Source organism: Tamandua tetradactyla, chromosome 5, assembly GCF_023851605.1.
Source record: "Tamandua tetradactyla isolate mTamTet1 chromosome 5, mTamTet1.pri, whole genome shotgun sequence".
Lineage (NCBI taxonomy): Eukaryota > Metazoa > Chordata > Mammalia > Pilosa > Myrmecophagidae > Tamandua > Tamandua tetradactyla.
In genome coordinates, this window is record NC_135331.1 from 21,252,188 (window position 1) to 21,396,366 (window position 144,179).

The 144,179-nt window shown below is 44.0% G+C and overlaps 3 protein-coding genes, 1 long non-coding RNA gene and 1 other non-coding gene across 7 annotated transcripts; 2 read left to right on the top strand and 3 right to left on the bottom strand.

Moving 5' to 3' along the window:
• Positions 1-3,716: 3,716 nt before the first annotated feature.
• LOC143683748 (uncharacterized) lies at positions 3,717-10,283 on the bottom strand. The gene is made up of 2 exons (XR_013175630.1): positions 9,929-10,283; positions 3,717-3,977 (listed from the first exon to the last, which is right to left on the bottom strand). It is a non-coding gene; the product is annotated as an uncharacterized LOC143683748 (long non-coding RNA).
• On the top strand, positions 8,052-33,181 carry HNF1A (HNF1 homeobox A). Of its 2 annotated transcripts, XM_077160048.1 has the most exons (10): positions 8,052-8,380; positions 16,895-17,094; positions 26,384-26,570; positions 27,047-27,288; positions 28,181-28,332; positions 28,461-28,662; positions 29,440-29,631; positions 30,795-30,913; positions 30,992-31,136; positions 31,755-33,181. In XM_077160048.1, the coding sequence occupies exons 1-10, from the start codon at positions 8,052-8,054 to the stop codon at positions 31,880-31,882; spliced, it is 1,896 nt and encodes a 631-aa protein (XP_077016163.1). In that variant the 3' UTR covers positions 31,883-33,181. The 2 variants fall into 2 exon arrangements, with proteins under 2 accessions (XP_077016163.1, XP_077016162.1); XM_077160047.1 differs by having other exon boundaries at positions 30,795-31,136.
• C5H12orf43 (chromosome 5 C12orf43 homolog) lies at positions 32,510-43,107 on the bottom strand. 2 transcript variants are annotated; one of them, XM_077160050.1, is made up of 6 exons: positions 42,933-43,107; positions 38,665-38,707; positions 38,421-38,519; positions 35,734-35,807; positions 35,059-35,149; positions 32,510-34,523 (listed from the first exon to the last, which is right to left on the bottom strand). In XM_077160050.1, the coding sequence occupies exons 1-6, from the start codon at positions 43,075-43,077 to the stop codon at positions 34,178-34,180; spliced, it is 798 nt and encodes a 265-aa protein (XP_077016165.1). In that variant the 5' UTR covers positions 43,078-43,107; the 3' UTR covers positions 32,510-34,177. The 2 variants fall into 2 exon arrangements, with proteins under 2 accessions (XP_077016165.1, XP_077016164.1); XM_077160049.1 differs by having other exon boundaries at positions 32,514-34,526.
• On the top strand, positions 37,742-37,812 carry TRNAR-UCU (transfer RNA arginine (anticodon UCU)). The gene has a single exon. It is a non-coding gene; the product is annotated as a tRNA-Arg (tRNA).
• Positions 43,108-45,581: 2,474 nt separating the features above from the next.
• On the bottom strand, positions 45,582-85,329 carry OASL (2'-5'-oligoadenylate synthetase like). The gene is made up of 13 exons (XM_077159321.1): positions 84,867-85,329; positions 82,530-82,818; positions 81,267-81,442; positions 77,242-77,483; positions 76,631-76,772; positions 73,355-73,827; positions 68,213-68,346; positions 67,927-68,126; positions 64,566-64,848; positions 62,987-63,162; positions 58,186-58,427; positions 55,815-55,962; positions 45,582-50,224 (listed from the first exon to the last, which is right to left on the bottom strand). The coding sequence occupies exons 1-13, from the start codon at positions 85,062-85,064 to the stop codon at positions 49,724-49,726; spliced, it is 3,204 nt and encodes a 1,067-aa protein (XP_077015436.1). The 5' UTR covers positions 85,065-85,329; the 3' UTR covers positions 45,582-49,723.
• Positions 85,330-144,179: the final 58,850 nt, after the last annotated feature.

The following is a 144,179-nucleotide window of genomic DNA, read 5'->3' on the forward strand; positions in this document are numbered from 1 at the left end:
AGAATCTGGAGGTCATTCACAGCATTAAAATTTTTCTTTTCAAACAATCCGTTTTCCAAACCAGTAACCCATGTCTATTGAGCTTTTACCTGGCCTGCTCTCCACCCATCTCCACCCTGCCCTGCACCCCAGGAATCTCCCTTGCCCTCTGGCATATGGCTGGGCCTGGCTAATGGAGAGACTGGAAGGTAGGACAGGAGCAAGGAGGTGGCAGTATTTATAGCTCCCCCCTCCCCGTTTTGGGCCACCAGGCTCTGACCGCGGGGCTAGTCCTTTCGAGGCAGCCCTTTCCAAGGCACTGGGGTCTTTCCCACCCCTCACCCATTCAGAACTACTCCTGCTAGCACCTCCCCACTGTTACTGGCCCCTACCCCTGACCTGGACTATTCGATCCCTTGGGTGTCCCTACATGTGCTCCCACTTTGCTAAATAGCCCCTTTATGAAAACCTCCTCGAATCTCTTTTGAGTTTGCCAGCATGTCCTGCTAGGACCCTGGATGATTCGGTGGGGAGGGGGGTGAGTAAAAATGAACTAGCCCATGAGGGGAACTTCGTCCTCCTCATTCCTCCAGCCTCTCACTTCTCCTCCTTCAAAACAACCAGTATTGCCAGGTTCTTTTGTATCCATCTAGAAACACCACTTAATTTTTAAAAAATTTAACGATCGATTACTAGTGAGTCAAGAGGCTCCAGGCCGGGTGTATGAATGAATTGGACTCAGACGTCCAGTCCCTGGAGACCTGGTTTAGCTTAGTTTCCCTTTTGACCCTTTGCATCTCTTACAAAGGCCCCGTTTTTTAGTGGGGCGAGTCCAGAAGCTGGGGCTTTCTGGAAGAGAGGTTGTGTCACATCGAGGCGGGAACTAATTGCCACTTGCCCACCAGTGGAATGTCTGCCTGTGACAGGGGGCCTCTCAAGGCCCAGGCAGGGGCCCTTCCTGCTCCCAGGAATTCAGGTACATGTGAGGCGGTGCATGAAAACTCCCAGGGCTTGGAATCCCTGCCGGGGTCCTGTGCCTGGGGCAGGCAGGCTGCGTTTGGCCCCTCAGCTCCTTGCTGGACTCACCCAACTGGGTGGCCTGCCTTTTCCAAAAAAAAGCCAAGGGGCAGCTTGCACAATTCCTGACAAGACGCTGTAGGTTTGTTTCCATGTAGGTTTGTCTCCTCCCGGAGTTTGGACCCAGTCCTCCTGGTCCAAATCCCAATTCTGTGGTTTCCTGGCTGTGAGACCTTGGGGTTGCTTAACCTTTGGCCTCAGTTTCCTCATCCATGAAATGGGGGTAATAATAGAACCTACCTCATAGGGCTGTTGAAGGTGTTAAGCGAATAAGGGGTGCACAGGTGGTTCCGTGGTAGAATATACTCACCCCCCATGCAGGAGACACGGTTTTGATTCTCAGTTCATGCAGCCCTCCTAACCCCCAAAAAAAGCGAATAAAATAAATATAAAGCACTTACACAGGGCTTGACACATAGTAGGTGTTAAAAAAATGCAAGCTATTTTTATTAGGGTGAAAACTCACAGTTAAATGCCTGCTTGCTATATATACACATACCTGGTTGCTATATATACACCCTCATATTGAAAAAAATTTATTCTGGTAACATATGTACGATACAAAATTTCCCATTGAAATCACCTTCATGTGTGCAATTCTGTGGTATTAATGACATTCCTAATATGGCACCATGATCCCCACTACCCATTACCAAAGCATTTGCATCACCCCAAACAGAAACTCTGCACCCATTAAGCAACGATTCCCCATTCCCATCCCCCCGCCCCCCCCAACTTGTTATCAGCTTCGTGTTTTCTATGGATTTTGTTATTCTAGGTATTTCACAAAAGCAAAATCATACAATAGCTGTCCTTTTGTGCCTGGTTCATTTCACCCAAAACAATGTCTTCAGGCTTCATCCATGTATTACAGCTTCCGAGTAGGGCTTGTCACTGCGCGCCCCGCAATCCCCAGAGGACCAGACGCCGCCTCTGAACCAGAACGAGCTCGCCGCCACGCAGGGGCAGCCAGGGCTCAGACCCCAAGAGACCCCGAGACCCCCTGATCTTCAGGTTCTAGGTGTAACAGATGGAAACCAAATGGCAAGGTACGGGGGAGGTCCCCCCCTCACCATCCTGCAGGAGCCCTGGCACCACAGCAGGGCAAGCAGCCTTCTCCCCCGCAGTAGGGAAATGTCAGGGAACTGGACAACTTCTGAACTCTGGAGGACGAGCGTGGGAGCAGGGGAGCCGCGACAAGGAAAACCAGCACTTCCCCTTGGTAGAGAACGAGGCCCTGCTTGGCCCCAGCCCTGGTTTCCCGGGATCTTGTGATGTTTTCTGTCCTCTCAACCTTTCCTTTCCTGGGGGGATTGAGGAAAGGCTGTTTTCTTGGACTCCCCCTAAAGTATCAACTCTCCCTGAACTATCTGAGAGCTTGATTGGGCTTCCTTCGTGTCTAGTATGTTTCTTGCATATCAGAGGAAGTGGTTTGAAAACAAAATGAAATTAAATAGAAACAACACCCAGGTGTGAGTTGGGTCCCACATTATCCCTACTTTAAGATGGGGAGACAGAGGCTCCACGCAGTTACGGCACTTGTACAAGGTGCCACAACTAGCACCTGGTGAAACGTGCAACAATTTGTTCTGCTAACAGTGGTCTCAACTAGCCCTAGGATGGAAGTATGGAGCCCCAGCTAAGGGATCAATTTGCTCAGTTCCATCAGTGCCCTTGTATCTTAGGCTGTCTGTTTTGGGCTTTGGCTAGTTGGAACCAGGTTATTTGCCTTCACTTGTAAACACCTTGAGACAGCCAAGAGGCTGTTTCAAACAGAGCTTTGGAAACTTACTTGACCACAAGAATTGCCTGAGGATCTTGTTCAAAAGAAAGGTTCTTTGGCATTCCCTCTGGAAAGTCTGGTGCAGGAACAGTAGGGGTGGGGCTTTGGAATCTGAATTTTTTTAGCCCACGACTCTGGGAATTCTTAGGGAAGGGCAGGGTTGGAAACTTTTGCAGTGAGGAAGCAGAGAGCCCTCTGCTGTTAAAGAAGGGGATGACAATGAAACAAACGCAGCTCAGCTCTCATTCTTTCCTTCCCATGGGGCTTTTTTTCCTTTCTGAGCCTCAGTTTCCTCCTGTAAATGGGAATGAAAGTACCTACCTCGTGAGACTGTTGCGATGAGTTAAATTAGATCATGCAGAAATTTTATATGATACTGTAAGGGTGGGCACACGACATCACACATTTGTCAAAACCCATAGAGCTGTGCAACACAAAGAATGAACCCTAATGTCAACTAGGGACTTTAGTTGCTAATAATGTGTCCATATTGGTTCATCAACTGTAACACATGTACCACACTAATGCAAGACAGGAGAAAACTGAGCGGGGGCTGTACTTTCTGCACAATTTTTCTATAAACCTAAAAAAAGTTGCTCTAAAAAATAAATCCTGTTTAAAAATATTGCCCAATAAAGATTAAGTGGTGGAAATTGGGGCAGAGGGGAGAATCATCGAGTTGAAATACAGGTGGGTCCTGTCGCATGGTCTGGATTAAAATCAACAGCCGGGGTGGGTGCTGGGGGGGGGTGGGCAGTGCAGTCGAAAGGGCACCGCTCTTACTCTGGCTTTTAAGGCAAAGGAGAAGCCTTGTGTCCTGCCTGGACCTCAAAAAATTTTCAGACTTGCAGACAGCTACTCACCAAGTAGGAGAGGATCGTGAAAAAGTGCCCAGCTACCGTTTATTGAATATCTGCTATGTCCAGGGGACAACCATTAGACCTACGGTTCTCAAATTGTGCAGTGAAGTGGCTCAGGGCCACAGACCATTTTAGAGGATTTTTCATGGAAACACAGCGGCATCTGTTGGACGCTTTGCAAACTGCTAGCTCAAGGTGGAACACGATTTCGTGGTTCGCTGAAGATGCACTCCTTCCAACGATGTCATAGCGGTGTGAAGCTGGGCTTCTGGCAATTGCTGTGATTAAAAAGCAAGCATTGAGTGGTGCAATGGTGGCTCAGTGGCAGAGTTCTCGCCTGCCAAGCCAAAGATCCAGGTTCGATCCCCAGAGCATGCCCATGTCAAAAGAAAAAAAAAAAGCAAGTATCCTTTATGGACAAATGAGTAAAAAATAATATTAAGGAGAAAAAAAATGAATAAATAATGGGGGAGATAAAGGGTGAAAATTGGATAGATTAAAATACTGTGGGTTAATGAGAGGGAGGGGTAAGGGGTATGGGTTGTATGAGTTCTTTTTCTTCTTTCTATTTCTTTTTCTGGAGTGATGCAAGCATTCTAAAAATGATCATGGTGAAGAATACACAGCCATGTGATGATGTGGTGAGGCAATGATTGTATAATATGATTGGACTGCATGTGTATGGATATTTCTCAATAAAAAATATATTTTTAAAAAGAGCAAGTATCTTGCAAAAATCATTGTGGAACAGGAAATGAGGGTGTAGTGTCCAATCTGATTCCAAGGTTCGAAAATCTTCGCAGAGCCCCGAAGACAGATGTATCTTGTTGGTATGTTCTATTTTTGTTTGTTTGTTTTCCTGTTGGTAGGTTCTTAAGGTTATTTAAGAATGAATTAAAAATATTTTCTTTCAATGTATATGCCTTCTTTATTGTTTTCTCAAGTGACCACTAAATTGTTAGGGCATATATATTTATTGTTTTGACCTAACCGCTTACTAAACATGACTGTTGGTTTTTTAGTGGGGGGAAGAGGGCTAGAGATGTCGCGGAAATGTTGAGACACTAAGGGTGTCTTGAACCAAGAAAGTCTGGGATCCTTTCATTATACTCTTTATAGAAACTGTCTTAACAGCAACTCTACGAGATCCATATCTTTATTTTGTGGGAGAGGGAAGCCACCCAGCTGGGCAAGGTTGCTGGTGGGTATGCACAGTGAAATTTAAGCCAGGCCCTGCAAATTCTCAGGAAGGCAAACCGCCTCCCCCCACACTGAGTTAATTCCACTTTGCCCAGTGAGGGTGGGGAGGGCGGGCTTAGGTGACTGACAGGCCTTTTTATCCATCAGAGTGACTCTTCCCCCACCCCCCCACCCCCACCAGGGGAGGCCCCAGGAGGCTCTCCCCTCCCCCCACCCCGCCATCCCTTCTCCAACCAAGTTTACTTTCAGTCGCAGTCACCAGTCCAGCTGCCTGGCCTCCAGTACAACATGAGTTCAAAAGTTGTGCCAAACATCCAGCACCCCCCCTCCTCCCTTGCTCCTTCTCGGGTCCCTGTTCTAGGTGAAAAGTCACCGACTGCCAGCAGCAAGTTCCCTCCCTGCCGAGGGGAATAAGCCAGGACCGGGAAGCCAGGAAGGGACACTGATGGAGTGTGGCTTAGGATCCAGGACAGAATTCCTGGACTTGAGAATTCAAGCAGGAGGCTGCCCAGTCCCTGAGCAGCTTGCCACCAGTCGCACAGCTGGTGTCAACCTCTGTGGCCAGCCTGGGTTTAAAACCTGGCGGGGGGGGGGGGGCGGTTTCGGAGCAAGCCGTTTCCCTTCTCTGAGCGGGTTTCCTCCCCTGCAGCATGGGGATAATTACAGCTTCATAGAGTTGTTCTGAGAATCACATGCGTGGCTAAAGCTTAGCACAGAGCTAAGTAGACATCGTCAGTGCATAATGAACCTTACCCACTCAGTCATTCATTCAGTACATTTATTGAGCACCTACTATGCACTATTCCAGACGCTGGGGATACAGCAGTGAATTAGACAGACAAAAGCCCTGCTCTCACGGGGCTCACAGGCTGGCAGAGAGGGGTCCATAAATAATCAACATCATATGTGAGTCAATCAGACAGCGGGCCCGTCCAACAGAAATATAATGCAAGTCACATTTATGCCATTTTAAATGCTCCAGTAGCACCGTTAAAAAAGTTAAGAGAAACAGGTGAAAATACGTATTTTTTTTAATTTAAAAAGTTTTTAGGTTAAACCTTTTAAATGTTTTCTTATTTTTAAATTTAATTTTAAAAAACCTAACATAATATATCTCAAATGGCATCATCTTAAGGGCCGTAAGCCACAGTGCACGTCCTCATTAGCTACACCCAGTGTGAAGTATCTTGGACAATGATGAGAACTGTGCAAAAATGAAGAAGTAAAGCGAGTAAGGGGCTGGAGCGCAGGCTCTGTGGGGGTGGGGTGGGGTGGCGAACAGACAGAGAAGGTGGATTTGCTCTGACTTGGGGGCAGAGCTTCGGATTTTACCCATCGTTGGCCAGGCCCCTTTCCTCTGCTGGCCTGGCCCACATGGCAGGTGCCCAGGCTGATGGCTCCTTCTCTTCCTTCTTGGCCAAACCTGACCCTGACTCTGCAAACTCCCGCAAGATACTCAAGGGCTCTCTGGAAATGCCCCAGCTTGGGGAGGGGGGGTGGGGATGGCCCCTCAGCACCACCCAGCCTCCTCGGGGAAAGAGTGTGCCTCCCTCCCGGGAGACGTCGAATGCTGTGAAAGCTGTGGCTAAACAAGGGAAGGGGTGCGTGGCGGGGAGGCTCTCACCCAGGGCTGGGCTCAGGGAGAGCCGAGGGAGGCAGGCCGTGGAAGTGCAGGGCTGGACCCTGGCCTAATTTAATTTCTTGACATTTGTTCATCATGGACTTTTCTGCATTCAGGTAAAAAATATGTTTTATTGATGTATCTATCATTCATGCCCCGTAAAATTCATCCTTCGGAAGTGTATAGTTCAGTGGTTTTAGAGGATTGAAGGTTGCACAACCATCACCACAATCAATCTGAGAACATTCCCATCATCCTAAAAGAAAGCCCGTTAACAGCTGCTCCATCTAAGCCCCTTCTCCCCATCCTCCCCCCAAAGCTCCCTGGCAGTCACTATTCTACTTTCCATCTTTTTAGATTTGCCTCTTCTGGACATTTCATATAAAATGAAATCATAAACAGTGTGGCCTTCAGGGACTGGCTTCCTCCACTTAGCGTAATGTTTCTAGGTTCGTCCATACTGTAGCACGGACCGGTACTTTATTCGTTTTATAATTTCCCCATTCATCAGGTAATGGACATCTGAGTTGCTTCCTCCTATTAGGAATAATTCTGCTCTGAATTTTATATACAAGTTCTTGTGTGGACAAGTTCTTCATTCTCTTGGACTTTGCATTCCTTTTAAGTTTTTAAGACATTGCATCACAGTATTAATGTGGGGTACTGAATTTTTTGGTGCCCCCTTAAATTTTGTGCCTCTGTCTCCTTACAGAGTCCCGGCCCTGCAAGCCTCTTCCCTCGGAGGCTGTGTGACTTTGGGCAAATCGCTTCACGTCTCGGAGCCTCAGTTTCCTTCTCTCTAAAACGGGGGTAATCCCTACAGCTTCCCACAGTGTCAGGTAGAAACAATGAAGCAATCGGGCACCCCTCAGACCCAGCAGCCTTCCTCAAACACAGTAGACTGAAGTCAACACGTTTTCCCTATGGGGAGGTCTGGTTGTTGAGCCTGGGGGTGGTGGTGGGGGGAAGGGTGATCCCCCAAAATGAATGCGACTTACCCTGCCCTTGAGGGGAGCTGGCTCAGCTGCCCAGAACGCCTTTGCTGCTTTTTTCCCCCAAAAGGGGACGCGTGTTTATTATTATTATTTTTGCTCTCCTGCCTCAGTCTGACCCCCTGCAAGGTCCTAGGAGTGGGACCCAGCGCTGCTCACCCCAAGGCCTCCCTGGCTGCCAGTGCCCACGCATCCGGGGCGCCCTGGGGCCCTCCACCCTCTCCTCCCCCACCCCGCACTCCCGGGCTAGGCCGGGGCTCCCCGTCCGCCATGAGGCCTGCACTCCGCGCGCCGCAGGGCTGAAGTCCAAAGTTCAGGCCCTTCGCTAAGCACACGGATAAATATGAACCTTGGAGAATTTCCCCAGCTCCAATGTAAACAGAGCGGGCAGGGGCCCTGATTCACCGGCCGCCGGGGCCAGGGTTGGGGGTTGGGGGTGCCCACGGGGCTTGGCTCGCGGGCTTCTGGGGGTGCAGGGCGCCCGGTCTGCGCCCACCGGCCGGCGGGCGGGCGGCCGGCCCACACGTGACAGCGGAGCCATGGTGTCCACGCTGAGCCCGCTGCAGACCGAGCTCCTGGCCGCTCTGCTCGAGTCGGGCCTGAGCAAAGAGGCGCTGATCCAGGCGCTGGGGGAGCCGGGGCCCTACCTGCTGGCCGGAGGAGACGGCCCCCTGGACAAGGCGGAGGCCGGCAGCGGTGGCCGCGGGGAGCTGGCCGAGCTCCCCAATGGGCTGGGGGAGACGAGGGGCTCCGAGGACGAGACGGACGACGACGGGGAAGACTTCACGCCGCCCATCCTCAAGGAGCTGGAGAACCTCAGCCCCGAGGAGGCGGCCCACCAGAAGGCCGTGGTGGAGACCCTTCTGCAGTAAGGACCCCTCCCCTGCCCCCAGGTCCCAAGACGGAGCCCAGAGGGGCCCAGCCCCAGCTCTTGAGCAGCTGCTCTTCAGAGTTCCAGGTCCCTATGAGCTGCGGCCCTGAGCCTAGGTGTCAGGAAGGGGGACGGGGCCCACAGGGGCTCAGAGGGGTCCTTGCCTGGGGGAAGGAGACCCAGTCCCCGGGCAGCCCCTCTGCAGAGTCCTGTGCCTCCTTGAACCTGAGCCTTCAGCCCAGCACCTGGGAGGTGGAGACATGCTCCAGGGGAGCTCGGAAAAGGCGGAAATATCAGCAGAGCCCACAACCCCAATGCCTAGAGAGCCACAGGGTGGTAGAAATTTCTAGCCAGCATGGCCATTTCAATCCCCCAAACTCTAACTTCCCCGCCAAGGCCTCCAGGTATAGACTCAGGGCCCAAGAAGCGTGGCAGGGGAGAAGGGCTGAGGCTGGGGTTTGAGGGGCTTCCCTGGCCACCCTGGGACTCAAGACTTTCAGGCAGGGGAAGCCCAGGTCTGTCTTACCTGGGGAAGATGGAAACTTGGGTCAGGAGCTGCTCCCTTTCCTGCTCAGCCACAGGCCCCCCCACCCTGCCAGCAGGCGCCATTAGCAGCCTCCCGGTCCCGTACCCCTGTCCGCTGGCTGACTCCCCATCTCCTGGAGAACTGGGTGGGTCCTGTGCTCAATGCCTCCCCTCTCCTCAGCAGAGCTGACCTGGTTACTAATTACCCACGGGCTTTGTTATTTCTCTTTTGTTTTATAAATTTATAAATGGCAAAAGGCTCTGATAAGGCCTGTGATCATTAACTTGTAGGGACGGTGGCCTGCAGAAGCCTGAGCAAACCAAACCCCCACCTCCCAGAGGGGGTGGGGACGGGGGAGCGTGGGGTGGGGAGGCTCCATGACCTCCACCCTAACCCCCACCAGCATGCTGAGGGGTACGACCCCCCAGGTACTGTGCTGAGGCCTCCCATTCATAATCAACGTTGAGATCCCCCCCCCACCCAAGGAACTGTTATCCATTAGTATTAACCATCTAATAGTTGGTTATCTATTGATAATGCTGCGTCACAGATGGGTAAACTGAGGCTCAGCGAGTTGCTTGATTAAGGACGCCCAGGTGGGACTCCAAACCCCATACTCTCCGGTGCCCCGGATCTCTCTGACTAGGGGCCTGCGGTGCCTTGGGGGGGTCTGAGGGCCGGTCCCAAAGACTCTCTGCAAGGAAGCGTTTCTTTTCTGTCCAAGGTCCTGATCCTGGCTTGGGGTGGGGGAGGGCTGGTGGATCCTGGCCTTCCCGGTGACCTCACGTAAACCTCTGGGTCTGCCAGGACTCCCGAGGGCCCGGGAAGGGGACAGGAGAGCGGTCGGGGGGCCCCCGACTTGGCAGGAAGACGAGGGCAAAGGGCGCTCGCGCGGCAGGGAGGAGCACAGGCACAGGCCAGGCCAGGGCGAGGACAACCTGGGCAGGGTGGGGCTGGCCCAGACCCGCCGAGGGCCCCGGATGGGCGCGGGGGCAGGGGGTGCCAGGGGCCTTTCTTACCTGGCTAGGTGGGGCCTCTTGATCAGCAGCCCCTTTGGTGAGATGCCGGGGTGGGGGGGGAGGCTTGATCCACAGCTCTTGAGGAAGGAACAGAGGTCAAAGTGCTCCCTGGGGGCCAGTGGGGACCCGGGGCATTCCAGGAAGCCGAGGGAGACAGGGGAGGCGGGGAGGCCGAGAGAGGGCCCCGGGGAGACAGACAGAGAGGCCTGCAGAGGTAGCGCAGAGCCCAGGCCAAGGAGGGTGGAGGGACCCCAGGCCCGCTGGGGAGAGACTGCGGCACCCCAAGCTGAGAGGAGGCTAGAGTGCTTCCCCCGCCCACCCCGACTGGGTTTTCTTTAATGCTAACAGCAGGCTATTTACTTTCCATTTAAATTTGAGATGTTGCTATAAATTATCAACCAGCTCCTTGTTCCTGTGGAGTTTATAACTAACTACCTGGGTTACTTATTGTTCAGGTAACAAAAGGCAGCTGAAAACGCCCTGAGGGAAAAAAAGTGGGCCCTCTGGCCTCAGGGCAGGGGAAGAAGCCAGAGAGAAAGGTGGGGAACCTCGATGGACGCCGGGGTGTTGGGTGAGGTTGAAGCTGGACAAAGATGGTGCGGCGCAGGACTTTGAGTGGAAGCTGATTCTCTGGAGGGGACAAATGTCTGGGAGAAGGCAGGGGTGGGTGCCGGGTCCCAGAACTCCTTTGGGGTGCCCTGTGCCTAAGGTCACAGCAAGACCCTGAGTGCTTCCCTTAGTCTCCACTCTTAGTTCACTGCATGACCTTGAGCATGTCTCTTTCCCGCCTTCTGCCTCAGTTTCCCCACCTGGACAACAAATGAAATCCAAACTCCGTGCCTTGGTCCCCGCGCCAGCCTCCCTGGCCTCTTCCCTGACCTCTCTCTCCCTTAGTCATTTTGCTCCAGTCACATTGACATTGCTGTCCCTTGACATACCAAGCCGATGCCTGCCTCAGGGCCTTGGCACGTGCTGTCCCTCCTGCGTGGAGCCTACTTTCTGGATCTTACCATGGCAGATTCATTCTCCTTTCAGCTCAAATGTCCCCTCCTCAGAGAGGTGCCCCTTGACCATCCCATCCAAAGGTGGGCCCTACCCCTGTGACTCTCTCTCCTATTACCCTCATTTACTTTCCCCTGTCACAGATCACAGCCATGATTACCTTATGTGTCTGTTCTCTGTCTCCTGCTGTGATCGCAGAAGCTCTTCAAGCAGAAGGCCTGTGTTGCCTTGTTCACCACTCAGATGCCCTCTGCCCAGCCCAGTGGCTGACAAACAGCATGCTTGAGTGGGGGACAATGACTCTGAGACTCTATGGACATCTGCTGCCCCGTCGGCCAGGGTCCAGCCTGCATCCACCTCATACCCCAACCTTGAAGCTCTTGGATCCTCCCCATTGGGCATTGCCAAGTCTCATAGTAGGGCCTGAGCCCCAGGAACCCAGCGGCCAAGGTGGGACAAAGGATCTGATACCCCTGATTAAACTGGCTGGGCCTGGGTTCGGATCCCAGCTCTGTCCCTTTTGGCTTGGGCTGGTGATTTCATCCTTCTGAACCTCAGTTTACTCTGCAAGGCAGAAATGACAATAACACTTACTCACAGGATTCAAAAGCCTGATGTTCGTAGGGTACCTGCATCCTAAGTGCACTCAAAGGCAGCTCTTGTTAACGGAATGCATTTTTACAGATGAGCAAATTAAGGCTCAGAGAGGCAAAGTGACTTGCCCAAGGTAATCCTTACAAAGTGGTAATGCCGGGGGCTCGGACCCAGGTACTTCCACCCCATGCTCTTCCCGGGGCCCTTGAGGTTCCATGCCTCTCCTTGGTAACTTCACCTCCTTTTCCTCCCTCCCCGGTCGCTCCTCCTGTTTCACTTCGTCTCGTTCATTGCATCACAGACTCGCTTCCACGCAGAGCTTTAGAGCTCATGAAGGACTTGCAAATGCATTAACTCGTTGAATCCTCCCGCGAACCCTCTGAAATAGGAAATAATATTAGCCGCACAACACCGAGGAGGAAACTGAGGCACAGGACGTTAGGCAACTTTCTCAAGGCCACATGGAGAGTGAAGGGCAGAGCTGGATTCAAACCCAGGTCTACAGGAGCCCCTTGGGGTGAGGGGTCCTAACAGGCTGGTCTCCCAGTTCCATGAGCTTAGATGCACCGGAACCCCAGAGACCCGAGGGGAAAAGGCCCAAAGCCGTGGATGTGTGATTGACCCCAAAAGGGGAAGGAGGCGAGATATAGGGGGTGGGCAGACCTTCTCCTCTCCTTGGCCCTCTTCCCTCAGCTTGGAGCTGGAGTCCCTGGATTATGTGGTTGATGATGATGGTGACAGCAATATCGTCCTGCCTATTGAGCACTTCCGGTGGGCCAGGCCCTACCTTACATGCTTCATTCCTATTTGGAACTTATTTAATTCTCCCAACAGCACTGTGAGGTAGGCATGGATTTATCTCACACTCCAGAAGGGCTGTGGGTCATGCGAGATCTCACACAGGTGATAACTGGCAGTGGTGGGATTTGAACCCAGGTTGCTTTGACTCCCCAAACCCTTGGAGTTAAAGCAGGAGATGCCTGGAGCATCTCCACTTAGCTGTGGGTGGGGAAGAGTTGGGGAAGCTGTCCGGATAAACGTCAGGTCCTTAGAGAGTGAGTGGGAGAGCACGGATGAGGGGAAAGAAAAGGGGAGGGAGAAAGACACAGAAGGGACACAGAGATGGTCAGAAACAGAAAGGCAGAGAAGAGAGCAAGAAACCCAGAAAAATAGCAAGAGAGAGAGTGCACAAGAAGAACAGAGAGACAAAGAAAGACACACATATCGTTTGATTCAGTGGGTTCTAGAAAAAAACTGACTTCTCCCAGGAAGGGGGAAGACAGCAGGTCCTCGTGGCCCTGTTTTCTGACTGGCATTTTAAATCACATATTTTTTGTTGTGAGTTTGCAATCTAATTCTACAGGAATTACTTTAAAAATTGAAAGTTCACATTAGCTTTCTTGAACGTTTTTGGTTCTCGTTTTCAAATGCCTGTTGTCTGTCTATAAGTGCTGCACGCTCACTTGTGAAAGGTGGCTGGCTTTTGCTTGATGCTCAAGTTCAGCTTAAGTGTGACCTGGGGGGAGTGGGGTGGAATCTGAGGGGGGGTGGCGAGTGTAACGGAAGCCAGACAGACAAAGAGAAAGGAAGGAGAAAAGAGAATCAGACACACAGACATGCAGAGAGGCACCGGGAATCAGAGGGCCAGCAGCGGATGGTAATTCTTTAACTGAGCCCAGGAGGTGACCCTGGCGAAGGGGAGCTTGCCCCAGTTCTCTCCAAGATGAGGGAATGCAGGGAGGGGGGGAGGGGGGCAGTGCAGGAGGGTGACGGCTGGAGTTGGGGGAGGGGGGAGGCCGGCAGGCAGCTCGGCCCCAGAGATCAGATAATCGTGTTTGCCATGAAGCACAGGGCTGGACTTTGTGCTGCCTTCACCTCCCAGCTCTGCCTGGCACCTGTGGGTGGGGAGAGAGGGAGAAGAGGGTCCTAGGGATGCCTGAGAGCTGGGAGAGAGAGGGGCCGGGGAAGGGGTTTGGGGGCTCGACAGAGTGTGAAATATGTGTGAGACCCTTGGGTGAGTGACTTGACCTTTCTCAACCTGTTTTACTCATCTCTGAAATGGGCATAATAGGAGTACCCACTTCCTTGGCTTAGCATAAGATTTCAATTACCTGCCCTTAGCACAGCACCTAGCTTATACAGCACCTGGCTTATACACTCAAGAAACATTAACTCTCACGGCAGTCCTTTTTACACTTTTGGGCTTTGCTGTAACTACTGCTAGACCAATTTAAATTGATCTGTCCCCGCCTTCCCTTTCCTCTCTGCCTGCCTGGGATCTGCTGATTAAAAAAAAAGGAGGAAGTCAGAAGGCCAAAGCTTTTGGAGGGCAGCTCTGTGCCTTGACATCTGAGAAGGACCTTGCCAAGGGGTCAAGGCAAGGATTGATTCTTTGAGGAAGAGATGAGCTGTGAGAGAGGGCAGTTTGAGGGTGAGCTTCAGAGCCCCGGGGGGGGGGGGGTGTATTTGCTTTTTGTTGTTACGATTCAATTTTAAATATGAAACTACCGCTATTTTATATAATACAGTATATATGATATATAATATTAGACCATTACATAATTTTAAATGTACAGAAGAGAAACAGAAAATTCTGTCTCTCCTCCCCAGCCCACAGCACCGTTTTCTCCTCTGGAGGCAACCAGTGTTGCTTGTGTATTTCATGCACATTCAAGGTAATACGTATGGATAGATAATGTATACCCACTTTTTATTTTACCCAGACAGCAGCCCAGCAGACATACCAGACGTACTGGACTGTCTTACGGCTGTTCCATCTGGTTGCACTCAGAGCTTCCTCAGTGATTCTCTTTTTTTTTTGTTTTTTGCTTTTAATTTTTATTAGAGGAGTTGTAGGTTTACAAAGTATCATGGATATGTACAGAGTTCCCATATACCACCCCATTATTAACACCTTTCATGTGTGGAGCATTTGTTACAATTCACGGGGGAACATTTCTATAATTTGTGGTTGCAGTAAATGGATGCTCCATAATTTAGTCCATCAGTGGCCTTTGGCTGGCCATTTGGATTGTTTCCAGTCTTTTGCTAGGGCGTGTAACATGGCAATGAATTGCCTTCTACATGTGCCGTTTGTCACATGCGCAAATATCAGAAAGCACAAATCCCGGAAACAGAACTGCTGAGTCAAGGGGGTGAGAGCACAAGCTTTGGAGTCACACAGACCTGGGTTCAAATCCCAGGTCTGCCTCATTTGGCTTTGTTGTATGGTGCTGCATTGGCCCACACACATTTGTAATACATGCTCAGGAGGGAGACAGAGATAGAAAGGGGTATTGAGACAGGAGAGGAAGAGAAAAATGAGAATTTTTATAGTGTGGGTCATTCTGACCCCTGCCAGTCCCACACAGAGCCCGACCCACTGCAGGAGAGGACACAGAGAGGGACACGGATTGTAGGGGGGCTTGGGTCCCTTGAGTCTCTCTAACGAGAGAATCTCAGCCCACAGGGTGGGATTTTGGTATTCAAATATATACTTTTTTTTTGTACAAGGCCTCTGAATGCCAGCTCATAACACTTCACCTGGGTCGTAGTTAAGAACCACCTGCTCCGATGCTGGGGGAAAACTGGCGGTGCCACCATCTAGGGTTTAGTGTAGAAATTTTGAGTGTACTATAGTGTAGGAAATGAGGCATTTGACCCTGTGTAAGTTTTGCCTGACAAGCTGACATACACAGTTCTTTCAGGTATGTCAGAATTTCGCTGGACCAGCTAAGAGACCTTGGACAAGTGACACAAACACTCTGGGCCTCAGGAGCCTGACTACAGAATGAGAGAATCTATGCTTCTCTCATTATTTCAAATCCAGTGTTTTCCTTTTTCCAGTAGGTCTCCCTCATCCAACCTCACATCCACCCACTCATCCACCCATCCACCCATCCGTCCACCCATCCATCCATCCACCCAACCACCCATCCACCCATCCACCCACCATCCATCCATCCATCCACCCACCCATCCATCCACCCACCCACCCTCCTATCCATCCATCCATCCATCCATCCATCCATCCATCCATCCATCCACCCATCCATCCATCCATCCACCCATCCACCCATCCACCCATCCACCCATCCACCCACCATCCATCCATCCATCCACCCACCCATCCATCCACCCACCCACCCTCCTATCCATCCATCCATCCATCCATCCATCCATCCATCCATCCATCCACCCATCCATCCATCCATCCACCCATCCACCCATCCACCCATCCATCCATCCATCCACCCATCCACCCATCCACCCATCCACCCACCATCCATCCATCCATCCACCCACCCATCCATCCACCCACCCACCCTCCTATCCATCCATCCATCCATCCATCCATCCATCCATCCATCCATCCACCCATCCATCCATCCATCCACCCATCCACCCATCCACCCATCCATCCATCCATCCACCCATCCACCCATCCACCCATCCACCCACCATCCATCCATCCATCCACCCACCCATCCATCCACCCACCCACCCTCCTATCCATCCATCCATCCATCCATCCATCCATCCATCCATCCATCCACCCATCCATCCATCCATCCACCCATCCACCCATCCACCCATCCACCCACCATCCATCCATCCATCCACCCACCCATCCATCCACCCACCCACCCTCCTATCCATCCATCCACTCATCCATCCACCCATCCATCCATCCACCCATCCATCCACCCACCCACCCTCCTATCCATCCATCCATCCATCTATTCATCCACCCACCTACCCACCCATCCATCCATCAATCCACCCACCCATTCATCCATCTATCCGTCCACCCATCCATCCATCCACATATCCATCCATCTACCTACTCATCCATCCATCCATTCATCCACGCTATGTCAGGCCTATTTTTGGTACCAAGAACCAGGCAGTTCTGTTCCTGCTCTCAAAGGGTTTACAGTCTCTCACAGTGCCTGATTCACAGCCACAAATAACAATTTCACGTGGAATGAGGGTAAGCACTTTAAAGGAGGCCCACCTGGCTTGCATAAACTTCCTGTGGGAGTTTCTTCATATCTACATGTGTCCATTTGTCTGTGTGTCCATGTTTCTAAGCCTTTGTCTCTTCCCACATCTGTGTGTCCATGGCCTGTGTTGCCGTGTCTGCCATGTGCCTATGTGTGTCCCCACATGCACCTGTCCCCTGTCCCTGTATCCTGGCATTAAGTGCCCATAATCCCCTGTCCCTAATCAGGGTGCAGGTCCCTGGGTTCCATGCCTGCTTTCACTCACAATCCCCATCCCCTCCTAGCACCCAGGGCTCCCATCCCGCTCTGCAGGGTCCCCTCCCCACACCCCACTGAGCAGGTCCTATCCTTGCCCTCCTCCCAGGGAGGACCCGTGGCGAGTGGCGAAGATGGTCAAGTCCTACCTGCAGCAGCACAACATCCCGCAGCGGGAGGTGGTCGACACCACCGGCCTCAACCAGTCCCACCTGTCCCAGCACCTCAACAAGGGCACCCCCATGAAGACGCAGAAGCGAGCTGCCCTGTACACCTGGTACGTCCGCAAGCAGCGAGAGGTGGCCCAGCGTAAGTAATGACCGCGGCCCGTGTCTGCCCTGGCAGGGCTCTGGAACTCTCTGCAGCTTGCGGGTGGGGGTGGGGGCTGGAAGCTTCCCCATCCCCATTACACAGACAGACACACTGAGAGGAGATCCGTGGGCTCCAACCAGCCTTTATCATCTATTCTGCTCAAGGCACTCTGGGGGAGAGAGTAGGGTTGCTGGGCATCCAAAAATGGATGAACTGGGTCCCTGCCTTCTGAGAGCTCACTATTGAGTGGGGAAGCAGGAGTAAAAGTCGTTGTGATACAGTGAAACATGTATTATATCACGTGATTACAAAATAACAATAATAGTTGGTGATTGTCCAGGATTCACTGTGCCAGACCCAGTGAAGAGGTTTACATACAATATTTCAAAACGCGGAGCGGCCTGCAGTACGAGAGCAATCTGTTATTCCCCAGGGAGGCAGGAAGGTTCACACTGAAAGCATGACCTTTATACTAGATCTTAAAGGGTGAGTCAAATTTTGACCCACAGAGATGCAGGGAAGAGTGTTCCAGGTAGAAGGAACAGCACGAGTAAAAACTCAGAGGCAAGGGACATGCTCAGGAAATTCTCTGCTGCAAACCCTGGAAGTCTAGGCATAGTAATATTCAGGGAATGACTGATTTTCCTTATCTGGTCCCTCCACCAAAATCTGAGTGCATGTTCACACTTTGGGGCTTCCATCTGTCTATATGTAATTATTTAACGTTTCTTTTATTCATTATCCAGGTTTTTTTTTTAAAAAGACAATATACACTCGTCAAAAACATTAGAATAAAAATTAAGGTTTACAATAAAATTAGGTGTCCTCCCCTTAAGGCAGCCACTGGTATAGCCAGTCCCGTTTTATTTGAGACAAATTTTATGCATCTATACTTTTTTTTTTTCTGTTCTTTTTCTAGTTAATGGGAGCATACTACACCACTGTCTGGTACCTTGCTTTTCTCTAAGCAATAAACCTTGTACACCTTTTCATATCAGCACCAAGAGATCTATTTTTTCTTTTAATGGCTGCTGGCAATTCACTATTATTTTGTTTTTTGGAGATGCCATTATTTAACTGATCCTCTCTACTGAGCTACATTTACGGTTTTTCTGATTTTTTGTTATTACAACCTACTGCTGCCAAACACCTTCTTATTTTTACATGCTTGTGCTCCCATGTGCATGTGCCTGTAGGATAAATTCCTACAAGTGGGATGCTAGGTTATAGACTTAGAAATCTTTGATATAAATTGCCTTAGATCCTTACAAAGAGGAGGTACCAACTCAGACTTGCACCAATAGTGAAAAATCATTTTGAAAAAAAATGTATACAATAGACATCCCTTACCCTTATTCCAGGCCTCGTCTTCACCCCAATTTGGGGGGTGTTCATTGTGCTGAAATGCACACTTGGAAAAACAGTACAAGATAGTACATTTTTTGTACTGTTCTAATTAATATGAGAAGAAATCATAAGGATTTCTTTCAATATCTGTTAGAAGACAGTCTGGCTTTGAGGGGATCTGAGTGTCTTCTCCCCAAACCATTACTGGAATGAATTTTACAATATTAAATGAAATGCATATGCACTACTGAGAGAACTGTTAGAAGTATAATCAAGGATTTCAGCTTAGAGAATTTAAGATGAAGAGCATTCAAGATATGACTGAAATAAATATCTGACTTCTGTTAGCAAGAGACAGAACTCTGACTCAAACTGACTTAAATAAAAAAGGGAATTTATCGGCTCGCAGACATAACTGAGGCCATGGCAGCTTCAGGCATGGCTAGATCCAGGGGCTCAAATAATGTCATCAGAACAACATCTCTGGGCTCTCCTTTTTTCTATATTGGATTAATATTCTCAAGTAGGCTCTCTTCATGCAGGCAAAGATGGACCCTAGAAGCTCTGCCATCCCACCAGCTTAGCAGCTTCAGAGGGGACAGTACCTCTTTTCAGCTAGTTGCAGCCGAATGACTCTTTTATTGCTTAAAATAATGCAAACTTTCAAATGAAGTCTAGTATAAAAAATGTCCAAATCCTAAGTGTTCAGCTCTGAGAATTTTCACAAAGTGAATGTAACATTGTTAACTACCAACCAGATAAAGAATAAAACACTCCTAGCTTCCCACAAGCCATTCTTCCCCTAGCAAGAGTCATCATTATCCTGAATTCTATCGCCACAGGCTAATGATGGCTGTTTCTGAAGTTTACATCAATTGAATTATACAATACAGTGGCTTCTTTCACTTAACATTATGTTCTGTGATTCATCCATGGAGTTTCATGTTGTCATAGATTGGCCATTCTCATTGCTGTGTATGAATATTCCATTGTGTGAATACAGAGGATTTATTCTTTCTTCTTTCATGAAGATTTGGATGGCTTCTGATTTTTTGCTCTTGTGAACAGTACTTCTATGAACATTACAGTACTTGTCTTTTGCTAAATGTGTATATGCGCATAAGCTGGGTGTGGAGTTGCTGAGCCTTTAGTAGATATTAACCAAATACTTATCAATTTACACTCCCATTAGCAATGTTTGAGCATTCCAGGGGCTCTACATCTTTGCCAACACTTGCTAATGTCAGTCTTTATCATTTCAGCAGTGGTGGCTACATGGTGGTTTTCACTGCAGTTTTAACTGTCATTGCCCTGATGATTTTACTTATGTTGAGTAACTTTTCATAGCTTATTGGACTTTCAGAAGCTCCTATTCAAGGAGCTTAGACATTTTCCTGTTGGATTGCCTGTATTGCTTTCTTATTGATCTATAGGAGTTTTAAGAGATATATCCTGGCTACAGGTCCTTTTTCAAATATAGGTATGGCAAAACCATTCTGTGGTTTGTCTTGTAATTTCTAAATGATGTCTTTCGCTGAAAGAAGTTCTTACTTTTTTTTCTTTAAGTTTAGTGATTTTGTATCCTGTCTAAGAAATCTTTGTCTTACCCAAGGTCATGAGCATGTTCTCCTATATTTGTTTCTAATAGTTTTATTTCAATGTTCACGTCTAGAGCTGCAATCCATCTGGAACTGACGTTTGTGTCTGGTGTGAGGTAGAGTCAGGGTTCATTTCCTTCTTTACAAGTTGGTTTGGCCTTTATTATTCTTTTCAGCTTACAGATGGAGATACTGGTGCCCAGGGTTTGTTTTGTTCTACTGTGTAATTAATTGACTGCCCAGCACCACTTCTTGAGAGAAAATTCTATTTTGGTGGGATTCAGCCGGGTTCCCAGTCAACCAAGCATGGCGCAAGGGGTTGTGGTGTTCTTACTGGCCGGGATGAAGTCACTGCACATCACCCAGATGGGATGGAAAAGGATTGAGGGGGTCCCCCAAGGAGGATCAGGATATTTCCCGAATTGTATTGAAATGATACTCTGCAGGCAAAAGCAGGTACCTGCCCTAGGTGAACTTTCAAAGAATCAATAGACATTTGACTGAATGACTGGAGATCTACCAGAGAAGGAGCAAGTGTAATAAGTGGGCCTGAGTTATCCGTGCCAGCCTATGGTGGCCAGGTGTAAGGCTCGGAGTTGGACTGCACTAGTTCAAATCCTGGCACTGCCACTTGGCAGGTGTGGGACTTTGGACAAGTTGTTCAGCTTTCCCATGACTCTGTTTCCCCAACTATAAAAAGGTGATAAAAATAGTTTCTACCATATAGGGCTATCCTGAAACGTGTAGAAGTGCTTGGCATTATAGAAAACATAAGCATAAGCTGTTACAATGCATTTCCCCACCAGATGCTCTCTGAACCTCTCCCTTCTCTCCCTGCCCCCTATCAAATCCACAGTGGGGTAAGAATATCGCTTTACAAATTTCTCAGTCTTTTCAAATAAACTTTTTTTTTTTTTTGGCAGCAGCCTCTTTTTTTTTCAATTTTTTATTAATTAAAAAAAATCCAAGAAACACAAACATTCCCAACACATACATTCAGCAATTCACAATATCATCACATAGTTGCATATTCATCATCATGATCATTTCCCAGAACATTAGCATCAATTCAGAAAAAGAGATAAAAAGACAACAGAAAAATATAACAAACAGAAAAAAAAAATTTACAGGCCATACCCCTTACTGATCCCTTTCATTGATCACTAGCCTTTCAAACTGAATCTATTTTAACATTTGTTCCCCCTATTATTTATTTTTATTCCATATGTTCCTCTCATCTGTTGACAAGGTAGATAAAAGGAGCATCAGACACAAGGTTTTCACAATCACACAGTCACATTGTGAAAGCTATATCATTATACAATCATCATCAAGAAACATGGCTACTGGAACACAGCTCTGCATTTTCAGGCAGTTCCCTCCAGCCTCGCCATTACATCTTGGATAACAAGGTGGTATCTACTTAATGCATGAGAATAACCTCCAGGATAACCTCTCGACTCTGTTTGGAATCTCTCAGCCATTGACACTTTGTCTCATTTCACTCTTCCCCCTTTTGGTGGAGAAGGTTTTCTCAATCCCTTGATGCTGGGTCTCAGCTCATTCTAGAGTTTTCCTCAATCCCTTGATGCTGAATCTCAGCTCATTCTGGGATTTCTGTCCCATGCTGCCAGGAAGATCCACACCCCTGGTAGTCATGTCCCATGTAGACAGGGGGAGGGTGGTGTGTCTGCTTGCTGTGTTGGCTGGAGAGAGAGGCCACATCTGAGCAACAAAAGAGGTTCTCTTGGGGGTGACTCTTAGGCTTAATTTTAAGTAGGCTTGACCTATCCCCTGTGGGGTTAAGTTTCATACGAACAAATCCCAAGACTGGGGACTCAGCCTATAGCTTTGGTTGTCCACATTGCTTGTGAGAATATCAAGAATTCAACTTGGGGAAGTTGAGTTTTCCCCCGTTCTCACCATTCCCCGAAGGGGACTTTGCAAATACTTTTCCATTCACTGATCAAATCACTCTGGGATTCATCAGGGCATCACCTGGACAAACTACAAAACCTCATGTCCTATACAAAGTTCCATGTACTTAAGGTGTTCAGTCAACTATCTACATAAGTTATATTAGGAGATGCACTAGTCAAAGTATAGATTTGTACCAAACAACATTTTTTGCCTTAGTCTCACACATTAGTTGAAATTTTAAAATATTAAGTGCCATCTATTTTCAGCACACTGCAGTAATGATATTCTTTTGTTTTTCCTCATGCAAAAACATTTTTAAATTTGTACATTTAGTCACTATCATTATACACTCTAGGCATTCCTAGATTACACCATCTCAATCTTTATCATCTATCTTTCTTTGTGATTTCATTTATGCCCCAGCCCTCCTCCCTCTATCATTCTCATATGCAGCTTCATTCAGTGTTTTAACATAATTGTATTACAGTTAGGTAGTATTGTGCTGTCCATTTCTGAGTTTTTATATTCAGTCCTGTTGCACAATCTGTATCCCTTCAGCTCCAATTACCCAATATCCTACCCTATTTCTATCTCCTGATGGTCTCTGTTACCAAGGAGATATTCCAAGTTTATTCACTAATGTCAGTTCATATCAGTGAGACCATACAGCATTTGCCCTTTTGCTTCTGGCTAATCACACTCAGCATAATGTCCTTAAGGCCCATTCATGTTGTTACATGCTTCATAACTTTATTCTGTCTTACAGCTGCATAATATTCCATCTTATGTAAATGTCACAGTTTGTTTAGTTGACTGTTGATGGACATTTTGGCTGTTTCCATCTCTTGGTAATTGTTAATAATGCTGCTATAAACATTGGTGTGTAAATGTCCATTTGTGTCCTTGGCCTCGTGTCCTTTGAGTAGAGACAGCATATAGATGGGTCCTGTTTTTTAATCCATTCTGCTGGACTATGTCTTTTGATTGGAGAGTTTAATCCATTAACATTCGGTGTTATTACTGCATGGGTAGTACTTTCTTCTACTATTTTGCCTTCTGGATTTTATATGTTATATCTAATTTTCCTTCTTTTTACCTTTACTCATAGTCTTCCTTTCTACACTCTTCTCCACACCTCTCTCTTCTGTCTTCATATCTGTCTCTAGTATTCCCTTTAATATTTCTTGTAGAGCTGGTCTCTTGGTCACAAATTCTCTCAGTGATTTTTTGTCTGAAAATGTTTTAATTTCTCCCTCATTTTTGAAGGACAATTTTGCTGGATATCGAACTCTTGGTTGGCAGTTTTTCTCTTTTAATAATTTAAATATATTATCCCACTGTCTCCTTGCCTCCATGGTTTCTGCTGAGAGATCTGCGCATAGTCTTATTGGGCTTCCCTAGTATGTGATGGATTGTTTTTCTCTTGCTGCTTTCAAGATCCTCTCTTTCTCTTTGACCTCTGACATTCTGATTATTAAATGTCTTGGAGTATGTCTATTTGGATTTATTCTCTTTGGGGTACGCTGCACTTCTTGGATCTGTAATTTTAAGTCTTTCATAAGAGTTGGGAAATTTTCAGTGATAATTTCCTCCATTAGTTTTTCTCCTCCTTTTCCCTTCTCTTCTCCTTCTGGGACACCCACAACACGCATATTCATGAGCTTCATATTGTCTTTCAATTCCCTGAGTCCCTGCTCATATTTTTCCATTTTTTTCCCTATAGTTTCTGTTTCTTGTCGGATTTCAGATGTTCCGTTCTCCAGTTCAGAAATCCTATGTTCTGTCTCTAGAAATCTACCATTGTAGGTTTCCAGTGTTTTTTTCATCTCTTCTAGTGTGTCTTTCATTCCCATAAGTTCTGTGATTTGTTCTTTCCCTGCCTTCTTTATATCCTCCCTCAATTCATTGATTTGGTTTTTGATGAGGTTTTCCATATCTGTTCGTACATTCTGAATTAGTTGTTTCAGCTCCTGTATCTCATTTGAACTATTGATTTGTTCCTTTGACTGGGCCATATCTTCAATTTTCCTGGTGTGATTTGTTATTTTTTGCTGGCGTCTAGACATTTAATTACCTTAATTAGTTTATTCTGGAGATTGCTTTCACTTCTTTTATCTAGGGTTTTCTTGCTGGATGAATTTGTTGTCTATCTGTTCTTTGACATTCCATTCAGCTTTATCTGGACCTTTAGGTTAAGTTTTGTTTAACAGAGGAGAATTTTTCAGTTCTTGTTTTCTTGTTTCTTGCCCTGCTTGTGTGATGCCTTTCCCACATACACACACTTAGGAGGGTCTACTTAGATATTATACACCCCAGCCAGATTTTCCCAGACCAAACTGGCCTCCTATCAGGAGGAAAGAGTCACCTGCATCGGTTTTCCCTGACGGTGAGACCCAGCAGGTTGAAAGACTTTCCTGCGAAGTCTCTGGACTCTGTTTTTCTTATCCTGCCCAGTATGTGGTGCTTGTCTGATTGCAGGTCCCACCAGCATAAGATGATGCAGTACCTTTAACTTTGGCAGACTCTCCCTGCTGCGGGCATGGTGGAGACAGAGGAGAGGTTGTAGGCTAGTTTTAATGACTTCAAATTACCAAGCCTTGGGGTCTGAATTCCTTGAGGGAGGGATTCCACCTGAGTTGGGCTTCACCCCTCCCTTGGGGAAGGCACAGGCTCCAGACAAGCCCCCAAAAGAGCTCACTTCTGCCTATGTCTGGGGCAGTTGCAGCCTGAAAAGTCCTGCCACTGTATCCAGAGGTAGTCAAGCCTTTGTAGATACACAGCCACAAAAACCTCTGTTTCCTTCTCTTTTTTTTCCCCCTTTTTTTGTCAGCCCTGCCCCCTTGGCAGCGGGGCAAAAATGAGCAACCTCCACTTTGCTCAGGTTCACCTAAGCTGGGGGCCTATTTTTAGTAGTCAGAATTTGTTAATTAGTTCCACAATTGGCGTTTGATTGTGCCCAGTCCCTGCTGTTGGTAAAGTCCTTTCCTTTCCCCTCTGGGAAGCGGCCTGTGGGGGAGGGGCGCTGGCCACCGCACCTTTGGGAACTCACGGTTCTGGGGGGTGCTCACAGCTGGCCCAGCTGGTCCAAACTGGGGTACGCTGTGTGTCTGATCACTGACGTGGCCCCAGAGCTGTTCTGTACTGTTTCTGGTTATTTAGTAGTTGTTCTGGAGGACAAACTAAAACGCACACGTTGTTAAGCCGTCATCTTGACCTGGAAGTCCTCAAATAAACTTTTAATTTTAGAATAGATTTAGACTTATGGGACTATTGGGAAGGTAATATAAAAATAATACAACTTCTCATCTACTCTACACCCCGCTTCCTCTATTAGAAACATTAGTATACCATATCTGTCCCAAGTAATAATCCTATATTGATGAAGTCCATACGTTGTTCAGATTTCCTCAGTCTCTCTCTAAGATCTTTTTACCATTCCAGGATCCTGTCCACCTGTAGATGCATTACATTCCATCATCAAGCCTTCCCAGGCTCCTCTCGGGTGTGACAATTTCTCAGACTTTCCTTGTTTTTCATGGCCTTGACAGGGTAATTTTTTTTAAGCTGTACTAATTTATTTTTTTAGGCCATCATCATCTCTTGTACCCCAGATCTTGGTCCCCTCCCCTCCCAGTCTGTGGCCATGCAGGGGGTGTGGCTAGAAAGGCAAGATGGCAGCCTGTGGGTGAGGGTGGCTGCTCAAGAAACTTGGAATCTGGGCCAAGTGGGCTTTAGTGGCTGGCAAGGGTCTAATCTTGTCTCCCCCAGGAGCACTGCTTGGCAGTCAGATGGTGAGGACACTACCACTGCTGTACCTCTCACTTATTCTTCCTTCTTCCACTGTCATAAAAATATCCCGACACTTGCCCATCCTATTCCCTGGGTGTCCTGCTCAGGGATAGTCTGATACACTAGTTACCAGTGCAGTGGGTCCAGCTGATGAGCCCTGCCTGGGGCTCTTTGCTCCTGGCCTTTTAAAGCCTGACTTACTTCAAAGTTTGGAAAGTTGAAAATAGCTGTGAATCTACTCAGGAGACACGATTCAAGTTTCTGCTCTCCTGTGTGGCCCTGGAAAAATATTTAACCTTCTTGAGCCTCAGCTTCCTCATTGGTAAGATGAGGACAGCAAATGTGCCAAAGCTGGGATCTTGTACTGAGAAGACTTGTGAGATTAAATTTTGGTTGAGTAGAGAAGCAGGCAAGGAGTGATTAGTGATGTCTGCCCTGAACACAGGTTAGGGAGTAACGGCACATGTGCTGTTTGTCGTCACTGAATGAGATGCTTTTCTCAGTCCTAGCTGTAAGCAACTCTGGTTCAACTTTCTGGGGATGAGAACGACTCCAGGGTGTGGTGGTCTGGAGAGGTGACAGGGGAAGGTGGGAGCGGCCAGGACTCTGCTCATGGCTTTCTGTGCCTACAGAGTTCACCCACGCAGGGCAGGGTGGTCTGATTGAAGAGCCCACAGGTGATGAGCTGCCAACCAAGAAGGGGCGGAGGAACAGATTCAAGTGGGGTCCGGCATCCCAGCAGATCCTGTTCCAGGCCTATGAGAGGCAGAAGAACCCCAGCAAGGAGGAGCGAGAGGCGTTGGTAGAGGAGTGCAACAGGTAGAATGGCTGGTGGGTTAGTGGCACACATTTGATCCGGGCTGGGGCAAGGCTGGGGAAGTGAAGGGCGGCTCTGGGTCCCAAGGGAGGCCCCCTAGTCCCTGAGGGTTCCTTCTATTGGCTTGGCCTGGCCCAGAGAGTTGCAGGTACGCAATTACTGCTCAGAGTTTTGGAGCCAGCTCTATTCCTAGCACCCATTCCCCAACCCACCCAAGCCACTCCTTGGGTGGCTGCTCATATCATTTCATCCCCACTACAACCCTGTGGCTATCTTGTTCACTTTTTGAATGAAGAGACTGAGCTCAGAGAGGCAAAGTCACTTTCTCAAGGTCACACAGCAGAACTGGGATTGGAATCCAGATCTGCCAGCCTCAAACACTCAGGTAGAGCCTGACTTTTCAGAATCCTCCCTGACCCCGCCAGAGGAGGGTTCTTCTGAGCCTGGCCTAGGAGGCTCACGGGTGCCATTTCTGCAGGGCGGAATGCATCCAGAGGGGGGTGTCACCATCACAGGCACAGGGGCTGGGCTCCAACCTGGTCACGGAGGTGCGTGTCTACAACTGGTTTGCTAACCGGCGCAAAGAAGAAGCCTTCCGGCACAAGCTGGCCATGGACACGTACAGTGGGCCCCCACCAGGGCCAGGCCCAGGGTCTGCACTACCGGCCCACAGTTCCCCTGGCCTGCCCCCACCCGCCCTCTCCCCCAGTAAGGTCCATGGTGAGTGCTATAAGGGCCGACAGATTGGGGTGGGGTAAAGGGGATGTGGGGGTAGGTTGGGGAGGTGGGAAGGTCTGCCCCCGCGGCAGTAGCCATCCAAATCTCTTAGCATTTCTTCTACTTCTCTCCATCCACTCCACACTACACCACTCAGCCCCATCCATCAACTTCACCGAACTCCACTCCATCCACATCATTCCAGTCCATCCATTCCCTCCACTGCACTCCATTCACTTCTACCTTACTTGATTTGGGTTACTTCAATTCATTCATTTCAGATAAAATCAATTTCAATGCATTTCAGTTGAACTCAGTTCACTTCAAATCAATATAACCCAATTTGGTTCATTTAAATTTGGTAGTTTAAATCAATCCAATTACCGTTCAATTGGTTCAGTTTAACTAAATGTAATTCAATTAAATTCTGTTAATTAAAATTGCATAGCCCTCGCTCTGCTCAAGTCATCCAATTTGGCTCGATTCAACTCAACTGAATTCAATCTGCCTCTATTCATTTCAGGTTCAAATCAACTAGATCCAGCTCAATTAGACTAATTTCAGTTCATTCTCATTCAGTGCAGTTCATCGCAGTTTGATTTCATTGGCTTCAGTTTAGTTCAGTTCTTTTGTTGAACACCTACTGCCCGTTGGGTATACCACTGGGGAGGGGCGGGGCATGGAGCTAATAAAGTGCAGTGCTTGCCTTCAAAGAGATGGAAGCAGCCAGCACAGGCCCTGGCACAAAGTGGCTGGTCAGAGTTTGCTGGCTGCATGAAGAAGGATGGGGCAAGTAGCCTAAGCAAATTGTGGTGGTTTGGAGAGATGAGGGCCACGGAGGTGGGAGACAGAAGAGAAGTGGGGTTCTGAGGCTGGACAATGAACCTCATTCCAGGTGTGCGCTACGGACAGCCTGCAACGAGTGAGGGGGCAGAGGTGCCCTCAAGCAGTGGTGGCCCCTTGGTGACAGTGTCTGCACCCCTGCACCAAGTGTCCCCCACGGGCCTGGAGCCCAGCCACAGCCTGCTGAGTACTGAAGCCAAGCTGGTGAGTTTCCCCTGTCTGGGGCAAACCCCACCCCAGCCCCAACCTCCCTTGGCAGGCAGGTCCTGGAGGGATTCCCGGGGAGGCAAGTGTGGGAGCCCACTCTGATTTGGCCTGGCATCCCCTCGAAGGTTTCAGCAACTGGGGGCCCCCTGCCCCCTGTCAGCACCCTGACAGCACTGCACAGCCTGGAGCAGACATCCCCAGGCCTCAACCAGCAGCCCCAGAACCTCATCATGGCCTCACTTCCCGGGGTCATGGCCATCGGGCCTGGTGAGCCCGCCTCCCTGGGCCCCACCTTCACCAACACGGGGGCCTCCACCCTGGTCATTGGTAAGCTGGTGGGGACGGACTGGGCACTGGGTGGGGGTGGGGCTCATGGGGTTCAGAGAAGTGGTAGAGCCACTGGGCCTTATTCATTCATTCATTCTTACATGTGTGGACTGAGTGCGTCCTCTGTGCCAGGCACTGAACTACCTCAGTGGTAGGGTAGGGAACAAAAATTAAATGAAACAGACCTAAACCTCAGCCCTGGGAAAGAGATGGCCCATGTCGGGAGGTAGATAATAAACATAATGCTAATCAATATAGTACCTTCAAAAGCAAGTCTATGGGAAAAACAGAGCAGCATAAGGAGGATTAAAGTATTTTATCTTTGCTTTTTTTTTTAAAGCCCAGAAAGCCTTTATTTGTGGGAACTATTATTCAGAACCTCAATATTTAAGACAGGTTGCGGCTGACAGAGGGAAGCAGGGAGCTCCGCCTATGGAACCCCAAGGCTCCAGGGAACCCAGTTTGACAACGTCTGAACTAGTCAATGCCAGTCTCTCCCCTCACCCCACCTCCCAATCCCTGCCACTCTCCCGCCACCCACTTCAGGAGCTAGAGGTTCAGAGACAGAGAGGGACTTACCAGAGCCAGTAAATAAGGTAGTGGTGAGTTGGTTCAAGCTGGTTCAAGCTGAATGTGCTTCTTAGTACAGGGTTGTTTCTCGACTGCTCCCTCCCTCAACCCATGGGCTCCAGGAGGGAGGGATGGCGCTCCCTGGGGCTGCAGGGAGGCAGTGGAGGTGGGGGGAGCCCAGGGTGACCACTGTCCCTCCCGCTCCAGGTCTGGCCTCCACCCAGGCCCAGAGTGTGCCCGTCATCAACAGCATGGGCAGCAGCCTCACCACCCTGCAGCCAGTGCAGTTCTCCCAGCCCCTGCACCCGTCCTACCAGCAGCCACTCATGCCCCCCGTGCAGAGCCACGTGGCCCAGAGCCCCTTCATGGCCACCATGGCCCAGCTGCAGAGCCCCCACGGTGAGCGTCCCCCAGCCCTACCCCTCACTGGGCACTGGGGCAGCTCTGCAGGTGCTGTGGTCTGTGTGTGCCTGGTACCAGGGAGTGCTCGGGGGACCCGTGGGGGCTCAGAGAGTTTCTGGGGACCTGACCCCTTTCCGTGTGTGAATACGATTAGCTGCGTGTGTGTGCACATGAGTTTGTGACTGGATATCCTGTTCGGTTTGATGTGGGCATGCCCATGTGTGGCAGTACAGGTCACACTCCTTTTTCGGAAACCCTTTGGATCAAACGCATTTCGAATTCATTATTTTTCAGATTTTAGAACGGTAACATGGTGAGTAAACCATAGATCACAGGCTATCTGTGCCAGCAGGGTTTGGGGCAACACTCTGTTCTGTAAAACAAAACACTGCTTCTTCTGCAGCTGAAGGTATGAATTCCATGAAGTAGGTTTAATAAAGACTCACATACACTCACAGCAGTTTAGGTCAGGCTTTGCCAACAAATGAGCTCTGCTGCCAAAGTTAGGAAAGTCTTTTGGTTTTCAGGATTGGGTTTTGGGAGTAGAGAGAAGGAAGAGTGGGGCTGTACCTATCTTTCTGTGCTCATGCTTGAAAGTGTATGTACTTCTGCTTGTGGACCATTATGTTTTTTTTCTGAGTCAATGTGGGAAGATGTGGTTTATGTGTGCTCTTCTGTAGTCTCTGTGTGTTTGGGGTTGGGGAGGAGGGGATGTAGGTGCCACACTGGGTTATATTTCAGAGTTGTCCTGGAGCTGGGGAGAGTGCTCGTCTGCTCTGCCCACACCCCAGTTAAGGGCCACCTGTCGTTCCTTCTGAGGCCTGTACCTAGTACTGCAGCCCCCACACCTGTGTCTCCCAGGTCCTTTCACACCTGGTATCTCAGGCGACAGGTGCAAGGTTTGGGCGCCTGGTCTCCTCCCAGGCTGAGCAGGCCCCTTTAGCATGGGAGAGGGTCCAACTCTCCTATCTGCAGCTCCCACCTGTGGAAATCAGCCCTGGATCCCAGGCCGGCCTGCCCTCCCAGTGCAGCCAGGCCATTCCCCAGCAGTGCCCCAAGCGGTTCCACTTCACCCGGGGCAGACACACCTAGAGGCGCTCCTGGGAGGGTCCCAAGGTGCCATGTTTGCCTCATGCTCCCTCTGCCTTGCCTCTGGCCAGCCCTCTACAGCCACAAGCCTGAGGTGGCCCAGTACACACACACGGGTCTGCTTCCCCAGACCATGCTCATCACCGACACCAACCTGAGCACACTCGCTAGCCTCACGCCCACCAAACAGGTAAGCCCTGCCCTGGACCCCTCCCTCGGGCCCTACCCCACACTCCTGGGGACTCAGGAGGCTGCTCTGTCCCCCCAGGTCTTCACTTCAGACACTGAGGCCTCCAGCGAGTCTGGGCTTCATACTCCGGCATCTCAGGCCACCACCATCCCCATCCCCAGCCAGGACCCTGGCAGCATCCAGCACCTGCAGCCTGCCCACAGGCTCAGTGCCAGCCCCACAGGTGAGTGGCCTTTCCCTGCCTTTGCTGTCCCCACAGACAGGGGCTGATGGGAAGAGAGGGTGAGCCAGGCACTGGAGGGCATCCTCTGCCTCTCCAACTCGGGCCTGCGCTCCTAGGGAGTGTGCCAGGTGGGGACGGACGGTGAGAAGCACGGGAAAACGGGGCCTATCTGACAGGAACATCTCATTGGACTCACTGAGCAGAGTTAAGGCATCGCAAGAGGCAGTGGAGGCTAACACTGACTGAGCTGACTTGTGCAGGCCAGAAGTGACATGGATGCTTGGTTTAGCTCAAAGTTTAACACTGATTGAGTTGCCAGCATTTACAAACCAGGAGCTTTCACACAAAAATCCAGATTTCTGGCTGCTTTTAGAAAATTGGAAGGATTCCTGCTCCCACACGGAAACAGTGGGATATGGGTCCTCATACCCTCCACAGCCCATTCGACCTACCTATTTCACTCATCCCCTTTACAGGGTCCCCTTGGGCATGTGAGTTTGCTGTGATTCAGGATGTGGGGCCCATCTTCTCCCCTCCCAAGGCCTCCTGGGGAAGGGCGGGTGGGTAGGGTGAGGGTGGCCTTGGCCAGGCAACCAGCGGCCTCATTTGCCTCTGCAGTGTCCTCTAGCAGCCTGGTGTTGTACCAGAGCTCCGATTCCACCAATGGCCACAGCCACCTGCTGCCGTCCAACCACAGCGTCATCGAGACCTTCATCTCCTCGCAGATGGCTTCTTCCTCTCAGTAACCATGGCAACCGCCTCCCAGGGATTGGGCCCGGGAGCCTGCCTGGGGGGTGACGAGGGCGGCTTTGTAAGAGACATCTGAGCCTGCCAAACTTCGCTGCCGGAGAGCTGCTGCTTTCCCTGGAAAACTGCCTTGCTCCCCACCCTGCTCTGCCAGCATCAGAAAGGAGGGTGCTGAGGAGCCCCAACCTAAGAAGGGCTGCTTCCATCTCCAGACACACAAGAGGGGACTATGGGGAGCTGGGAAAAAAAGCTTATTCCTGGCAGGACTTGGGAAGGACTGTCCCAACTACTCAGGCTAAAATCTTGCCTCTTGGAGCAGAAGGGGGCAGCCTCTGGACCTGATTACCCCGGCCTGGGCCTGTGGAAAGCCCTAGAATTTCCTCTGAAAGGAATTCTGGTAGCCACACTCCTCTGTAGTTGTGACTCATGGAGCTCTGAGAGGCCCTAGATCACCTGCTCTTGGGATGAATGCAACAAGGTCGTATTCTGTCACCCATGCCCACCAGGCCACTCCACCCTGCCCGGCCCCCCTACCTTCCAGCTACTGATCCACATGCCATTGGTACCTACCCCTCACTCACTCATGCAAGTATTTCCTGAGTAGAATCTGTGTACCCAGGCCAAAGAGGAGCTGGGTCCTTGGGAGGGGAGAGGCTGGGCCCCACATCCAGAGGAAGGCACACAGGACTCTCCCAGCTTCCCTTGTCCTGAGCGACCACCTCCGCCTGACCCGTCACCTCCAGTGTTCTCGAACATCTGCTCCTCTGAGCAGCACACTTTCTGATGCCAGCCTGGCATCCTGTCATGACTGAAGGTCCACCCCTTGGCTAGGAAGTCCACCTTACTCCCGTGGGAGCCTTCTTGGCAGGTAACGAGTCTAAATCTCTGGGGCCCTTGCAGACAGTTCCCTTGTTTAGGAGAGAAACTGCTGAGGAAGGTGGTAAGGCCTGAGCAGCTGGCCCGGCTGAGGTGCTCAGAGGGAAGAGAGAGGAAACCAGCGAGAAGACCTGTCTGTGTGGACAGGAACCTGGGAGCCCAGCGGGCTGTGGGATGGAGAGAGGTCGAGACAGGACACAGTGGCCCCGAGGAGCCTGAGGTGCTGAGCACCACAGGGAGGGACAGAGCAGCTGCTAACCCAGGGCGCATGCAGATCACCTGGCCCTGAGCGGACCGACTCCAGCCTGGGATTGAGATAGGGGCCTGGGGAGAACGGCACTCTCTGCAGCTTGGGACTAGCTCAGGGCTAGCCTGTACATTTATTTAACTATTAGTAAAGCCAATGAGAAATGTACTGGAAACCTTGTTTGTCCATTCCATCAATCACCCTGATGGGGCTGAGCAGGGAGAGAGGAGCCTGCAGTAGGCCAGGGGCCTGGGGGGAGATGGGCTCCAGCGCACACACTCTCACAGCCTCAATCTGTTTTTCTTGCTCTGCTAACCACTGAGGCAAGGTGATGAGGCCAGAAATCCACTTCAACCTTGAGCTTCCACTCCTTGTAGAAGACCCTGTCATTGCGAAACCCAGTCCACAAGCACCGTGCTTCCTGAAGTGAAACAGCACATTGCCAGGGTGCAGGCAGGATCCCACATATCGATACTTATGTAAAAGGCCTCATCAAGACTCAGCCTTGATGGAGAGACAGTCCCCAAATCGCTTTAAGTTCTGGGTCCCACAGTTTTATTTTTGACAAACTGGTTGGCTTGGAGACATGACCGTGTGTGGAATATTCACAAATATGGAGAAAGAAAATTCTGGAAAGCTAAGGAAGAAAAAATCTTTTGTCCTCCTTTTTCAGACAGTGTTATATCAAGTCTATGTGGCCTGGGGGAGCAGTAAAAAAAACTCTTTCTGGACTACAGCCCCTCAGCGACTTCTTACTTTCTTTTCTAAAAACAGTTTCTCACACAGGGGATGAGGCAGCAAAGGGGGAGGAGAAAGGTCTTTCTTTACTTGCCCACCTCAGACAGCACTGTGGAGGTGCTTCACCACTTGACGTCAGTCTTGAGTAACTGCAAGGCCCCTTCTTTCCAAGGTCACAGAATGTTCTAGAACCACAGGTGTGTCCAGCCCTCGGTGGGAACACAGAGGGGCAGGGCTTGCTTAGGCTTCTTGCCCAACAATCATTTCATTTCCCTGGTTCCTGGGCGAGCCCCAGTCATCATCAGGGTCTGCTGGGGAGAGTCTGGACCTGACAGTCAAGTCTCTAAACTCAGAGAGGGAGGCTGGGGCTTGGAAATGTCTCGTCGCCAACGAGCACCTCATCCTTGGAGCTGACTGGGCCCACAGGCTGGGGTCAGTTTACAGGCACGGCAGCTGCACTCTTTGTTGGCAGGAATGGAGATGCTTCACTGGTTTTCTTTGCCTTTTTCTTCCGTTTCTTTTTGGTCCCAAGTGACATCTGGTCCCCATTGAGCTTAGCTGCCTCCCCTTCCTGCCCTCGGATGATGGCCTGGTCTGTGGTGGTGGCTATGGCTGAGGCGGCGCTGGCCTCCTTCCGAGCTTTCTTTTTCTGCTTCTTTTTCTCCTTTTTTTCCTCTTTAATCATCTCGACAGGGCTGTGGATGGCTGACTCTTGGAGAATGTCAGAAGCTGACACTGCTGCCTCCTGGCACCGCTTCCACTCCTCGTTGCTATCTTCACTGCTGCAAGAGGATGGCATCTGGGTAAGGCAGATTCAGGACAGGGTTCCAAAGCTGGGGCCCACTGCCTTTCATTGGCTTCCTTTGGTCCAAGCCACCAGAAAGAGGACACAGAGGAAGACAATGAAAGAGCTTAGGCCTATGAGTGAGGCAAAGAAGGGTTCACACACTGGCTTCCCTCCTTACCGGCTGTGTGACCTCATTAAGTGAGTTAACCTCTCTGAGCCTCTGTGCCTATAAAATGGGGAACTTAACAAAGACCAGGTCTCACAGGGATGCCCCAGGAGGCAAATATGATAGAGTGCTACGTAGGATATCTGACACAAACTAGGTGCTCAAAAAGCAGTAAACATCCAAACCCTGGCCCAACAGAACCTCTTTGTCTTCCCCACTGAATGCAGTACTTCTTCAGCTACCAAATATGGCCCATTCCTTGGCCTGGACCTGACTGGAGTTTTTTTTGGCTATTCTGGGGGACCAGCTGGGATAGAGGAGCCAAAAGAAGGAAACATGAGGACAGAGTGTGGAATCTCACCTGGAGCTGGAAGGCAGTCGCTTTCGGCAGGGCTGGGGAGATGCTTCCTTCTTAGAGCCTTCAGGGATGGATGTGAAGAAGAGGCGGAAGCCTAAAATTCAAGTGGACACACAGTCAACACCCTTACATACCAACCCTCCTCCAGGTGGTAAGGCTGCCCCGTCTCTGCACTCAAGGGGTTCCTAGTCTAGCAGCAATGACCCCAGAATCATTGTTGTCTGAGTACAAAGTGATTCACTGCATGACGAGAGGTCATGCCTGTTGGAACCAGAGGATAAGGTGTTTGAGGGACTTAACTGCCAAATAAAGTCAGTGAAATGACCAGAGGCTTCCAGAAGTCAGGGTTCCATAAGTTAGCCGTTGAGCCCCCTACCCAAGGCAGCCTCCAGTGTAATAAGTGACTTGGGTGTGCAGGGAATCAGATGGGTGAGGCTGTGGAGTATGGTGGTAAACAGTTTCTGCTCAGCATTAGAAAAATGAAGTCAGCTTAGGCAAATGACTTCATTTCTCAGAGCCTCAGTTCCCCTGTTTGTAAAATAGGGTATCATCATAAAAATGGCCTTACAGCAGGAGGTAAATGGATGAAAAAGATAATATAAAAAACCGTATTGTCCAGTTCTAGGCAATGACAAATGTTTAGCCAAAAACAGCTATTATGAATAGTGAACTACTCACCATCATCCTCTGAGAGGGTTTTCTGTGCTTTAGCCTTTATTGGTTTCTTCTCTACTTCTGAGATGGTAATGGAGCTAAGGAGAGAGGAGATATTGATTTAAGATGATATTTTGGGTAACCAACAACAACAAAATTTTTAATTAAAAAAAAAAATGAGGTAGAGGGGATGAGGCATGTGATAAGTGCAAAAGTAGAGACCCAATGGCCTGATAAGAATGCTAATATCCACACCTATAACATATGAATAGCTCCTGCCAGCTCAAACGTCAATGTCTCATTTGTTCAAAATCCACTATATTCTAGAAAAAAATCGAAAGTTGTAAAGTATTCATAGTACAACAAAATGAATATAACCTAAAACAGGCCAAACAAGAAAACAAGGGCAAGAGAGACAGAGAAAGCCAGAAGTTCGTCAGGAAAATCTACACACTTGTTAGAGAGCAGGCATATATTTTGCTCTGAGTTTCCTAGCAGCCAGCATGAAAAGAGAAACATGTCTAGTGAGTGATTCAGAGCTCAGCTTCCAGGGTGGGAAAGACCTGTTTTTTTGGTTAGTTGTTTTTTAAATTTTCAATTTTTTTTAAAAAGCTTTTGAGATAACTATAGATTGACATGCAGAGATCCCTTACATCCTTTACCCAGTTTCTCCCAATGGTAACTTGTGCATAACTGTAGTACAGTATCACAACCAGGAAACTGACATTGATATAATCTATTGACCTTAACTGGATTTCAGAGACCTGGGTTTAGAATCCTGGCTTTGTCATTTACTAGCTGTGTCCCCTTTGGCAAGCGACTCCACCCCTCTGAACCTCTGTTTCTTAACTGTACAATGGGCATGTCAACAGTCCCTACCTCTTATGGTCATCATGAGGATTAAATGAGATCATGAAGATCAAGCACTTAGAACAGAGCCTGACCCAACGTAGCTACTCAACAAATGGATGGTAATGAAGATGCTTAATGTTGTCAAGATCAGGAACAAGCTTCACAGGACCTCTAACATAAAATTAAACTGTATCTCATTAGAAGCAGAGAAGGACTGGGAGAATTGCTGAGACCAGGAACATGTCTCTGGTGAATGCTGATGGAGAAGTTACTTGCAGTACAGAGGCCAATGTTCTTGACACTGTCCTTCCTGCGAATACAACAATGCCATGGGCTCTGTCTCCAAATTCCTTCTGTATATGCCAAGGACACCCCCAAAGCTATTAAGGATAAGCAATCTGGGAGAGAGAAGTGACACCTCAGTTGGTCCATTGGTTTTCAACATATGGTGGTGTTGGCCCTCAGGTGACATGCAGCAATGTCAAGACATTTTTGGTTTTCACACCTTGTTGGGAGAGGGTGCTGTGGCATCTAGTGGGTGGAGGCCAGGGATGCTGTTAAGCATCCTCCAGTACACAGGACAGCTACACCGTACAGATTTATCCAGTCCCAAATGTCAACAGTACTGAGATGCAAAACCCCTGCCCTAATGCAATGGACCAACTGAGGTGTCACTTGGGCCTCTGGAGAGAAATAGGAAAAGACTGCAGGTAATATCCTGACTGTGGCTGACCAGCATTCTGCTGCCCACTTGGGGAAATGTCCCACTGGGGCTCATTGCAATGCCAAGCAGGCTTTGCTTACTTTGAAGCCAGACTCATGAAGGAAAGACAGTGCTCCTGTCGGTCAAGCTGAGGGACTGCCACTAACGCCTGCTGGGGCTGCCCAGCGTTCTGTCTCAGGAGAGTGCCTGTTTTACACTGTGGGAGGGCTTTTTTGTCCTTTGAGAAGTCAACTTCAAACAGTGGGACCGTAATCCTGTGATCCTCGCCTCCCTTTTATAACCTGCTAGGGCTGTGCCAACCAGGAAGGGATCTAGACCAGGGTAGCCTGAAACATGTTCTGTGGTATACCAACCCATCTTCTACAAAACAAAGGCACTTTGGCCAAATGAGTTTGGAAAATGCTGCAGGAATGTTCAGTACCTAAATATACTATTATAAATATAAATCTCCAAGGTGCATGGGTGGTTCAGTGGGAGAATGCTTGCCTTCTGTGCGAGAGACCTGGGTTCGATTCCCAGACCATGGACCTGCCCACCCCCATCCCCCAAAATTAAATCTCCAACAGCATATGGGGCATATAGGCTAGTGTTTCACAAAATGTTTTGCTATTGGATCCTCTTTGGGTTCGTGTTCTTTGATCCCACTTTAGGAACACTGACTTAAATCTTTATAGACTGTTTTTTTCAATGTGTGCTGGAAATGTAAGAAAGTAACCAGCACAAGTTGTGAGCACTCAGAAAATACTCAAGAAAGTAATTCCATCCATTTCTTGCATTCTCCTCTGGGTTGAGTGAGCCCTCTGGGTTCCTCTCTCATTCTCATGGTAGCAGAATGATGCAGTGGCTAGGAACATGGGCTCTGCAGTCAGACACACCTGGCTTTGAGTACCAGCGCTGCCCCTTTCTTCCTGTGACTTCAGGCAAATAGTTCTCCTTGCTGAGAGTGTCTGTTTCCCCAAATGGAGCAGAAGGATAATAATAGGACCTACCTGGCGGGGTGATTATGAACACAGTGAGGTAAGGTAGGCCAAGTGCCCGTCAGTACCTGCTGGCACACCACAAGCTCACAGCCAACGTTGTGCCTTCACTGTTCACATTACCAAGGGCAGGGAAAGAGAAGGGACATTTTGGTTACCTGTCCAGCAGGGCTCCCAGTTTCTTGGCTATATGGGCTCGGAATTCCGGGGTGGTCTGAAGCTCATTCCCATCTTGTTCGTGCTCATTCACCTTATATCTACAATGCACATAAAAGGACCTTACTTCCTGCCAGTTCAGAGAATGCTCCCATGAAGCCAGGAACTAACCCAGTACCTGAGACATAGAAGGGAGCAATATTTGTTGAATAAATGAATGAACCTTGAACCCAAGCTGCACAATACCTGAGGCTTGGCTGGGTGGCTGGCAACTGGTTAGTTCCAGTATCTGAGGAAATAATGAAAATTGGGGCATTTATAGAAGAAACAATGACAATAACAACATTTGATATGTGCCAGGCACAACTTCAAGTGATTAACACGTACAACTCACTGTAACTCCCCAACAACCCCATGAGAGGGGAAGCCCGGCAAGGAGATGCAAAATAACTTTGGTCAGAGTTCAACAGCTAATAAGTGGAAGACCTGGGATGAGAAGCCCCTCCTCTTTAATACCACATCGAACAGGCAAGTCTGACCATAACTAAAAAAAAAAAATTAATTTTGAAATAATTTCAAACATATAGCACAGTTGCAAATATAATACAAAATCAGTACAGAAAATTCCATTTACTCCCTACTCAGATACCCAGATTTACCAACTTTTAACATTTTGTCACATTTGTTATATCATTCTTTAAATATTTCAGAGTAAGAGCATACATTATGCTCTTTGAACACAATATTTTCATGCATATTTCCTAAGAACAAGGATAATCACATTTGTAACCACATTAAGTACAGTTATCAAGATTCTAACTGTAATTTCATTCCAGAATTCGTTGAGTGCCTATTATGTACCTGGCTGTGTGCTAAGTGCTGTGGAAGAGAGAGAGAGGGCAGTTCAGTTATGCTATTCACATATTTCAACCAAAATGTTGGGGACATTTAGCCTGGTGGTTATTCACTCAACCAAATACTGAATGCCTAATATTACCCAGGTGTTCTTTGCTGAACAAACTAGACAAATATCCCTGCCCTCATGGAGCTTACGCTCAATCTAGATGGTGAAGACAGTTAACAGACACACAGAAGTAAAATATCAATCTAAATGGTGAAGACAGATAACAGACACACAGAAGTAAAATATAAAATTAGATAATGATAAGTGTACGAAAAAAAACAAAGCAGGGGAGAGAACTGGGGAGTGCTAGGTGGGTTACTTTTACAAGGGTAGACAGCGAGGGCTTTGCTTTGAACGAAGATTTGAGGGAGGTGAAGGAGTGAGTCAAGTGGATATCTGGGGAAAATCATTCTATGCAGAGGAAAGAGCACCTACAAAGGTCCTGAGGCAAGAGCCTATCTGGTATATTTTAGGAGCATGAAGGAGAATGGTGTAGCTGGAGCCCAGTGAGCTGGGGGAATAGGTGGGAAGGAGAACTCGTGGTAGCCAAAGGCCTGGTCTCCCACGAAGGGCCTGGGAGAACAATGCGAGGACCTGGGCTTTGAAGACGAGGACTCTAAGTACAGGTGGAGCATACAACTTAGGTTTTTACAGAATTTCTCTGGCTGCTGTATGGAGATACACTCCAGTGAGGCAAGGGCAGAAGCAGGGAGACTGCTGCAATCATGGAGGTAGTGAAAAGTGTGGTTGGACTCTGGTTAAGTGTATTTTGAAGATGGAGTCAATAGGATTTGCTGATGGGTTGTATAGAGGGTAGAGAGATGAATGAAAGATACCTCTGAGGTTTTGGACTTGAATAACTGGACAGAATACTCCTGTGTATTTAAGGGACCAGTTGAACAAAATGGACACTTGTTAACTCTGGACCCAATTCCAGGGGGCAACGTTCGCACTGTGTTCTATGTCAGTGTGCTCTGGAGCACAGTAACACAGGATACAAAGTGCCCAATACCCGGGAGTTGGATAACGCCAAATCCTTCTGAAGTACATAGTCACATGGGAGAAGAGCACCTACTCTGTCATGACCCCAGAATGATGGATGTGAGCTACTGTCATGCTACAGAAACAATATTAGACCCCAGAGGGAGACAGAGCTCAGTTGAGTCCTGGCTCTGCCACCAAGAAGCAGTATGACCTTGGGCAAGTCACTTTACCTCCCTGAGTCTTTCTTTTCTCATCTGTAAAATGGAGATAAGATTACTAACTTTCCAGAGTTATTGTGAAAACTTAATGAAGTTGTATATTGTTTTGAAAACTCTGTATGCGAGTCTATCACCTAACTGGATTTGTAAGCTACTTGAGTACATAGCCTGCCTCTCTCATCTTTGTATCCTCAGCTCCTGGCATAATGCCTTGGTGTGAAATAAATGTTACACAAGTAAATCAAAGTACATGTTGCCCTCAGATGAAATGACAAGCGGTTTCAAGGTATCGGTAACTAGCTCCTCATTGCTGAGTTTAAGAATTGTATCTAGAAGTTACAGTAATAAAACAGTGACCAACTCCCACCCAAGGTGGGTGTTTTGCCCACAAAAGGCACCTGTTTGTGGCGGGACTGCAGCAGCAGTTAACGGGATGGGCCTGCAGTCAGGCTGGATGTACACCTGGTTCTGCCAGTAACAAGTGAGGCGACCTTGGCCAATTCACTTCACTTTTTGAGCATTAGTTTTCCTACCTGTAAAATGGGGCTACGAATTTCTTCTTTGTGATACTGCTGGAAAAATTAAACCAGACAATGAATGCAAAGTGTTTAGAATAGGTACACAGTGAGTGCTCAACTGATTGTGCTGGTAATATTAGAATTATCCAAGAATGTACATCAAGTGTCCAAGCATCTTGCCTGGCACATAGTTGGAGCTTAATAAGGAACAGGACTTATTATCAGTAGCTGCATCTACTTTGATCAGAAGGGGATATCTGATTTCAGAAAAAAATTAGTTGTAAGGCTGGGACCTTGGGTGCCACTTGTCATGCGTACATTTCTTCTTATGTTGATAAAGTATGTCCACGTTTGAGTCTCACAAAAACCCTAAGAGTCAGGAATTTTACAGATGAGAAAACCGTAGCTCCCAAAAGTTATATTTCCAGCATCAGAGCTGGCACTTCAGGGGGAGTCCTCCTTCTGCTGCCATATAGGGCTCCGTTCTGTCAAAGCACTAGACTAGGAGTGTGGCTGGAGTCCAACCCCCTTACTCATTAGAAAGGTGCCTTTCAAGCAAGTTATTTCATTCAAAACATTATTTCCTGATCATCGTGCTTAGGCCCTGGGAGACCATGGTGAAGGGACAGGCCAGATTCCAGCCTTCATGAAGGCTTGTGCAATAAATATCTGTGGAGTCAGCATGGACCAACATTGACTCAAGGTTTTGGGAATGCAGGGATGAAAGGGAAAAAAAGAAACAAGATAAGAGGCAATGGTAGGGAGAAAGGAAAGTTATCTATGAAGGAAATCACACAAAGTATGATGATGGCACAGAAAAGGTATCTAATCCTGACTTGGAGGTTTGAGAAAGCTTCACTAGAGGTGTTGTCTGAGTTGTATTAAAGGATGAGTGGGAGTAAGGTGGGAGGGGGAAAGCATTTACTTAGAGTGACCAACCACATAACTGGTATCATTTATTTGTCCTTTTAATATGTGTCAAGCACAGTAGATGCATCATCTCAGTTACCTTAAGGGATGGATACTACTATTATTTTCACTTTACAAATGAGGAAACTTAGGTACAGTGAAATTTAAGAACCTTGTCCAAGTTCTCAGTGCTAGTGTGTGGTGGAGACGCAGGAGATGGAAAGGCAGGTTTGTAACTATAGATAGAGTCTGCAGAGAACACTGCAGAGTTATGGTGCCTGGAAGTGAGAGGACATAGTGTGGCTGGAGGGCAAGAAGGGAGAAGCAAGTAGGGAAACGGATCACCCAGGGGCTTGGGCCTTTAAGTCCTTTAAACAAATGCAAGGGTTCTTAACCTTGCTTTGCCATGGCCTCCTTGGGCATTTTGAAGCCTAGATCTCTTCTCAGAATAATTTATTGAAATGCATAAAAAAACAACACAGCATTTCAAAGAAAACCAATGATACTGAAATTCAGTAAGTAAAATCTGATACCACTTGCAATCTTTTCAAACTCACGAACCTTTAAGCACTCCTATATTGAGAGGCTTCGATTTATTTTCAGAACAATAGGGAGTCACGGAAAAGCTTCAAGCCGAGGAACAACACAGTCAAGCTACGTGTTAGACACAGCTCTCAGTCAGCCTAGAAGTGGAGAATGTGTTGGAGGCGAGGAAAACCTAAAAGGGAGAGTCTGGGGAGGGGGATGTGGCAGTCATCCCGGAAAGGTGATAACGGCCTTCCCAGTGTGCGGCAATGAGGATGTAGCGAAGAAAGTAATTCAAGAAACATTCAGACACTTCAATTTCCCTGTCTAGGATAATGCAACAACACTCGCAGCTGTGCTTGCCCGCGCTTTAAATCTGAACACCGTCCAGTCCCTGGAGCTCTTCTGAGGAGACCCCCATACGCCTTGGCCACCCTCACCGAGCGCACCCCCTACCAGCTCTTGGCACTTCCAGCCCCCTGGGTCTCTGCTTCAGGCCCCAAGCCGGAATCGACGCTTCGCGGCAACGCGCTAACTCCTCCTCATCAGTACTGCTACTGCTGCTCTCTGAGTCCCCCACGACGCCACTGGGCGCGGCCATCTCGAGACACCGCAAAGGATTGTGGGGAGCCACTCATTAAGTGCTTTCTTTTAGGACTCCACTGAGAACGGAGAAGCATAGGGAATTGTGGGAAGTGTAGTTCCCAGACACAGGTCTCCGCAGGCCAAGAACTGTCCTGGGGTGGGGGTGGGGGTGGGGGTGGGGGTGGGGGTGTCTTCAAACGTGAGAGGTAGAAGAGCCTTAGAGATCAACTTCTCCGTCCTTTTCATTTTCATATGTATATACACACACCCATATATATATATAATTTGTTTTATAAATGGATCAGTAGTATAGATGTTACATAAAACCTGTTTTTTTTTCACTTGAAGTACAGTGGAAATCTTTCTATGTTAGTACATATAGATGTAAAATATGTAAAGAATATAGAAGGGCATAAAGCGAAAAGGTAAGTTCTTCTAACTTGTCCCCTGACTTCCCGTTTCCACTCTCCAGACGCAATTACTATTAAATTCTTATGTATCCTTTTAGAAATTTTCTTGGTATTGACAAATGTGCTTATCTTTTCTGTCTTTAAGAAAAAGGGATGACATTACACAAATCATTCAGACCTTGCTTTTAGGTCTTAACTGTAGCTGAAACAGTTTTGTATGGTGGTACATATATGCTTCATTCCTTCTGTTTCTGTATATTGCATTCTGGCAGTTTGCGGAAGTTGCCAGAATGCAATATACAGAAACAGAGTGGCTTTTAAAAAGAGGAATTTATTAAGTTGCAAGTTTACAGTTCTAAGGCCGTCAAAATGTCCAAAATAAGACATCCAGGGAAAGATGTTGTTAGGCATGGAGTCGTTAAGGAATACACACCGACAGTGAGTCAAAGCTTAATAGATTTATTGAGAGGAGAAAGCAGGGAGAAAGCAGGTGGGAAAAGACAGATGGAAGTCAGTGAAACCTGCCAGTGAAAAGTAAAGAAAATAGCTCCAGCTCTCTTTCTGAGAGCTGTGGTTTTAAAGGAAAAACCACACCGGGAGGGGAGACTTATCAAGCAGAGACAGGTCATGACCGCATGGCTGTTTATCGTCTTCTGATGGGTGTGACACCACCAGCATATCTGGGGATCTTGCTGCCACATATGGTTCTGTAAAAGAAGCTGAGAGACCCCTGAGCCAAAAAAATCCCTTTTATGTATAAAGTTCTTTTTCTGAGACCTGACAGATATACCTTGATTCAAGAAAGGCCAATGGGTCCAGAACACTTCTGTCACCTGGAAAGGCACTTGCTGCATCTGCTAGTTTTCTCTCCCAGCTTCTTCAATTGCTTCCCTAGGGGTGTTTCCTTCATCTCTAAAGGTCTCTGACTGTGTGGGCTCTCCTGGCTCTCAAGTTTTTTCCAAAAATGGTTCCCTCTTAAAGGATTCCAGTAAGTAACCCCACCTTGAATGGGTGGACACAGATCTTCCATGGAAACCATGTCATCAAAAGTTACCACCCACAACTGGGTGAGTCACATCTCCATGGAAACAATAAAAAAAGATCCCACCCAGCAATATTGAATGAGGATTAAAGAACCTGGCTTTTCTGGGGTACACAAGAGATTCAAACCAGCACACCTACTAAGCATTCCATTATATAAATGTACTATATTTTATACAACCATTCTTCTACTGATGTAAATTGAGATCATTACCACTTTTTTCTATTTTATTTATTCCTTTTTTTCTTTTAAATTTTGCAAACACTACTCCTTTCCTCTCCCCCGACTGCACCAACTCCCATCCCACGCATCACCTCTAATCTGCTTTCTACCTTGGCAATTCAAATTTAATTTGGAATTTTATAAGTGATGTCATACAATATACAATGGGCTGTAGATGTAAGGGTCTATTTCTGGATTTTGAATTCTGCTCCACTGATCTATTTGCCCATCTGTGTGCCAGTATCACACTCTTTTGATTACTATTACTTTGAAATCGGAAGTATGCGCTCTCCAATCTTGTTCTTTTTAAAGAGTGTTGTGGTTTTTTGTTTGTTTGTTTTTTTTTTTTGCATGGGTGGGCTCTGGGAATTGAACCCAGGTCTCTGGCATGGCAGGCAAGAACTCTGCCACTGAGCCACTGTTGCCCACAATGATCGTTTTTGCTATTCAGGGCCCCTTATAATTCCATAAAAATTTGAAGTTTTCTCCATTTCTGCAGAAAAGCCTGCTGGAATTTTAATAAGGAATGTATTGAATTTGTATATTGCTTTTAGTAATATTGACATATTAAAAATGTTAACTCTTCTTATCCATAACTTCTAGCCATTTACTTAGATCTTCTTTAGTTTTTTCCAACAGTGATTTTTAGTTTCAGCATACAAGTTTTTTGCATCCTTAGTTAAATTTTTCCTAGACATTTTATTCTTTTAGGTACTATTTTAAATAGAATACTTTCCTTAATTTCCTCTTCTGATTCTTTATTGCTAATGGGTAGGAACACAATTTTGTGTGTGTGTTGATCCTGTATACTGCCATTTTGTGGAATTCATTTATTAGCTCTTATAGTTTTCTTGTGGATTCCTTTTTTTTTTTTAATATATGAAGATCATGGTAATACAAATAGATGTATTTTACCTCTTCCTTTACAATTTGGATACCTTTTATTTCTTTTCCTTGTGTAATTGTTCTGGGAAGAACTTCAAGTATAATATTTAATAGCAGTGGTGAAAGTGGGCATCCTTGTCTCATTACTGATCTTACGGGAAAGCGTTGTCTTTCACCATTGAGTATGATGTCAGCTGTGGGTTTTTCATAGTTGTTCTTTATCATGTTTATCTATTCCTACTGTTCTGAATATTTTTACCAAGTGTGCTGGTTTTAAAGGACATATGCCCCCTAGAAAAGCCATGTTTTAATCAAAATCCCATTTCAAAAAGTTAGAATAATCCCTATTCAATACTGTATGTTTGAAACTGTGATTGGATCATCTCCCTTGGTGATGTGATTTAGTCAAGAGTGGTTGTTAAACTGGATTAGGGGATGACATGTCTCCACCCATTTGGGTGGTCTTGATTGGGTTACTGGAGTCCTATAAAAGAGGAAATGTTTTGGAGAATGGGAGACTCAGAGAGAGAAGCACCACAAAGCAGAGAGTCCACGAGCCAGCGACCTTTGGAGATGAAGGAAAACACCTCCCGGGGAGTTTCATGAAACGAGAAGCCAGGAGAGAAAGCTAGCAGATGACACTGTGTTTGCCATGTGCCTTTCCACTTGAGAAAGAAACTGTGAACTTCATTGGCCTTCTTGAACCAAGGTATCTTTCCCTGGATGCCTTTGACTGGACATTTCTATAGACTTGTTTTCATTGGGACATTTTCTCGGCCTTAGAACTATAAACTAGTTCTAACTATAAACTAAATTCCCCTTTTTTAAAAGCCATCCCATGTCTGGTATATTGCATTCTGGCAGCTAGCAAACTAGAACACCAAGGAAGGGTGCTGGATTTTGTCAAATGCTTTTTCTGCATCTGTTGGGATAGTCATGTGTTTTTTTCCTTCATTCTATTTATGTACTTTATTTCATAGATTGATTTTCATATGCTGAACCACCCTTGCATTTCTGGGATGAATCCCAGTCGGTCATGGTGTATAATCTTTTAAATATGTCATTGGATTCAGCTTGCTTGTATTTTGTTAAGGATTTTTGCATCTATATTCATAAGGGAAGTTGGTCTGTAACTTTCATTTCTTGTGATGTCTTTACCAGGCTTTGATATCAGAGTAACAAATTAGGGAGTGTTACCTCGTCTTGAATTCTTTGGAAAAATATGGGAAAGAGTGGTATTAATTTCTCTTTAAGTGTTTAGTAGAATTCACCAGTAAACCCATCTTGTACTGGACTTTTCTTTGGAGGAAGGTTTTTTTTTTTTTTTATCATTGATTCAGTCTCTGGATTTATTATAGAATTGTTGATGTTTTATATTTATTCTTGTGTCAGTTTGGGTAATTGATATGTTTCTAGGAATTTTTTGTTTTTTTCTAAATTATCTAGTTGGCTGATATATAGTTATTCATAGTATTCTTTTATAATCCTTATTTCTGTAAAGTCAATAGTGATATACCATTTTCCTTTCTTATTTTAGTTATTTGCATTTTTTCTTTTTCTTAGTTTAGCTAAAAGTATGTCAGCTTTATGGATTTTTTCAAAGAACCAATTTTGTTTTATTTTTTTTTCAATTGCTTTATGTTCGCCAGTTCATTTCTCTCCACTCTGACATTAATTATTTCCTTTCTTTTGCTTTGGGTTTACTTTGCTCTTGTTTTTCTAGTTCCTCAAGATGTAAAGCTAGATTATTATTTGAGATCTTTCTTTTTTTTAATATAGGTATTCATAGCTATATTATATATTAAATATATATATTAAATTTACTATTCATAGTAAATTTCCCTCTGAGCACTGCCTTCGCTGTTGTTTTTAAGATTCTGTCTTTGTCCTTGGCATTGGACAATTTGATCAGTATGTGTCTCAGTGTACATCTGTTCGGGTTCATTGTGTTTGGAGTTCATCAAGCATCTTGGATTTGTATATCCATATCTTTTTTTTTTTTTGGATTTGGGAAATTTTCTGCTATTTTTTGTTCAAACATATTTTGTTCTGGCCCCTTATCTCTCTCTTCTCCTTGTGGGACTTCTAAGATGTGTATTCCTTGGGTTCCTCAGGCTCAGTTCATTTTCTTTTACCTTCCTTTTTCTTTGTGCTCCTCAATCTGGACATTTCGATGGTTTGATCTTCGAGTTCAGCAATCCTTTTCTCTGCCTCCTCCAATTGCCTCTTGTACCCCTCTGACAGAATGGCCTCTTGACTCTATGTGAACTTTCTTAGCCACTGATACCTTATTTTATTACATTTCGTTTCCCCTTGTTGGTCAGGAAGGCATTGTCCATCCCACAGTGCCAGGGCCAGGTCATCCCTGGGAGTCATGTCCCATGTTGCCAGGGAGACTTTCACCCCTGGACGTCATGTCCCACGTAGGAGGAGGGTAATGATTTTACTTGCAGAATTGGGCTTACAGAGATGCCACATCTGAGCAACAAAAGAGGGCCTCCGGAAGTAACTCTTAGGCTTAATTATAGTTAGGCTTAATTTCACTACGGAAATGTTTCATAAAAGCAAAGCCTCAAGATCAAGGGGTTGGCCTATTAAATCGGGGATCCCTAATGTTTGAGGAAATATTAGGGGTTTTTCAGGTGGGAAAATTTAATAGGTCCATATTTTTTTCTCATCTGGGAGCTTTTTAGAACTGCAGCATTTTGAGCTTCACCAGATCCGCTGAATCTAAATATGCATTTTTAAGATCTCCAGGTGACTTTGTACACATTAAACTTTGAGGGGCTCTGTCCTGGGTAATTCTGGTGCACAGCTGGGTTTGGAACCACTGTGTTTTTCTACACTTTCCTACCTGTACATTGGAAACATCTGGGGAAATAAAAAAAAAATACAGATTCCCATGACCCTCCCAAGACCCACAGATTAGATTTTGCAAATCCTCAGTGGAGGATGAGCAAAACCACTTTCATTTGTCTTTGGAATACTTTTTTTTTTTTTTTTCATTTTTAGTCTTTGAAGCTGAGTGTGTCGAAGACTGTATTAAAATAATCTCTCAGGCTTCAGGCATTTCTATTCTAAAGGAGAGGAAGGAGACTTAGTCACTCCTCTTAAAAAAAGGATTTTTCCCACCACCTACAGTGTGGGCTGGACTGGGTATTATAAAGGATACCATGATGTGGGCTGGACTGGCATTGACGCCTTGGAAGGGACATACTGTTTCTGCCCCTCAAGGCAAAAAGAGCTGGGGAAAATGCAGATTACTATTGCTTAATTGCCCAGAGGTTGTTGAGAACCAATAATAAAGTACACTTGGTCTGCTATAAGTGATTATTCCACCAGAAAGCAGAACAAAAGGGAAGGGAAAAGGAAAGTTTCGTATCGGTGGATTGGGGTAAAAGTGATCTCATGCGACACTTTGTTGATGAAGTTGCTATTTTTTTAACTCAAGTCTCCGGACTCTCAGGTGCTGTCTGTGTGTGTGTTCCAGGAGTCGAAGGCATCTGACACCAGGCCATCCTCACTCTCCCAGACTTGACATCTCTTCATCTCATTTTCCCTCCAGTCTTCACTTCCTAGAGTTGGATGGCTCCAACGGTTAAACCACCACGGCCAGGACAGCAGTAAAATCTCTGGAAATAAATTAAGTCCACCCAAAGGAGAATAAGCAAAGGCTGTTTATTCAAATTTCCATGATAAGGGAGTCAGCCACCAACCGCTGTGTTTTGTAGAGACTCAAAGGCAGGTGGGGGAGCGGGAAAGCTTTGTAGTGAAGTGGGAAGGCATCGGCATGCTCCGATGGGAGGTTGTTGGCACGGAGAAGCTGGAGGTGGGCTATGGAGAACCAGGCCACCCTTCATGATTGGTTAGGGGAGCGTGTTGGCTTTCCCTGGCTGGTCCTAAGTTGGAGTGCTGGGCACAATTAGGGAAGGGGACCAGTACTGATGAAGTCCTATGTGTTTGGGTACCAATTGCTGTAGAGGTTGGGGTTGGCTTCGTGGACTTTTGGCTGCAGTGGTTGAGTCAAGAACCGGGAGGAGTGGTTGACGGGATGAGTTCAGGATTGGACAGCAGAAATGCACAGAGAGGATTCCCAGAGGAAGCTAGCTGAGTGGAAATGGAGCTCTTTGGGCTTTATTCTTGGAGAGGACCAAGGTGTCGCTGTCTTGGATGCCGTAGCTCCCAAAATCCAACCAGTCCTGCAGGATTTGGCCTCGGAACTTGAGCTGCTGGTGCTGGGTAAGCAGCCCCTGCTTGTTTTCAATCTGCTGTTTCAGGCTCAGGATGAAGCTGTTGGGGTCGACGGCATAGGCGTGGCTCCCACCAAAGGGATCCTTCACGAAGACTTGGATCTCTGGGGGGAAGGTTTCGAGCAGACAGATGCAGATATCGGAGAAGACCCCGTAATAGGCCAAGGAGCAATGGCTGCTGAGGAGTTGCCGCTCACCACCGGGCTCCTGGAAGGACAGACGCTGCAGGCCTGAGTAGCCCCGGCTCTGCTGGATTTTCTCTTTAATCTTCCGTATGGTCTCATAAGGGTGCGTCCTGAGGATTAAATCCGAGTAACCCCTCTGCTCCACCGTCACCTGGATGTCTCGTGCTCTCTGCAAGGGAGATGGAGAAGGGTCCGTTACATCCGTGCTTCTCGGATCGACAGAGGCTCCCTTCACTTGGCCTCATCCTTTCAACAGCAGCAGCAAACATTTAATAATACTAATCACCCTCCGGGCCCAGAGCCGGATGCCTTTCCTCGATTTACTGCATTTTATTCTCACAGCAGCCCTGTGAGGTTGGTTCTGTTGTCCTCGTTTTACAGCCAAGGAAATTGTCGTTCAGCAGGGTTAAGTAATTTGCCGAACATCACCAAGATAGTAAGGAGCAGAGCAAGGATTTGAACTGAAGTCGTTCAGACCCCAACTTCTGTTTCCCACCACCACAAGGGGTTCACACTCAAGTGCCTGGAGTCCCTGGTGCCTGAAGAACACCATCCGGGAAGCCTGGGGAGAGCCTGGCCCCTCGCCGAGCCTTCTCAAGAAGGAATATGGGGCGCACTCACCTCCTTCCATCTTGGGTTTGGTGAGTTCTGCCCCGGAGCGCAGAAATAACCCCCCCACCCCCACTTAAAATTTCCTGGTGTACCTTTCTTCTTTCTCACCCTTTCGCCCTCTAAACCTTTCATCTGGTGCCGGACGCCCGGGAGAGGAGCACGGGTGCCACCTGCCTGGCCAGAGGCGCCCCGGCTGGCCAGCGACAAGGGATCCTTTGGCCTGCCGCTGTATCCACCGCAGATTGGGGAAGTCCCTTCCCTCCTAGCCCTGCTGCCGGGTTGTAGGAGATAGGATTGTCATAAGACCTGCGGAACTACTTGGGAGTAGATGGCATTAGGGTGGTGGCAGCAGTAAGCTGCTTTATGTTATCTGATTTATGTAAGACAGTCTAGGAGGAAGAGAATGTTTGTTTACCCCAAATGGTTATTTTAAGTAGGAAGGAAGAACACTGAAAGATAAGAACTTTGTTCCCTCAGGAAATGCATGCATGCCTATTGTCATCCTGTGGTATATAACCAGGATCTGGTTAAGAATAAAATTGTCTGAAGTCTGTCTGAAGTAAACTCAAGCTTCAGACCCCCTGAGCCCGTCTGTGTCTTTCTTTCTCTCCTTCTTCCTTTCTTTTTTTCTCATCATTCCTTAATATCCTTCAAGCTCCATTTCAACAGGAAGCAACACTGGGTCTCACCTTTCCGAGAGAACCTGTCCATTAATTACTCTCTGAAAATCGTGAATTCACGTCAGGTTCTCTTCCGTGGGCTGAGGTGAACAGGGACGCCCGCAAGGCTCACTCCCCTTCCCGGGACTCAAAAAGCTGTGGGGACGCCCCGCTTCTCGTTTCCCTCCAAAATTCAGGTCTAGGACCGGAAGGGGCTCAAACCAGGCTGAGACGTCCCCTGGGCAGACGAGCCCCCCGCTCGTAAGAGCTCCGAGGACTCTCTCGGGGCGCTGGGACGCCGACACCCCCTGGGCCAGTCCTTTCTCCTGTGAGCCCCGTCAGTACGGGCAGCAGGTCCTCTCTCATGGGCCCGAGGATGGGACTTTCGATTTTAATATCCTTACGAACCTCCGCAACTTTTGCCAGAGGAACGACAAATGGGCCAAAATTCCTTATGTCCAGGCGTTTTTCCTTCTGCGCTCCCGCCCCTCCCTTTGTATCCTCCTCTCCCTCCCTCTACCCTCCCCTCCCTCCAGCGGCGCTCCAGGCGCCATCTTGCCTTTCCCTCCCCACCTCTGCTTCTGCAACATCTCAGTCACCATCTTCTCCTTCTCTTCCTCCTTCTGTTCTGGTGACGTTCCAGCCACCGTCTTGCCCTCCTCCCTCCCCTTCTGTGCAGGCAGCACTCCCGCCGCCATCTTGCCTTTCTCTTCCTCCTTCTCCACCGGCGGCGCGCCAGCCGCCATCTCATCCTCCCCTTCCATCCCCATCCAGTCCCCCACTGTCCTCAACAGCCTTGCCCTCCTCACCTATAAGCTCTCATACCCGCTCAAAGAACTCTTTACTGTCCACTACAAGGAGTTGCAGGACCTGAGGGGTTAGTTCGAGTACACACCCCTTTCTCCCAACTGACCTCTCTAATATTGAGAAACGGCTAAGTTCATTCTCCAGCGACCCAACCGCCTATACTAAGGAATTTCAATATCTAGCTAATGCCTACGATTTAACCTGGCATGACATTGATGTAATCTGCTCTTCTTCCCTCACTACAGATGAAATGGACCGCATTTTCAATGCAGCCAGGGCTCCTGCTAACCAGGTGCATATAACCGACCACACCATGCTGGTAGGGGCCGAGGCTGTGCCAGACCAAGAGCCTGGGTGGGACGATCAGGTTGACACCCCAGTGGGGAGGAACGGGCGGACTAGACGGGACAAAATGCTTACATGCCTCATAGCCGGCATGCAGAAAGCTTCACATAAAGTAGTAAACTTCCATAAGCTAAGGGAAATTACCCAGGGCCCTGATGAAAACCCGGCCGCTTTTCTACACCGGCTCACAGTAGCCCTCTCCCAAAATACCCACCTAGACCCCGACTCGGAGGCTGGCAAAACTGTTTTAGCCACACACTTTATATCCCAGTCGGCTCCAGATATAAGGCGTAAGCTTAGAAAAATTGAGGACGGTCCTCAGGCCCCTATCCGTGACCTGGTAAACACGGCCTTTAAAATTTTTAATACTCGTGATGAACTAGAGAGGGCAGAAAAGGAATCCCAGGACTGCCGAAAGGCGAATTTACAAACCCAATCCCTGATTGCGGCTCTGCGGCTCACTTCAATGGAGAAGAAGCCGGCTACGACTAATCCACCACCAGGAAAGTGCTTCAAATGTGGCCTCGAAGGACACTGGTCCTGCCAGTGCCCCAGTCCTCGACCGCCCAAGGGACCCTGCCCTCTCTGTGGTACAAAGGGACATTGGAAAAGTGACTGCCCCTCGGTGCCTGGCCATGGAGGGGCCGTCCTTCCAACCCCTAACCCACCGCTAGCAGTCCTGGGCCTGGCCACCGATGACGGACGACGCCCGGCCTCAGTGACCCCAATCACCCTCGTCGAGCCCAGGGTAACAATCAAGGTAGCAGGAAAGTCCACCTCCTTTTTAGTGGACACAGGGGCTACCTTTTCCATCCTCCCCTCTTACTCAGGTCAACTCCTTCCTTCCCAGGTCACGGTTATGGGCATACACGGCCATCCTTCGCGCCCCTTAACTACTGGACCACTTACATGTTTAATAGAAGGGTGCCCCATTATACATTCTTTCTTAGTAATGCCTTCTTGCCCCAGCCCGCTAATGGGGCAAGATCCTCTTGCCAAATTAGGAGCCTCACTACACTGGATAAAAACCTTCATACAAAACTTCATAGCAAGTGCCAGACTAACGTCACCACCACAACCCCACCCATGCCCCCAAAGGACAATATTTCTGGTGTAATGGAACTCTTACCAAGGGCCTTAACTCCACTGCCCCAGGACCATGCTTCCTGGTAACTGCTGTTCCTCAACTGACCCTCTATGGGGAGTCCGAACTAACTTAGCTACTGCCCTCTCCTTGCTCAAAAAAGTGCTGCCTTTCTTCCTATCCTGGTAGGCATCAGCCTAACCGCTTCAGTTGCAGCGTCAGCCACAGCAGGAGGGGCGCTGGGACATAGTATTTTAACCTCTCAAAACTTCGAGACTCGACTACAGGTAGCCCTGGGATCGACATCAGAATCCCTCTCCTCTCTACAATGCCAACTCACCTCACTAGCCCAGGTAACTCTTCAAAATCGACAGGACTTAAGCCTGCTGATGGCCAAAAAAAGGAGGAACGTGTATATTCCTCCAAGAGGAATGCTGCTATTACGTCAACGAGTCGGGTCTGGTGGCACAAAATAGTCAAACCCTAAACAAACTAAGAGATGATCTCTACCACAGAAAACAAGGAACCAGCTCTGCCTTAAGCTGGTTTTCTTCTTCTCTGGCGACATGGCTCCTCCTGCTACTAGGACCAGTTATCCTAATCTGTCTCTTTTTTCTCCTAGCTCCCTTCCTCAACTTCCTTCAGGGACGCATAAAGGAACTATCCCAGGTAGCAGTCAACCAAATGCTCCTGCATTGTTATCATCACCTGCCTTCCTAGCCAGATTCCTACAGCCAGCCTCCCCACTCCCCTGGCCATGACGGTTCAGGCCTATGACCCCACGCTGCCCCATTACAGCAGGAAACAGCCAGAAAGATCTCGACGCCCTATTATCACAAAAAGGCTGGAATGTTAGGTCGGGGGAACGGGGAAGGGCACTGCAACTGGAGCTGCGGAGGCTGTGTCACCCCTCCCAACCTGACCTCCGGAACTAATGAACCGCCCCTTTCCAGACGTCACCTGACATCCATCCTTAAAAGCTGCCTGCACCGAAGCCCACGTGTGCACTCACCTCCCTCCATCTTGGGTTTGGTGAGTTCTGCTCAGGAGCGCAGAAATAAAAGCCCCCCACTTAAAATTTCAAAAAAAAAAATTAAAAAAGGAGGAATATGGGCCTAGTATTGCCAAGTCTTCTGGTTTTTGAAGACTTTGCACAATGTTTTTATATGCAGGAAAAATCCAGAAACATATATATTTTCCAGCTCATCTGTGGGCTCCTTTGGGCCGCCAGTTTGTAATTTCTGCACCATGGTATAGGCCTTCTGATTAAGCTTCTGCCTTCCGTTCCAAGTTGGTCAGCCTGTTCCTGCACGCACATGGCCACCCTCCCCCCTCCCGCCCCCAGCCTTTTTATCTGGAGGCCTCTTTGCTTTGAGCCTCTACAGCCTTGCCCAACCCTTCAGGCCCAGCTTAAGTGCTAACTTCTTCATGGAATGTTCTCTCATGACTTCAGACAACAGTTCTCCATTTCCAGAGCCCCACAAAGACCTGGTTGTGAATCCTAGCTCAGCTGCCTCATAGCAGTATACTCTGGGTAATCAATGTAACCTCTCTGAGCCTCAGTTTCCTCATCTTTAAATGGGAATAGTGATGGTAATGATGATGATGACGGTGGTGATACTTGACTTTCTACATTACAGATTTGCTGGGAGGATCAACTGAGATGGTCCCCTGGGCAAGCATTTTGCATACTGTGAAGTGAAATGTGAATGTAATGGGTTATATTGATTTTGGCATCACATTATAATACTATTTAGCCTGTTTTGCTTACTGAATACCTTGTCTTCTCTGGTAATTCCTCCTAGCTTTTCTATGCAAGTTTGTTCCCAGACTTGCTTCCTAACAAAAATATGATGAGTTCCTTGAGAAAAGGGACCATATGTTTTTCTGTTCCGCTGTTGCCCTCTTGCCTTCACCTTCTACTACCCCAAGCCCAATGCTGGCACAAAGCAACTGACTGAGGTGGCTTGGCCAGCCTCAGCTCATGCAATGAATGACCGGGAGCCTGGAACTGATTCTCAGGTAGGCTATGGGAAGAAGAAAAAGAGAAAAGAATTTAAAGATAAGGAAATAGAAGCTTGGAGAATCAAATAATTTTCCAAGTTCATAGAACTAGTGAGCGGTGTGGCCAGGTCTCGCACTCAGTCTGACTGTAACGCCCTGCTGGCCCCTTCGATGGGAAAGTAAATAAGTAAATATTCTTGTCTCATCCTGAGCTTCAAACCTCCTACAGCCTGGAGAGGAGCCATTACCTTCACATTCCAGCTGGGGACTGGGTTCTCTTCATCGTGATAGCAACAGTCCTGCTTCAAGCACTGGCAGGCCCTCTGAGCGACGATGTCCCATCTGTACCCTTCTGCCACATTGTAAGTAGGGTCAGCTGGGTCCAGGATGATGGGCCTGCAACACAGGGAACGGGCGCCCAACTTCTTTTGGTTTGGAAGTGCACAGGCCAGAAAGAAACCTCAGCAATCATTTAGGCGAGCCACTGAGCATCTGCTATGTGCAGAGGCAGAGCTGAGGCGGGGGGATGGGGGGCGGATGTCAGTCCAAGATAGCACCAAAACATCCGTGGAAACTACCAGGATGAAGATGATTATATTTTCAAGAATTCTTCTAGGGGAGAGTACTCTAGATGTTTGCAAGGGGATTTTGGGAGTGGGGAAACGAGGTCCCCAAAAGGCATGCGGGAGCAATAACAGATGTCCGCTCAGACAGGGGGGCCTCTTAAGTTCAGACCTTTTGTTTTGCTAATCAGGCTACATAAGTTTGAGGATAGAGGGGCTGAATTGGCTTTGAATAACAGACCACCACCAACTACTGATATTTATCTAGGTACCAGGCCAAACCCTTTGTGAATTATCCTATTTTGATTCTTATAACAATCCTATAAGGTGGGAACTATTGTCATCCTCATTTTACAGATGAGGGAACTGGGCACACACATCCCTGAGTTCTCAGAGCCAGCAGGTGAGATTCCTCGACAGGGGAGAGGCTGAATCTCCTCCGTGTAAATGTCAAATGAATATCTTAAAGAATATTGGTCTGAAGGGAATCTAGCAGACTGATTGGGCTGTTTTGGGGGCGACCACGTGTGTTGGTTGCCAAGCCCCAGTGGAAGAACTGGTCCTTGCATTCCAGGCGCTTTTGGCTTAGGAGGGGGCTTCGAATGTAGGGTGACAAAATGTTATAGCAGGCTACCCAAGTGGATTAGACCATTCGGCTCTGTGCTTGCTACTCACAACATCCCGTGCCCAAAATAGTCAGGGGAGCAGTGCCAGGCTGTCCTATGGGATAGGTGACCTGAACCAAAGTGGCTCATTTTGTTGGCTGGCTGGGGACCCACGAGGTGACCTAACATTAAGACCTCTGCCCAGTGCTCAGACTAGTTTCCTATGGGGTTCAGACCAGGGGTGATGGTGGACTCTCACTGGTTTGGAGTAAGAAGGGCCCAGGACAGGCATGGAGAAAGAAGCAGAGACAGTGAGGGAAAAGAGTGTGTGGGAAATAAGAGAGAGCAACAGAGAAAGGGGGGAGTCTCCAGTTCTGCTTCAGGTCTGGATGGTTTTCCAACCTCATTTTCAGGGGCCTCCTTAAAATCAACCCTCTTTTCATAAGGAGAACCTGTATGATTTTTCTTTCTTGCAAAAAAAAAAAAAAAGGCCACCACTCACATAGGGGTACAATTAACATTCATGTGATGTTGCTTGCACTGGTCTAGAGCTTCTAACATAGAGTTGTTTTAGGCTGGTTTCCCCTAGAAACAGACCCTGGGATAAGGATTCAAGTGCAAGTGGTTTATTTTGAAGGAGATCCCAGAAAGCAGGAATAAGGGAGTGGGGGGAGTGAGATTGGGGAGGGAAGAAAGGCAACTGAGGGTATGTATCAAGGTAATTCCACTGTAGGAAACTGGACGCTTGTCCCACTGGGACAGTGTAGAGCATGTGACCCAGAGTCATTCCACTGGGGTGAGGAAGCTGGTGTATTTATTGCCAACTCCCATCAGTCATTGCATAAGGGCTGTTGGTGAGAGGAAAAGTCCAGACAAAGGGATGCAAGTGCTGACAGAATTTGAGCCAACCTCTACCGAAAAGGAAAAAGACAAGGGGATAGGGATAGGGCCCCGACAATATCTGCTGCAAGAGTGAACATTTATCCAACATCTACCATGCTTTAGTTACCTTAGACCTTTTCCATACATTTTCTCCAGCCCTAACAGAATCCTTTAATGTAGGTACCAGTTTACTCTTGTTTTATGGATGAGAAACTGAGGCCCACAGAAGCGAGAAAATGGTAGAGCTGGGACTTAAATTTGGATCTCCATGATTCTTTCTACTTAACCATGCTATCTCTGAAATGGGCTTCTATGCGCAGGAGGGCTAAAGTAGGATGGAGGGGGTGGCTTGAGAAAAAAGGAAAAGGCTTAGAGCACCCAAGACCCTTGTGATTTTGATAGGCAGTCAACTTGGGATAAAGGAATCTTGTGTCCACCTGAGCTTTCAGGGCTCAGCTAACACGGCAGACTCACCATTGAATAAACCCCACCCATAAAGCTATATCACCTTTTCCTCAATTCTCTTTCTTTTCTCTCTGAGACTTGGTGGCCAAACAGGGGCTCAGTACCTCTCTTTTTTCAGTTGTTTTCTGACAAAGCTCCCGATGATTGGGTTCTGGAATGTGTAGTACTTGGTCCAGTAGATGCAGATAAACTCGTACTCTTGGAGTAGTCCCATCACAGTGACAAGGCCTTCATCCAAACTGAAATTCTCACTTTCATGAGTACCCATTTCCCAGGCGTAGATGGTCAGTAGCTCAAGGGCATAGAGAGGGGGCAGAGTGGCCTTGGGGCACTTGGCTTTCACATACTGTCAAAGGAGATCAGAAGGGAGAGATTGGGGGAGGGAGAGAGAGAGAGAGAGTGAGAGTAAGTGTTAGAGCTGTGTAAGGATGGATGGCACTGGGCTAGAAGCCAGAAAATCTAAGTTTTAGTCCCAGCTCTGCCACCAACTGGCTGAGTGACCTTGGCCAAGTCATTTTCCTTCTCTGGGCCTAAGTTTCTCCATTTTCAGCTTAAGAGTCTAGGCTAGTGCCATGGGTTTCAAACTGTGTTTGACAAATCTAACTCCTGGAATGGAGTTATGAAGAGGCACTTCAGGGGGTGAATAAGTGGGGCTTTGCCACCAGCATCCCAGCCTAAACAGCTCCATTGCCATCTATTTAAATGTGTTGGGCTTCTGAGAAAGGTTTTCTTTAAAGAAAGGGCTTAGTTAAAGGAATAAAATGGAAACCTCAGGACTAGACAGCAGTTGAGATCCAATGGTGAATACTGGGGTTGCCTCTCTAGCAGGCATTCCTTTCTTCCTCATTGCACAGTAGCCATGCTACTGTTTGGACAGGACGGACCCCATTCTCAGTTCCAGGCTGAGAATTGGCACAGGTCCATCAGCATAAACCTATTTCTGCTGCCAAATGAGTATTTCAAGGGCAGGCAAGTGATTAAAATGAGTTTGATTAAAGTCCAGCTTTTTTGTTCAGCGGTTGAAGGAAGAATTTTCTCTTGTGTGCAGACGTCAGGTCAGGAGCCAGTGTGGCCATTTGGCCACAATGAGGGAAGCCAGCTCAAGGGCCAAGTTGACATATAAAAGAGAGAGAAGCTGAGAGCATGATAGAGAAACAGAGTCAGAGTTCTGGTCAAACTCCATCTCTGAAGATCCATCTCTACTGTTATGGGTTTTCAAACATGGAACTGAGAATCCCCTTAACTGTTGAAGTTTACTGTTGAGTTGGATCTTCAGTTTTTCTCTTAACTACAAAAGAAAGTGTCTTAACTAACACAAGTCATTTCCTATCTTAAGAACTTCTCCAGCATTCATCTAGAAAGTGAGAATTTCTGACAAACATCTTGATATTTGGTTTGTGAAGCAAAATTGTTATCTTGTCCTGTGGCCATTATAAACAAGTGTTACAGCACATCCCAGAGTAGAGAAAAAAACAGAACACTTTGACTTTGAAACAAATGGGAAAGAAACAGGGTCATGTTATCTAGCTCTAGTCCCCAAGATAAATGAAACCTTGAGCCTTTCTTATGAGTCACTGACTCACTAACAAGAACAACTTAACCCAGAGGTTAAAAGATTTTTTTAGCTGAATTCAAATTTATTAATGAATTTGCTTTGTAACTCTTGTGAATTCAAACTTAACATTCGAAACTGTCAATCTTAACTAATAGGGTTGCAATTTTGTTAAGACTACAAACCAATGGCAATAAAATGTTCTTAAATTTTATGTTCTTAACACTTAGTTGATAAATAAAGTGCAGCATGCCTGTAATCATAAATGTGGGAAGCCTTGGGGAAAATGAACTCTTCATTTCTTTTGGGATCTTTGCAGATTATTTAGTGGGACATAAAAACCAAACTTGAACAAAATATCTGTGTTCCCTTCCAGTGCTGATGTTCAGAGATACTGTGATTTTTTTCTTGTTTTGGATGTTTGTGACATTGCTCTCTGAAGATATATCCTGACATTTGTAGATATGGTAATCATGTGAAAAATTGCCATTCTTTCCACCCTGATCAGGGACTTACTGTAAACATCGTAATTTTGGTCAGGCTTTTTCTCTAAGTAACTGTTGTATTTTGATTTGGGTAAGATTTTCCTTTTGCAACAATCAGATCTAGAACCAGAATCTTATCTACTGAGTTGGTACTTATACATACCCTACCTCCAGTACTGCACAACTATCATCTAAACTGGACCTGAATCAAACTTAATGAAACCCCTATGATTTGAGACAAATGGTATGTTTCCGCTCGACACCTCCTCCAAAGTCTCCTCCACACATCTCATTTTCTAGCTCAGATACCACTGCATAAGACCAGTCCAATTTCCTGCTGGGCCCCCACGCCCAGCATGGTTGCATTTTAGGACCCCTGGAACTTCAAATCTCAGGTCTGCACACCTCATCCTGCCAGAGGAGTGAAGGAAAAGGCGGGCAGGGGCTAGGTGTGTCCAGGGGTCATCCAGACCATGCCTTCAGCACCAGCCCCAGGACCTGGTGGGACACATCAGTCAAGTTCCTTTACTTTTCATTACAGTGTAGGGTTTGCGTAAGTTCGATAAAAATTTGTCCTCTTTCCTATCAGGATATAATTAAATAAATCAAATTTGTAGCTCGGCCAGAAATCTCGTTCAATTAAATGTGATTAAGAATCAAGGACGGGGCGGGCCGCGGTGGCTCAGCGGGCAAGAGTGCTTGCCTGCCGTGCCGGAGGACCCCGGTTCGATTCCCGGCCCCAGCCCATGTAAAAAACAAACAAACAAAACAAAATATAATAAAACAAGAAAATGTTTAAAAAATGTTTCCCTTTCTTCCTTCCATCCTTCCTTCCTTCTCTGTCTTTCCTTCCTTTAAAAAAAAAAAAAAAAAAAAAAAAAAAAAAGAATCAAGGACAGGGCGGGCCATGGTGGCTCAGCAGGCAGGAATGCTTGCTTGCCATGCCAGAGGACCCGGGTTCGATTCCCGGTGCCTGCCCATGTGGAAAAAAAAAAAAAAAGAATCAAGGACAGCTCTTCATATGTGGAACGATGCTCCTGAAGTCCTTCCTGAAAACCAGTCTCATACTTGCTTTAAGGTTTTTGAAAACTTAGAATTATAGATAGTAAAAATAAATCTTTTTGGCAGGCTAGGAGCATTAACAAAACCGGGGATTCCTGAGAAATAGGACATCCTATTCAGATTCTACAGATGAAACCTAGAGGAGGTAAATTGGATATTCCTTGGTTCATTACCTCAGTAGATGAGCTGAACTGAAAAGAACAGTAAAGTATTTCTGACCCAAGAGAGTAAATTACAACCCTAGGGACTTTTCAAATATAAAGTTTCCAGGCAAAAATAAACTTTCAATCTTTCTAGGTCTAGAGTCATAGGAGCCTAGTTGGGTTCACTATACAATATGAGCTCTTTGTGTCTTTATCAACACATCTTGTAACACTTATGTAAACAAAACTTGTCAAATAAAACACCAAATTAAAATATGCAGTAAACCATCTTGTAAACAGATGCGCTGTCATCCAGGCTTTGTTGTTCCATTCATAGAATACATACACAGAAGATTTAGCATAATTCCTAAGGGTCCTAGGATTTTCAGAATGGTAAATGAGCATTGGCTTCCATTTAAAGTCACCAGCTGCATTAGCCCCCCAAAAGAGAGTCAGCCTGTCCTTTGAAGCTTTGAAGCCAGGCATTGACTTCTCTCTAGAGAGAAAAGTTCTGGATGGCATCTTCTACATATAAGGCTGTTTGGTCCACATTGAAAATGTGTTGTTTCATTTAGCCCCCTTCAACAATGATATTATCTAGATCTTCTGGATAAACTTGCTACCACAGCTTCTACACCAGCGCTTGCTGCTTTCCCTTGCACTTTTATGTTTTGGAGACAGCTTCTTTCCTTTAACCTCATGAACCAAGCTCTGCTAGTGTCCAACTTTTCTTCTGCAGCTTCCTCATCTCTTTTAGCCTTTATAGAATTGAAAAGATTTAGGGCCTTGCTCTGGATTAGGCTTTGGCTTAAGGATATATTGTTTGGTCTTCTACCTAGACCACTAAAACTTTCTTCTTATCAGCAATAAAGCTGTTTAGCTTTCTTATCACTTGTGTATTCACTGTAGTACACTTTTACTTTCCTTCGAGAACTTTTCTTTTGCATTCACAACTTGGCTATTTTTTCTTTTGGCGCAAGAGGCCTAGCTTTCGGTCAATCTTGGCTTCCAACATGACACGCCTTCCTCACTAAGTTTATCATTTCTAGGTTTTGATTTAAAGTGACACGTGCAACTTTTTCCTTCACTTGAACACTTACAAGCCATTGTAAGATTTAATTGACCTAATTTCAATTTTGTTGTGTTTTGGGGATTAGGGAGGCCTGAGGACAGGGAGAGAGATGGGGAACGGCTAGTCGGTGAAGCAGTCAGGACACACAATCTTTATCAATTAAGTGTGCTGTCTTATATGGAAATGGATCATGGCACCCCAAAACAATTACAATAGTAATATCAAAGATCACCATAATAGATACAATAATAATGAAAACATTTGAAACATTGCAAGGATTACCAAAATGGGACTGGACTGTAATCAGAGCTTTCCAAGCAGTTGCTGATTTTAATGCTACACTTTATTTTTCTCCTTCCTTCTCCATTTCTCTTTCTCCTCTCTCTTTTCCTCCCCCCACATCTCTTTCTCCATCTTCTTCCTTGATTGCTTCACTTTATAGTTCGAAAGTCTAGCATTCCCTCCCTCTCTTTCTTCCCTCCATTTCTCCTTGATGCAGTTTCTTGAGGCCATGAACCTGGCCACTGTCTTTTCTTCCCCTTCCACCTTCCATCTCTCCCTCCTGCCTCCCCACCCCGGCAGCCCTCTCACCTGGAGGTACCAGTGTTTTATCAGCCGCAGGAAGCTTTTCAGTTTAGTTGGTCGATGTTTCACAAAGTTTCTCTGCAGCTCGCTGAAGGATGGGGAGAAACTTCCAGGGTAACCATTGGCTTCAATCAGACTCTCATAGATCTCAGGGGGTGGCTGAGAGTTGGGAATAGAAGACCCTGGAGAGAGTGGAAGCAAAGGGAGGTTGAGGATTTAAGAAATCCTGGGATAATTAGTAGTCTTTGGGGGCAGTGGGGGACGGCCTGTTAATTCATTGGAGTTATCTCTCTAGTGAAACCCAAGACTTCATATTTTCAGAGACCAAAGGTTTGCCAGGCTCAATCATCCTTTTTATGAGATTCTTATGCTGAAGAACCAAAATTGGGCTTTCCATTCCTCAGGCCACTCAAGGATTGCTGCCTTCCCTCCACGTCCTTAAGACCCCTAGTTTTTCTTTCTTTTTTTTTTTCACATGGGCAGGCACCGGGAATTGAACCTGGGTCCTCCGGCATGGCAGGCAAGCACTCTTACCTGCTGAGCCACCATGGCCCGCCCCTAGTTTTTCTTAATGTCTGTTTGGGATCTTTTTCCCTGCGATTCACTGAACCCTTCCAACACCTCTATGGGAGAACCAGTTTGGTTCTCCAAAGCTTGGCTTTGGAGAAAAGCTTGGCTCAGAGAGCACATTTGCTGAACGGTGTGCTTCTGACACCCTAGCTAATCCCTCCTGGCATTCTTGCTAATCCTGGACATTGTTTCCCACACCTTCCTTACCCTGCAACTCCCGGCAGCCACTACAGTTGAACTGGTGCAAGAGATGAAACCTATATCTCAACTGGGCTTGTAGCAGATGCCTTGTAGCAGGTGTTTACTTCAAACACCTAATGCCAGAGATCTGGTGCCCCAGACAGCAGCTCTCAAGCCCATGACTGACGGAGTGTCATTGGATAATCACTGCAGCTCCCTTGAGCCTCACTTGGGCTAATGTGGGGGCGTGCTCGATTTGGTTCCCTGGAGTTCTCCCAGGGCAGGAGGCCCAGTCGGCCAGAGGGGGAACTTGTTGATAATGCACGCTTTCTTGGCTTCTTCCTTTCCCTGTCTGAAGTCCTCACTTCTCTATCAGTGTTTCCTGGGATCACCCCCCAAATCCTTGTCTCAAGGTCTGCTTCTGAGACAATCCAAACAAATTCAGGGCCCTGCCCCAAAGTAAGCACTAGAGTAGCACCCTCTTTTACTGCTTAACTCCTTCCCCTCCTTGGGTCTCTGCTCTCCCTGACAGTCTTTTCCACAGAAAGGCCCCCCCAACCCCCTTTTCTGTCCTCACCCAGGCATGTACCACTGTGTGTAACCATACACCTATTTGCGTGGTTCCTTGACAAACTCCTGTTTCCCCAGCTGAGCTCCATGACATCCGGGCTGGGTCAGTTCCGTGTGCTATGGTACCCTCAGGGCCCCAGCACAGGATGTGGATGGAAGCAATGAATGGACGAATGAGTCTCGACTGAGGCCTGAGGGAGTTGCGAGCCCCCACCCCCTGGGAGAGGGCAGGTGTGCGAGACGAGCGGGCTTCCTGTCCCCTTACCCAAGGCTCTGTAGGCTGGCACGATGGTGACAGTGATGGGCTCCGCAATCTGCTTGGTCTGAAGGGTGAAGACGAGCGCATCGGGGACTCCGGGGGCCACCCACAGGTCCTCGAGCCTGAGGGCCAGCATGCCCTGGCAACGCCACACCTTTTTCCGAATCAGGCTCAGGATGGCTTGGTGGTACTTGGCCTCCTCCTGAAAGCTGCGGAAGCAGCTCAGGAACACCACCAGCTCCACCTCCGCGGTGCCCCTGAGCACCGTGCCGTTCCCGAAGGAGCCCGCCTGTGGAACACAGAGCCCGCCACCCGCAGCTCAGGGCCATGGGCCAGGCCAGCCCTTGGGTGTGTCACACGCGCCATCCCATTGAACGCTCACCGCGACTCCGTGCTGGGTGGGTGAATGCTAATGTGCCCATTCTACAGGTGAGAAAACGGAGACGCTGAGAGGGTGAGTGGCGTGCCCACGGTCTCAGGGAGTGGCGGAAGCTGGGTTGGAGCCAGGCAGCCTGACAGGTTCATTTTGAGGATTCTGAGAGGTGGGGGTGGGGGTGGGGCCTGGATAATTGGGTGACATTAAAAAGGGAGGCAGAGGGATTGTCTGGTGGAGAAGAGCCATGGGCCGTGGAATTGGGAAGCCTGAGTTGGACTTCGACCTCTGCCCTTGCTTGTTTAGCTGTGTGATCATTCTGAGCCCGAGTCCCTCGTCTATAAAAAGAAGGTGGAAAATGAGTCATCGGGTTTCTGGGAGGATTAGATGAGATGATGTAAGGCAGGTGCTTGATTTGGTGTGGGGCATATAGGAGGTCAACAATATATTTTCCTTCTTCTTCCTTATCCAGTCTGGTCTTTGTCACCCACTTTCTCTGTGAGCAGAAGGCAATCCCTCCTGCAGCCTAGGCCTCAGTTTCCCCATCTGCAATGGAAGGTGCCTGAGCTGGATGACATTGAAAGGGACTTTTGGTTGCTTTGAGATTTAAGGCTTGGTCTCCGGCCCCTGTTGCCTATGGGATACGAAGCCCCCATACCCTCTGGCCTCCCTTTTTTTCTCACTCCAGGCCCAGAAATGGAATTGCTAACAGGCATCAGATCCCTTGGCTCTGGGCAGCCATCTCTTCTGTTGTGGGGGCAGGTGGGTGGTGTAATTATAATCCAGCTCTCACCAGGTGGGCACTGCCTGCATCGGGCACTCCTGAAAGGCCTTTACGCATTTATCCCTCTCAGTCCTTACACCTATCCATTGATGGGTATATAATATATATAACATGTTATATAATATACACTATTATAATTGTTGCCAGTTTACGGATGAGGAAGTAGGAGGTAAATCAACTTGCCACCGTCTCATGGCAAGGAGGTGGTGGCGTTATATGAAAACTTGGAACACAAGGCGTATCTCCTCTACCTCTTTTTTGCCTGTGGCTCAAGCCTTTGAGTCAGGCTGTGCTTCTGACCGGGTAGAATCCCCCATCTTTTCTCCCTTCCTTTTTCATTCTCTTTCTCCACTTGCATCAGATTCACTATTTCTGCCCCACGTGAGATGGTCGGGGATGGCAGGCCGTGTGCGGGTGAAAGGCACGTCTCCCTGAAGGCTATGCCAAAACTGCCCTTTCCACCTCTCCCAGTGGGAAGATCTAGGCAGAGAGGAAAGAACAAACTAGAACAGGCTTTATGACTTGCTTTGGTTCCAACTTACTTAAGCCCACTCACCCGAGGACAAGCATTTTCTCCTGTGGACCAGCCCAGATCCCCAGATTTTCTGTGCTGGGGTTTAGAGACCAAATAAAAGTTGATTGCTCATCGGTCATTGCTCTTTGGGTGTATCTATCACTTAGCAGTCTGGAGGGGAGAAGTGGCTGACATCTGCAAGCTGGAAATGAAGGCTGGGTAAGTGCCACTTCCTGCCTCGAGAATTCATTATGTTCTTAGCCTCCTCCATTCCCCAGTCTTACCCCCTTACACCCACTTCATTCTCAGGGTTATCAGGAAGGGGCTGAGACAGACTGGAGCCCACGCCCAGAAGAAAGCTTGGGAATGAATTACAAAGATGCATCCATTCGGGGGCATTTACCATGTGCCAAATATTTAACCTGCCCTGCCCCATTTGCCTGGTGAGGTAGATATTGTGTGGATGACGCTGATTCCATTACAGATGAGGAGACTGAGAGTTTGAGAGATAAGAGAGTAAGTCCAAGGTCACAGAGCTGGTAAGTGAAGCCGCCGAGGGTCAAAGCCAGCTTTCTGATGTCAGCACCTCTGGTTTCTACCTCTAAACCACATGGCTGGAGGCCTGGGAAGCTGGAGATGGGCACCTGAGGTTTCTAAAGCCTTCCCAGGGGCAGCTTCCCTTTGAGAGAGAACTAGAGCCCCGGGCTGGGACTCAGGAACCCCAGTTCTAGACCTACATTTGCCACCAACTTGCCGCGTGATCTTGGGATGTCTCTCGTCCTCTGTGCCTCAATTTCATGAATGGCTAAATGAGGGATTTTCCTGAACCTGTTGGATTCTCCAGGGCCTTTCTAGCTCTGACCATTTGAATTTTGATCCTATCTAGAACCAGAAATAGGGGTCAGCTGAAAGAAGGGCTTGGGGAATCAGACAGAATCGGGTTCAAATTCCAATTCCACCACTGGCTGTGTGACCTTGGGCAAGTCACCTCACCTCTCTGAGGCTCCATTACAAACATCATTTTATTACCAAGTTTTAAAAAACATGTAGAAAAATAGAAAGAAAATAGAATAAATATCCATATACCTAACCAGTTAGTTTAACAAGTCTAAATGCCATGCCACATTTGCTTTCTCTAAAGCACTTTTAAGTAGATTACAGATATCAAGGCACTTTCTGAATACTTCTATATGTATCTCCAGAAAAAGAGAACATTTTCTCCCATAACCACAGAACTACTGTCTCATCTAACAAAATCAACAATGCTTCCCTTATATTATTTAATATAGGCCATGTTAGAAGTTTCCCAATTGTCCCCAATTGTACTTTAAAGCCTGTCTAAACCAGAATGAGACCAAAGACCTTGCATTATATTTGATCATTATGAATCTTAAGTCTCTGAGCCTCCAGTGTGCTTCTCTGTAAAAAAGGAGAGCACAGTATCTACCTTATAGGGTGCAAGAAGTAGAGATAACTTAAGGGGTTAGGTCAATGCACCCCAAAATGCAAGTCCCTATTATTAAGTCTCTCTAGCTGGTCTTCTGCTCGAGGCAGCAGTGGGTGGGGTGGAGGCAGCAAGGAGGGCTGTCATGAGATGTGAGGAGCAGGGTTCAGGACAAGGAGTCTCCAGCATCCCCAAGAACGTGAATCCTCACATTGGATTTTGCCCCATCCTGGCACAGGGATAAAGCCTCACCTTGACCACCTTCAGCACCACCACTTCCTGGTCCAGTCCATGCTTCCCTTGGAAATGCTCCTCTCTCAGGAACTTCTCCAAGACCCACACGGCCGCCAGCACCTCTTCCTTCCACTCCCGGCTGGGCTGCAGCCACCGAGCCACGAAGGAGTCCAGCCTGGAGGCAGGCGTGTTGTAGAGCTCCTGGGCCAGTGCCATCTCTGTCCAAGCGAGTCCCACCACCGCAGGACAGATAGAGCAACGTAGCTGCGTGGTTCCTGGCACAGGCACACCTCTTTAAGGGGACCCTCCTCGGCCGACCTCTGACAGCCTGTGTGGTAGAAGACCAGAGGGCAGTGGGAGCCAGGGTTGACTGCGCGGACCTGGTGTCCCCCTTCGTGGAGCCCCTTCGCTGTGGCAAGGGTGCCAAGGGACACTGAGCTGTGGGTGGCCAGCGTGGGGCCACCTTAAGAGGTCTGGCTTCCTGCCAAGCCTTCTGCTATTGGTTTCGATTCTCCACTTTCAGAGTTTCCCTTTCAGGACTGTCGGGAAACTGAAATTGGCTTGAGTTTGACTTCAGAGGAGGCAAGTGTTCCAGTGGGTCAGAGTTGGATGGTCCCAATTAATCCAACCTCCACACTTTGAAACATCTAAACTCAGGCTCAGAAAGAAAAGGGGGCTCTCTCTGGGTTGGGGTAAGAAGTGGGTACTCTACAGTCTGACAGGACAGACTTGAATTAAGTCTGCCCTTTACCAGACTCTTTAATTTTTTTTTAATAGTAAAAACTTAACATACACACATTCTTGACATAAAAACATTCCATATATGGTGTACAATCAATAGTTCACAGTAGCATCACAGTTGTGTATTTATTACCATGATCATTTTTTTGAACATGTGCAACACCCTGGCAAAAGAAAGAAGAAAGAAAAAACTCATACATACGATACCCCTTACCCCGATACCCCTTACCCCTTCTCTTTACCACATTCAACCTCTCTGACCCTCAGGCTCTTTATCCATTAAATGGGCTTAATAATAGTACCCACCCCATAGGATTGTTGTGCAGATTAAGCATGGTAAGGCAAGTAGAACATTGAAAAGAGAAAGCTCCCAGAAAAGGCAAAGATTATTGTTCATTTGACATCTTTTTATGTAGTGCCTGTTAGGTGGCAGGCTTTGTGACAAGAAGACAATTTAAGATGTGAGTCCTGCCCCAAGGAGTTCCTAGAGCAGTGGGGGAGACAGACAAGGAAAGGAACTCAGTCCAGTGTGATGTGTGCTCAGATAGAAAAAAGGAACCTGGTGGAAAACAGGGCAGAAGAACTTCCTGTGGTCACACGTGTTATCACTGTGGCCACTGCTTAAGGTGAGTCTTAAAGCAAGGGGATCTGCCACGAGGGGGCACAGCCCTGGCAAAAGCCTGGAAGCATGCACAATCCTGGGGTGTGCCCGGGACTCGATTGTCAAGTATGGCTTGAACGTGGTGGATGGGGAGGGGAGAGGTCAGAGAGGTACCTGTCAGGTAGGCAGGGGTCAGATTTTTGGGGTGCCTTTCACTCATTCATTCATTTGTTCATTCATTCATTTATTCGATAACTACTTGTTGAATGTCTATTATGTTTCAGGCAGGTACTGAGGAGACAACAGTGAGCAAGACAGACAAAAATGTTTGTCTGCATGGAGTTTATATTCCAGTGTTGGGGAGAAACAACAAACAGGACAAATAAGTAAACTTATAGTTTATAAGACGGTGGTAAGTGCTACAGAGAAAAATAAAGCAGGGAAAGGGGTTAAAAAATAGTGTGTGTGTGTGTGTGTGTGTGTGTGTAGGTGTTCAGTCTTAAATAAGGTGATTACGGAAAGCCTGTCTGAAAAGGAGACATCTGGGCAAAGACACGAAGAAGGAAAGGCATTAGCCACATATATATATGAAGGGGAAGTTCATTCAAGGCAGAAGGAATGGCAGGTGAAAAGGTCCTGTGGTGGGACCGTGCCTGGTGGGTTTGAGGAACAGAAGCCAGGCTGGAATGGAATGATCAAGGGGGAAAGTGGAAGGAGATGATATTTGAAAGGTAAAGAGTGTGGGGTTCAGATGGTGTTGGATCTTGTGGACCACTGTCAGGACTTTGGTTTTTACTCTGAATGAAATGGGGAGACTTTGGAGAGTTGTGAGCAGAGGAGGGGCATCGGCTGATTTTTGTTTTAACAGAAATCAGTAACACTGGCTTCTGGGGGTAGATTAGATTGAAGCACAGGCCAGGAATGCGAGGGTAACCAGGCTCCAGTTAGGAAGCTAGTATAACAGTTCAGGTGAGAGATATGGTTGCTTGAATCAGGGCGACACCAGTGAAGGTGGTGAGAAGTAGTATGATTTAATTCTTTTATTATAAAAAATTTCAAACATAAATGGAGAATAATAGAATTATTTATAATAATATATCATGTCACATGTACCATCCCCCAGCTTCAAGAATTATCAACCTATATTGTTTCAATTATACCTCCACCTGCATTGTCCCTCCTGTAAATTATTTTGGAGCGAACCCCAGACATCATTTGTTTCATTGGATGCATTTTGAATGTAAAGCTGATAAGTGTTGCTAACAGACAGAATCAGTGTGACAGGGAAGGGTCAAGTCATTAGCCACTGGAGGGATGGAAGTGTCTACCTGAAATGGGAAAGACTGGGGAACGGGTGCATTTTGGGCATGAAGATGAGGAGTTCAGTTTCAGGAGCTCAGTTTTGCATTTGTGAAGTCTGAGGTATGTTAAAGATAGGAGTAAACCATTGGCTCTATGGGTCTGGATTTCAGGAGATAGGTCTGAGCTTGGGATATAAATTGGGATTCATCAGTAGAGAGCTATTGAAAGCCCTGAATCCTGATGAGATGATCAGTGCAATGAATATAGAGTGAGAAAAGAAAAGAAACAAGTACAGAGCCCAGAGGCACTTAATAATATTGAGTCTGGAGAGCTGCAAGAGTCTAGCAAACAAGAATGAGAAAGAGTAGCCAATGGGATAGAAGCGAAACCAGGACCGGTGATTTGGAAGCCATGTGAAGACATCATTTTAAGGAAGAAAAAAAGAACCCACTGGGTTGAATGTTGGGTGAATGGGTTACATTGTCGTGAGAGCAGCAGCAAGCCAAGGAAGTGACAACGGGTAAGGTTAGCATTCTGATTCGCACACCCTTGTGAGGCGTGCATTGCAATCACTGTGTTTCCCATTCTAAATGTGAGGAAGTCGAGCTCAATGGGACTGGGATCTGTTTGGAAGTAGCAGATCCAAGGTGGGCATGAGACGCAGAAAGAAAAACCCGGGCAAGGACTCAGAGGTGGGAAATAGTCTGATACATTTGGGGCACTGCAGGTTGTTCATTATATGGGTGAGTATTGGAGTGTAGAATATTGGGGTGGGGGAAAGAGAAGTGGGACCCACTAAGGGAGACAACATGACATGATGCTTAAGTGCAGAGTCTTCGGCCAGACAGACACTAGATCGAATCTCAACTCTGCTACTTAATAGTTATGTGACCTTGACCAATGCTCATTGCCTGCCTGAGCTTCAGCTTCCTCTTCTGCAAAAATAGGGGCAATGCAACATGGCAAGCAAACTCACCGCCCTCCCCCTCTCGACGTGGGACATGACTCCCAGGGGTCATGAACCTCTCTGGCAACGCGGGACAGAAATCCTAGAATGAGCTGGGACTCAGCATCAAGGGATTGAGAAAACCTCAGCTGAAAGGGGGAAGAGAGATGAGGCAAAATAAAGTGTCAGTGGCTGAGAAGTTTCAAAGAGAGTTGAGAAGTTATCCTGGAGGTTATTCTTACGCATTTAATAGATATCCCCTTTTTAGTTTAAGGTGTATATGAGGCTAGAGGGAAGTACCTGCAACTGTACAGCTGTGTTGTAGTAGCCATGTTTCTTGAAAATCAATGTATAATGATGTAGCTTTTGCAATGTGACTATGTGATTGTGAAAGCCTTGTGTCTGATGCTCCTTTTATCTATGATATTGACAGTTGAGTAAAAAATATGGATTAAAAATAAATAATGGGGGAACAAATGTTAAAATAAATTGAGTAGATTGAAATACTAGTGGACAATGAAAGGGAGAGGTGAGGGGTATAGAAAAAATAGGAGGAACAAAGGTTAAAATCTATTGAGTAGATGGAAATACTAGTGGTCAATGAGAGGGAGGGGAAAGAGGTATGCGATGTGTGAGTTTTTTCTTTTTCCTTCTTATTTCTTTTTCTGGAGTGATGCATATGTTCTAAAATAATGATCATGGTGATGAATATACTACTATGTGATAATATTGTGAGCCATTGATTGTACACCACACAGGGAATGTTTGTATGTTAAGAATGTTCATATTTGTTTGTTGCTTTGGCTTGATAATACAAAATAAATTAAATTAAAAAAAATAGGGGCAGTGTTTATCAATCTAAACTTGTTGTGAGAATAAAGGCAGTGCCACTGCGCTGTGCTATGCCCAGCACATAGAAAAATGCTCAAATGACTAGTTCCCACTCTCCTAAATTTGATTGGCTTAGTACAGACAATGGATGATTCTATCCAAGGTCAGGTGACCATCCCCGGTCCAATCAGCTGTGGCCAAAAGGGTGAAGAGATCTGATGTGACAATTTGGTGGAAGGAATTGGAGAAGGCGAGCAGGGAGGGTACAGAGTGGAGGGGATGTGCCTATGGCAGAAGCTCAGAGAAGGTGGGAGGGAGAGGTGTTCCTTCCAGATGATATAGGCGAACCTAATGAGGTTGTCAAGGTTTATCTTCCACAGAAGTTGTCCTCTGAACATCCTTATCCTCTAAGCCTCGTTATTCTTATTTGTCAAAAGGATCAGGAGTATGAATTCTACTTCTTAATCTAACTTCCAGGGCAGCTGGGAGGATAAGAATCAAAGGACACCATGTCCAAGGAGACTCGGTGTAAATGCCATACACATACATAGAATTATTAATTTACTGAGGAAAAGAAAAAATAATTTTATTGAGCCACTGAAGCAAATCTTAGTCAAGGCTTTGGGACAGAAAAGACTGCCTACTCTGACTCACCCAATGAATGGCAGCTTACTCAGTTTAATCTAATGAAAATATATGGGGGGGGGGATTTGATAGAGAACAGGGCAGGACTATAAGCTCCCTGCAGCTTCTCTCTCTCTTGGGCTGTGTAAGGGCTTCTGGGAGGATGCAAGCCTTCTAGGCTCTGCAACTGTGAGCCAAGCTCCCTGTTGTAAGCCAATCCATTGGATGCTATTTGTTTTAGCAGCCGGAAAACTAAGACAGGAGGGGTAAGTTCATATTTATGCTTCAGAAAGATCTCAATGGTTTGGGTGGTAGGGGGTGGAATGGGGAGATGGGAGCATAAGAGGGTGGACAATGGGCAACCTGGCCACGGCCTCCTCTGGGGACTTGCAGGCACTTGTCAGTGTCCCTTAATGAGCATGATGGTGTCACAGTCCTTGATCTGTAGGTATCTAAGGGTATAATGATCCCACAGGTATCGACCCTGGAAACTCAGTATCTGATCCTCCACGTAAGGCCCTCCAGCCTCCGCAATCTTCTCTTTCAAGGCACGGATGGAGTTATCCGGGTTGATGGCATAAGGCTTGTTCTGGCTGCCAGCATTCTTCACAAAGACCTGGATCTCAGGGGGGAAGGTTTCCAGCACCTGGATGCGCACCCTAGAGAAGATCCCGTGATCCGCCAGGGTCTGCCAGACGCTGAGCTGTTGCCGCTCCCCATTCGGCTTCTGGAAGGAGAGACGCAGCTGCCCACTGAGGTCGCAGGTCCTCTTGATCTTCATTTTCAACTTCCTGATGGAACTGTAGGGGTTCACTTGGAGTGTCCAGTCCTCCTCCCCGGGCTGTCTCACCACCACCTGGACATCCCTGGCTCGCTGGAAGGGAAAGGGGCTAGTGAAGGTAGTCACATCTGTCTGTTGTCTCCAAAACCTCCCCCTCCTGGAGACCGACTATATGATTTATCGCCTACCGAGACACTTGCTAAAATAAAAGGAGGAGCTATCAATAATGATCTAAGACAACAGCCACGAACCAGGACTTTCCCGGGCAAAGGGGGACATTTTGGGCCATCCTCTGACCTCCAACCCACCCCAAGCACAGGAGCAACTGGCAACACCTCTTAAAGCAGTCTTCACATGTGTAATTATTCAGAGTCCTCACCTGTCACATGGGGAAAACATTAGCATCCACTGCAGGGTGGACACTGTAGGGCTGTGGCAAGGTTAAGCGATTTAACCTATGTCAGGCACTGGAAACAGGGGACAAAGACAGTTCAAGGGTATTCATTGCAACAGCAAAACTGCAAGCACCCTACAATTCTATCAGCAGGGCACAAGTTATCTAAATTAAGGTACTTCCATGAATTGGATTAGGATACACAGATTCCCATTTGTCTAGGGCACTTCTAGTTTGTGTCACTGTCCTGGCTTTTACCATCGCCCTCTTTCACTCTCAGAAGTGTCCTGATGGAGTCAACAGGTTATCCTGGAGGTTATTCTTAGGCATTATACAGATATTCCTTTTTAAAATATGGTATATTGGAGAGGCTAGAGGGAAATACCTGAAACTGTTGAGTTGTGTTCCTTGCTTCTAGAAAACGATTGCACAAAGATATAACGTTTACAATGGGACTGTGTGATTGTGAAAACCTTGTGTCTAACGCTCTTTAGATCCAGGGTATGGACAAATGAGTAAAAAATAAGGAAAAATACATAACGGGGGACAAAGAGTAAAATAAATTGGGGGATGGAAATACTAGTGGTCAATGAGAGGGAGGGGTTAGGGGTATGGTGTGTATGTGTTTTCTCTTTTTTGTTTTTATTTCTTTTTCTGGAGTGATGTAAATGTTCTAAAAAAATGATCATGGTGACGAATACACAACCACGTGATGATACTGTGAGCCACTGATTGTACACCATGTATTAGAATGTATGCGTGTGAAGATTTCTCAATTAAAAAAAAAAAAGTGTCCTGATCTGAACTTTATATCCTTAGGTGTGGATATGGAACTGTCTCTAAGAAAGTTTACTTTGGTAATGGAATAATTTAATAATTTAAATTAAAAAGTAAAAATGCCTCCAAAACAGGACATAAAACCAGACACAGGCATGTAATTGTGCAGATGGTCTGTTCTAGGAAGGAGAGAGAAGAAACTGATATGTGGGTGTCTGAGAGGGAGTTGAACAGAGGGAACAAGGCCTCTGTTGGATGAAAGGAAGATTTACTTCTAATTCTGTACTCTTTTCAATCTTCTTGGCTTTTTTTTATTATGAACATGCATTACCTTTTCCCAAAATGTGAAGTAGTAGTAGTCATAATAATAATAATAATAATAAAGGTTAGGGGGAGGCCCTACCCATATTACCAACAGCCCCTTCCAACATGAAAGAGTTAGAATGGGCATAGCTTAAATACCCCCAAAGAGTGGGAGAAAGATCAAAGGTGATGGTGGAGTTATACCGAGAAGGTAAGGTTTAACAAACAAGTACGATTGCTGAATCATTATATTGATATTTCTTTTAGTCTCCAGTATCTTAGAACAGCTGGATGTGAAAACCTAAAATTGTGGAATTGTAACCCATACCAAACTCTGACATCTGTTCTACAACTAACGGTTGTGCTGTGCTTTGAAATTTATTGCTGTTTTGTATATATGTTATTGTTCACCAAAAAAAGAAGGGAAAAAAGTCTATTGTGATGATAAAAAGATATTTAAGCCCTCTAGCCTCCTATATTCTGGAGCAGCTAGAAAGAAAAATCTGAGAGGATGGTATGGTAGCCCATGACATACTCTGGGATCTGTCCTGTAACTACTTGTTGAAGAGTGCTTTGAAAACGATTGCTTTTTATTTCTTTGCTTTGTATGTATGTTATACCATACAATAAAAAAAGTTAAAAGAAAAGATTAGGGGGAGAGATCTCAGCAGGAGTGTAAAGTACTAGCCTGAATCATAAATCTCGCTGCCTGATCAGCTGGACATTTCCAGTCCCTGGCACATGGCTGGGTGCTGGTCACTCTGATGCATTAAGTCACGTGGGTTGTTTTTGAAGGTGGACTCAGAATCCTTCACAGTATCTGAAACGCCCAACTGGGGAAAGCCTTTCCTAGGAGGAACAGGTTGGGGGACTCCGATCGCTCAGGGAGCTCATAAGCACAGGTGTGGTCTCTGAACCCTGGATTCCATGTGGCATTCACACCTGTGACTGCCGTGACCCTTGTGGGAAAAAACACACACGCGGAGGCCATAGAGCCAGGGGGTGCTGTCTGCAGTGGGACACTATGCACCTCTTGTGTTGTTTGGGATATATCTATTGCATTTCTTATTTTAATAGCAAGACATTGAGCTTCTGAATATACATACTAAGGGAAACGTTACCCCAGAGGATGCATTTCTGTGTAGACGTTCTTCATTTAGTATTAGTATTATGAATACTAATTCCGCAAATGGCTACAGAGCAGGGCAGGAATCACTGCACCCATTTTACAGGGGAAAGAATGGAGGCCCGACTTTCAGGGTCAGGGGAAGAATTGCACACTGGTTGACTGAGACTTCTCCAGGGGAGGTGGTCCCTGTGCCGGAACTTACAGGAATTGGGGCAGGATTTCGGAAGGGATTCATTTGGGGCTGAAGTGAGACAAGCACTGAGTTGTGACTGGGGAGTGGGGTGGGGTCATACCTGGACATGCCAGCCCTGGCTGGGATCTTCAATCTGGCAGCAGGCCTGACGCAGGCAGTGAACAGCCTCTCTGGCCACCAGGTCCCATCTCTTCCAGCTTCCCAGGTTGTTGGTGGGGTCAGCAGGGTCAAGGATGACAGGCCTGAGAGACAGAAAGCAGTGGGTTTCAGCCACACTCAAGGCTCTGGTCTCTGGAACTCAGACTGTGCAGGATTATGCATGCCTCTCTGTAGGGAGAGCTCCCTGAACACCGAAGCTCTTGGGTCAGGATTGGGGATGCAACCCAAGGTGGACCAATCAAAGTCAATCATAGGGATTTCAATCATAGGGATTTTGTTTGGAATGCCAGGGCATAGGTGTATTGGAAGGTATGTGTCCAGATGGGAGACTTGGAACTGATGCAGCCATGAATGAATTTGCATGAAGTCAAAAGTGAAACCTTGGGAAGGGTTTCAAAGTAACCATAGGAAGGGTTTCATAGTAAACAAATGAAGCTTCATTTATCTCTGGACTTTTCTGTTACAAAATTTAGTACATTCCCTTTACTTCCTGAACTTTGAGTTGAATTTCCTATTCCTTGCAGCTGAAGGTAATGCACCCAGCATACTCACCTGCCTTCCTTCAACTGTTGTTTGAGAAAGTTTCGAACAATCTTATTTTGAAAATCATAGTACTTGGTCCAGTATATGCAGATATCTCCATGATCTCTGAGGAGTTCCATCACAGCCACAAACCCTTCACTGAGGCAGAAGTTCTCACTTTCATCTGTACCCATCTCCCAGGCATAGATGGTCAGTAGCTCCAGTGCATATTTTGCAGGCAATGATGCATCTCGATATTTAGGTTTCAAATGCTGTTCAGGGAGAGAGAGAGAGAGAGAAGGAGAGAAAGCGAGATTGTTGTTACCCTAGGAAATGTTTTTCCAGGGTCCCAGTGATACTTCAGCAACTTTATTGTACATCTGAATCATGTAGCACATCCATGAAATTTCACATTAGACCCACTGGCATGGGGTGTAGATGAAATTATGTTTTCGGGCTATCAGGATTTTAATAAAAGAGGAAGTTGGAATGTTGTGTGGACCTTCTGAGCATCGTCAATCCATGCCATTCAGTTAGGATATGAGAGGCAACATCATACAGGGAATATAGGATATAACTGAAGAAAACTAATACATGCAAGTACAGCGAAGGATATAAAGCTAGATCGGAACAAATTGGTGGAGGACAGAATAATAACATGAAATCTTCAATGCTTCTAAATTAATTTAGAAATTGATTACAATCCCAATTAGAATCCAAGTGGGTTTCTTTTTTCAAGTGGGGTTTTTAATGGGAAAAAATGATCTTAAGATTCATATAGAAGAATAAATGCCTGGGAAAAAACCAAGATAATAATGAAAGAGAAAAGTAGGGACGTTAATATTTCCGCCTTCCCAGATATAGAAAGCAGTTGTAACAAAAACAGTATGCTTTGGCATAGGAGTAAACTATAGTCAAGTGAAACAGAACAGAGAGCTAAAAATTAGTCCCTAGCAGATATAATGATTTGATAATTTACAAAAGTGTTTTTTCAATTCGGTGGTAAAAAGATGTAGGGCGGGCCACGGTGGTTCAGCAGGCAAGAATGCTTGCCTGCCATGCCAGAGGACCCAGGTTTGATTCCTGGTGCCTGCCCATGTAAAAAAAAAAAAAAAAAGATGTACAGTTCAATAAATAATGCTGGCACAACTTGTTAGTCATTTGGAAGGGAATAAAGGTGATCCCAATGTCACACGATATGGCAAAATAAATTACAGATGGAGCTAAAGTAAATATTAAACATATTAGAAGAAATTTAAGAGAAGTTGCATAGAACATGCAGGTTAAGATAGGAAACCTATAATCTATAAAATCAGACATAGTTGTCTATGTAAAAATTAGAAATCATTATGTTGTCAATAACACCATAATTAAGGCCAATAGATAAATGATCCATTGGTAAAAAATACTTGCAATATATATGAGAAATATCGACCATTTACAACAAGGTCTTACAACTGATAAAGAAAAATACAGTCTAATAGAAAAAAAGGCACAACTAATGTTAGTAGGCACTTCCTAAAAGTTTAAATCCAAAGGTCAATAAACAAATGGATTTTTTAAAAGGTAGACTGCGATAACTGCATGCTATGACTTCGTTTATGTAAACTCCGCGTGAATACAACCATAAAAAACCATGAAGGAATGGTCATCAAAAATGTTACTGGCGTTATCCCAGGGATTTCATGTGAAGTTTACATTCCTTCTTAGGCTTTTATTCACTTTGCGAATTTTTTTCTAACGGCCCCAATGCAATATTCAAATCATCGAAACCATGAATTTTTAAATGAAAAATATTTCCTGTTGTGAATAAGAGCAAAGGTTCAAGAACCAGATAGTCTCGTGTTCGAATCTCAGCTCCACTTTAGCCTTTGAGCCTTGGGTTTCTCACCTCTAAAATGGAGAGAATGAATAGTACATATTTTAGAGAGTTGGTGGAAAGACCAAAGGAGAAAAAGCAGGCAGAGCACTGGGCATAGGTCATGGAACAGAATTAACATTCAATAAATGGTAGCTTTAATGTTGTTGATGTTATAATGACCCGAAGTGCCTGAGGGCTGATGCTTGTTGAAAATCATGCTTGCGTTCAGTGGGAACTATTTAATGCCCTTGAAGGACATGTCATTGGAACCAGGAGGCCACAGCCAAGACACTGCCCCTTAGAAGATAATTAACACTCAGCACCAATAAATACAGCTAACCCTAACACTAGGGTGTCCAGGGCTCCAGAGTTAACAAATAGCTTCCAATTCTTTTTTTTTTTTTTGTATGCTGTATGGCAAGGTCACATTTCCTTATTTTTCCATGTGAGTATCCAGTTATTGCAGCATCATTTGTTGAATTTTTATGTGTTTGTTTTTTCTTTCTTTCTTTGCTTGTTTTTTGGGAAGGGCCTGGGCCAGGAATCAAACCCGGGTTTCCCGCATGGCAGGCGAGAATTCTACCACCGAACCACCCTCACACCCCTCCAATTATACTATTTCACTTACACTTTTTAAACCTGCCCTCTGTGCTTGGACAGTTAGGTTGAGTTCTTGTTTATTTACTTTTTTGAAATTTAAAATGATTTGAGTAATTCATTTTACTCTAAATGGAGTTCAATACAGAACCCTCTTCCTAAAGAATATCCCTTTGCGGTGATTCTTCATTATAATCGTTGCTCTTCTCATCCACTGTTGGTACATCAGAATTGAATTTTTAAGAGCACAGATTTATACTATTAAAATGGACTTCTTCGGGGTTTAATTTTTTTTAAAAATATATTTTTATCAACAAATCTTCACACACATACAGTCCACACATGGTGTGCAGTCAATGGCTCTCGATATTATCATATATTTGTGTATTCATCACCATGATCATTTTTAGAATATTTGCATCACTCCAGATAAAGAAATAAAGAGAAAAAAACTTCATACATTCCATATCCTTTACCCCTCTCTCTCATTGACCACGGGTATTTCAATCTACTTAACCTATTTTACCCCTTATCTGGGGGGTTAATCTTTATATGGGAATTTGGGATATAAAATATCACATTTGAACAACTTAGCACTTTAAAGTTAAAATATAAAAGTATCTTCTCGGCATAGATCCTACAGGTTATTTAATGCTAATCCGTATTGTGCAATTATATCTCAGAAGACTTAATCGATTGGTCTTTGAAAAGGGCGATAGGTAAGTTTTTAGAAGATTACATTTCTGGAATTTTTGTGAACGGGAATTTCTGATGCTACAGTAAATTAAAAAGTTGGATGATTTTCATGTGATATCCTATTTCATTAATACAGAGCTTGTTTTCATTTTTTTTGTACTTAATGATGCACTGCCTGTGCTGGTTTGAAAGGATGTATCCCCCTAGAAAAACCATGTTTTAATCAAAATCCCATTTCATAAAGGTAGAATAATCCCTATTCAATACTGTACGTTTGAAACTGTAATCAGATCATCACCCTGGATGATGTGATTTAGTCAAGAGTGGTTGTTAAACTGAATTAGGTGATGACATGTCTCCACCCACGTGGGTGAGTCTTGATTGGCTTACTGGAGTCCTATAAAAGAGGAAACATTTTGGAGAATGGGAGATTCAGAGAGAGCAGACAATGCTGCAGCACCACGAAGGAGAGAGTTCATCAGCCAGCGACCTTTGGAGATGGAGAAGGAAAACGTCTCCAGGGGAGCTTCATGAAACAGGAAGCCAGGAGAGGAAGCTAGCAGATGACACCGTGTTCATTATGTGCCCTTCCAGCTGAGATAGAAACCCTGACCGTGTTCACCATGTGCCTTCTCACTTGAGAGAGAAACTCTGAACTTTGTTGGCCTTCTTGAACCAAGGTATCTTTCCCTGGATGCCTTAGATTGGACATTTCTATAGACTTGTTTTAATTGGGACATTTTCTCAGCCTTAGAACTGTAAACCAGCAATTTATTAAACTCCCCTTTTTAAATGTCATTGTGTTTCTGGTATTTTGCATTTTGGCAGCTAGCAAACTAGAACACTGCCCTGCCCTCTCCTCGTCCGCACACCTCCTAGCCAGGCAGACCCCCTCCCTCACCTTTAGATACCAGTGCTTCACCAAACGCAGGAGGCTTTTCAGCTTAGCAGGGCGTCTTTTCACAAAGTGTCTCTGCAGCTCCGTGAAGCTTGGCGAGAACTCCCCGGGGCCGCCGGCACTGGTTATCAATTTTTTATAGACTTTTGGTGGCGGTTTAGAGTCTGGGGAAAAGGGTCCTGGGAGGAGAAAAGTAGCTGGTCAGGGAAATCTATTCTTTGAGATAGCACAGAACTTACACAAATGATCTCGTGCAATCTCACCACTAAGCAATATTAGCCTTTATATGTTACGGCTAGACCTAGATGGCTTGGTAAAACACCCAAAAGTCACACAGGTTCAAAATCACTCACACTGCCCCAAACACTTACCGTGTGTCAGGCACTGGGCTGAACTCAGAGGAAACTGCTGCTTTTGTAGGTCAAGCATCATCAATTTTCTAAGGTTCAACCTGATATTATTATCCTATTTAACAGGTTGGTGCACTGAGTCTTGGCGAGGTTAAATAGCTTGCCCAAGGTCACACAACTGGTAAGCCTTGGAGCCAAAATTTGAAGACATTTTGTTTTTTTATAAGTTATTATTATTTTTAATTAAGGGGAATTTCACCTAACATAAACTAATCATTTTGAAATGCATAAGTCACTGGCATTTAGTGCATTCATACTTAGTGCAACTACCACCTACATTAAGTTCCAGAACATCGTCACCACCCCAAAAGAAAATCCAGTACCCAGTCACTCCCCATTTCCCCTTCCTCCCAGCCCCAGCAGCCACCAATTTGCAGAATGGGATTTACCCATTCTGGATGTCTTACATAAATGAAATCCTACCATATGGGACCTATTTTTTTTTTTTTTTTTTGGTCTGGCTTCTTTCACTTAGCATAGTATTTTCGAGGTGGGAGTGTTGTCTTAAAAAATTATTCCAATCCACTTCTGTCCGACTCCAAAAACCTTGAAGTAAGTGCTCCACCTGTTGTTTCCCACAGGGTGGGAAATCTCAGATTGGGTGGGATGATGCCGTTATTTGGAGAAGTTCTCTTTCTCCAAGCAACGGGTGGGACACAACAACCCATGCATTTATGGGAGGGCTTTAGCTTCAAGGTAGAGCTCCTGTTCCAGCCCCACACAAGAAAAGCGCAGCGTCTCTGCTCTCCCCATCAGCCTGCAGGGTCCCGCGCGCCCCTCCCCCACGGCGGCGGGGGTGGGGGGGGGGGGGCGACCGGGCCCCGCCTGCTCTCTCCGCACCAGACGCCATCTTTACCCAGAGCATCAAACGCCGGGAGCACGTCGATCTCCACGGCCACGCTGCTCTTCCTGGACTGGACCTTGAAGGACAGGGAGCGAGGGACGCTGGCCTCCCCTTTGGGCCTGGCCAGGGTGATATCGTAGGCCAGGCTCCTACTACAGTGAGACAGTTTTTCCTCCATCAAGCTGATGACGGTGCCTCGGAGCCGCGCCTGGCAACGGAAGCCGGAGAAGCAGTCCAGGAAGAGGACGAGGTCCAGGTCAGAGCTGTGGTTGAGCGTCGTCCCCTTCCCTGAGGAGCCGCCCTGTGGAGGATGACGATGTTGAGCTTTCCCTCCCCTGAGGCCTCTGTCTTGGGGTGGGGGTGGGGGGTTGAAGCCCGAGGCGCCATATTGGGCTGTTTACACGGGTCCCAATGGAGCCCGTGGTCTCCATGATGCACAGTGGCCTTTGCTGTGGGGATTGCTACGTGTTTTTCAGTTGTTCAGAAAAAAAGAAGTACCTGCCAAACAATGCAGAGGATATGAATGAAGGTAAAATTCCACCCCACCTCGGGCACTCAACCTCTCTCCGGAGGCAACCTCAAGACCTTCGCTGTCCAACCTGGCAACCAAGGGCCACGTGTGTCTATTTACATTTAGATTAATTCAAATAAAGCAAAACAAAAAAATCCAGGTCCTAAGCCATTTCAAGTGCTCAATAGCTGCACATATCTAATGGCTACCATTTTGCATAGCATCTATTTAGAACATTTTCATCATGGGAGCAAGTTCTACTGGACAGCTCTGGCCCAGACGAACCTATTTGTGTGTGTGTGTGTGTGTTTTGTACCCATATTTTGTAGGAGTACATGCATGTGTGAGTAGATAACATTTCTTAAAAAATCTAATTTTGAAATAATTACAGATTTACAGGAAGTTGTGAAGAAAGACATAACATTTGGTTCAATGCATTTTTTATTCTGCGCAAAATAATTGGAGAAGTTGCTGTAGGGAAGTTTCAACTTCTGGAAATAGAAAACATTGAGAAAGAAGGAGGAAGGTAAAATAATCTTTTTTTCTTATATGGACAAATAGTCTCCACTTGATGCATGTACCTGAAAAGGTGAGAATGGGATTTTGAGATATCCAGGTATGTCTTCTATTGAAACACAGTGTGTACGAATCAGTAGAAGAGCTTGTTTACAATTTTTGGTAAAATTTGAACACTGTCAAGCTCATTTTTGAGAAAATATGCTTCCCATTTGTAGTTCTAACTGTGCTAGCTTTTTTTTTCTTCTTTTTTTTTTGGTTTCAGATTCACAAAGAAAAGATACTGATGGAGCTCTAGCCCAGAGAGAAATGGTTGTTGGAAAATGCTTTTTGGAAAAACGCCCTGCAGCAGGATGCTTAGTAAAGCTTCAATGTATGGGGCAGTCGGAGTCTAGAAGATAAAGTTACATCTTTTTAGATAACCACTGGAACTCGAATTTCTGTTTTGTAGCTCATGGTCTGCTGATGCTTTCCTCATCTTTGGCTTCCTCTCTCTTAAGGTTCGTTAAGGCTGTGTGTCCTTCCTCTCAGTTCCACCCTCCGCAGCCACCAATACTGCCCTGCAAAGCCTGATTTAAGTTAATCTTCACTGTTTTCCATTCTAGCAAAAGGAATAAAACCAAGACTTGTGGTCAACTAGCTTTTAATTTAGCATGATCTGTTAAAAATTGAATTTCGATTTAGTATTTTCCCAGTGGAAACCACGCTATAAATAGTTGCTTAATTCCACCGGTCAGCCCCCCCAAAAACCAGTTAGCCTATTAAAGTACCCTTTGGTACTGAATAATTGCTGGGTGGTTTGTAACATAACCAGTAAGTGCTGTTTAAGAAGAAAAATATAAGAGATTATCTTTATGATGTGTGTGTGTGGTGGGGCAGGGGTGGGGAGAGGGGGAGGCAGGTGGGTAGAATGGGGTTTCCCAAATAGGAAACAAAACCATAAATCATAGAGTCCTGCTATTCCTATTTTCCCTGACTCCTTGCAACTCACAAAGCTGGATCCCGACTAATAATGTTGATGATGATACTATACTAATAAATAATAACGATATTATACTAATAAATAATGATGATACTATAATAATAAATAGTGATGATACTAATCATCATCCTTCACATTTGTACAGCTATTTACTGTTTAAAAGCACTTTTGCACGCTTTATCCCATTTATTCCACCTAACAGAACAGTGTTAAAGAAGAGACTGAAGTTCAGAGAGATAAGTGATCCCCCCACCCGCTCCATCTACTCCCCCAACCCAGTGTCACACAGCCCCAAAGAGACAGAGCTGGGATTCGAACCCCAGGGTTCCTAAGTGCTCACCTTCACAACCTTTAGTACTCTGACTTCTTGGTCCTGAACCAGCTCATTGTAGAAACACACTTCCCGGAAGAACCGCTCAATCCTCTGCTGTGCGTCCTGCACTTCCTCTTTCCAGTCGCCGCTGGGTTGAAGGGTCTGCTCCACGAAAGCATCCAGCCTTTCGGCTGGGGTCTCATACAAGTTCTGAAAGGGCTCCATTTCTGCAAGACCGAGCCGCCCTTTGGGATAAATCCTCTCTGCTTCTGCCCTCCCCCTTTTAAGAGAGCGCTTTCGAACAGGCTAAAACCAAAAAGGGAAAATAGGGTGATAACAGAGGGATTTGGCCTCCTCTCCTTGGGGTGAATTACTGTGTGTGTGGGTAGCGCGAGAAGGGGCTGAGGACAGCTCCTCCCTCTCGGGGGCTGGTCCTTCTGCTGTTTTGACGTTTAGAAACTGAAACTGAATTTGCAGAACTGGAAATTTTTTTTTCTTTTTTTTTTTTTTTTTAACATTGTTAGGTACTGGGAATCGAACGCAGAGACCAGGCATAGCAGGCGAAAACTCTGCCACTGAGCCACCGTCACCTGTCCACAGCTGGAAATTTTATCTTTCTGTTTAAGGCTGTTAGAAAACTGAACCTCCCCGCAGGGTCTCAGTTCGGTAATTCCCGGAAGTGTCTCTGCATTCTCCGTTTCCTGCTGGGTGGAGAGGAATCCATGAGCTACTGCAGAAACTGGAATGTGTCTGCCCCTGGGGGCGGGAGGTGTTTACTGCTTGGGGTGAGAGAGTGGGGAACTCTGGGTGAGCCTGAGGGGCTCTGGGGCCTGGGATTGACTGAACTCTCTTTTCTAAGAGCAAAGGCATACGCAGTTTTTATTTCTTGCTTTGTTCTTTATTATCTGAGTAACCCATTTATGGTAGGAAAATGAGAAACTGCACATGTATAAAGTGGAGAAAATAACAGCAACCCGTAGTCCTATCACCAAGCGACCCTCACTTGTTAGATTTGAGTGTACCTCTTTCCGTTCTTATTTTTGGTGACTTTCTCCCTCCCCATTATCCCGTTGGAAAGGAGGAGATTTATATGCAAGTCCTTAAACAGTCTTTCATGGAAGGAGGGCAGTTCTTTCAAGGACTGTCCTTTGAATAGCAAAGGACAGCTCGGGAGACACACATAATCATACTTTTTAAGTATCCATTTAATCCATTTGAGTTGATTTTGTGAAAGGTGTAAGGTCTGTGTATAGATACTTTTTTTGTGTGTGTATGGATGTTCAACTGTTCCAGTGTCATTTGCAGAAAGACTATTCTTTCTCCATTAAATTTCTTTTGCTTTGTCAACATCAGTTGACTATATTTGTGGGTGTATTTCTGAGCTCTATTTTGTTCCATTGATCTAGGTAGCTATTTTTTCAACTATACCATGCTGTCTTGATAGTAGCTGTAGCTACTTTATCTAAGTCTTGAATGAGTGGTGTCAATTCCCAAAATTTGTTCTGCAAAATCATGTTGGCCATCTAGGTCTTTTGCCTTCGCATATAAACTTTAAAACAATATGCTGATATCTACAAAATAGCTTGCTAGAATTTTGATTGGGATTGCTTTGAAACTATAGATAAATTAGGAAAGATTTACATTTTAACAATATTGAGAATCTTAATCCATGAATATGAGAAATCTCAATTTATTTAGATCTTCTTTAATTTCTTTTATTAGAATTTTTTAGTTTCCCATATAAAGATTATGTAGATATTTTGTTCGGATTATAGCTAAGTATTTTTTGGGTATCATTGTAAATGGTATTATGTTTTAAATTCTAATTTCCAAAATTTCATTAGTGCTATACAGGATCTTGTATCCTCCAACTTTGCTAATTGGATGCAGGGTTTTTTTTGTTTATTTGGTCAGTGCTTTGAGATTTTGTATGTAGATGATCATGTCATCTATTGTGTTGGTTTGCTGAAGCTGCCGGAATGCAATATACTGGAAATTGAATAACCTTTATAAACGGAATTTATTAAGTTACAAGTTTATAGTTCTAAGGCTGTGAAAATGTCCAAATTAATGCAATAACAAGAGGTTATCTTCACTCAAGAAAGGCTGATGCCATTTGGAACACCTCTGTCAGCTGGGAAAACATGTGGCTGGTATCTACTGGTCCCTTGCTCCTTCCTGTTGCTTCTGCTTCTGTTTCTTGTGGCGGTCCCTCACTTAGGTTTACCAGAGCTGATTTCGTTCTTGGCTTCCCTTGGTTCTCTGCAGGTTCTGGTTTGTTTAGCATCTCATGAGAAGGCATGTGGTGATGTCTGCTGCGCTCTGCATTTCCACACGTCTGGATCTCATGTTGGCTCTTTTGGCTCTGAAGCAACTATTTTCCAAGCTTTTGGATCTCCAAGTGTCTCTTAGATAAGGACTCCAGTAAACTAATCAAGACCCACCTTGAATGGGTTGAGTCACATCTCCATTTGTGGTAGTTAGATTCAGTTGTCAACTTGGCCAGGTGAAGGTGCCTAGTTATATTGCTGTGGACATGAGTCAATGGTATGTGAACCTCTGTTGCTCATTACATCTGCAGTTGGCTAGGAGGCGTGCCTGCTGCAGTGGATGATGTTTGATTTATTTGGTTGGTGCTTAAATTTAAATGAAAGAGCACACACACAGCACAGCCCAAGCAGCTCAGTATATCTCATCTCAGCACTCGCAGCTCAGCCCAGGCCTTTGGAGATGCAGAAAGGAATCACCCCGGAGAAAGTTGTTGGAACCCAGAGGCCTGGAGAGAAGGCCAGCAGAGACTACCCTGAGCCTTCCCACATAAGAAAGAACCTCAGATGAAAGTTAGCTGCCTTTCCTCTGAAGAACTAACAAAATAAATCCCCTATTATTCAAAGCCATTCCATCTCTGGTGTGTTGCATTCCAGCAGCTAGCAAACTAGAACACCATTTAATCAAAAGGTCAAATCCACAATTGGGTGTGTCACATCTCTGTGGAGGTAATCTTGTCAAATCTCTGTGGAGATAATCTGATCAAAGGGGTTTCCACCCTACAATATTGAATGGGACTTAAAGAACATGGTTTTTCTGGGGTACCTAACAGTTTCAAACTGGCACATCTGTTAATAAAGAGTTTTATTTCTTCATTTCAAATTTATAGTTTTTATTTCCTGTTCTTAGCTTACTGAACTAGCTAGTAGTTCCAGTAGGATGTTGAATAGGAGTGATAAGAGAACATCTGTGCTTTTTTTTTTTAATTGTTTTCTATTTTTATGCAGATGGTTTTTTTTTTTTTTTTGGCATGGGCAGGCTCCAGAAATCCATGCTTTTTTTCTGATCTTAAAGCATGATTGTAACAGTAGTATTTTTTGTGAATGCTATTTACCAAGCTAAGAGCCCCTCTAGTTCTGGTTTGCTGAGAGTTTTTTTTATCATGCATGTGTGTTCCATTTTGTCAAATGCTTTTTCTGTATCAACTGTACAATCATAAGTTTTATTCTTTCTCCAGTTGACTGATTACACTGACTTATTTTTGAATATTGAACCAAAGCTTCGTATTCCTGGAAAATCCCACTTTGTTGTTGTATATAATTCTTTTAATATATTGTTGGACTTTATTTACTTATATTTTGTTGAAGAATTTTGCATCTATGTTTATGAGACATATTAGTCTGTAGTTTCATTTGTTGTAGTGTCTTTATGGTTTTAGTAGTAGGGTAATATTGGACACAGAATGAGCTAGGATGTGGTTCCCTCTACTGTTATTTTCTGGCAGAGATTGTGTAAAATTGGTATAATTTATTCCATTAACAAATAATTAATAAATTTTTAATTGTGGTAAAATGTACATAACATAAAAATCATTTTAACCACTTTCAATGGGCAATTCTTTGGCGTTAAGTACCTTGTCAATACTATGAAATTTTCACTACTATTTCCAGACTGTTTTCATCATTCTAAACCAAAACTCATACTCATTTAGCAGTAACCCCCTGTGCCAGTTTAAAAGGATTATGTACCCTAGAAAAGCCATGTTTTAATCCTGTTCCATCTTGTGAAGGCAGCTTCTTTTAATCCCTATTCAGCACCCTAGGCTGGAAACTTGATTAGATTATCTCCGCAGAGATGTGACTCACCCAATTGTGGGTATGAGAGGGAGATGTGACTCCACCCATTCCAGGTGGGTCTTGATTACTTTACTGGAATCCTTTAAAAGAGGAAGCATTTTGGAAAAGGCTTGAGATTCTGAGAGAGCAGAGCCAAGACAGGGTGATGAGAACCATGAGAGCGCACGTAGCCAGCAACCTTTGGAGATGAAGAAGGAGAACGCTCCTGGGGGTAGGACAGGGGGACTTCATGAAACAAGAAGCCTGTAGAGAAAGCTAGCAGACTTTGCCATGTTGTGTCTTTCCAGTTGAGAGAGAAACCCTGAATGTCATCGGCCTTTCTTGAGTGAAGGTAACCTCTTGTTGGTGCCTTAATTTGGACATTTTTTTTTTTTAACAAACAAAAAAACTATATTTCAGGTGCAGCTTCATTCAGTGTTCCAACATAGTTACATTACACTTAGGTATTATTGTGCTGTCCATTTTTGAGTTTTTGTATCTAGTCCTGTTGCACAGTCTGTATCCCTTCAGCTCCAATTACCCATTATCTTACCCTGTTTCTAACTCCTGCTGGTCTCTGTTACCAATGACATATTCCAAGCTGATTCTCGAATGTCGGTTCACATCAGTGGGACCATACAGTATTTGTCCTTTAGTTTTTGGCTAGACTCACTCAGCATAATGTTCTCTAGGTCCATCCATGTTATTACATGCTTCATAAGTTTAGTCTGTCTTAAAGCTGCATAATATTCCATCGTAGGTATACGCCACAGTTTGTTTAGCCACTCATCTGTTGATGGACATTTTGGCTGTTTCCATCTCTTTGCAATTGTAGATAATGCTGCTATAAACACTGGTGTGCAAATGTCCGTCTGTGTCTTTGCCCTTAAGTCCTTTGAGTAGATACCTAGCAGTGGTATTGCTGGGTCGTAATCCATTCTGCCAGTCTATGTCTTTTGATTGGGAAATTCAGTCCATTAACTTTTAGTGTTATTACTATTTGGATAATATTTTCCTCTAACATTTTGCCTTTTGTATTATATATAACATATCTGACTTTCCTTCTTTCTACACTCTTCTCCATACCTCTCTCTTCTGTCTTTTCGTATCTGACTCTAGTGCTCCCTTTAGTATTTCTTGCAGAGCTGGTCTCTTGGTCACAAATTCTCTCAGTGACTTTTTGTCTATAAATGTTTTAATTTCTCCCTCATTTTTGAAGGACAATTTTGCTGGATATAGAAGTCTTGGTTGGCAGTTTTTCTCTTTTAGTTATTTAAATATATCATCCCACTGTCTTCTAGCTTCCATGGTTTCTGCTGAGAAATCTACACATAGTCTTATTGGGTTTCCCTTGTATGTGATGGATTCTTTTTCTCTTGCTGCTTTCAAGATCCTCTCTTTCTCTTTGACCTCTGACATTCTAACTAGTAAGTGTCTTGGAGAACACCTATTTGGGTCTATTCTGTTTGGGGTGCGCTGCACTTCTTGGATCTGTAAATTTAGGTCTTTCATAAGAGTTGGGAAATTTTCAGTGATAATTTCTTCCATTAGTTTTTCTCCTCCTTTTCCCTTCTCTTCTCCTTCTGGGACACCCACAACACGTATATTTGTGCGCTTCATATTGTCCTTGAGTTCCCTGATCCCCTGTTCAAATTTTTCCATTCTTTTCCCTATAGTTTCTGTTTCTTTTTGGAATTCAGATGTTCCATCCTCCAGTTCACTAATTGTAGATTCTGTCTCTTTAGATCTACCATTGTAGGTATCCATTGTTTTTTCCATTTTTTTCTTCTTTGTCCTTCACTCCCATAAGTTCTGTGATTTGTTTTTTCAGATTTTCTATTTCTTCTTTTTGTTAAGCCCATGTCTTCTTCATGTCCTCCCTCAATTTATTGATTTGGTTTTTGAAGACTTTTTCCATTTCTGTTCATATATTCAGCATTAGTTGTCTCAGCTCCTATATCTCATTTGAACTATTGGTTTGTTCCTTTGACTGGGCCATATCTTCAATTTTCCGAGTGTCATCCATTATTTTCTGCTGGTGTCTGGGCATTTGATCAGATTTCCCTGGGTGTGGGACCCGGCTGGTTGAAAGGTTTTTCTGTGAAATCTCTGGGCTCTGTTTTTCTTTTCCTGCCCAGTAGGTGGCGCTCGTGGCACTCGTCTGTCTGCGGGTCCCACCAGTAAAAGATGCTGTGGCTCCTTTAACTTGCCAATCCGAATCTCGCAGTCGGCCCGGGAAACTGCGCGTGGAGGGGGGGGGTCGCCGGCCACCGCGGCTTGGAGGAGTGCCGGTCCAAATTGCCCAGCTGGCCCGAGACGCCAAGCGTGGCAGGAGGGCCCCGCTATCCAACGTTTCCAGTCAGACCGGGGAGCCACATGCATGGAAGGGACCCCAGTCACCAGCCGCCCCGGCTGGGAAAACGCGCGCCCCTTGGGTATCTCACCGCAGCGGATTCTCCCTGCCCGTTCAGCCGTTCCAGAATGGGGCACGCTGTCTTTTTGGTCTCTGTTGTGGCTCCGGGAGCTGTTTTGTATTGTTTCTGTTTCTTTAGTTGCTGTTCTGGAGGAGGAACTAAGACCCGCATGTCTTACTAAGCCGCCATCTTCTCCCTGGACATTTTTATAGACTTGCTTTAATTGGCCTTGGAACTGTAAACTAGCAATTTAATAAATTCCCCCTTTTAAAAGCCATTACATTTCTAGTATATTGCATTTTGGCAGCTAGCAAACTAGAACATTTCCCATTCCTTCTCCCGCCACTCCTGCACTATTCTGCTTTCAGTCTCTATAGATTTGCTTATTCTAAGTACTTCATATAAGAGAAATCATACAGTAGTTGTTCTTTTGGGTCTGGCTTATTTCACTCAACATGATGTCTTCAGAGTTCATCCATGTTGAAGTGTGTACCAGCACTTCACTTCTATTTAAGGCTGAATGATATTCTATTGTATGTTTATACCACATTTTGTTTATCCATTCATCTGTTGATGGAAAATTGGATTGTTCTACTTTTGGCAATTGTGAATAATGCTACAATGAATTTGATTATAGATACCTGTCTGAGTCCCTGCTTTCACTTCTTTGGAGTATATACCTAGGAGTGTGTATTAGTTAGGGTTCTCTAGAGAAACAGAATCAACAGGGAACACTCGCAGATATAAAATATATGAAAGTATCTCACGTGACCGTGGAAACACAGAGCCGAAATCCGCAGGGTAGGCTGTGAAGCCAACGATTCTGATGGAGGGTCTGGACTAACTCCACAGGAGAGGCTTACCAGCCGAAGCAGAAAGAGAGACTGTCTCTTCTGAATCCTCCTTAAAAGGGCTTCCATTGATTAGGTTACGCATCACTCATTGTAGAAGACATTCCCCTTTGGCTGATTACAAATGGAACCAGCTGTGGATGCAGCTGACATGATCATGATTTAATTCTATGAAATGTCCTCGTCGCAACAGATAGGCCAGCACTTGCCCAACCAGACAAACAGGTACCACCACCTGGCCAAGTTGACACGTGAACCTGGCCTTGACAGAGTGAAATTGCTAAGTCATATGGTAATTTCATGTTTAATTTACCAAGGAAACACCAAACTGTTTTCACTGTGGCTGTACCATTTTACATTGCCACTAACAATGTACAGGGTTTCCCACTTCTCCACATCCTCAACAACAGTTGTTATTTTTCTTTTTTAAAAAAATAATAACCACCCTGGTAGGTGTAAAGTGGAGTCTCATTGTAGTTTTCTTTCTTTTTTTTTGTTTTACATTTCTCTAATGTGAACATCTTTTCATATACTTATTGGCCATTTGAATATCTTCTTTGGAGAAATATTGATTCAAAGCTTTGGTCTATTATTTATTTATTTATTTTTTATCCAGAAATAATGATTACCACTCTGGATTAAATGTGACTGCTGTAACAGTTTACAGTCTAGACTGGTCTATTTTTAATTGCATGGTTTCTCTTTTCATTGCTGAGTTGTAGGGGTTCTTTATATTTTCTAGATATTAAGCCCTTATTGGACATGTGGTTTCCAAATATTGTCTCACATTCTGTAGTTGATTTTTTACTTCTTGACAGTGTTATTTGATGCATACAAGTTTTTAATTATGATGAGGTTCATTTTATCTATTTTTTTCTTTTGTGGTTTATGCTTTTGGTGTAAAATCTAAAAACCCATTGCCTATGACAAGGTCCTTAAGATATTTCGTATGTTTCCTTATAGGAGTTAACTCTTATATTTAGGTTTTTAATTTTTTCAATTAATTTTTTATTATGGTGAGAGGTAGGGGTCCACATCCATTATTTTGCATGTGGATTTCCAGTTATCCCAGCACCATTTGTTAAAGAGACTGTTCTTTCCCCATTGAATGGACTTGGCACCCTTGTGGAAAATCAGTTCACTGTTGATATGTGGCTTTAACTCTGGACTCTCAATTTCAAGCCATTGTTCTGTATGTCTAACCTTATGCAAGTATCAAACTTTTAATTACTCAAGTTTTGTAGTAACTTTTGAGATCAGAAGTGTGAGTTCTCCAGCTTTGTTCTTTTTCTCACACTTATTTTGGCTATTTGGGGCTCCATGCATTCTACCATACATGTATTTTTTTAATGCAAATTTTATTGAGATATAGTCACACACCATATAATCCATCCCAAAAAAGTATATAATCAGGCTCACAGTATCATCACATAGTTGTGTGATCATCACTAAAATCAATTTTAGAATATTTTCAGCACTCCAAAAAGAGTTTTAAGCCCCCAGCAAATTAAATTAAACATCACTCATCGTGGAAAGCACCCCCTTAGCCGACTGCAGATGTAATCAGCCATGGATGAGTTTCACATGCTAATGGTTCAAGGCCCCCAGCAACAGAACTAGGTACCATCACTGGGCCAGGTTGACTCCTGAACCGAACTACCATAGAGGCCTCTGTGTAAAGACGCTATGTGTTGTTTACTTTTTTTCATAGCAACCTGGGTCCATTAGTTAGCCCCAAAGCCTGGCACCAGACTCAAATTCTTTTTTATTTATTTATTTATTTATTAATTAAAAAAATAAGAAACAAAATAAAACAACATACATAATCAGTAATTCACAATATCATCACCTAGTTGCATATTCATCATTTCTTAGAACACTTGCATTAATTCAGAAAAAGAAACAAAAAGACAATAGAAAAAGAAAACGAACACAGAAAAGAAAAAAAAAAGATTGTACCTATCATACCCCTTACCCCTTGCTTTCATTGATGACTAGCATTTCAAACTAAATTTATTTTAACATTTGTTCCCCCTATTATTTATTTTTATTCCATATGTTCTACTCGTCTGTTGACAAGGTAGATAAAACGAGCATCAGACACAAGGTTTTCACAATCACACAGTCACATTGTGACAGCTGTATCATTATTCAGTCATCCTCAAGAAACATGGCTACTGGAGCACAGCTCAACATTTTCAGGCAGTTCCCTCCAGCCTCTCCATTACATCTTGAATAACAAGATGATACCTGCTTGATGCATAAGAATAGCCTCCAGGATAATCTCTCGACTCTGTTTGAAATCTCTCAGCTGTTGACACTTTATCTCATTTCCCTCTTTCCCCTGTTGGTCAAGAAGGTTTTCTCAATCCCTTGATGCTAAATCTCAGCTTATTCTAGGGTTTTTCTCAATCCCTGATGCTGAGTCTCCATTCATTCCAAGATCTCTGTCCCACATTGCCAGGAAGGTCCACACCCCCTGGGAGTCATGTCCCACGTAGAGAGGGGTAGGGTGGTGAGACTGCTCGTTGTGTTGGCTGGAGAGAGGGGCCACATCTGAGCAACAAAAGAAGCTCTCTTGGGGGTGACTCTTAGGCCTAATTTTAAGTAGGCTTGACCTATTCTTTGTGGGTTTAAGTTTGATATGAACAAACCCCAAGACTGGGGGCTCTGCCTATAGCTTTGGTTGTCCACACTGTGAGAATATCAAGAATTTGACTTGGGGAAGTTGAATTTCTCCCCATTCTCACCACTCCCCGAAGGGGGCTTTGCAGATACTTTTCCACTCACTGGTCGAATCACTCTGGAATTCATCGGGGCATCACTCTGGACAAACCAACAAAATCTCATGTCCTACCTGAGATTCCAAGTACTTACGGTGTTCAATCAAACTATCTACGTAAGTTATATTAGGAAATGCACTAGTCAAAATATTAATTTTCAGACTTCCGGAGAAAATGGCGGCTTACTAAGATGCGCGGATCTTAGTTCCTCCTCCAGAACAGCTACTAGGGGAGTAGAAATGATACAGAACAGCTCCTGGAGCCACGATAGAGATAAAAAAGACAGCGTACCCCATCCTGGAACGGCTGACTGGCTGAGAGAACCCGCTCCGGTGAGATCGCCGAGGGGCGCGGGGTTCCCCGGGCAGGGCGGCAAGTGGCCGGAGTCCCTCCCTTCCTCCTTCCCGGGCCAGCTGGGAGAATTGGGCAGGCGGTCCCCTCAAGCCGTGGCGGCTGGCGCCACCAACACGCGCAGCCCCCCGGACCAACTGAGAGAATTGGATCGGAAATCCCCAGGCCGCGGAGAACGGTGATCGGGGGGGTCCCTTCCAAACACGTGACTCCCCGGTCCGGCTGGGGATGGTGCACTCTCCCGGGCCGCAGCTGCTGGCGCCCTCCCGCCACGCTTGGCACCCCGGGCTGACTAGGAAATTCGGATGGGCACTCTTATGGGCTGCGGCGGCTGGCACTCTTCCAAGCCGCTTCGGCTGGCGAACCTCCCCCACGGCGAGAGTTTTCCAAAATTAAAGGACCCACAGCACCTTTTACTGATGGGACCCGCAGACAAACGTGTGCTATGAGCGCCACCTACTGGGCAGGATAAGAAAAACAGAACCCAGAGATTTCACAGAAAAATCTTTCAACCTGTTGGGTCCAACACCCAGGGAAATCTGACTAAATGCCCAGACGCCAGCAGAAGATAACGGATCATGCTCAGAAAATTGAAAATATGGCCCAGTCAAAGGAACAAACCAATAGTTCAATTGAGATACAGGAGCTGAGACAACTAATGCTGAATATACGAACAGAAATGGAAAACCTCTTCAAAAACGAAATCGATAAATTGAGGGAGGACATGAAGAAGACATGGGCTGAACAAAAAGAAGAAATAGAAAATCTGAAAAAACAAATCACAGAACTTATGGAAGTGAAGGATAAAGTAGAAAAGATGGAAAAAACAATGGATACCTACAATGATAGATTTAAAGAGACAGAAGATAGAATTAGTGATTTGGAGTATGGCACATCTGAATTCCAAAAAGAAACAGAAACTATAGGGAAAAGAATGGAAAAATTTGAACAGGGGATCAGGGAACTCAAGGACAATATGAACCGCACAAATATACGTGTTGTGGGTGTCCCAGAAGGAGAAGAGAAGGGAAAAGGAGGAGAAAAACTAATGGAAGAAATCATCACTGAAAATTTCCCAACTCTTATGAAAGACCTAAAATTACAGATCCAAGAAGTGCAGCGCACCCCAAAGAGATTAGACCCAAATAGGCATTCTCCAAGACATTTACTAGCTAGAATGTCAGAGGTCAAAGAGAAAGAGAGCATCTTGAAAGCAGCAAGAGAAAAACAATCCATCACATACAAGGGAAACCCAATAAGACTATGTGTAGATTTCTCAGCAGAAACCATGGAAGCTAGAAGACAGTGGGATGATATATTTAAATAACTAAAAGAGAAAAACTGCCAACCAAGACTCCTATATCCAGCAAAACTGTCCTTCAAAAATGAGGGAGAAATTAAAACATTCTCAGACAAAAAGTCACTGAGAGAATTTGTGACCAAGAGACCAGCTCTGCAAGAAATACTAAAGGGAGCACTAGAGTCAGATACGAAAAGACAGAAGAGAGAGGTATGGAGAAGAGTGTAGAAAGAAGGAAAGTCAGATATGTTATATATAATACAAAAGGCAAAATGTTAGAGGAAAATATTATCCAAATAGTAATAACACTAAAAGTTGATGGATTGAATTTCCCAATCAAAAGACATAGACTGGCAGAATGGATTAAAAAACAGGATCCTTCCATATGCTGTCTACAGGAAACACATCTTAGACCCAAAGATAAACAGGTTGAAAGTGAAAGGTTGGGAAAAGATATTTCATGCAAATAACAACCAGAAAAGAGCAGGAGTGGCTATACTAATATCCAAAAAGTTAGACTTCAAATATAAAACAGTTAAAAGAGACAAAGAAGGACACTATCTACTAATAAAAGGAACAATTAAACAAGAAGACATAACAATCATAAATATTTACACACCGAACCAGAATGCCCCAAAATACATGAGGAATACACTACAAACACTGAAAAGGAAAATAGATGCATATACCATAATAGTTTGAGACTTCAATTCACCACTCTCATCAATGGACAGAACATCTAGACAGAGGATCAATAAAGAAATAGAGAATCTGAATATTACTATAAATGAGCTAGACTTAACAGAAATTTATGGGACATTACATCCCACAACAGCAGGATACACCTTTTTCTCAAGTGCTCATGGATCATTCTCAAAGATAGACCATATGCTGGGTCACAAAGCAAGTCTTAACAAATTTAAAAAGATTGAAATCATACACAACACTTTCTCGGATCATAAACGAATGAAGTTGGAAATCAATAGTAGGCGGAGTACCAGAAAATTCACAAATACGTGGAGGCTCAACAACACACTCTTAAACAACGAGTGGGTCAAGGAATAAATTGCAAGAGAAATTAGTAAATACCTCGAGGCGAATGAAAATGAAAACACAACATATCAAAACTTATGGGACGCAGCAAAGGCAGCGCTAAGAGGGAAATTTATTGCCATAAATGCCTATATCAGAAAAGAAGAAAAGGCAAAAATGCAGGAATTAACTGTCCACTTGGAAGAACTGGAGAAAGAACAGCAAACTAATCCCAAACCAAGCAAAAGGAAAGAAATAACGAAGATTAGAGCAGAAGTAAATGAAATTGAAAACATGAAAACAATAGAGAAAATCAATAAGACCAAAAGTTTGTTCTATGAGAAAATCAATAAGATTGATGGGCCCTTATCAAGATTGACAAAAAGAAGAAGAGAGAGGCTGCAAATAAATAAGCTCAGAAATGGAAGAGGAGTCATAACTACTGACCTCACAGAAATAAAGGAGATAATAACAGGATACTATGAACAACTTTACGCTAATAAATACAACTTAGATGAAATGGACGGGTTCCTGGAAAGACATGAACAACCAACTTTGACTCAAGAAGAAATAGATGACCTCAACAAACCAATCACAAGTAAAGAAATTGAATCACTCATTCAAAAGCTTCCTAAAAAGAAAAGTCCTAGACCAGACGGCTTCACATGTGAATTCTACCAAACATTCCAGAAAGAATTAGTACCAACTCTCCTCAAACTCTTCAAAAAAATCGAAGTGGAGGGAAAACTACCTAATTCATTCTATGAAGCCAACATCACCCTCATACCAAAACCAGGTAAAGATATTAGAAAAAAGAAAACTGCAGACCAATCTCTCTAATGAATATAGATGCAAAAATCCTCAATAAAATTCTAGCAAATCGTATCCAACAACACATTAAAAGAATTATACATCATGACCAAGTAGGATTCATCCCAGGTATGCAAGGATGGTTCAACATAAGAAAATCAATTAATGTAATACACCATATCAACAAATCAAAGCAGAAAAATCACATGATCATCTCAATTGATGCACAGAAGGCATTTGACAAGATTCAACATCCTTTCCTGTTGAAAACACTTCAAGAGATAGGAATACAAGGGAACTTCCTTAAAATGATAGAGGGAATATATGAAAAACCCACAGCTAATATCATCCTCAATGGGGAAAAATTGAAAACTTTCCCCCTAAGATCAGGAACAAGACAAGGATGTCCACTATCACCACTATTATTCAACATTGTGTTGGAGGTTCTAGCCAGAGCAATTAGACAAGAAAAAGAAATACAAGGCATCAAAATTGGAAAGGAAGAAGTAAAACTATCAGTTTGCAGACGATATGATACTATACGTCGAAAACCCGGAAAAATCCACAACAAAACTACTAGAGCTAATAAATGAGTACAGCAAAGTAGCAGGTTATAAGATCAACATTCAAAAATCTGTAGCATTTCTATACACTAGTAATGAACAAGCTGAGGGGGAAATCAAGAAACGAATTCCATTTACAATTGCAACTAAAAGAATAAAATACCTAGGAATAAATTTAACTAAAGAGACAAAAAACCTATATAAAGAAACTACAAAAAACTGTTAAAAAAAATCACAGAAGACCTAAATAAATGGAAGGGCATACCATGTTCATGGATTGGAAGACTAAATATAGTTAAGATGTCAATCCTACCTAAATAGATTTACAGATTCAATGCAATACCAATCAAAATCCCAACAACTTATTTTTCAGAAATAGAAAAACCAATAAGCAAATTTATCTGGAAGGGCAGGGTGCCCCGAATTGCTAAAAACATCTTGAGGAAAAAAAACGAAACTGGAGGTCTCACGCTGCCTGACTTTAAGGCATATTATGAAGCCACAGTGGTCAAAACAGCATGGTATTGGCATAAAGATAGATATATCGACCAATGGAATCGAATAGAGTGCTCAGATATAGACCCTCTCATCTATGGACATTTGATCTTTGATAAGGCAGTCAAGCCAACTCACCTGGGACAGAACAGTCTCTTCAATAAATGGTGCCTAGAGAACTGGATATCCATATGCAAAAGAATGAAAGAAGACCCGTATCTCACACACTATACAAAAGTTAACTCAAAATGGATCAAAGATCTAAACATTAGGTCTAAGACCATAAAACAGTTAGAGGAAAATGTTGGGAGATATCTTATGAAACTTACAATTGGAGGCATTTTTATGGACCTTAAACCTAAAGCAAGAGCACTGAGGAAGGAAAGAAATAAATGGGAACTCCTCAAAATTAAACACTTTTGTGCATCAAAGAACTTCATCAAGAAAGTAGAAAGACAGCCTTCACAATGGGAGACAATATTTGGAAATGATATATCAGATAAAGGTCTAGTATCCAGAATTTATAAAGAGATTGTTCATCTCAACAACAAAAAGACAGCCAACCCAATTACAAAATGGGAAAAAGACTTGAACAGACACCTATCAGAAGAGGAAATACAAATGGCCAAAAGGCACATGAAGAGATGTTCAATGTCCCTGGCCATTAGAGAAATGCAAATCAAAACCACAATGAGATATCATCTCACACCCACCAGAATGGCCATTATCAACAAAACAGAAAATGACAAGTGCTGGAGAGGATGCGGAGAAAGAGGCACACTTATCCACTGTTGGTGGGAATGTCAAATGGTGCAACCACTGTGGAAGGCAGTTTGGCGGTTCCTCAAAAAGCTGAATATAGAATTGCCATACGACCCAGCAATACCATTGCTGGGTATCTACTCAAAGGACTTAAGGGCAAAGACACAAATGGACATTTGCACACCAATGTTTATAGCAGCGTTATTTACAATTGCAAAGAGATGGAAACAGCCAAAATGTCCATCAACAGATGAGTGGCTAAACAAGCTGTGGTATATACATACGATGGAATATTATACAGCTTTAAGACAGGATAAACTTATGAAGCATGTAATAACATGGATGGACCTAACGAACATTATGCTGAGTGAGTCTAGCCAAAAACTAAAGGACAAATACTGTATGGTCCCACTGATGTGAACCGACATTCGAGAATAAACTTGGAATATCTCATTGGTAACAGAGTCCAGCAGGAGTTAGAAACAGGGTAAGATAATGGGTAATTGGAGCTGAAGGGATACAGACTGTGCAACAGGACTAGATACAAAAACTCAAAAATGGACAGCACAATACTACCTAATTGTAAAGTAATCATGTTAAAACACTGAATGAAGCTGCATCTGAGCTATAGGTTTTTGTTTTTTTTTTTTTGTCTGTCTTTTTTTTTTTACTATTATTATTACTTTTATTTTTTTTCTCTATATTAACATTCTATATCTTTTTCTGTTGTGTTGCTAGTTCTTCTAAACCGATGCAAATGTACTAAGAAACGATGATCATGCATCTATGTGATGATGTTAAGAATTACTGATTGCATATGTAGAATGGTATGATTTCTAAATGTTGGGTTAATTTCTTTTTTTCCGTTAATTAAAAAAAAAAAAAAAAGAGAAGGGGTAATTGGAGCTGAAGGGATACAAACTGTGCAACAGGACTGGATATAAAAACTCAGAAATGGACAGCACAATACTACCTAATTGTAATGCAATTATGTTAAAACATTGAATAAAGCTGCATGTGAGGTATAGGTTTTTGTTTTCTCTCTCTATTATCGTTTTAATTCTTATTCTGTTTTTTTATTTCTTTTTCTAAATCGATGCAAATGTACTAAGAAATGATGAGTATGCAACTATGTGATGATATTAAGAATTACTGATTGTACATGTAGAATGGAATGATTTCTAAATGTTTTGTTAATTTTTTTAATTAATATAAATAAATAAATAAATAAATAATTACTGATTGCATATGTAGAATGGTATGATTTCTAAATGTTGGGTTAATCCTTTTTTCCGTTAATTAATAAAAAAAAATATAATTTTCTACCAAATTAACATTTTTTGCTTTAGTCTCACACAGAAGGTGACATTTTAAAATATTAATTACCACCTGTTTTCAGTACCCTGCAATAATGACATTCCTTTGTTCTTCCTCATGCAAAAACATTTTTAAAATTGTACCTTGTACATTTCACTATTATTATACACTCTAGGCATTCCTAGATTATACCATCTCAATCTTTAACATCTATCTTTCTTTCTGATTTCAATATGTCCCCAGCCCTCCTCCCTCTATCATTCTCACATGCAGCTTCATTCAGTGTTTTAACATAATTATATTACAGTTAGGTAGTATTGTGCTATCCATTTCTGAGTTTTTTGTATCCAGTCCTGTTGCACAGTCTGTATCCCTTCAGCTCCAATTACCCATTATCTTACCCTGTTTCTTTCTCCTGATGGTCTCTGTTATGAACAAAATATTACAAGTTTATTCACTAATGTCAGTTCATATCAATGAGACCATACAGTATTTATCCTTTAGTTTTTGTCTAGTCTCACTTAGCGTAATGTTCTCAAGGTCCATCCATGTTGTTACATACTTCATAAGTTCATTCTGTCTTAAAGCTGCATAATATTCCATCGTATGTATATACCGCAGTTTGTTTAGCCACTCGTCTGTTGATGGACATTTTGGCTGTTTCCATCTCCTTGCAATTGTAAATAATGCTGCTATAAACGTTGGTGTGCAAATGTCCATTTGTGTCTTTGCCCTTATGTCCTTTGAGTAGATACCTAGCAATGGTATTGCTGGGTCATATGGCAATTCTATATTCAGCTTTTTGAGGAACCGCCAAACTGCCTTCCACAGTGGTTGCACCATTTGACATTCCCACCAACAGTGGATAGTGTGCTTCTTTCTCCGCATCCTCTCCAGCACTTGTCATTTTCTGTTTTGTTGATAATGGCCATTCTGGTTGGTGTGAGATGACAGACTCAAATTCTTATACTTACAATTGTTTTTAAACAATTTTTAGTCATTTGGAGCGGACCAGCCTTGCATACCAGCTATCCATCTCCCACCCCAACATCTGTGAGCTGCATATAAGAATAACCCTGCAGTTATAAGACTCTGAACCACTATGGCCCTTTGAAATTTTCTGGCCAGACACTCCCCAACATGTTGACTCTGTGGCACTGCCTAGACACAGAAGCAGCCTCAATCCCATTTACCTGCTCCCCAGGGCTTTTTTTCTTTGTTGCCTTCCCTGGAGCTTCCTGAAGGTCTTCAGCTGTGAGGGATCAGCATTGCCCCAGTAAATAGTTTGCTTATTGCTGTCATCTAGTGGTCACATCTTTTTCTTGCTCAGCTCCGAAATCCTCCAATCGGAGAACTCACAACTTTGATTTGATTTCTTTAATAGGTATAGATCTATTCAGGTTATATATTTCTCCCTGTGTGAGGTTTTTATATTAGATGGTCAATTAGGTGTGTACTGATAGCTTGTCATATTTTTACTTTGCATTTTTCTGATGTTAATGATGTCAAAGATCCTTTCATGTGCTTGTTTTCCATTTCTACATCCCTTCCTGTGAAATGTCTGCTTTCTTCTGCCCATGGTTTTTTACTGTTGAGTTTTGAGAATTCTTTATAACTGTTTTAGATGTGAGTTCTCTGTCAGATGTGTGGTCTGCAGATATTTTCTCTCAGTCTGTAGCTTGTCTTTTTTTTTTTTTTTTCCTTCATGTAAACTCAAAATTTAAGAGTTCTTTTGTGGAGTAAAACAGGCTCTTCACCGTTTACAAGGTTATTTCTGCGTGGCAAAAATTATTTCCCCTCCTCCCTCGCCCCCATGTTTTTAGTACTTCCTGTGTTCCCCCATTCAATCATGACAGCCCAAATCACATAGACAGAAAGTGCCAGGAATGCTTTTTTCTTGCAACTCTGTTAAGAACCTTAGAAGCATATGTTAAGCTTGTCTTTTGATCCTCTTCACATATCAAAAATTTTAGATTTAGATGAAGTTCAATTTATGTTGTTGTTGTTTTTTTTTCCCCTATTCCCTTCCTGTTGTTTCCATGGTTCTAAAAATCAAATACATACGGATGATGCAAAAATCCTTCTCTGGCCTAGACTGCCAACTCCATTGATTCTTTTTTCCCTTTCTCACCCTTATAATCCACATTCAGTCCAGCATCAACTCATTCAAATATCGTTCACATTTGTAGAATGATTGACCATTTGGAGTCACTTTTCCAGGCCTTGTCCCATTTATTTCTCCTAACAAACCTGTATAGAGATGAGGAGACCGGGTCATAGAAAAAGGAAGTGACCCATCTTCCAAGCTCACCCAGCTCCAAATGAGGGGCCTGGGAGGGCTCCAGTACTGTAAGAACTGGCTTCCCCTTGGAATAAATCCTCTGTGCTTCTGCCCACCCCCACACCCTCCACCTTTTTTGTTAAATTGAGAAATCTTCATACACAATCTATCTATCCAAAGTGTACAATCAGTGGCTCACAGTATCATCACATAGTTTTATATTCATCACCATGATTATTTTTAGAACATTTGCATCACTCCAGAAAAAGACAAAAAAAGAAAAAACCATATATTCCATACCCCTTACCTCTCCCTCTCATTGACTGCTAGTATTTCAATCTACCCAATTTTTTTACCTTTTATCCTCCCCTATTTTTTATTTATTTTTATCCTTATTTTTTTACTCATCTGTCCAGATCCTCTTAGCTGAGATGACATAGTTGATGAGTGCAATTCTAAGCAGAAGGGAGTACAAAAAGGACACACTATGTAAAGTGAGACAAAAAGGTGACCAATTCTATTCACTAATCTCACCACAGCCTCTGTGATTCAGTTGACCCACCCACTTCCTATTTATTCAAATAAAATTACAAATACACAGGGGCAGGAATTACAACCAACCCTGTTGAAGTGGTCTGGGATTGTGTGTACTGGTGTGAATTTAGGTGCTTAATGAACAGATAGAGGATTAACTATAAGGAGACTGAAAAAACTAGAAGACTGCACTGCACTGTGAGATGGTCTCAGTCTTTCTCTATCCCTGGTGTATTGTTGGTACTCCAGAAAACTGCTTTCTTTCTCGAGACTGTATCCTCAGCAGTGACTCAGTCATTTCACTTGGGGGTGGTGGCAGCGTCAGAGTCCCCTCACTTATGTGGCAAGAGAGTAATCTTCAGCATACAAGGTCCAGAAATGTCCGATTTGGGTGAGCAATTCATTGAATTTTTTCATCCCTGAAGTCTTCTTTTCTCCCTGGATCTTCCTTTGGGGCAACTGAGATTGTGGAGCTAGCCCATTTTCCCTCATCTTTGAGGACTTCTGGGAAGCTGGAAGGGGGATAGGAGCCCCTGCCCTCGCCACTCTGCAGTGATGGGAAATCTCGGGTGGAGTTGTATTAGCTCATGATGGCATTTCGCTTGGTACATGAGCTCATAGGAGAGGACTGGAAATTCTAGATGGATCTGCTTTCTGAGCTCTTATTTCTCTGAAGAGGCCCAGGTCTGGGCAGGAAGGAGGAGAGGTCTCCACTGACCCCTGGGGCCTAAATGCAGACGGAGCACTACCAGGTTTGGGCTGCTTTCTCTGATTATCCTGACAGGCCCTTATTCTCCTGTGTGGTCCAGGGCAAAGGAGGGGTAAAGCTTGCCCATGAAACTGCCCAGGAAGAGCAGATGTATAGGACGGGTCTGCAGAGTACAAAGCCAGGGTCCAGGTCATCTTGGCCAAGACAAATCCCAAACTGTTTGACTTGTGCCTGGGATAAATCTTTGAAAAGTGTAAGCAGAGAATGAGTGGGAGAGGAAAGGATACCTGTGTGACAGAGCCGCTACTTAGACCCTTGAACCCTCTGGCACTTCTGGGATGCTGGAAGAAGGTGTTCAGCATGAGAGAGTTTCCCCTGCTCTCCTGCTCTGGCCCAGCACTTTCACTGTCCTGTGGGAGAGGGGATCCCTGAGACAACACGGCAGAAAACCTTGGGGCAATGGGCTCAGGTTCCCCAGTGACCACCAGAGGTGCCTGCTTTGGGGTGCTGCTGTTTCCCCAGGGGCATTAGGAGAATGGCTCAGACTAAAAAATGGGGCCACTAAGATCCTGCTGTGGTGGGGATGAGGGTGGCAGGAAGGGCAGGCTGGGAGAGACATGCTAACCATATGATCCAACAGTCCTACTTCTAAGTGTTTATATCAGAGAAATGAAAACTTGTTCACGCAAACACTTGCATGCCAATTTTTTTGCTGCTTTATTTTTATCTCCTAGATACAGGACTATTTAAGTTACCTAATTTTTCTGAACTTTGGATTTTTTTCAGTGGTTGCTCTGGGGTAACATACGTATACCAAATTTTTCACACACAAATCAGGGTTCTTGTTTTTAACAATTCAAGTTAAATGTTCACACCTTACAGCCATATGGATTATTTAACCCCCAGTCTTGGTTATAGTTGTCATATCAGTCCCTCTACAAGCATTTTGCCCACCCAACCTATGTTATAATTTTTGCGAAAATGCCATAATTTTGCAAAATTCATTCATATATTAAAGAATAGAGTATCACATTTATTCAGATACTCACTATTTCTGATCCAATTCTTTTTTCAGTTGTTAGGCACTGAGTCATTAAGGATTTCACACTAGACAGCGAGTCAAAGATGAACAGATTTATTGAAGGAATAAAGCAGGGAGAAAGCAGGTAGGAGCCTAAAATTGGCTTCCACCTGTGGAGCCAACAGGAAGAAGGAGAAAATGGCTCTGGTTCTTTGTTCTGGGAGCTGTGTTTTAAAGGGACATTGACACCAGGAGGGGAGGGTGCCCACTAGATGGTGTGTTGTTTCCTGATTGGATGGGGTCTTGCAACAGGTTTATATCTGGATCCTTGGACCTGCCAAGGATGCTGGGGTGGGGGTGGAGGTGCTGAGGGGGCTCTGCATTTAGAGTTCCTTTTTGCTCTTAGAATTCTTTTTTGAGCTCTAACATCCGTGAAGTTCAAAGCTTCATGTAGTCATTTACATTTAGCCTGAGGAATTTCCTTTCACATTTTAATAGAACAAGTCTCAGGTGATAAATTATCTTGTTTCTCTGTCCTTTTCAACTGTCAGTATTTTGCCTTCAATCCTTAAAAAATTTTTCTGTGTATAGTTTTCTGTGTTAATGGTTCTTTTAGATGTTTTTCAGTATGTGGATTTCAGAGAACTCATGGGCCTTCAGATTGTTTTTTTCTCCGTGTAATGGGTTGTTTTTATCTGACACCTTTGAAGATTTTTGTCTTCCTTTTTGGTTTCCAGCAGTTCGATTATGGCATATCAGGGTGAGATTTTCTGAGCTCTCTGGATATTTATTTTTCACAAAATTGGTAGTGTTTAGTTATTTTTTTCTCGCTCTATTTATTCTGCCCCAACCTCTTTCTCCTCCTTTCAGACTTTGTAATGAATGTTATAACTTTTTAATATTGTCTGCTGGTTTTTGAGACTTAATTTTTGTTCATTCTTCTTTCTCTTTCTTCATTCACTTTGTATCATTTCTACTGCTCAGACTTTCAGCATCTTAAGTCTTTTTTCTCTTTGTTTCTCATTCTATTATTGATCCTACTGTTTATTTATTTATTGGGGATATTTTATGTTCAGAACTAAAATTTCCATTTACGTCTTTTCATTGTTTCTATCTCTCTGCTACGTATTTTTATCTTTCTATTCATTTCAAAAGGATTTACTTTTACCTCATTGAGCAAAGATAGAATAGCTGCTTTGTCTCCTTGTGCTAGATTCGATCAGCATCTTTGCTTTCTGAATCCAAAGGCAAAAAAGTTAGAACTACAAAATAGCAAAGTTAGAACTACAAATGGGATGTATGTTCAAGGATAAGTATGAAAATATTCAATACTTTAACATATGTTCTAAATAAAACTTTCCTACAGACTTAAATGGACCGTTTTTCAGTTGGAATCCTGCTGTTGATGCTAGTGCAAGAGATGCTGAGTCAAGGGACACCTCTAGGTGGCTGGAGTATAAACAGGGGAGCTCAACCTTGAACACTGGATGGGATTTGGACATTAAAATTAAAATGAAAGTGATGGAGAATGATGAGCCATAAAGAGGGGTCATGATCGTATATGTGTGTGTGTGTAGTTCTGGGATTCCAGTTTAGAACAAAATTTTGCTCAAATGGCACACTTGTCCTTGTAAAACCACACATGTCTAGATAGCAGCAGTTCAACCTCACAATGTAGAGGAGGTCTTAACTCTGACAATTCTATGATGGTCCATTGTAGTGGTTATCTGATGATGCTTATATTGCCCACGGTTCTGTCACTCTATGCATAGAGAGATTCAAAGTTGGTAGCAGGTGGAAGAGCTCTCGGCTCATTCCTACAGAAGTCCACAGGGATGGGAAACCTGAGCTGCTGCACCACAAGCATGTTCATATTGACCGTCCTAACTTGGTTCCTTCTAATGAACTAGTTAACTCTTCCCAAAACGTTTCTCACCTTTTTTCATTTTCTCCTTTCCAATTGTTATATAGACTCCTAAGTGTTTTATAGTTTTGTTTTATTTCTCAATTTGTATTTACGATTCTTCAATCAAGCTAGTTGCCTTAAACTTTTTCTCCATTTTAGAAAAATGCAGTATTCCCTATTACATACTAAATTCCCTACTTCTCTTCACATGAGCTTTTCACGGGAATGTATGTGAGTAGCTATTTCAATGTTGTTTTGACTTCATTGAAGACATACTAAAATATTAATTTCAAAAAACTTGGAATGAATCCAGAATGAGGTATACAAGTAGGGACACATTTCACACATTGAAGAGTACTTACTCTTGTTTTGTTGTAAATGCAGTTTTATTGAGATATGTTCACATACCATACAAACCATCTGAAGTGTACAATATTGGCTCACAGTATCACCACATGGTTGTGTGTACATCCCCTTGATCAATTTTAGAACATTCTCATTACTCCAGAAAGGAAATAAAAATATTAAAATATTACTGTTAGCTACAATCCATAGTTTGCAATAGGTATATTTTCCCCATATACCCCTCTATTGTTAACTCCTTCTAATAGTGTCATATATTTGTTCTAGTTCATAGAAGAAGTAATTACATTTATATTAATCTTGGACATTATCTACCATGAGATTCACTGTTTTACATTCCCATGTTTTAATTTCTAACTTTCCTTGTGGTGACATATATGACTCTAAACGTCCACTTTCTACCACAGACATTGTTCAGAGCTGTTATTCTCACAAGATGCCACCATCACCTCTGGAAACCATCACCTCTGTCCATTTCCAAATTTTTATGTTCACCCAAATTAACCATTCTGCATATATTAAGAACCACTCTCCCTTCTTTAGCCTTACTCTATATCCTGGTATCCTATATTCTATACCTTATGTCTATGTGTTTACATGTCATAATTAGTTCATATCAGTGAGATCAAACAAAATTTGTCTTTTTGTGTCTGTATTATTTATTTCACTATTTAATGTCCTCACGGTTCATCCATATTGTCGTGTGTTTCAGGACTTCATTCCTTCATACTGCTGAATAATATTCCATCAAAAATATGTGTACCACATTTTGTTTATCCATTCATTGGTTGATGGACCCTTGGGTTGTTTCCATCTTTTGGCAATTGTAAATAATGCCGCTTTCAGATCTCTTCTGGGGATATCCTGAGTAGTGAGATAAACAGGTGCTAAAGCAACTCTAAACTTAGCTTTCTGAGGAACCAACAAACCATCCTCCAGAGTGACTGTTCCATTTTAAATTCAGTGAAAAAGTGTTGCTATTTCCCCACATCCTCTCCGATACTTATAGTTTCCTGTTTGTTTAATAGCAGTCATTTTAGTAGGTATGAAAACGATATCTCATTGTGTTTATTTTTATTTTCTTTTTACCAAAATTGGCTTTTTAAGACTATTGACACACACTGCTTGCAAATACTGTAGACGCAAAAATTATAAAAGTACACCAGCAGATATTTAAGGACAAATGCAAACTTTTGCACGAGGCAATGACTTTGTATACTTTTCTTATACTGCAACAATTATAAGCTAGACAAGTAAAAGCAAGATGCAAACCAGCATGTATCATATGCTACCTTTTTTTTTTTGGCATGGGCAGGCTCCAGGAATCGAACCTGGGTCTCTGGTATGGCAGGCAAGAATTCTGCCACTGAGCCACTGTTGCATTGCCCCGATATACTACCATTTTTATTTTTAAAAGGAGAGATGTATAGACAAATACCCTTGCATATGCGTAGAATACCTCTGCATTAGTGGTTGCCTAATGGTGATGGGATGAGGATATTGGAGGGAGATTCACTTCTCATTGAATATCATTTGGTACTAATACAAAAATATATTTAAAAAAACATGCATGTATAAATTATTTTGTTTTGATTAGTGATTATATTTAATATATAACTTTTAATGCATAGATTTAACACAAAATTAATCATATGACTGAAATGATTTTAAAAATTGAGTGTTTTGGGAACTATTTTTCATTGTGGTTTTGATTTGCATTTCCCTAATACCTAGAAAAGCTAAGCATCTTTGAAATTGTTTTTTAGTCATCTGTATTTCCTCTTTGAAAAAAATGTCTATTCATGTCTTTTGCCCATTTTTAAATTGGGTTGTCTTTTTATTGTTGAGTTGTAGAATTTCTTTATATATTCTGGATATCAAATCCTTATCAGAATGTGGTTTACAAGTATTTTCTCCACTTAAGTCGGTTGCCTTTACAGTCTTTTGAACAATTCCTTTGAAGCACTGAAGTATTTAATTTCGAGGAGCTGCCATTTCCTTTCATTGCTGTGCTTTGGCTGTAAAGTCTTAAGAAACTATTTCCCGTCACTAGATCTTGAAGATGTTTCCCTACATTTCTTCTAGGACTTTAATGGTACTGGTTCTTATATTTAGGTCTTCAACCCATTTGGAGTTAGATATTGCACTGGCAGATAGGGCCCTGGACCAGATAAGTCCTGAAATGCAGAGGGGCCAACCTCTCCAGAACATCAACTAGTTTCATCCCTCTATCCCATATTATCGACAGCCCCTTCCAACATGAAAACGTTAGAATGGGCATAGCCCCCAAAACCCTAAAGGGTCGGAGAAAGATCAAAGGTGATGGTGGAGTTAGACAGAGAAGGTAGGGTTTAACAAATGAGTATGATTGCTGAATCATTATTTTGATATTTCTTTTAGTCTTGTGTCTCTTAGAGCACCTAGAAGTAAAAGCCTAAAATAGTGGAATTGTAACCCATACCAAACTGTGAAATCTATTCTACAACTAACTGTTCCAAAGTGCTTTGAAATGTGTTGCTTTTTTGTTGAGATGTTATTTTTCACAAAGAAGAAAAAAGGCATTTGTGATGATAAATGCACAGCTATATGAAAAATAAATAAATAAGCCAATTAGGCAGCCAGGATTTTCCTTTAATGGGGTCTATAGGCAGCCGACAAGGAGAACCTCTTAGTCCAAACACCCAAAAACTCTTAGTCTGAAAACCCACTGGGAGCTATTGTTTGCCATTCTTAGTCCGAGGACCTGAGCAGTCATATTCAGAGGTAGCCAAGGATTTAATCTAAAATCCATGTCCTGTGGTACATACTGCATATGTGTGAATCAGCCCGTTGTACCTGTTGTAAAGCACATTGTTGGGGCTCTCCCCAGTGGGAAGTCGGAGATATACATGAGATTTTGTATATGGACTGAAATGAGAGGGAGAGGTGCGGAATGTGTTATTTTTAGAATATGAAAAAACCTAACAGGTGTTGTGTATGTCTTAATGTCTTAGATGGGCTTGTGTTTGATGGGGAGGGGGAGAATCTGTCTGCCCGTAGAGGACAGTAAGTTGACTGAGTTCGATAGCCCTTGTATTTTCTGGGATGTTCTCTAACCTTGTTCCTGTAAATTATGTGTAATTATGGCTAGGTACCCTCAGACTCTCTCGTTAATGTTGTCCCTTATCAGAATTCAGTTATAGTGTTAGGATTTTCATTTTGGTGGGGTCAGGGGTTTCTTTTTGTTTTGTTTTTAGAGACGATTTGCTAAGGTCTTGGTGGCAATAATTAGGATTCCTTAGTTATTGGCACCGATTAAAACGTGTTTGCCAAGTTACTCTCTGCATAGCAATTGCCTGTGCTCCTGTTTCTACAGTTTATATACCTTATTAATTAAATGATGCTAGAAATAGGAGCTTTGAAGGGCAGGACTTATGCATTAGGTTGGTATTGTTGATTATTCATCACCCTGCATTGGTGGAGGCTTTAACATCTGGCCAAATAGGACTACTGTATGCAGATATGATAGGTATAATTACTCCCTCTTCTAGGTGATCTTGGATTACATGCCTGAGCCCCACAATATCTTGTTCAGGCAATACTGTGGCATTTATCACTTTGATTGGCAAGGCAGTTCCATGGGGATCCCATTTGGTATAAGTTTGTTTATATTAAAAGTTATCAATTCTTGCCTTGTTTTTTTTGTCTTTTCTGCTTTTGTTGTTATTGTCTTTATATACTGCGTGCTGTGAAAAGCCTTAACATAGTCTCCAATGCCGAGAGTTCCAGCCCTGGCCTAGCTGTGCAGTTGCACTGTCCAAAGCATCCCTGGGCCCCATGGGCTGCCCCCATGTCCCTATGGGGCATCAACTTTCCCCATTCAGTGTCCCTGTCCTTTCTTCAGGGAACCCTCCCTGTCCCCTCAGACAGCAGTGCCTGCCCCTCCCTCCCTTTTTCTCTCCCTCCTCTTGTCCTGCTTCCCCTCTAGGCCAAGAGCTCCATGGGGCTAGAGACACATCTGTCTTACTCAGCATTGTGTGCCAGTTCCTGCCTAAGGGCCTGAAACTCTTCTGGGCTCATTTAATGTTTGTTAAATGAATGCATGATAATGCATACTGAGAAAGAAAAACAGCTGCTGACATAGGGAAACAGATCTGACACTATCATTTGCACATGATGTTCCCTATTTGAACAAAATCTCATAGAACATCAACATCTGTCAAGGCCACTCTGAGACCATGATAAGGTGAGAAAAATCATGATCCCTGTGCAGCCTGTAATGGGCCAACATCTTTTTCTCTCAGCTGAAATGAGTGGCTGCTACTTCTTTACCAATTACGTACACTTTTCTCCTTAGTCTGGTCTGCCCCACCACCTGCCATAGATAAGATATTTTGAGAAGACCAATCAGAATTGCCCCTGCTTTCTGACAGTATCCAATCTAGATTATCATTAGACCCTCCCCCAAATCCCCAACTAAAGCCCAGTCTGACGATCATTTATTTTTCACGCCCTCTTACAGAGACACCACCCCCCGTGCTTCCCTGTGGTGCACGCCCTCTCATGCTGCAGTGGGTGGTAACCCCAGTTGTTCAAGTGCAGGTGTGTCATGGTGGTTTCTGGCTGAAGGGCAGTGACCATCCCCTTCGAGGGCCTGCCTGGGCTGCGACCCTCTCTTGTTATGTAACGATGATGGTGACAGTGATGGTTGTGACAATCACGAACGTGTTTCCTGATGTTACTTTGTGCCAGGCCTGTTCTGAGTTCTCTGCATATTTTAATCAATATTTAATCCCCGTAGTAACTCTGCAAAATAGGTACAGGAATCTCTCTGTTGCTTCCTATGAAACGGAGCTCGAAGGATATTAAGGAATGATGAGAAAGAAAGAATGGAAGGGAAAAGGAAAGGGAAAGAAAGAAACGGGATCAGTGGGTCTGAAACTTAACAATAACAGACAACAGACAACTTTATTCTTAACTAGTTCTTGCTTATATACTGCAGGGTTTACGTGACTAAAAGCATGCATACATTTCGTGAAAATACAGAGTACCTACTTTTCAGTATATTACTCCCTACATACAAGAGATAGCTAACAAAACCTTGGGGCTTCAGAAAAAACAAACATTCTCTCCCTCTCAGACTGTCCTCCAGTTAAACAGATAGCAGTCTCCACAGTTTATTGCCGATGCCACTCCGAAGCCAGTTGCTCCCAATAAATTCAGCACGTTTTCCATTAACCCTAGCTCCTACATCTCTCCTGTTTTACAGTTGAAGAAGCGAGCCAGGCCGAGGTTTAACACCCTTTTACTCAGCTGGTAAGTTACTGGAACGGGGTTTGAATCTAGTTGGTTTGCCTTTGAGTTGGGTCTTAATCAGGCTTTGAGGCCTGGGCAGGACATGGGTTCCAGACCTGTCTTCATCCTGTAAGGCCTTAGAACTTTTGGAGTGTGGTAGGAGGAGGAGAAGGTGTTGAGGAGTCTGCACATCAGGCCTGGGGCAGGGGTGACACCTGTCCTCTCAGAGGTCACCCTTGAGTCCATGTAGCCATATTTTGTGTCCCACAATGACACCTACTGGGCCACTGTAGCCTCTCCCCGGAACTAGGACTTGGCCTTTGTGGACCTGGTCTGTCTGTGCTGGACACTTGGACTAAGGGTGTGTGCACTGGTTGCTGAGAAGGGATGTCTCCTGTCCTGGGCACAGGGGAGAGTGGCTGACAGACAAGAACAAGCATAGAGAGAGGCAGGGATGGAGGGAGTGGAGAACAGTGCAGGCAGAGAAAGAGAAGGAGATATTGAAAGAAAGAAATTGAGGGAGGAATGGATAACAGACATTGAAGGAAGAAGGGGGGGAGTGGGAATGAGAGATAGACATTGGCAGAGAAAGAGAGACAGACATGTACACACACACACACACACAGAGTACCCCTAGGGAGTTCTTTGGTCTGCACAGAAACCGGCCCACAACAGGTGATGGGAGACTTGGGGAAAGCACAAGCAGTTGTTGCTCTCAAGACCCAAAGGAAACTTTCCAGGGGGGTGCAAGATGTTTGCAACTTTTCCTGGGAATGCACTCCTCCAATCCTGGGACCTAGTTTGCTCTTGCAAATGGTTCCTGTATTAGTCGGGCTCTCTAGAGAAAGAGAACCAACAGGAGATACCTGTAAGTATGAGGTTTATAAAGATGTCCCACACAACCGTAGAAATGGAAGAGTCCAAAATCTGCAGGGCAGGCTGTGATTTTGGCAGCTCCAGTGAGGGGTCTGGATGAACCCCACAGGTGAGGCTCGCTGGTGAAAAGTCAGTGAGAATCTTCTTCAAAGCTTTCAACTGAGTGCATTATCTCATTGGTGGGAGACACACCTTAGTTGATCACAGACGTAATCAGCCACAGAAGTAATCAACTGACTGATGATTTAATACACACCAGCCTTCTGGTTTATCAACCAGCCATGAAATGTCCTTGCAGCAGCAGTCAGTGATGGTTGGGTTCTGGTGTCAACTTGGCCAAGGGATGATGCCCAGTTGTCTGGTCAGGTAAGCACTGGACAACTGGGCATCATCCCTTGGCCAAGTTGACACCAGAACCCAACCATCACAGTTCCCCAGACAAGTAGTGAATTATTTTATTTATTTTCTTTGTGTGTTTAACAGAGGGAGGCAGTATGGTGAGGTAAGAAGGGCAAAACTCAGCCAGATAAGGCTGAGTTAAGTTGTGGTTCTCTTCCTGCTATGTGTCCCTGTACAAGTTACTTCACTTCTGAGCCTATGTCTCCCATGGTAATCCCTGCATTATAGGGTGGTGGTGGTGACTGAGAGTGATTGGGTATGATGAGCTCTTGGTAATAGTAGATACTTAATAAATATCACCTTCCTGCTCTGCTCTCAGTCCTTTTTATTTATTACAGCAGTAAGATATGTATTTGAATGTTTTGTTGTACAGCATTTCCCAATGAAAAGAGGAGTTTTCTTTGTCTGAATTTAAATAAAGCCATAGAAATAAATTTCCCATCTGACACCAATATTATAATTGTATATGTCCTTAATGTAACTTTTAAATGATGAATATAAAAGTAGTTGAATATCTATGTACTCCCTTAGGAGCCTCATGTAATTCCCTCCATAGCAGGTACTCAAAGAAATATCTCTAGATTAGATTTATCAATTTTACTTGATTGGTTCCTCAAGTAAATTTTTCAACATTATAACGTTAATGTCATCTTTGAAGCTCAATAATCATAATGCCTCTCCATTTTTTACTCTGAATATATTTTATGAAGACAAGTGAGCAAGAGACAAGCATGTTAAGTGAGCTAAAGCCTCTGTTCCTTACTTTTCTTCTATGAGCTCTTCCATACTTTATATCCCCAATTTCATTAATAATTATTAATTAATAATTAATAATAATAAAAACCCACCCCACCCCCAAAAAGTGGATGAATTTTAAAATCTGAGAAAATGTGGACCTTTTTTGTTCTTCTTTTTTTTTTTTTCTTGCATGGGCAGGCACTGGGAATTGAACCCAGGTCTCTAGCATGGCATGCGAGAACTCTGCCACTGCACCACCATGGCCCACCCATATGTGGGCCTTTTGTTCTGTCATCAACGATGATGATGGTGGTGGTGGTGACAGTAGCTTCCATTCTTGAGCACTTGCTATGTGCCATGACTGTTCTCTGTGCTTGACATAGCTTCTCTCACTAAACCCTCACAATGCTAGGAGGTAATGCAATAAGAATATCCACTGTAGACCAGGAGATGGAGAAGATTGGTTAATCTGAATTCTTTTGGCAGAAGTAAGAGGGAGATGAGCTTGTGCCCCAGGGCATGAGGGGATGCAGAAGGAGTATGGAGAAAAGGGGACAGGAGGGCATGGTATCTGTCCTGTTGAGCCACACGCTTGGGACAGAAATGGGCAGAACCAGAAGGCCTTTAACTTGACTTGGCTGTTGTTAACCACAAGCTTGGTGACTTAAAACAATAAAAACATATTCTTGCACAGTTCTAGAGGCCAAGAATCTGAAATCACTTTCACTGGACCCTATTCAGGGTGTTGGCAGGCTGTGCTCCCTCTGAGGCTCTAGAAGAGAATCTGTTCCTTGCCTCTTCAACCTCCTGGGGGCTGCTGACATTTCTTGGCTTATTGCTATAAACTTCAGTAAACTTCAAGGTCAGCATCTTCAAATCTCCCTCTACCTCTCTCATATAGGTGCCTTTATAGGTACCTGGGTATCAGGGCCCAGCTAAATGATCCAGGATAATCTCATCATCACAAAATTCTTCACCTGATTACATCTACAAAGAACCATTTTCTGAAGAAGGTACCATTTAAAGATCCTAAAATTAGGACCTGAAATCTTTGATGGCCATTAATTGGCCTGCTACAGACCTGATGTCAGAGGGACATGTGGGCCCAGCTGCTGTTGAATGGTTCAGAACCATGGGGACACCTTGGCTGAGCTGGCACAGAGCCCTCTACTGCCCTCAGGATTTGGGGGCAGTTGGAGGCAAAGCCTTTTGATAGACACAGAGGCAAATAGAGCAGAACACAAAACATGTGCCTTTGAGCCTGCAAGACCCAGAGACCCAGCACCCTGGGGGCCCAGGGAGAGGAGAAGGCCCTCCTCCATTAGCTGGTGGGGGCTTGGGCATATGGGAGTCCTGGTTACTATTAAGCAGTCTTTGTCTGACCTTACTTGCTGGAGATTCCAAGTATTCCCACACCAACTACCTGTCCTCTCCCAACCCTTTCCCAGTGTTTAGTGACTTTCTCTTTCAAAAGTCACTCAGACATTTTGTCAGTTTTCCTCCTTCTTCACTAGGGGGTGTCCTATACCCAGCTTAGAAAACCACCAACTCTAATTCCTAGATCCTAGTATGGAACACAGAAATGATCTGGTCAATCCTTCACATTCTACCACCGGCAGACAGACCAGAGTGTGCATCAGGGCTCTGTCACGTCATGACAGTGATATTAATTCCAGCAGCTGAAACCTGCAGCATGTGCCAGGCTCTGTTCACAGATTAGCTCATTTAATCCCTACACAGCCTTGCAATAGCAGCACCCATTCTACCTCTGAGGAAAGTGAGCCTAGGAGAGATGGTGTGACCATCTCTCTGAGTCATGCAGCACAGAAGTGGGCGAGCTGGGATTCCACCGAGCTTTCCCCAACTCCAGTGCCAGAGACTCACCACTACACTGTCCCACCAGCCATAGCAGTTGTTATTAATTGATCTCCTACTGTGTATCGGGCTCTGGGCAAAGCTCAGAAAATTCAAACATGAATAAGGCTGGCACATTCGAAAGACAGTTTCTTTCGTGTCCTCTTCACCTTAAGGGTGAGTTCCAGGTCTCCATAGAGTCTAATAAAGAGCCAGACATACAGACTCAAATGCCTGGACTGGGTAGAAGGAAGAACTATGCCATGGAATCTGTTCTAGTTTGCAAACCCACTACTGTATGATTTATAACCCGAGTCTTACTTTTTAATTGCCTTCTTTTATAAAGGATCTGTTGTTCGGAATCCCCTTCCGACTGTTTCTTGCCTTGAAAGAGCAGCTAATATCAATAATGTACACCATCATATATTAAGATACATACCGAGTTGAAAAAGGACAATATCTGAGAAAGGAACATTTCTATCCTAAGCAAAAAAAGGTGTCTTTACCTTAGCATTAGATGGCACCTCCTCATCTACCCTGTCACTAGGATCCTTCTCTGTCATGTTTTCCAGGAGAGCTAGAGGGGCACAGGACAACTGTTATGTACACTGGCGTTGCAACTCTGGCTTTACTCAGGAAACTTTGCTTGACTTTGACAAGAGTCTCCAGTGTATGGGCTGATTGGTTAGCAGTCATGGACAGTGTTGCTACTCAGCCTTCCTTCATGGAAGAAAGAGAGACCAAGGAGAGGAATAGGAAAGTAATAAAAGAGTCCTTGACTTTGTAGCTAAATACAATCTAAATTAATGTGAAATAGTTCCCATCTACAAATGGTTCTAAAATATACACTGTGATACAATGATATGACTAACAAGTCTCCTGTCCATTTTGATGTCCAACTAACTTACTAGTATCTCCTTGACACCATGAAAGACCTTTTCCACATCATGAATCTTTGTCCATTGATTTTGAATGTCTCACCTGTTCTATAGGATTTCTTTTAATTATACAGAGGTAACATTTATATAACAATTTTTGCTATTTTAACCACTTTTATATGTACAATCAATTCAGTGGCATTAATTACATTTGAAATATTGTGTTACTATCACCACCATTCAATTCCAAAACTTCTTCATTACCTGAAAGAGAAACTTTGTATCTATTAACAATTAAGCCCATTCCTGCTAACCACTGTCAACCTCTAATCTCCTCTCTGTCTCTGTGAATTTTTTCGTTTTAGATATTTTATATAAGTGCAGTCATACACTTCTTTTGTGTCTGGCTTATTTCCTCCGCATAGTATTTTTAAGTTTCATCCATATAGTAGTGGTTTGTAAATAGTATTACTATCATACTTTTCAATATGCCCCAACTCTTCCAAATTCATCAGTACTCTCTAAACTCTATGCCTTTGTTACCTTTTCCCGAGGTTAACTTGTTGGGAAGTTGTGCCTAGAGAAACAAATATTAGGAAGCAGTTAACTTTGTCAGCAATTCTGCGCATGCATGCTTTTGGCTCCATGCCTTCTTTGTCCATTCCCACTATAAAACCCTGCCTTCCAAGGACACAAAAAAAGGACATTTGCACACCAAAGTTTATAGCAGCATTATTTACAATTGCAAAGAGATGGAAACAGCCAAAATATCCATCAACAGATGAGTGGCTAAAAAAGCTGTGGTATATACATACGATGGAATATTATGCAGCTGTAAGACAGAATAAAGTTATGAAGTATGTAACAACATGGATGGACCTTAAGGACATTATGCTGATTGAAATTAGCCAGAAACAAAAGCACAAATGCTGTATGGTCTCACTGATATGAAATAACATTAATGAATGAACTTGAAGAATTTCAGTTAAGAACAGAGACAAACAGGAGATAGAAATGTGTGAGACTAAAGCAAAAAATGTTTATTTGGTACAAAATTTATATTTTGACTAGTGCAGTTCCTAATATAACTTATGTGGACAGCTTAATTGAACACCATAAGTACATGGAACCTTGGGTGGGGCGTGAGATTTTGTTGGTTTATCCAGAGTAATGCCCCGAGAAATCCCAGAGTGACTTGAACAGTGAATAAAAAAGTATCTACAAAGTCCCCTTGGGGGAATGGTGAGAAAGGGGGAAAATTCAACTTCCCCAAGTGGAGAATTCTTGATATTCTCACAAGCAGTGGGGACAACCTAAGTAATAGGCTGAGCTCCCAATCTTGGGGGTTGTTCGTATGAAACTTAACCCCACAAAGAATAGGCTAAGCCTACTTAAAATTTGACCTAAGGGTCACTCCCAAGAAAACCTCTTGTGTTGCTCAGATGTGGCCTCTCTCTCTCAGCCAACACAACAAGCAAACTCACTGCCCTCCCCTCTGTACATGGGACATGACTCCCAGGGGTGTGGACCTTCCTGGCAACACGGAACAGAAATCTTAGAATGAGCTGGGACTCAGCATCAAGGAATTGAGAAAACCTTCTCGACCAAAAGGGGGAAGAGAGGAATGAGAGAAAATAGTGTCCATGGCTGAGAGATTCCAAACCGAGCTGAGAGGTTATCCTAGAGGTTATTCTTATGCATTAAATAAATATCACCTTGTTAGTTAAGGTGTAGTGGAGAGGCTGGAGGGAACTGCCTGAAAATGTAGAGCTGTGTTCCAGTAGCCATGTTTCTTGATGATGATTGTATAATGATATAGCTATCGCAGTGTGACTGTGTGATTGTGAAAAACTTGTGTCTGATGCTCTTTTTATCTACCTTTTCAACAGAAGAGTAAAACATATGGATTGAAAATAAATAATAAGGGGAACCTGTTAAAGTAAATTTAGTAGGTTGAAAGGCTAGTGATCAATGAAAGGGAGTGGTAAGGGGTATGGTATGTATGAACTTTTTCTGTTTTCTTTTTGTTTCTTTTTCTGAATTGATACAGATGTTCTAAGAAGTGATCATGATGATGAATGTTGCTTCCTATGAAAGGGAGCTCGTAGGATATTAAGGAATGATGAGAAAGAAAGACAGACAGGATCAAGGGGTCTGAAGATCAGCCATAACAAACAACAGACAACTTTATTCTTAACCAGATCCTGCCTATATACTGCAGGGTGACAAAAAGCATGCATGCATTTCCTGAGGGAACAGAGTGCTTATCTTTCAGTGCTCTCTTCCTTCATACTTAACATAACCATTTGGGGTAAACATTCTCTTCCTCCCAGACTGTTCTACATAAAACAGGTAACAATCTCCACAGTTTACTGCCGCCACCATGATGCCAGCTGCTCCCAACAAATTCTGCAGGTCTTGTTTTTACTCTTGCTCCAACAGATGAAAATACAACTATGTGATGATATTATGAATTACTAATTATGTATGTAGAATGGAATGGTCATATAGTAAGAATGTGTTTGTTGTTATGTTTAAAAACAAACAAACAAAAACCCCTGCCTTCCCTTCTGGTCAGTGTGGACCATCATAGCAAGGAATTGCTGTTTCTCCTCCCACCACCAAGGACAAGGACCCCATGTGAGCACCCAATATATGCTTTATCTTACTCTCTTAGCTGGACTTTTCCAAGTCATTCTTTTGCCTTGTGGTACCCTTCACAGTTCCGTGGAAAGCTGTCTTCACAGCTCTTTGCCTTACTTGGAACAACTGGCATAGTCAGCAGGATACAGAAGAGCAAACCATGAGCTGGGGTGGGGAATCTGCAGAATAAATGCTGGGGTGGCCTACTTACTTGATGTGGGAAGGGTCACCTGCTTGCTTGACTGCTGCAGACCTCCACATGAGTATAGAGACATCCCCAAAATGCCTGAGGAATAGAACACATGTTACAAGAACAAAAGATTATGCAATTTGGTAAAGATGACAGACAGGATGCCACTGCAGTTTCAAGAATGAGAAATCTAAAACTTGCAGGAAGAATTACAGTTAGAAAGAGATGTGCAGACTTTCACCTTGGTTTTAGTAACAGGACTTTCAGAGCAATTAGATAAGACGGATGATGATACAGAAGTGCTGGCCTGTCGGTTTTTTAAACTAGGAGGTTACAAAAAGACCCGACCAAAGGTTCAAGTTATCTTAACTAAGAAGGATTGGGATCCAAAAACCTGGAACCCCCGGGAGGATGAAGATAGCGATACTAATAGAGAAGTGATAGAGGAGGACTCCCAGACTCCAAATTTGACCTCTTATACAAGGGAAAGCTAAACTCCAAGTACAGCATGCAGGCCAAGCTGGTGTATCCAGTGGTGCACCTGTGGGTACACCGGTAGTTCAGTGGTTAGAATGACTGCTTTTCAAGTGGGAGACCCGGGTTCAATTCCCGGACCAGGCACCCCCCACCCCCAACCAAAAACAAACAAACAAACAGTGGTGCACCTGTGTATGAAATCATGGTTGTGAGGGAGTACTGTGCTGGGGAACTTACTGAATTGGGGAAAACCTTCCAGCCTCACCCTAAAGAAACTATAAACTTGGATGGTGTGCCTATGGAACAGTAGGACTAACGGGATTTGTTTAAAGGCCCAAGAGGCAGAAAAACTCACTAACATTACTACTAATCCAACTTTAAGATAAAAGTTGTGTAACTTACAAGTTACTGCTGGAACTCTATCCCTTATGGAGTGGCTGATTCTACGCTGCAGAGCTATATAGATGGCACCTGGTGAACTTCCTAATCCAACTCACAGGGTGGAAAACTACTGAAGGTCAGGCAGTGTTAAGAGAAATATACATGAAAGAAGCAATTATGACCAAAGTTTTATAGGACCTGACTGTACTATGTGTCATGGTTAGGTTAATGTGTCAACTTGGCCAAGTGGTGGTTGGGCAAGTGCTGGCTTGTCTGTTACAATGAGGACATTTCATAGAATTAAATCATGATCATGTCAGCTGCATCCACAGCTGATTCCATTTGTAATCAGCCAAAGGGGCGTGTCTTCTACAATGAGTGATGCTAAATGTAATCACTGAAAGCCTTATAAGGAGAATTCAAAAGAGACAGGCTCTTCCTGTTTCTGCTGGTGAGCCTCTCCTGTGGAGTTCATTCAGACCCTCCATGGAATTGCTGGCTTCACAGCCTACTCTGCGGATTTTGGACTCTGCGTTCCCGTGGTCATGTGAGACACTTTTATAAATTTTATATTTGTGAGTGTTCCCTGTTGACTCTGTCTCTCTAGAGAACCCTAACTAATACATCTTGGTACCAAGAGTGGTTCTTAAAAAACAGAATCTTAAAAATGGGTTTTTATGAATGGTTTTCTACTCTGACTGTACTCAAAGACACTGAGGACTCTGATTCCCATAATCAGAATGACACTCCCAATCCATGGAGTGAGTTGGCAAAAGAGATAGTCAAAATATCGTCATTCGATTCTCCTAATGCTTCGCTTGTATGAAGCCAGGTTCTGGGGGATAATGTTTTTGACACCTTTACAGAGTATTGTAGAAATAAGAGGTATAGAGATGTTGGTTTGTTGTTGTTAGATACACTGGCTACATTAAGGGGTGAAAGGGAAGGGCTTAAGGCTTCAAAGGAGAAGCTTAAGCGCTGTCTGAAAGATGTAGATGTTTCTGTGAGTATCCTGAAGGCAAATCTTATTTCCTGTAGCCATAGACTTGAGATCTCTCAAAATAAGACTCAGAATCTTATTGTTAGAGTAGCAACTTTACAACGTAAACTGAAATCTCAATCTTGCATGGTGTCTGCCATTAAAGTGAGGGCATTGATTGGAAAGGAGTAGGACCCTGAAAAATGGGATGGTGGCATATGGATTGATAATGATGTTGGGGGTGAGGTTGAAACCCTAGATCATGCTGAGTCTTCTCTAGATAACCCTGTAATAGTTTTCCCTGAGGACATACCCCTCCAGCCTGCCTTGAGGAGTTGGCTACCCAACCTCCTCCTGAAGGGATTAGCCCTGGAGTGATTCATCCTGTTTCACCAGATGAAACTGCAAACGAAGGCCCTGAAGCAAATGGCTTTGAAGATATTTCTAATTCTTTTCATGAACCACCCCCACCACCCCTCATTTCCTCCAAACCTATAACTAGACTAAAGTCCCAACAGGCCCCTAAAGGTGAGGTACAAAGTATCAAACATGAGGAGGTACGTTATATTCCAAAGAACTGTGTGAGTTTTCCGATTTATATAGACAGAAATGAGGGGAATATGTGTGGCAATTGATTTTAAGGGTGTGGGATAATGGTGGGAGGAATATAAGGCTGGATCAGGCTGAATTTATTAATATGGGCCTGCTAAGCAGAGATTCTGCATTCAGTGTTATAGCTCAAGCGGTTAGAAAAAGTATTAACATTTTGTTTGGATGGTTGGTTGAAACATGGATCAAAAGGTGGCCAACATTACCTGAGGTTGAAATGCCAGAACTGCCCTGGTATAATGTAGATGAGGGGGTCCAGAGGCTTAGCGAGATTGGAATGTTGGAGTGGATTTATCATGCAAAGCCTGCTCTTACACCCCAGGAATGTCCAGAGGATGCACCTTTTAGCAGAACAGTGAGAAATAAATTTGTGAGACTAGCACCATCATCCCTAAAGAGCTCTGTGGTTGCACTTCTCTGTAGGTCAGATATTACTGTAGGAACTGCTGTCACTGAGCTGGACTCCTTAAACACAATGGGGATGACAGGATCCCAAGTTGGCAGAAGCCAGGTGGCAGCACTTAATCGCCAAAGACAGGGTAGACATGGCTATTATAATAGACAGCACACTCAAAGCAGGTGTGCTGCTTTGATATTTTGGGGATTATTAGACACTGGTTCAGAAGTGACATTAATTCCAGGAGACCCAAAACATCACTCTGGACCACTAGAGTGGAGGCTTATGGAGGCCAGGTGATCAATGGAGTTTTAGCTCAAGTCCATCTCACAGTGGGTCCAGTGGGGCCCCAGACCCATTCTGTAGTTATTTCACCAGTTCCAGAATGTATAATTGGAATAGACATACTGAGCAAATGGCAGAATCTCTAACTCGTGCAGTGAGGGATATTATGGCAGGAAAGGCCAAGTGGAAGCCACTAGAACCGCCCCTACTGAGCAAAACAGTAAATCAGAAGCAATACCAGATTCCTGGAGAGATTGCAGAGATAACTGCCACTCTTAAGGACTTGAAGGATGCAGGGGTGGTGATTCCCACCACATCCCCATACAACTCTCCTATTTGGCCTGTTCAAAAAACAGATGGGTCTTAGAGGATGACAGTGGATTATCGTAAACTCAACCAGATGGTAACTCCAATTGCAGCTGCTGTTCCAGATGTGGTATCATTGCTTGAGCAAATCAATGCATCCCCTGGTACCTGGTATGCAGCTATTGATCTGGCAAATGCTTTTTTCTCAATAGCTTTTAGTAAGGACCACCAGAAACAGTTTCCTTTCACTTGGCAAAGCCAGCAATATACTTTCACAGTCCTACCTCAGGGTTATATCAACTCTCCAGCCTTATGTCACAATCTTGTTCACAGGGACCTTGATCATTTCTCCCTTCCACGAGACATCACATTGGTCCATTATATTGATGATATCATGTTGATTGGAACTAGTGAGCAAGAAGTAGCAATTACTCTAGATTTACTGATAAGGCATTTGCGTGTCAGAGAATGGGAGATAAATCCAACAAAAATACAGTGGACTTCCACCTCAGTGAAATTTCTAGGTGTCCAGTGGTATGGGGCGTGTCGAGATATCCCTTCTAAGGTGAGGATAAGTTGCTGCATCTGGCCCCTCCTACGACCAAAAAAGAGGCACAACACCTAGTTGGTCTCTTTGGATTTTGGCGACAACATATTCCTCATTTGGGTGTGCTACTCTGGCCCATTTATGGAGTGACCAGAAAAGCTCCTAATTTTGAGTGGGGACCTGAACAAGAGGAGGCTCTGCGACAGGTCCAGGCTGCTGTACAAGCTGCTCTGCCACTTGGGCCATATGATCCAGCAGATCCAATGGTGCTGGAAGTGTCAGTGGCAAATGGAGATGCTATCTGGAGCCTTTGGCAGGCCCCTATAGGAGAATCACAACGCAAACCCTTAGGATTTTGGAGCAAAGCCTTACCATCTGCTGCAGATAACTACTCTCCTTTTGAGAAACAGCTTTTGGCCTGATAGTGTGCCTTAGTAGAGACTGAACGCTTAACCATGGGCCACCAAGTTACCATGAGACCTGAGCTGCCTATCATGAGCTGGGTGTTGTCTGACCCAGAAGTCATAAAATTGGGCATGTGCAGCAGCACTCTATTGTAAAATGGAAATGGTATATGCGAGATAGAGCCAGAGCAGGTCCTGAAGGCACAAGTAAGTTACATGAGGAAGTGACCCAAATGCCCATGGCTTCCACTCCTGCCACATTACCTTCTCTTTCCCAGACCAGAGCTATGGCCTCTTGGGGAGTTCCTTACAGTGAATTGACTGAGGAAGAGAAAACTTGGACCTGATTTACAGATGGCTCAGCACGATATGCAGGTTCCACCTGAAAGTGGACAGCTGCAGCATTAAAACCCCTTTCTGGGGTGTCCTTGAAGGACAGTGTTGAGGGGATATCCTCCCAGTGGGCAGAACTTCGAGCATTGCACCTGGTTGTTCATTTTGCTTGGAGGGAAAACTGGCCAGAGATGTGTTTGTATACTGACTCATAGGGTTGTTGCTTATGGTTTGGCTGGATGGTCAGGGACTTGGAAAGACCATAATTGGAAAATTGGTGACAAAGAGGTCTGGGGAAGAAGTATGTGGATAGACCTTTCTGAGTGGGTTAAAAACATGAAGATAGTTGTGTCCCATGTGAATTCACACCAGAGGGTGACTTCAGCAGAGTAAGATTTTAATAATCAAGTGGATAAGATGACCCGTTCTGTGGTTACCAGTCAGTCTTTTCCCCCAGCAACTCCTGTCATTGCCCAGTGGGCTCATGAACAAAGTGGTCATGGTGGTAGGGATGGAGGTTGTGCATGGGCTCAGCAACATGGACTTCCACTCACCAAGGCTGACCTGGCTGCAGCCACTGCTGAGTGCTCAATATGCCAGCAGCAGAGACCCACACTCAGCCCCTGATATGGCACCATTCCCTGAGGTGACCAGCCAGCTACATTGTGGCAGGTTGATGACATTGAACCACTCCCTTCATGGAAGGGGAAGCCATTTGTTCTAACTGGAATAGACACATACTCTGGATATGGGTTTACTTTCCCTGCACACAATGCTTCTGCCAAAACTACCATCCGTGGACTTACAGAATGCCTTATCCATGGTCATGGTATTCCATATAGCATTGCTTCTGATCAAGGAATACACTTCACAGCAGATGAAGTGCGGGAATGGGCACATGCTCATGGAATTCTCTGGTCTTACCATGTTCCCCATCATCCAGAAGCAGCTGGATTAATAGAACAGTGGAATGGCCTTTTGAAAACTCAATTATGGTGCCAACTAGGTGGCAATACCTTGAAAAGCTGGGGTAATGTTCTCCAGGAAGCTGTAAATGCTCTGAATCAGCATCCACTGTATGGTGCTCTTTCTCCCATAGCCAGGATCCATGGGTCCAGGAACCAAGGGGTAGAAATGGGAGTGGTACCACTCCCTATTACCCCTAGTGATCCACTAGGAAAATTTTTGCTTCCTGTTCCTGCGACCCTGAGCTTTGATGGTCTACAGGTTTTCATTCCAAAATGGGGGGTGCCTCCTCCAGGAGAAACAACAATGATTCCACTGAACTGGAAGTTAAGACTGCCACCTGGTCACTTTGGGCTACTTATGCCACTGGATCAGCAAACCAAGAAGGGGATTACATTATTGTCTGGGGTAATTGACCCTGACTATCAGGAGGAAGTAGGACTGCAACTACATAATGGATGTAAAGAAGAGCTTTCTTGGAATATAGGAGCTCCCCTAGGGTGTCTTTTAGTACTACCATACCCTATGATTAAAATCAATGGAAAACTGCAACAATGCAATCCAGGCAGGACTACCAATGGCTCTGAAACTTCAGGAATGAAGGTTTGGGTCACCCCACCAGGCAAAGAACCACAGCCAGCTGAAGTGCTTGCTGAGGGTAAAGGGAACAATGAATGGATAGTGGATGAAGGCAGTGATAAATATGAACTACGACCACATGATCAGTTACAGAAAGAAAGAGTGTAATGCTATTTTGTTTATGTTATACTATTTAAGTTGTAAGATATCAAGTTTAAGAATGAACATTACCCAAGGATTTGCACCCTATTCTGGAGAGATTTAATGTGTTTCCAGTTATATGCAGGACAGTTGAATATTGTTTGATGAAAGAAAAAAAATGTGTTTTATTGTTTTTTATTTAGGAATTAGGTATGGTTTCAGGTGGTATGGTTAAGAGGCTGACTGGTATCCACAGAACAGGTCATCAAGTTGACAAGGGGTGGACTGTCATGGTCAGGTTCATGTGTCAACTTGGCCAAGTGGTGGTTGGGCAAGTGCTGGCTTGTCTGTTACGATGATGACATTTCATAGAATTAAATCATGATCATGTCAGCTGCATCCACGGCTGATTCCATTTGTAATCAGCCAAAGGGGCGTGTCTTCTGCAATGAGTGATGCTTAATGTAATCACCAAAAGCCTTATAAGGAGAATTTCAAAAGAGACAGGCTCTTCCTGTTTCAGCTGGTGAGCCTCTCCTGTGGAGTTCACCCAGACCTTCCATGGAATCGTCGGCTTCACAGCCTACTCTGTGGATTTTGGACTCTGCGTTCCCGTGGTCATGTGAGACACTTTTATAAATTTTATATTTGTGAGTGTTCCCAGTTGATTCTGTCTCTCTAGATAACCCTAACTAATACACTATGTTTACAGGAGAAATTTGGGGCAAAAAGGTAATTCAGGGAATGGTATGGTGCTTGGTAGTACTCTTGAGTCCCCCAGTGGCGTAAGAGATTTGTGTACTGGGAGAAGCTATGGCTGACCTTAGCACTCTGAACCAGAACAGAGAGCGAGTAAGGAAGAGAATAAACGGACCAAAACCCAGGAAACAACAAGACAGGAACTAGTCAAAGAAAAAATAAATCCCAGAAAGTGGCCCATTAGAGTGACCCGTATACAAATGTGGGCCGACCTCTTAAGAGCTAGTGTTGCCTGTGAAGAAATCAAATATTATTTGAATTGGTCTCTGGAAAATCTTAAAACTTGGACAGGAATTTGCTAAACCTGATAACTCTGAAGGAGAAGTAAATGTGTTGCCTACAGCTGCAAAAGCAGATGATTTTCTAGGATGGACACCCATGAAGCCTCTGCTCTGAAAAGAGGACCAGGTTGCCTGCAGGTTAGAGCTCTGCAAGGTGACTGAAGGCCACATGTGGAGCTCACCATATATTGGACCCCCCAAAGGAAGCAAAAAACTTGGATATTAGTAGTTACAGAAGCTAACTGTATTTATTTTTATAGCTCAGATGCAGCTTCATTCAGTGTTTTAACATAATTACATTACAATTATGTATTATTGTGCTGTCCATTTTTGAGTTTTTGTATCTAGTCCTGTTGCACAGTCTGTATCCCTTCAGCTCCAATTACCCATTATCTTACCCTGTTTCTAACTCTTGCTGGACTCTGTTACTAATGACATATTCCAAGTTTATTCTCGAATGTCGGTTCACATCAGTGGGACCATACAGTATTTGTCCTTTAGTTTTTGGCTAGACTCACTCAGCATAATGTTCTCTAGCTCCATCCATGTTATTACATGCTTCATAAGTTTATTCTGTCTTAAAGCTGCATAATATTCCATCGTATGTATATACCACAGTTTGTTTAGCCACTCGTCTGTTGATGGACATTTTGGCTGTTTCCATCTCTTTGCAATTGTAAATAATGCTGCTATAAACATTGGGGTGCAAATGTCCGTTAGTGTCTTTGCCCTTAAGTCCTTTGAGTAGATACCTAGCAATGGTATTGCTGGGTCGTATGGCAATTCTATATTCAGTTTTTTGAGGAACTGCCAAACTGCCTTCCACAGTGGTTGCACCATTTGACATTCCCACCAACAGTGGATAAGTGTGCCTCTTTCTCCACATCCTCTCCAGCACTTGTCATTTTCTGTTTTGTTGATAATGGCCATTCTGGTGGGTGTAAGATGATATCTCATTGTGGTTTTGATTTGCATTTCTCTAATGGCCAGGGACATTGAGCATCTCTTCATGTGCCTTTTGGCCATTTGTATTTCCTCTTCTGATAGGTGTCTGTTCAAGTCTTTTTCCCATTGTTGTTGAGTTGAACAATCTCTTTATAAATTCTGGATACTAGACCTTTATCTGATATGTCAGTTCCAAATATTGTCTCCCATTGTGTAGGCTGTCTTTCTACTTTCTTGATGAAGTTCTTTGATGCACAAAAGTGTTTAATTTTGAGGAGCTCCCATTTATTTCTTTCTTTCTTCAGTGCTCTTGCTTTAGGTTTAAGGTCCATAAAACCGCTTCCAATTGTAAGTTTCATAAGATATCTCCCTACATTTTCCTCTAACTGTTTTATGGTCTTAGACCTAATGTTTAGATCTTTGATCCATTTTGAGTTAACTTTTGTATAGGGTGTGAGATACAGGTCCTCTTTCATTCTTTTGCATATGGATATCCAGTTCTCTAGGCACCATTTGTTGATGAGACTGTTCTGTCCCAGGTGAGTTGGCTTGACTGCCTTATCAAAGATCAAATGTCCATAGATGAGAGGGTCTATATCTGAGCACTCTATTCCATTCCATTGGTCGATATATCTATCTTTATGCCAATACCATGCTGTTTTTTTTAATGTAAATAGCTGTTAACTTTTATTGAGTACTTTTTTTTATTAATTAATGGAAAAAAAGAAATTAACCCAACATTTAGAAATCATACCATTCTACATATGCAATCAGTAATTCTTAACATCATCACATAGATAGATGCATGATCATCGTTTCTTAGTACATTTGCATCGGTTTAGAAGAACTAGCAACACAACAGAAAAAGATATAGAATGTTAATATAGAGAAAAAAAATAAAACTAATAATAATAGTAAAAAAAAAAAAACAAACCTATAGCTCAGATGCAGCTTCATTCAGTGTTTTAACATGATTACTTTACAATTAGGTATTGTTGTGCTGTCCATTTTTGAGTTTTAATGCCATGCTGTTTTGACCACTGTGGCTTCATAATATGCCTTAAAGTCTGGCAGCGTGAGACCTCCAGCTTCGTTTTTTTTCCTCAAGATACTTTTAGCAATTCGGGGCACCCTGCCCTTCCAGATAAATTTGCTTATTGTTTTTTCTATTTCTGAAAAATAAGTTGTTGGGATTTTGATTGGTATTGCATTGAATCTGTAAACCAATTTAGGTAGGATTGACATCTTAACTATACTTAGTCTTCCAATCCATGAACACGGTATGCCCTTCCATCTATTTAGGTCTTCTGTGATTTCTTTTAACAGTTTTTTGTAGTTTTCTTTGTATAGGTTTTTTGTCTCTTTAGTTAAATTTATTCCTAGGTATTTTATTCTTTTAGTTGCAATTGTAAATGGAATTCGTTTCTTGATTTCCCCCTCAGCTTGTTCATTGCTAGTGTGTAGAAATGCTACAGATTTTTGGATGTTGACCTTGTAACCTGCTACTTTGCTGTACTCATTTATTAGCTCTAGTAGTTTTGTTGTGGATTTTTCCGGGTTTTCGATGTATAATATCATATCGTCTGCAAACAGTGATAGTTTTACTTCTTCCTTTCCAATTTTGATGCCTTGTATTTCTTTTTCTTGTCTAATTGCTCTGGCTAGAACCTCCAACACGATATTGAATAATAGTGGTGATAGTGAACATCCTTGTCTTGTTCCTGATCTTAGGGGGAAAGTTTTCAATTTTTCCCCATTGAGGATGATATTAGCTGTGGGTTTTTCATATATTCCCTCTATCATTTTAAGGAAGTTCCCTTGTATTCCTATCTTTTGAAGTGTTTTCAACAGGAAAGGATGTTGAATCTTGTCAAATGCCTTCTCTGCATCAATTGAGATGATCATGTGATTTTTCTGCTTTGATTTGTTGATATGGTGTATTACATTAATTGATTTTCTTATGTTGAACCATCCTTGCATACCTGGGATGAATCCTACTTGGTCATGATGTATAATTCTTTTAATGTGTTGTTGGATTCGATTTGCTAGAATTTTGTTGAGGATTTTTGCATCTATATTCATTAGAGAGATTGGTCTGCAGTTTTCTTTTTTTCTAATATCTTTGCCTGGTTTTGGTATGAGGGTGATGTTGGCTTCATAGAATGAAATAGGTAGCTTTCCCTCCACTTCAATTTTTTTGAAGAGTTTGAGGAGAGTTGGTACTAATTCTTTCAGGAATGTTTGGTAGAATTCACACGTGACACCGTCTGGTCCTGGACTTTTCTTTTTAGGAAGCTTTTGAATGACTGATTCAATTTCTTTACTTGTGATTGGTTTGTTGAGGTCATCTATTTCTTCTTGAGTCAAAGTTGGTTGTTCATGTCTTTCCAGGAACCCATCCATTTCATCTAAGTTGTATTTATTAGTGTAAAGTTGTTCATAGTATCCTGTTATTACCTCCTTTATTTCTGTGAGGTCAGTGGTTATGTCTCCTCTTCCATTTCTTATCTTATTTATTTGCATCCTCTCTCTTCTTCTTTTTGTCAATCTTGCTAAGGGCCCATCAATCTTATTGATTTTCTCATAGAACCAACTTCTGGTCTTATTGATTTTCTCTATTGTTTTCATGTTTTCAATTTCATTTATTTCCGCTCTAATCTTTGTTATTTCTTTCCTTTTGCTTGCTTTGGGATTAGCTTGCTGTTCTTTCTCCAGTTCTTCCAAGTGGACAGGTAATTCCTGAATTTTTGCCTTTTCTTCTTTTCTGATATAGGCATTTAGGGCAATAAATTTCCCTCTTAGCACTGCCTTTGCTGCATCCCATAGGTTGTGATATGTTGTGTTTTCGTTTTCATTTGCCTCGAGATATTTACTAATTTCTCTTGCAATTTCTTCCTTTACCCACTTGTTGTTTAAGAGTGTGTTGTTGAGCCTCCACGTATTTGTGAATTTTCTGGCACTCCGCCTATTATTGATTTCCAACTTCATTCCTTTATGTTCCGAGAAAGTGTTGTGTATGATTTCAATCTTTTTAAATTTGTTAAGACTTGCTTTGTGACCCAGCATATGGTCTATCTTTGAGAATGATCCATGAGCACTTGAGAAAAAGGTGCATCCTACTGCTGTGGGATGTAATGTCCTATAAATGTCTGTTAAGTCTAGCTCATTTATAGTAATATTCAAATTCTCTATTTCTTTATTGATCCTCTGTCTAGATGTTCTGTCCATTGATGAAAGTGGTGAACTGAAGTCTCCAACTATTCTGGTATATGTGTCTATTTCCCTTTTCAGTGTTTGCAGTGTATTCCTCATGTATTTTGGGGCATTCTGGTTCAATGCATGAATATTTATGATTGTTATGTCTTCTTGTTTAATTGTTCCTTTTATTAGTAGTGTCCTTCTTTGTCTCTTTTAACTGTTTTACATTTGAAGTCTAACTTGTTGGATATTAATATAGCTACTCCTGCTCTTTTCTGGTTGTTATTTGCATGAAATATCTTTTCCCAACCTTTCACTTTCAACCTATGTTTATCTTTGGGTCTAAGATGTGTTTCCTGTAGACAGCATATAGAAGGATCCTGTTTTTTAATCCATTCTGCCATTCTATGTCTTTTGATTGGGGAATTCAGTACATTAACATCTAGTGTTATTACTGTTTGGATAATATTTTCCTCTACCATTTTGCCTTTTGTATTATATATATTATATCTGATTTTCCTTCTTTCTACACTTTATTCCATACCTCTCTCTTCTGTCTTTTCGTATCTGTCTCTAGTGCTCCCTTTAGTATTTCTTGCAGAGCTGGTCTCTTGGTCACAAATTCTCTCAGTGACTTTTTGTCTGAGAATGTTTTAATTTCTCCCTCATTTTGAAGGACAGTTTTGCTGGATATAGGAGTCTTGGTTGGCAGTTTTTCTCTTTTAGTAATTTAAATATATCATCCCACTGTCTTCTAGCTTCCATGGTTTCTGCTGAGAAATCTACACATAGTCTTATTGGGTTTCCCTTGTATGTGATGGATTGTTTTTTCTCTTGCTGCTTTCAAGATCCTCTCTTTCTTTTTGACCTCTGACATTCTAACTAGTAAGTGTCTTGGAGAATGCCTATTTGGGTCTATTCTCTTTGGGGTGCGCTGCACTTCTTGGATCTGTAATTTTAGGTCTTTCATAAGAGTTGGGAAATTTTCAGTGATAATTTCTTCCATTAGTTTTTCTCCTCCTTTTCCCTTCTCTTCTCCTTCTGGGACACCCACAACACGTATATTTGTGCGCTTCATATTGTCCTTGAGTTCCCTGATCCCCTGTTCAAATTTTTCCATTCTTCTCCGGATAGTTTCTGTTTCTTTTTGGAATTCAGATGTTCCATCCTCCAATTCACTAATTCTAGCTTCTGTCTCTTTAAATCTATCATTGTAGGTATCCATTGTTTTTTCCATCTTTTCTGCTTTGTCCTTCACTCCCATAAGTTCTGTGCTTTGTTTTTTCAGTTTTTCTATTTCTTATTTTTGTTCAGCTGATGTCTTCTTCATGTCCTCCCTCAATTTATTGATTTGGTTTTTGAAGAGGTTTTCCATTTCTGTTCGTATGTTCAGCATTGGTTGTCTCAGCTCCTGTATCTCATTTGAACTATTGGTTTGTTCCTTTGACTGGGCCATATCTTCAATTTTCTGAGCGTGATCCGTTATCTTCTGCTGGCGTCTGGGCATTTAATCAGATTTCCCTGGTTGTGGGACCCAGCAGGTTGAAAGATTTTTCTGTGAAATCTCTGGGCTCTGTTTTTCTTATCCTGCCCAGTAGGTGGCACTCGTGGTGCTCGTTGTCTGCAGGTCCCACCAGTAAAAGATGCTGTGGCTCCTTTAACTTTGTAATACTCTCGCTGTAGGGGAGAGTCGCCAGCCGAAGCGGCTTGGGGGAGTGCCAAACCGAATCTCCCAGCCGTCCCGGGAATCCGCGCATGGGGAGGGTCGCCGGCCTCCGCGGCTTGGGGGAGCGCCTGTCCCAATTTCCCAGCCGGCCCAGGGCGCCAAGCATGGCGGGGGGGCACTGGCCGCCGCGGCTTGGGGGAGTGCCTATCCACCGTTCCCAGCCGGACCGGAAAGCCATGTGTTTGGAAAGGACCCCGGTCGCCGGTCTCCGTGGCTTGGGGGTTCTCCGATCCAATTCTCCCAGTGGTCCGGGGGGCCGCGCATGGTTGGGGGGTGTCAGCTGCTGCAGCTTGAGGGGATCGCCTGTCCAATTCTCCCAGCCGGCCCGGGAAGAAGGGAGAGAGGGACTCCGGCCGCCTGCCGCCCTGGCCCCGGGAAGCGCGCACCCCTCGGTAATCTCACCGCAGCGGGTTCTCCCAGCCAGTCAGCCGTTCCAGAATGGGGTACGCTGTCTTCTTGGTCTCTGTTGTGGCTCCGGGAGCTCTTCTGTACCGTTTCTACTTCCCTAGTAGCTGTTTTGGAGGAAGAACTAAAACCCGCACGTCTTACTAAGCTGCCATCTTCTCCGGAAGTACCCGCTAACTGTATTTTAATCTGTGGAAATCCTGAAAAACAATGAGGACACTGGGTTACTGTTGATGGCTGTGGCAATTCTGCCATACTGGTAAAACAAACATGTTTAATTCTTGCAATTGGCAATTACCCCCCAAAGGAATATAAAGCACACGCATCCCCCCAACAGGAAAATATTTTAGGAATTCATGTTCTAGTGGGACGTACTCTACACACTATTGTAGGCGAGTTTTGCTTATGAATATAAGTAGTAAAAATGGTCTAGATGGGATGGGCTAAATGGAAATTAGTCATTCCACCAAGCTCATAGTGAATTGTGGACACCAAACAATACTGAGTGCCAGGTAAGCGTCAAAAAATAACTTACACAATTAAAGAATTGGCAAAAGTGAAAATTGTATCATTTAGCAGCCCTGCCTGGCCAATAAAAGAGCCCAAATGGCAATAGGAAAATGACTATAGATTTTCAAGAAATAAAGTTGTTCCACCCATACACATTGCTATATCCAGCATAGCTGAACTACTTAATCATGTAATCATCAAGTTGGGGACCGCTCACACTCTAATAGACCTGACAAATGCTTTCTTTTTTGTTTTCCTTTTTCTTTTTTAAATTTTTTAAGTTTTATGGAGAAAACTTCACACTCCTATAGTCCATACATGGTGTACAGTCAGTGGCTCAGAATATCATCACATAGTTGCCTACTCATCACCATGATAATTTTTTAGAACATTTGCATCACTCCAGAAAAAAAAATAGAAAGAAAAACTCATACATGCCATACAACTTCCCCAACCCTCACATTGACCACTAGTAATTCCATCTACCAAATTTATTTTAACCTTTGTCTCCCCCCCCCCATTATTTACTTAGTTTTTTAATCCAAATTTTTTTACTCATCTGACCATACCTTGGATAAAAGGAGCATCAGACACAAGGTTTTCACAATCAAACAGTCACATTGTAAAACTTGTATCTTTATACAATGGTTTTCAAGAATCAAGACTACTGGCACACAGCTTAACAGTTTCAAGTACTTCCTTCCAGCCACTCCGATACACCATAAACTAAAAAGGGATATCTGCATAATGTTTAAAAATAACCTCCAGGGTAACCTTGCAACTCTGTTTGAAGTTTCTCAGCCACTGACACTTTATTTTGTCTCATTTCTCTCTTCTTCCTTTTGTCAAGAAGATTTTCTCAATCTCTTGATGCTGGGTCTCGGCTCATCCTGGGACTTCTGTCCCACATTGCCAAGGAGATTTACACCCCTGGGAGTCACGTCCCACTTAGGAAGGAGGGCAGAGAATTTAATGCTGAGTTGGCTTAGAGAGAGAGGAGGCAACATCTGAACAACAAAAGAGGTTCTCTGGGGATGACTCTTAGGCCTAATTTTATCTAGTCTTAGCTTCTTCTTTGCAGGAATAAGTTTCATAGGGGCAAACCCCAAGATCAAGGGCTCAGCTTATTGATTTGGTTGTCCCCACTGTTGACGAGAATATCAGAAATACTCCAAATGGGTAAGTTGAATATTTCTTCCTGTTTCCGCATTCCCCCAAAGGGACTTTGCAAATACTTCTTTATTCACTGCCCAAATTACTCTAGGATATATCAGGGCATCATACTAACTTGGACAAACCATATGTTGACTTTAAATAGTCTCTTATTAGAAAAACATAATAATACCAATATGGATAACAGAAAAAATAACAAAATTGCTTATCATTGAACACCTTTTCATGGGCCAGGACATTATTTTAAGAATTTTATGAACGTTCACTTTTGTAATCCTCAGTAAATCTAATCCTCTGAAGTAGAGGTCATTATGATTCCATCCAACAGATAAGGAAACTGAAGCTTAAAGAAATACCACGGCTAATGCAAAACAGCCACTTATACACACGACAACTACACAAATACAAATATTTATTACATAAAGAGTGGACAATAAAAGAATCAGTATGACTGTAAGGCATCTACATTTTACTTGACTTGATAAAACATCGACTCTAATTAGACTGTGAAAAAGTTAGTATACATAGTCTTATACCCAAAAAGACAAGTTTAAAAAATTCCAAACTCTCTCAAGAAAAACTGTACAGCCCCAATCGTCCTCTATCTAGGAGATATGAATAAAGCAACTGAAAATATTTACGTAATAGTTTTTCATTCTTCTTCGATGATGGCCCAGGAGTGGGACTGCTGGCTCATGCAGTAGGTCTGTCTGTCCCAGCCTGCCATGACCACCACCTCAGTTGCCACTCTGATAGCAGGACCTGCGTGGCACTGCCCTTCTGTTCTGAGGTGCTCTCCCATCCAGTATCCTGGGAAAAGGGCAGATGCACGCACAGACCTGACACCAACGCTGCTGCCTCATGTAGGAGCCACGGAGTAGAGAAGGTTCCATCTTATTCCATTTGTGACCTACTTAAAATTGAGCCTAAGAGTCACCCCCAGAGAACCTCTTGTTACTCAGATGTGGCTCTCTTTCTAAGCTGGCACTGCAGGTGAACTCACTGCCCCCACCACCACCACCACGCGGGACATAACTGCCAGGGTGCAAATCTCCCTGGCAACATGGGACAGAAATCCCAGGCTTAAGTCAGGACCCAGCATCAAGGGATTGAGAGACTTCTTGACCAAAAGGGGGAAGAGAGAAATGAGACAAAATAAAGTTTCAGTGGCTGAGAGGTTACAAACTGAGTTGAGAGGTTATCCCAGAGGTTATTCTTATGCATTATATAGGTATTCCTTTTTAGTTTATGGTGTAGTGGAATGAAGGGAGTACCTGAAGCTATTGAGCTGTGTTCCAGTAGCCTTTGATTCTTGAAGACTTTTTTTTTCCCTCCTGCATGGGCAGGCACCGGGAATCAAACCTGGGTCTCCAGCATGGCAGGCGAGAATTCTGCCACTGAGCCACTGTGGCTTGCCTTGAAGACTTTCATAGTGTGAATGTGTGATTGGGAAAACTTGTGTCTGATGCTCATTTTATCTAGGGTATGGACAGATGAGTAAAAAATATGGATGGCGAATGAACAAATAATGGGACAAAGGTTAAAATAAATTGGGTACATGGAAATAAATACAAGTGGTCAAAGAGAGAGAGGGGAAAGGGGTATGGTATGTATGAGTTTTTTCTTTTTATTTATTTTTCTGGAGTGATGCAGAGGTTCTGAAAAATGATCATGGGGATGAATGCACAACTATGTAATGATATCATGAGCTATTGATTGTAAACCATATATGGAAAGTTTGTATGTTAAGATTAACCAATAAAAATTTTTAAAAGTCAACACATTCGATTCCCAGTCCATTTACACTTCCCCCAAAAACAAACAAGCAAAACAAACAAACAAACAAAAAATTCAACAGTTGGTGCTGTAATAACTGGATACTCACATGAAAAATAATGAAATGTGACCCTACCATACAGCATACCAAAAAAAAAAAAAAGTCCCACAGTCAATAAAATAACCGAGCTGCAGAAATCAGGAAAGACTTCTAGAAGATTTTTCTTTCTTTCTTTTTTTTAATGGTATCATGTATATATGATATAAACTTTTCCAGTTTTGCCATTTTAAAAAAAATTTTTTTTATTAATCAAAAAAAGAAAAGCAATTAACACAACATTTAGAAATCATTCCATTCTACACATGCACTCAGTAATTCTTAGTATCATCACATAGATGTACGATCATCATTTCTTAGTACATTTGCATCGATTTAGGAAAAGAACTAGCAAAACAGCAGAAAAAGATATAGAATGTTAATATAGAGAAGAGAATTAAAATAATAATACTAATAAAAATATATATATATAAAAAGGAAAAAGAAAACAAAAACAAAAGATACAAACAAACAAACAAAAAACCATATTTCAGGTGCAGCTTCATTCAGTGTTCCAACATAGTTACATTACACTTAGGTATTATTGTGCTGTCCATTTTTGAGTTTTTGTATCTAGTCCTGTTGCACAGTCTGTATCCCTTCAGCTCCAATTACCCATTATCTTACCCTGTTTCTAACTCCTGCTGGTCTCTGTTACCAATGATATATTCCAAGCTGATTCTCGAATGTCGGTTCACATCAGTGGGACCATACAGTATTTGTCCTTTAGTTTTTGGCTAGACTCACTCAGCATAATGTTCTCTAGGTCCATCCATGTTATTACATGCTTCATAAGTTTAGTCTGTCTTAAAGCTGCATAATATTCCATCGTAGGTATACGCCACAGTTTGTTTAGCCACTCGTCTGTTGATGGACATTTTGGCTGTTTCCATCTCTTTGCAATTGTAGATAATGCTGCTATAAACACTGGTGTGCAAATGTCTGTCTGTGTCTTTGCCCTTAAGTCCTTTGAGTAGATACCTAGCAGTGGTATTGCTGGGTCGTAATCCATTCTGCCATTCTATGTCTTTTGATTGGGAAATTCAGTCTATTAACTTTTAGTGTTATTACTGTTTGGATAATATTTTCCTCTACCATTTTGGCTTTTGTATTATATATATCATATCTGATTTTCCTTCTTTCTACACTTTACTCCATACCGCTCTCTTCTGTCTTTTCATATCTGACTCTAGTGCTCCCTTTAGTATTTCTTGCAGAGCTGGTCTCTTGGTCACAAATTCTCTCAGTGACTTTTTGTCTATAAATGTTTTAATTTCTCCCTCATTTTTGAAGGACAATTTTGCTGGATATAGAAGTCTTGGTTGGCAGTTTTTCTCTTTTAGTAATTTAAATATATCATCCCACTGTCTTCTAGCTTCCATGGTTTCTGCTGAGAAATCTACACATAGTCTTATTGGGTTTCCCTTGTATGTGACAGATTGTTTTTCTCTTGCTGCTTTCAAGATCCTCTCTTTCTCTTTGACCCCTGACATTCTAACTAGTAAATGTCTTGGAGAACACCTATTTGGGTCTATTCTGTTTGGGGTGCGCTGCACTTCTTGGATCTGTAATTTTAGGTCTTTCATAAGAGTTGGGAAATTTTCAGTGATAATTTCTTCCATTAGTTTTTCTCCTCCTTTTCCCTTCTCTTCTCCTTCTGGGACACCCACAACACGTATATTTGTGCGCTTCATATTGTCATTCAGTTCCCTGATCACCTGCTCACGTTTTTCCATTCTTTTCCCTATAGTTTCTGTTTCTTTTTGGAATTCAGATGTTCCATCCTCCAGTTCACTAATTGTAGCTTCTGTCTCTTTAGATCTACCATTGTAGGTATCCATTGTTTTTTCCATTTTTTCTTCTTTGTCCTTGACTCCCATAAGTTCTGTGATTTGTTTTTTCAGATTTTCTATTTCTTCTTTTTGTTCAGCCCATGTCTTCTTCATGTTCTCCCTCAATTTATTGATTTGGTTTTTGAAGAGTTTTTCCATTTCTGTTCATATATTCAGCATTAGTTGTCTCAGCTCCCGTATCTCATTTGAACTATTGGTTTGTTCCTTTGACTGGGCCATATCTTCAATTTTCCGAGCGTCATCCATTATTTTCTGCTGGTGTCTGGGCATTTGATCAGATTTCCCTGGGTGTGGGACCTGGCTGGTTGAAAGGTTTTTCTGTGAAATCTCTGGGCTCTGTTTTTCTTTTCCTGCCCAGTAGGTGGCGCTCGTGGCGCTCATCTGTCTGCGGGGCCCACCAGTAAAAGATGCTGTGGCTCCTTTAACTTGCCAATCCGAATCTCGCAGTCGGCCCGGAAAACTGAGTGTGGAGGGGGGTTCGCCGGCCGCCGGGGCTTGGGGTAGTGCCGGTCCAAATTGCCCAGCTGGCCCGAGACGCCAAGCGTGATGGGAGGGCCCCACTATCCAACGTTCCCAGTCAGACTGGGGAGCCACATGCATGGAGGGGACCCCAGTCGCCAGCCGCCCCGCCGGGAAAACGCACGCCCCTTGGGTATCTCACCGCAGCGGATTCTCCCTGCCCGTTCAGCCGTTCCAGAATGGGGTACGCTGTCTTTTTGGTCTCTGTCGTGGCTCCAGGAGCATTTCTTATTGTTTCTGTCTTTAGTTGCTTTTCTGGAGGAGGAACTAAGACCCGCGCGTCTTACTAAGCCGCCATCTTCTCTGGAAGTCTCCAGTTTTGCCATTTTTAAGTGTACAATTCTGTAGTGTTAATCGCATTCACAATCTTGTGCTACCATCACTGCCATTCGTTACCAAAACTTTTTCATAACCCCCAAAAGAAACACTATATCCACTAAGAAGTAACACCCCATCCCCACCCACCCCCAGCCTATGGTAACCTCTAATATATTTTCTGTCTCTATGAATTTGCTTATGTAAGTGAACCATACAGTATTTATCCTTTTGTGTCTGGCTTATTTCACTCAGCATAATATTCAAGACTCATCCATGCTGTAGCATGTATCAGAACTTCATTTCTTAGAGGAGGCAATTTTTGAATGGGATCTATTAAGAAAATTCACAAGAATATAAATCATTTACAAAAAAAATGACAAAATAGAGAAAGAGAAAACATTGTTCAGGTATCAATGTGGATCCATTGAGGAGACAGAAACCATACAGTTTTAAATATGGGAAGTTTAATATGATTACTCCTCTATGATAGAAAGTAACTGTAAAATGTGTGGAGGACTCTAAGGGGTATCCTAGGGTTCAGGCAGAGTAATAATCAAGAAAGGAAACCCTTGGAAGAGGCTTGCTCCCCATGGAGGGCTTCAAACATCACTGGAAAAGGTGTAGTGCACCCACTAGAAGCAGAGAAGTTCTCTGGGCTGCCTAGAGTGGATCTGGTCCACAGTCCCTGGGCCAGTAGTGAGAGACAGTGGATGGGCAGGCACACAGGTGGTGTCAACAGGAGGCCTGGAGCATGCTGTCTGTTGGGAGCATTTGAGGAGAGAATCGTTAGCTCAAGCTTTGTGAGAGACTGTGAATTCTCTGTGCAAGACTGGGGCACAGCACAACCAGGAAGAGGACAGCCATGTCAGCAGATGCTGGTGGGGGTGTCTGCACTTACATTTAAAAAAAAATTTTTTTACTTTTTTTTTTTAGGTGCATGGTCCAGGAATTGAACCCAGGTCTCCTGCATGGAAGGTGGGTGTTCTACCACTGAACCACTCATGCACTCATGTCTGCACTTACATTTACATGGCTTCTCGACCTGTGTCCTGATCTCAGCCTACACAGCCTCCATCTGATCATGTCACACACACACTTAGAACCCTGCCATAGCTCCCAGGACTGTGGAATAAAATCCAGACTCCTTGCTGGGTGTGCAGGGTCCTGGCCAGTTCCTTCTCTGATCTCTCTTTTGCCCTCATCATTCACCAGCCTTTTATATTTCTCCCTTTGAGACTTGTTCTTTCCTAGGCCAGGACCTTTGTCCTCCCTGCTCACTCACCTGGCACCTATCCTCCTTTCCAGCCCATTCACAAGTTCTCTCTTATAGCTTCTGTGCTAGGTTGAAGCTGTTATGTACCCCCAGAAATGGCCATGTTCTTTTAATCCATTCCTATAGGTGCAGACCATTATAAGTGGGACCTTTTTGTTAGGTTATTTCAATTGAGATGTGAGCCAGCCCATTTAAGGTGGGTCTTAATCCTTTTACTGGATAAAAAAGATGAAACCAAGAGAGCTTAGAAAAAAGCCCCCAGTGGAGCTGAGAGAGGAAGCCACTGAAGCCAGAACTGAAAGCAGTGAAACCCAGGAGAGAAGGACCAGCAGACATCGGCCATGTGCTTTCCCGTGTGACAGAGGTGTCCCAGATGTTGGCGGCCTTTCTTCAGAGAAGGTATCGTCTTGTTGATGACTCAATTTGGACATTTTCAAGGCCTTAGAATGGTAAATTTGTAAATTAATAAATCCCCATTGTAAAGCCAACCTATTTCTGGTATATTGCATTCTAGCAGCTCTAGGAAACCAAAACACTTTCCTCTGCAAACCAAATTCCTTTGTTTAATATTCTCCCAACACCACCCACCTTTCAAGCCCATAATTTAGCTGCCATTCTTCATCCAATTGCTCAAATCTTTGCTTAGTGCCTGCCAACCCCTCCCTACCTGCCCAGACTGTTGATTTTAGAGGGAGGGACCACTTCTGTCTCATTCATTACTGGGTGTTCAGTTCTAATACCCTCTCTGGCACATAATAGATGGCCAAGGATGATTTATTTTTCTCTTTTCTTTTCTTTTTAATAACTTTTATGTTTTAGATTTGCATAAAATTGCAAAGATAGTAGAGTCCCTCTATATCCTTCATCCAATTCCCCTATTCTCATCGTCTCACATCACCATAATACATTTGTTAAAACAGACTAAGAGATCAACATTGGTACCTTTTCTATCAACTAAACTCTAGACTTGATTTGGACTTCACCCGTTTTCCCATTAATGCATTCCTTCTGTTCCAAGATCCAGTCTAGGCCACCTCATTGCACTTAATTGTCATGCCTACTCAGTCTACTCTGGTCTGTAACAATTTCTCATTCATTCCTTGTTTTCCCTGTCCTTGACATTTTTGACCAGATATTTTGTAGAATATGTATCTGTTGGGTTTGTCTGGTATCTTTCTCATGAACAGGCTGGAGTTACAGGTTTGGGGAAAGAACCCCAGAGTGATGAAGTGCCTCTGTGCCCTTTCAGCTCATTCTGTCAGGCAGGGAGCGCGTGAGGCCCACACAGCATCACTGGTGACCTTAACCCTCATCCCCTGGGGAAGGTGTGCCAGCTTCTCCACTATAAAGTTAAGGTTTTTTCCTTCCTAAAGTCTGCTCTTTGGAAGTGTGTCACTAAGTCCAGCCCACCCTTAGGAGGGAGGACATTCATCTCCACCTCCTGGAGGGGTGAGTATCTTTTTTTTTTTTTTTAACTTTTTTTTAATTAATAAAAAAAATTTAACGAACAAAACATTTAGATATCATTCCATTCTACATATACTATCAGCAATTCTTAATATCATCACATAGTTGCATATTCATCATTTCTTAGTACATTTGCATCAATTTAGAAAAAGAAATAAAAAGACAACAGAAAAAGAAATAAAATGATAA

Bases quoted from the DNA above. Each gene is read 5' to 3' on its own strand.
- HNF1A (XM_077160047.1), top strand. From the start codon at position 8,052: ATGGTGTCCACGCTGAGCCCGCTGCAGACCGAGCTCCTGGCCGCTCTG. The intron at 27,289-28,180 runs GTGAGTGCTATA...ACCTCATTCCAG, and splicing joins CTCCCCCAGTAAGGTCCATG to GTGTGCGCTACGGACAGCCT. The intron at 28,333-28,460 runs GTGAGTTTCCCC...ATCCCCTCGAAG, and splicing joins TGAGTACTGAAGCCAAGCTG to GTTTCAGCAACTGGGGGCCC.
- C5H12orf43 (XM_077160049.1), bottom strand. From the start codon at position 43,077: ATGGCCGCGCCCAGTGGCGTCGTGGGGGACTCAGAGAGCAGCAGTAGC. The intron at 38,520-38,664 runs GTATTGTGCAGC...TGTGCATTGTAG, and splicing joins GCCACCCAGCCAAGCCTCAG to ATATAAGGTGAATGAGCACG. The intron at 34,527-35,058 runs GTGAGATTCCAC...ATCCTCTTGCAG, and splicing joins CGACTGCCTTCCAGCTCCAG to CAGTGAAGATAGCAACGAGG.
- OASL (XM_077159321.1), bottom strand. From the start codon at position 85,064: ATGGAGCCCTTTCAGAACTTGTATGAGACCCCAGCCGAAAGGCTGGAT. The intron at 58,428-62,986 runs GTGAGAGGGCTG...CTCCTTTGACAG, and splicing joins TAAAACACTGGTACCTCCAG to TATGTGAAAGCCAAGTGCCC. The intron at 55,963-58,185 runs GTACTGAGCCCC...CCTGTGTTGCAG, and splicing joins AAACAACTGAAAAAAGAGAG to GCCCATCATCCTGGACCCAG.